Here is a 141,890-nt window from a genome sequence, read left to right on the forward strand (position 1 = left end):
CCTGGCCCACATAGTACCAGGTCTACCTCTTTTTTTTGCTGATCAGGGTCAATATTCCTGCCTCAGGCCCCTCTCAAAGCTGCAGCCTTGGGGAATGACATGTATGATATAACTTATATTTTTAAAATGTCACCCTGGCTGCTGTGTGGAACCTGAAGGAAAGGGAGTCAGAGTGGAAGCAGGGAGATAAGTAGAGGTTCCTGTGGTTGTCCAGCTGAGACATGGTGGTTTGGGCCAAGGAGGTGGCCATGGAAATACTTCTACTTGCTAGACTACAAACTCCAGGAAGGCTCAGAGCTATGTCTTGTATACTTATGTATTTTAAGCTTCTAGAAAGTGCCTGGCACAAAGTAGGTGCTCAAAAAACATTAGCTGGGTCAATGAGTGAATAGTTTCTTTCTGAAGTAGACAGGAATCAGGTTTAGGATAAATAAAAGTGTAAGCTCTTCTAAAAAAAAAAAAAAAAAGCTGCAACTCTGTATGTCCCCCAGTACATCGGCTAAAGCAGTATTCCTAGGGGTGGAACATATTGTCTTGAGAACAAAGAGGTTCACTAGAGATTGTGTTTCCATCTTTGTGGATGCGAGATGCAGCAATTTGTCTTCTTCAGATGAATGTCCTAGCATAGTAGGCTGCGGGACCCCAAATGACTTTAATGAAAGGGCAAGTCCCTGAACCTTCATGGAGTTTATATCCCACCCTCTTGAGTGCTTCTGTCTTACCATGGCTTTAAGGTGCTAGTCATCTTTTGCTCATTCTCCCCAGTCAGCATAATATCACTGATATAAAGGATCAATGTGATATTCAGTGGGATGTCCAGACAGTCTAGATCTTTACTGACTATATCATGATATAGATTTAGAGAATAACCACGGCCTGGGGCGAAAAACAAAATGAATGTTGTCCAGTTCATATGAATGCTGTTTCTGATCCTCTTTCCTGATTGGGATAAAGAGGAATGCATTTGCTAAACCAGTGGCCACATGTCAGGTACTTGAAGTTATATTTATATGCTCTGGCAATGAGACCATGTCTGGCATGGTGGCTGCCATCAGGGCTTGCATTGAACTGGCAGCAGTCTATAGTCATTCTCCAGGATCCATCTGTTTTCTTTATGGCCCAGACTGATGAATTAACCGGAGATATGGTAGAGACCACTATCCTTGCATCCTTGAGATCCTAAAGAGTGGTACTGATCTCTATCTTCCCTCTAAAATGGGATATGTTTTTTTTTTAATCTACCATCTTGCTGGGGAGCCGAGGAGTGGGGAGAGGCACACAGTTTCAGAGGTTTCCATTTGCCCTTCTGCACTGTGACAGCTCTTATCACTTAAACCAACGACCTAATGTGGGGGCCTCTCCAACTACCAAATATATATCAATCTCACCTACACATTCAGGGACTGGGGCAATGACCACCAGGTGGAGCCATGGACCCAGTAAGCCCATTTGAAGATGACACCAACCAGGGCTCCATTTTGACCTGGCCCATGTCCCAGCACTCTGATTTGGGGTGGGGGGAGCTCATAATGACATTTTAGGTCTCTCAGTATCAGTATCATTTCAGATCCTGTGTCCTGTTGGATATCCACCCCATCCCCCTCCACCACCTAGTTTACAGTCACCCAAGTCAAATGGCTGTGAGTCCCTTTGGGAGAAAGACTGGTGGAATTATTATAGCGTATACTTTCTGTGACATTGCAGGGTCCTTTCTCCTGGAGACTTGGACACTTTTTCATTCAGCAGATTTCAGGTCTGAAAACAGTTTCAGGTCTTTGAACTGGGCAAGGGATAATGACTTTTTTAAAAAGTGTTTTAAAAAATATATTTAGCTGTGGTTAAAAAACAAAAACAAACCAAACACATAAAATTGATTAGCTTAACCATTTTTAACTGTACAGTTAAGTTCAGTTCAGTTCAGTCGCTCAGTCGTGTCCGACTCTTTGTGACCCCATGAATCGCAGCACGCCAGGCCTCCCTGTCCATCACCAACTCCTGGAGTTTACTCAAACTCACGTCCATCGAGTCAGTGATGCCATCCAGCCATCTCATCCTCTGGCGTCCCCTTCTCATCCTGCCCCCAATCCCTCCCAGCATCAGAGTCTTTTCCAATGAGTCAACTCTTCACATGAGGTGGCCAAAGTACTGGAGTTTCAGCTTTAGCATCAGTTGAGTAGTGTTAAGCATATTCACAATATTGTGAAACGCAGCTCCCCAAATTGTTCATTTTATAATTTTGAAACTGCACCCATTAAAAAGCAACCCATTTCCCCCTCCCCACAGCCCCTGGAAACCACCATTCTATCTTCTGTTTATATGAATTTGACTACTTTAGATACTTCATATGAAGTGGGAGTACTTGTCTTTTGTGACTGAATTTCTTAGCAGTCCTAAAGGTTCATCCATTAGTAGTATATGACAGGATTTACTACCTTTTTTAATGCTGAATAATATTCCATTGTACATATATACCAAAATTTGTTTACCCATTCATCCTTTGATGAATAACTTGAGTTACTTCCACATCAGGCCCACCTTAATAATGCTGCAATGAACATAGGTGTGCAAATGTCTCTTCAAGATCCTGCTTCCATTCTTTTGGATATATACCAGGAGTGGGATTGTTGGATCATATGGTAATTCTATTTTTTGAGGAACTGCCATATTATTTTCTATAGTGGCTGCACCATTTTACACTCCTATCAACAGTGCACAAGGGTTCCAATCTCTCCACATTGAGGGATCATGAATTTTTTTTTAATTGGTGCAACAGTGCTCAGCCCCCTGTTCATCTCGTCTTGCATTCTTTTTATGTATTAAACAATACCCATCTGTTTTATCACTGCTACTGCTACTGCTAAATCACTTCAGTCGTGTCTGACTCTGTGAGACCCCATAGACGGCAGCCCACCAGGCTCCCCCATCCCTGGGAGTCTCCAGGCAAGAACACTGGAGTGGGTTGCCATTTCCTTCTCCAATGCATGAAAGTGAAAAGTGAAAGTGAAATCGCTCAGTCGTATCTGACTCTTAGGGACCCCATGGATGGCAGCCTACCAGGCTCCTCCGCCCATGGGATTTTCCAGGCAAGAGTACTGGAGTGAGGTGCCATTGCCTTCTCCGCTGTTTTATCACTAACCAACTCAAATATCTGTGGGTCAAGCCCCTTTGATTGGCTCTTCAATCTTCCTGTTCATTAAGATAATTGTGACCCCCAGGCTTCTACTGTTGCCACCTGGCCTCCATTGGTGTTGGGGAGGGGGGTTTGATTATCTCCATTGCTGTCAATAATCCCAACTCTGTGGTTGCCTCTCCTACCTTCATCCCAGTGTGCAGAGATGGGCCACCACTGAACTTAGTGATGTTGATGCCCCTCTAATGACTGGTGAATGGTGTGTCTTCTGGACTGTCCATGAAGTCTTCAGGCCTCAAATAATAGATCCATTTTAGTACGTCCACTTCCTAAGCTTTTTAATCCTTTCCTCCACTGTCTGATGTAACTTTGCTCAATGTGGGACATTACTTTTTCCAGGTTTCTAGGAGCACTCTAATAACACGTTGGAACCATCTCTGGGGTGCTTTCTAGAAAGTAAACCCTGTATCCCAAGAGCATGCCCCCAAATTAATAAACTCTTATTCAGCTTTATATTCTGGTACTCTTGATCAAGGGCTGCCCAGGTAGCTCTAGTGGTAAAGAACCTGTCTGCCAGTGCAGGAAATGTAGAACGTGTAACAGATTCGATCCCTGGGTGGGAAAGATCCCCTGGAAGTGGGCATGGCAACCCACTCTGGTATTCTTGCCTGGGGAACCCCATGGACAGAAGAGCCTGGTGAGCTACAGTCCATGGGGTCGCAAAGAGTTGGACATGACTGAAGCAACTTAGTATGAATGCACCCTTGATCAAGCACATTCAAAATCGAATCCATGGCATCTTCTCCTGCTCCTGCTATTACCTGCTGGGTATTAGTTCCTTTTCTCCTTTATGAGGTCCAGCATGTTCTTAAATGAATTGTGTTGAACTTAGCCCTAGTTGTCATCCTGGCAGCTAGAAAAGGTGATGGAGCAGATCCTGGTCCCTGCCACCTTTTAGGGAGGGGCCTTTCCTGGGGACAGGTGGTGCTAACTCTTAATGGGGAGGGGTGGGCCACCTTTGTATGGGTAACCAAAGTCTTATGGGAGGTCTACCATCCGAGGGTACCAGATGTCCCCACTCTGTGTGTCAGGGTTCCCGTGCAGGTTTTCTCAACTAGGGCCCTGAACTTGGCTCAATGAATCTACCTTGTCTAAAGGTTCTAGTTACCTGCCTCAGCTGGAAATTCGTCTTTGAAGTTCTGCATGTCTGCTAGTTTCTGGGTTGAGCCTTCATTCTTTATTACTCTCTTAATGGCAGGAGAGAAGAACCAGAGAAGCCTCAGGCTTTCACACTTTGTTTCTGTTGGTTGGGAATTGCTTTTCCTTATCTCCCTGTAAGATGCCAAAGCAGTTGAGTAACTATCAGCCAGTTTTCTTGTCCTTGTATGAGTCATTTCCCTATCCTTTTCAAATACCTGAATCATTTCACTGGCTAGGAGGTCCCCTCCACCAAATCATTCTCCTAAGTTACCAGCGGTAAGTTTTTCTGGCTGGAGACTGGTCCTGCCTCTCTATAATTTTTCCTTTAAATTTTGCTTGCAAACCAAATGGTTCCTTCTTTAGTTCCTTTCTCTTGCAATACCTTATCATTTACAGCTAAGAAAAGCTTATTAGTACATTCGGTATGTTTTCTATCTTCCTAATACCATAGGTGACAGTTTCTTAAATTATTCCACCACTGTTTAACACAAGGTAACCCTTTCTCCAGCGTCCAATAGTAATTTCCTCCCTGTTCATCCAGCCTCTACTAATAGTCTCTTGGCTGCCCTTCTAGCCTCTGTTGGCTGCCTTATCCCAATGCCAATGTCCTGTGTTTTAGGTTTTAATTATGGCAGTTTCCCACTTCAAAGTTTCAGTTTCTACTGCTAAATAACAAACCACCCCAGATTTAGTGACTTTAGACAATGACTTATTAATTTCTCATGGTTCTGTGGGCTGACTGGATGGTTGGTCTTTGGTCTCGAATGGTGTGCTGCATTTAGCTTGTGTTTGCCCAGAGGCTTGAATCCTGGGATGGTTCTGTGTTGTTTCACTGCCCCTTCCCCCACATGGCCTCATATCCCAGAGATGCTCAGCCAGGTTTCTTACGTGCGGCTAAACTTTAAAAGGGCCAGAGAGGAAACTGTCAGAGCTCTTAGGGCCTAAACTCTGGAACTTATACAATGGCATGTTCCTCTGGCCAAAGCAAGTCACAAGGCAAAGCCAGATTCAAATAGCACTTGGAGAAACAGCAATGCCTCTTGAGTAGGGGAAGCAGGAAACTCACAATGCAAGAGCATAGAGGGAGGTTGATTCATTGAGGGTCACTATTTAAGGATCTACCACACTTACTGCTAAATCGCCTTAGTCAAGTCCGACTCTGTGCAACCCCATAGATGGCAGCCCACCAGGCTCCCTCGTCCCTGGGACTCTCCAGGCAAGAACACTGGAGTAGGTTGCCATTTCCTTCTCCAATGCATGAAAGTGAAAAGTGAAAGGGAAGTTGCTCAGTTGCGTCTGACTGGTAGCGACCCCATGGACTGCAGCCTACCAGCCTCCTCCATCCATGGGATTTTCTAGGCAAGAGTACTGGAGTGGCTTGCCATTGAGGTGCCTAATAAAATGGACTACTACTCAGCCATAAAAAAGAACGAGATTTTTCCCATTTGCATCAACATGGATGGACTTAGAAGGAATTATGCTAAATGAGACTAATCAGAGAGAGAAAGACAAATACTGTATGATATCACTTATATGTGGAATCTAAAAATATAACAAACTTGGGAATACAACAACAAAAAAAGCAGACTCACAGATACGGAGAACAAAGTAGTGGTTACTAGTTGGGGGGTGATATCAGAGTGGGAGGGTGGGAGATACAAACTACTGAGAGTAAGGTAGGCTCAAGGATGTATTGTACAACACAGGGAGTATAGACAATATTTCATTATAACTATAAATGGAAAGTGACCTTTAAAAACTGTATTAAAATTTGTTAATAGATCCTATGAGTTCTTATCACAAGAAGCAAAAAAAAAAAAAGATGGGAGTTCCCTGGTGATGCAGTAGATAAGAATCTGCCTGCCAATGCGGGGGACACAGGTTCCATCCCTGGTCTGGGAAAAGTCCACGTCTTGGAGTAACTAAACTCGTGAGCTACAACTACTGAAGCCCGTGCACCTAGAGCTTGTGCTCTGCAACAAAAGAAGCCACTGCAACGAGAAGACCTCAAAACACAACGAAGAGCAGCCCCCACTTGCCATAACTAGAGAAAGGCCACACACAGCAACAGTGCAACCAAAAAAATAAAAAATAAAAATAAATTATAAAAAACAATGCCTGTTAGACACCCAAGTAAAGGAGCCAAAAAAGTATTTAGCTGTAATTGCCTTGATCCCAGAGTTGGGGGTTAGGCCAGGAAAGAAATTGGGAATCAGCACATAGCCTTGATGCTTATGTGCATCGTCCTGCCCTGCAAGTTCGTGGTTGCTAAGGCAGAGTGCTAGCAGACAGCAGCCCTATGCACAAGGCTGGGAGAAGCCTAGGGGAAGAGGAACATTCTGCTCTCGCCGTGGCTCCAAGTCCAGGTCCCCACTTGAGTGTAGAGTATTCCACTAGCCCTCTCCTTCTTCCTGCCAGAGCCTAGGCATTAGGGATGAGGTTAGGATGACTGGCTTGCACGCAGAGGATGTAGGACAGGAAATCATTCCACTGCCTTGTCACTTAAAGAAAGGAACCCAGGAAAATGGGGAACAAGCCATCCATGATGCTCTGCTCAATCTTTTTTTTTTTTTTGCTGTTCTTCATTTGCTGCCAGGTAATGGACGGAGGAGCCTGGTGGGCTGCAGTCCATGGGGTCGCTAGGAGTTGGACACGACTGAGCGACTTCACTTTCAATTTTCACTTTCATGCACTGGAGAAGGAAGTGGCAACCCACTCCAGTGTTCTTGCCTGGAGAATCCCAGGGATGGGGGAGCCTTATGGGCTGCTGTCAATGGGGTTGCACAGAGTTGGACACGACTGAAGTGACTTAGCAGCAGCAGCAGGAGCAATTTGCAAAAGCAACCATATTCCTATTGTTACCACCTCTGACCACTTCCTCTCATTCTTCATCCAGAAGATAGTAGTTTAGACATCATCCCAAGATATCTTCCCTTGTGGCTCAGCTGGTAAAGAATCCGCCTGCAGTGTGGGAGACCTGAGTTCGATCCCTGGGTTGGGAAGATCCCCTGGAGAAGAGAAAGGCTACCCACTCCAGTATTCTGGCCTGGAGAATTCCATGGACTATTAGTCCATGGGGTCGCACACAGCTGGACACGACTGAGTGACTTTCACTTCATCAAGATATCTGACATCACTTTGTTCAACCAAAACTGATTACCCTTATTTTAGATTTTTTTGTGTGTTTCTTGGGAGAAGGGGTTGTTTGCTGTCATGATTTTACTAGCAAGAATGAGATTGAATCTAGTATTTTTGAAAGAAAAAGGTGACTTCAGAGCTATTCCAAACCAGCAGGAAAGACAGGGGAGATAAATCCAGCTTGTCCAAAGGAGAAAGCAAAGAGGAGGAGGGAATGAGTTGGAGGCTGTTTTGCAGATCAAGGGTTCTCTGTTGCCTGCTCTTCTCTGAGTTACTCTTCTCCATATTCTCTTTATGAAAATGAAAACTCCCTTATGTCCCTCGTTTCTGCAGCTATATCAACCTCTCCATCCTGATAACTTAGGAGAAACCGGGAATCTGTATTCTCCAATTGCTCCCCAACCTTCACGTAGTTCTCTCCACACTCGTTAACTCTCCAAGAACTTATTTTTAAACTGGTTTTGCTAATTTTTGCATTCTCCCCAAGCCTGCTTTCAAGAAAGCTCAGGCTGGGGTTGGGGTTGGGGCGAGGCTCCTACAAGAGTTTCTGGCTCCATCTCATTTCCTGAGCTGTGAGCTGGGCTGTACTAATTGACCTCGAGGGTCTCAGCTGCGCTAAGTTGGGTGTTTGTTAGATCTCGTTAGGATTGTAATTAGTGCAGAGAATCTGGGTCACAGGCAACTGGTTGGATTGATGATCTCAGGGGGCATGAATAAAGGCGGGGAATAGCAAACAGGTTCCTTGTTTCGTGGGTGGGGTGAGCTGGGGCAGGGAATGGTGGGACTTGTGTCATACACACAGACAGACACAGCGTCGCATGCAGAGAGGCGCTCAAGCTCTTAGGGGTGCACGCCTATGTGTGTGTGTGTCTGTGTGTGTGTGTGTGTGGTGTGTTCCCTCCCGCATTTACTCGGGTTTCTTTCCAATCTCTCCATATATGGTGTGGCTCTAGAGCAGGCTGGGGATTGGCTGCTGTTGTTGGGAGACTGGGAGGTAGGAAGAAAGCAGAAAAAGGAACGAACCCAGCAAGGGGAGGGAGTGTGAAGGGAAGGGGGCTGTAGCCCAGCTTCTTCAAGGGGTGCAAAATGGGCTGGGTCCCCTTGCCCGTAAGGTTTAAAGAGGGGAGAAATTCCCTGGGACTGTTGTTTTGTGGGGAATGAGATACAGTTTACTGTTGCAGAGGGGCTGGCAGAGGGTAGCTATTTCCCTAGGGTCAGCATGGCATGGCTTGTGAAGGCTGGACCCGGGGTAGAGAAATTTGCTGTTTTTTCCTCCTCCTTTTCTTTTCGCCCTAAACAACCTACAGCTCTGCTGTGGAAATAGCATGCAAATTAATTCATCAGCTTTCCAGGTCAACACCTCAGATATTCTTCCTAATGGAGGCAGATCAGGACTGTAGTTCTGTTCCCCAAACCTCTACTTAACAATTTAATGGGAGAAGAACAGGAAAAGTTGAGGAAAATGTCACTGAAATAGGAAACGACATTTAGTTCTTTACCTGCCTCTGTCCCTCACCCCATTTCAACTCTGTCCTGGATCTCCTCATCTCCTCGCCTGGGGCCTCCCAAAAGATTCTCCCTTTTCCAGTTCATTTGTGGAAGAAAAGAATATAACAAAGATGTTGGAAGAGAGGGAAGGAGGAAGAAAAACACACATCCTGAAAAATGTCAGCAACTATATTGTAAGCAGGTTGCCCCACATCCCCTGCTCAATCCACCCATTTACCCCAAAACATGTGACAGGGAAGAAGTAAGGGAAATATTGCAGGTAAAGAAACTGGAGTGATGGAGTGAGGGAAGAGGGATCTGGGAGGAGGGGAAAGCTAGAGTTCCAGCATTGTTATCCTTTAGCCGCGGCCCTCCTGCTCATACTTTGACATCACAGGAGCAGCCCACCAACAGGGTATACTCTAAGATGTTTTTCTAGTGGGAAGCCTGGCTTTGTGCTAAGCTCTGAAATTTTTGAAGCCAGGAGCTCCAGCTCTCCTCAGCCCACCTTTCTATCTGTAGCCTTTAGCACAGTACCTGGCATTCTCTCCTTGAAGAAAGGCCTGTGGGCACACACAGTCCACGAACTGGATCAGCTTGTGTACCAGGATGCAGTGACAGTAAGCTCATCCTCTAAGCCTCATTCAGACTGTGCTCCCACCAGCTGAGCTATGGTTAACAAGCCAATGAGGCAAACTAATCATAGCAGCAGCTGCCACAGCTGCTATTCACCAATCAGCAGGCATTTGCCATACATCTCTACGCTTCCATTTTGCAGATGAGAAAACTGACACTTGGAGAGCTTGTGCCTTGCCCAGGGCCTCATAACTAAAAAGTCAGAGTTTGAACCCACATCTGTCTGGTTCCAAAGCTGGCCTCATTTTACTACCACCTTGCGGCCTGGTTTTGGTGCCTGAAGAGCCCAGGAGTCCCATGGCCAGTTCTGTTTCCTGGTTCCTGGTCTTTCTTTTATGCTCCCCCTCACCATCCTCCTCCTCTCCAGTGTCTCCCTCCATCCTCAAGCTCCCCTGGGAGACAACAGATAATTGGCATTTTGGGATATATATGTCACTCCTGCTTTTGTCTTTTTCTTCATTATGTGGGAACAACAAAGATAAAAAAAGGGAAAATGCTAGTAAAATAAATTTATAGAAAGATGCAGACTTCTATAAAGGAAGTAAATACCATTTTAACCTAGACTATTTGTGACAACGGGTATCTCTGCTGACCGTTCTTGGAGTTTAGGTGAGTGAAGCTTGGTTGGAGGACAGAAGTCTGGAGACCCAGGTCCCTCCCCTCCTACCCCCCCGAGACTCTGGGAGTAACATGTAGGTGGCACCCTGGCGTACTCTCCTCACTCAAAGATGCATGTAATTATGGAACGGCAGGATAGATCTAGGAAAATTCTTCATGACTGTGAATGGTGGGGACCAAAAGAGTGTGAGAATCTCTCTTTCCTACAGATGCTCAACTTAGGTTCCACCATCTTGCTTATGTTGGGTTAAGGAGTAAAGTCAGAGCAAGAACGGCAACTGAGGGTCTTGCCCAAAGGGTGTTGTTTCCCTCCTACCCATCCTCCTGAGTGTCACATGAGGGCAGTCTTGTGGCTAAGATGTCTAGTTTGTTCCCATTTTCTCCCCTTCCTCCCTCGCACCCTTAGGGGAGCTCCAGGTTTTGGCTCCTAGAGGTTAGAGGAAATCTAGGGAAGAGGATAAAGAAGCTAACAAGTGGTCTGCAGTTGACCCTTGACCAACCTTTGACCAAGTTTGAACTGCACAGGTCCACGTACATGCAGGTTTTCAACAAATACTACAGCACAGCTTGTAGTTGCTTGACTCCTCAGATGCAGAGGAACCACGGGTATGGCTGTTAAGTTAAAGGTGGATTAACCCTTGTATTTTTCAAGTGTCAACTGTACTTCAAAGGGTTTTTTTAACCCTTCATTTAATTCAGGGGGCTATCTGTCCCCTTCTTTCCAAAAATCATTCCTATCTGGCCTTTATAACTCATCTCTTGACACTATCACTGTTATTAACTTGATCTTAGAAACTTCAGAGGAAAGAAGCAATCAAAAAGGCTCCCCACAGTCAAGGATGCAGGGGAGCCTGGCGACTCCAAAGGTGGTCGGGAGGATGGTGGTGTGAGTGTAAAGATGTTTTTCTAAAGCTGGGGCTTGATTAATATTGGAAGCGAGGTTTGAGGAAGGAGAGGGAGAGGCTACAGGAAACCCAAGCTTGGCCGAAAGAGGAACCCAGGCACATATTTGGTTTTCCCCTTCATCCTATGCATCACAAGTCAGTTTCTTTTTTAGTTTGGTTTTCTGTCGGGTTGACTATCCCTGGTTCTCCTGTGCTAGGCGCCCCCAGCCAAATCCAAAGCTGTCCCCTCCGTCCAGGGTTGTATTTCTGAATCGGGAAGGGTGTGAGAGATGAAGGGAAGAAACACCTCATATTAAGAAAGCTGGGCAGCTTGATCTCAATCAGAGGCTGCTAGGCATGAGAAGCCAGTGCCTGGTGAGGGCCAGGGTGGATTTTAATTGCACAAATCTTCCTTGGGGCTGGGATAAACTTCACTTCTGTGTGTGTGGACAGGTGGCACTGGCTCTGGAGTTGAGCAGCTGAAATTTCACCCTCAGACTGAAAACTTGGAATGGGACATGAGAGGCCCCCTCCCCTCCCCCTCTAAACTTAGGCGCCAAACACATGGTTGGGAGCAGCAGGTTATTCCTCACCACACCTCAGAGGGTGTGTGTGGGTCAAATGGCCAAACGGAGCCTTCATGACCCTCTCTTCATCCAGGTGAAAGCTTCTTAATATTGCTGTAGGGTTCACCTGCTCCTCATACCTGAGGCTTTAGGGCTCAGAGACAGAGGGGAAGGAAGGAAAGGAGGTTGGGAAATGAGGGCTGTAGGAGGGTCAGGCAGCAGCAAGAGCAACAAATTCGATTGTGTTTTTCTTTTTTGACTGAGGTAAATAAAAAAGCTTTTATCCTGCAACACTTGGAGATAAGAATCTGTCCACCCCCACGAGTTCCAGACTCTGGCACCGGCCTTCACATCAGGCTCTTCCGGTACTGACTGTGCTGGGTGGTCTGTCTGAGGTGGGAGTCAGGGGTCTGCAGGTCCATCTGTCTGTACAGGTCCCTCAGCTCCCTGACCTCCTGCAGCACCCTCTTCGCTTGGCTCCAATTCGATGATGCCTCTCCCAGCAGCCGCTCCGTCTCCAGCAGCAGCTGCTCTGACTCAGAATCGGGAGGAGACCGAGGGGGCTCCTTGGCCTTTCGCTTCCCATCTCCCAGTCCCTGAACCTCTGCCAGCAGCTCCTGAGTCTTCTCCAGTTTCCTGGCTACCAGGTCCTGGATCCGGGACAGCTGCCCCGGGGCGTGTGGGATGGGGGTTGGGGAGTCCTCGGCCCGTCGTTGGAGGGTGTGGGCTGGCACAGCGTCCCGCTGAGACAAGATCTCCTCCAGGGAGGCACAACGGCTTTTTTCTGTGGCGGTCAACTTCTTGGGTGCCTGTGGGGTGTAGGTGGCCCCTTTGTCTGGCTTTTCCCAAAGTCGGGGAAGGCCACTTGCCCGGTCCGAGGAGGGCTGAATACGGTCTGAGTCTGCTCTCCGCCGGCTGCCTGCTAGCTGGGCCACAGACTTATCCAGGTCGACCCGGAAGCTCTCAGCACAGGAGGTTGGCTCCTCAGGGGAAGGGTCTTCCTCCTGGATCAGGTCCAAAGTCAGCATCCCATCCGAGGTAGAGGTTGAAGCCTGGAGAGGGAGAGGGCAGGAAGGAAGGGGGTAGACTGTCATCCATGGGCATTTCAGGACTGACTGCCTGAGAGAGAAGCAAGCTGTGGTCATTTCCCTCCTCAATGTGCCTTCCCTGAATGAGAAGTCCCCACTCCTGACAGAGCCCTCTGACTTTGTTTGCTCTTTCTTATTCCTTTGATGGTGATTTGAACTTAATTCTTTCATTCTTCTGTGATTTAAAGTAATTTCTCTGGTTGCCCATATTTTCCACTTTACCACGCGCTTCCCCTTACAGTGTCTTCTCCTTCCGTGTTGTGGACTCGCAGCATCAACTGGGTCTGACACACACAGGATGCCTTGCATGGCAGGGCAACTTTTCTTCTCTTCTGTATCCTCTGAGCCACACATCTCAACTCCCTCTGCTATTTGGACCTCAGAACCCCTTGCCTTTAGATAAAACTTGTTCTATTTCCAGAATACTGTAATTTTTTACAGGGTAAAATACTGTAATTTTTTAAAAGATAAAAAAGTAATACTTTAAAAAAGTTATTCAACACCTCACATGTATTGATACACATGTTATTTCAATCATTCCTCACAGCAGCCCTTCACATGGGCACGATTACGCCCCACTTTACAGCTGGAGGTGGGCAGCTTCAGCAAAGCTGATTCCAACCCAGCTTTGTCTGATTGCAAAGCCCTCACTCTTTCTACTATACCTGAGTGCCTCATTCCCTAGAGACTTTGAGCTCGGACAAGTGAAAGAAAATCCTTGCTCCCCTAAATGCCTGCAATATGTAATGCTCTTACCTGTCAGGATAGCTAGCCACCAGACATCAGTTTACATTGCCTTGTAGTATTCATCTCTTCTATTTCTCACTTTCCTTGTGAGTGTATCTCATTCTCCTCAAAGGACGCTAAATCTATTAGGCATCCGTGTGTGCTAAGTCGCTTCAGTCATGTCTGAATCTTTGCGACCCCATGGACTGTAGCCGTGCAGGCTCCTCTGTCCATGGGATTCTCCAGGCAAGAATACTGGAGTGGGCTGCCATACCCTCCTCCAGGGGATCTTCCAGACCCAGGTATCAAACCCGTATCTTCTGCATTGGCAGGTGGGTTCCTTACCACTAGGATCAACTGGAAGCCCTTATTGAGGGCACATCTTTCAAATTCACAGTAGGTACTAAATATTTTTGGTTTGGAAGAATCGAGAAAGGGAACAGGGTGAAGGGACTTTCCTAGCTTTTGACCTTGGTACACAAATGCTTCTGGTGGGCTAAGATACAGTCCCGTCTGAGATGAACTGACATGGAGTTAGCCCTTCAGCAATTTTTACTTTCTAATAGTCTTACATACCACAGCCATTAGGTGTCCCCGAGTCGGAGGGCGGCGGGAGTGCTGGATTTTTGCCCTGTCTCGAGTCGGGTGGGCGAGATAGCTGTCCTCCTCAACAGTGACCTGAAGAGACGAACTGTGAGTCATGGGTGCTATTCAGAGACTCCTAGTCCCAGACCAGCTTCCCCTGAGGCCTGAACACGCCTGGCCTGGGAAATAACCCCCAGCTCAGGAACTGCTCCTGAGCAAATCCAAGGGCAAGGATTTATGGGACATGAAGGGGCTTCTTAGGCTTGCTCATGCGTCAGAAAGCGGGGAAACAGGAGCTGGCAGAAAAGACTTGGAAGCTAGGAGGAGAGCAGGGCTTTCCAAAGGAGATAATGCAGCGGAGCTGGTGGGGGGGCAGCAAACGGCCCGCGCCACCCTCTTCCCTCTGTAACGGGCCACCCAGCTCCCTGTGGCTCAGCGTCCACCTCCCCACAATTACCCCCCTAACCTCATCCAAGACGCGGTTCTTGGCTCGGGTGATGGCAGAGTTGAGGGCATTGATCCATGATTCCTTCTCTTCCGGACTCACTGCCAGGAAGATGAGGTTAGGTGCCTGTGAGAAGATTCGCGTTTCAGTCAGGGTTTTTACAGAGTTGGCCTCACCTTGACAGTGAAGAAATGAGAAGTTAAACTTCATTCTCTTAGACCCAGCTCTTGGAAGGAGAGAGATTCTACTTCTGGAGTCACCTGTAACTTAAGGAAATCATCCTCTATTCCTGCAAAATGCCCTTGCTTGGAGACTGTTTTAGAAATGACCGAGGAGGAGCTCAGAAGGGTACTGGATATTAATACAGCACTAGATAATTAGAAGAGGTTTGGTGAAGGACAGGTACTAATATAAAGATCTTTAAATGTTTGAAGAAATAGAATGTGACAGGAATGGTTCAGAATTTCAACCACCTACCATGGAACAGGGAAAAGTGGCTGCTTCCCAAGAGGGAGGTGTGTGTGTGTGTAAAGTGGCTGCTTACCAAGAGTGTGTGTGTGTGTCTGTGTGTGCGTAAAGTGGCTGCTTCCCAAGAGGGTGTGTGTGTGTGTAAAGTGGCTGCTTCCCAAGAGGGGTGTGTGTGTGTGTGTGTGTAAAGTGGCTGCTTCCCAAGAGGGGTGTGTGTGTGTGTATCTGACAGAGACACAGAGAGAGACGGATGATTTTTGCGGCTGGACAGTTTAAAGTCTGGCCTGCCAGGAAGGAAATGGCCACCATATTCTCAGATTAAATAATAAAAGCTGGTAGGAGAGCAGTAATTCAGGGCCTCTGAGTCAGAGAGCTGAGAGAGATCCCAAAGGGGAAGGTGTTCTCCTCTGGCCTCCACACCCCTGACCCGGTCCGCGTTCCAGGGCCAAGGTGGCAGGAGGAGCATACCGTGTTCCCAGGCTGTTTGGAGTGGGCAAGAGTGAACTTGCTATGATTCTTCTTGCTCCTGCTCTTGGATTTCCGGAGCTCTTCACACTTCTCATAGTCACTCAGGTCAAACACCTCTTGAATGTTTTTCTCATCTTTTACCTAGGGGAGGATTGGAGGTGAGGTGATAACGATTAAAATTACTTAGTCCCTTCTCCCAAATTGTTAGTTTAGACCTGTCTGAGAACCAGAAGAAGCCTGAGAAGGGATGGATGACAGGATAGGAAAAGGCTGTCCTACCCAAGGGTCACAGAGGCCTGATAGTTGGGGGGGACCCCAAGTCCTGGTTCCTTGCATAGGTTTCCATTTAAACTCCTCTCACAACTCCCCTCAGCCAAGCTACTGTTTCTAGAACCCCAGTAGGTCTCTTCATTATGACTCCTACTGTGTCCTTCAAAGGACACCATAACAGGGCTCATACTTTAATCCTACCATTCTGAAGTAAGCAGACCTGGATGGCCCTTGATTGTTCAGAGAAGATAAAGGCAGAGCCAACATTAGGGGATTTCTGGAGAGAATGGAGGGCTGCCTCCAGCCTCCCCTTTCTTACGTGTATGTTGATGCTTTCTTACCCTCATTTAGCTCCTTCCTTAAATATATTCTATTATGATGAGACTCATCTATCTCCTTCATTTCAGGAGCTTTAGCACCACAGGGTGGAGAAGGCAATGGCACCCCACTCCAGTACTCTTGCCTGGAAAATCCCATGGACGGAGGAGCCTGGTAGGCTGCAGTCCATGGGGTCGCTAAGAGTCAGACACAACTGAAGCGACTTAGCAGCAGCAGCAGCAGCACCACAGGGACAGCCACCCCTGTGTTCGGTTTGTTCAGATAGGGTGAAAAATACACCTGTAGTTACTACCACACCTTATTCCTTCCAAGGTACCATGACAACCCAATGTAGCTCCTGCAGGCTTGAGAAGCCACTGAAGTCACTCCACTGCGCTCTAGGCAAAGAGACATTTATACCCTCCCTGGAGGACTACTTGAGAAGAGTGTTCTGCTACCTCTTCCCATGATTCCAGTTTGAGCCCTTTTAGTCAGGAAGTTCCTCCTTGTGTCTGAACTGAGCCCTTCCTGCTTGTAGAATCTATCCTGCAACCGGCTCCATCCTTAGCAGCTTTATCCACCATTTGGCTCTTAACTCTCTTGCTGAATGTCTAATGAAAGACCACAACTCTGTCTATATCCTCTGACCCCACAAAGTGAGCGCCACAAAGCAAATTCCATTAAATTTCTGCCAAGGTCTGTTTTAAACCCCTCAGGGATTTTCCTCTTCTCCCCTGAGGTGTTCCCATGGCTCTGGCCCTCTGATCTGGCTTACAAGAGGAGAGAAGACTTTGTCACTGGTCCAGACGGAGGAGTCTGTGATTAGAAAACCCTTTCACCCTCTGCTACTTGCACCTGAGGTCAGAAGACCCTGGGGAATGAGCCTGTTCATGTCTTCTTGGGATGAGAGACGACAACCACCAGCACTTGTTAAAACTAAACAGACAGAAGTAGCGTCATATGTTCCTTGGATGGTATCTACCCTCCCTGACTGGAATTATTTCACAAAAGAGTCCCCACTTCACAAGTTCTGACATAGGAACTGTGAGCATGGAGGTGACTTCATCTATCTGCCTGGCTCTCTCTTCCATCCCCCAACCCATCTCTGCTCTTGTGTCTGCCCATCCTTCTGACTTGCCGCTGGACCCAGGGGACACAGGCCCATTCAGGTGAATGGCCGCTCATACACCCACCTTTGTTTGTTTCAACACGCTGTGGCTCCTCCAGGCCTCTCCCCATCCTGGCTTTGGGCTAGGAAGTGACAGGGGCCTTGAAGGATTGTGGGTGGAAGTGGACAAGATGCTGGTAAGGGGTGTCCCAGAACAATTCCCAGAAACATGGGAGCATGGATGCAGGGTGGTGCATCACTCCTCTCCCCCTCCTTCCTCAGAGCTGAGACTATCAGCAGAGGCCAGAAATCTTGGAGAGGAAAGTGCTGGGTGTGTGTATGTAGCCAGGGGAAGAGAGTTACTTGTTTCTGTTTTCCTTAGGGGAGGGGAGGGGAGGGGAAGGGAAGGGAAGGGAAGGGAGGGAAGGGAAGGGAGGTATTCTGGCTTGGACATGACTGATAAGCAGCTCTGGGGAGCAGGAGACACTGACAGAGGTCAGCCCTGCATAGGGCAGGGGTAGGAGACAGGGTAAGACAAGCAGTGAGACAGTGCCCGGGGAAGATGGACAGCTCCAGGCCCCTAGTTCCCTACTGTATTTTTTTTTCCTCCATCTAATTCATACAGTCTCATTTATAATTACCACCCAGCAAGGTCAACCCTTCCTTTCCCCTGATTCTTTGTCCTTAGGCTACAGAAAGGAATTTTTCCTATGCTTGCCAAAAAAGATGCCCTGAACTCAATTTCCTCTACCATGAGGTCTCCTGAAGGTCTAGTTTCTGTTCCTGTACATCAGCCCCATGGTCAAAAGGTGTCCTTTGACTGAGAATGAGGAGAACAGTTATTAACAACAAATACAGAAGGATTTCTTTGGTTGAGGCAGTTGCAGGAAAAAGACTGGTGCAAATTCTAAGACAGAGGGTTAGGGATTTCCTTGCATTAACATGTAAATTACAGATATTATAGTACATTTTAAAAAACTCTTTAATTCTATTGGCTCTGGAGCTTTCAGGAAGGGGACAGAATACAGCCTACATCCTTGATCAGTTTCACCTTTAGTCTAGGCCTTTGAAGCATGGAAACTGGCTGCAAAGAAGAGTAATACCAATAGGCTTGTTCCCTCTTCCTATGCCTTCCTCTACAGTGGGCAGTTGGCCCCATGACTGGTCAGATGTTCCTGACTCACAGGACACCAGACATCCTAGGCGGAAGTCATTCCATTCTTTCCCCTGTCTCAGTACCCCTTCCTCCACAAATAAGGGTCCGTCACACTCTTTCATCCCCAGACTGTTTTTTAGATTGCTACAAATAAAAAAAATGTCTTGTTCCTTCTACCCTTTCCCTGATCTCATGTTTTCCCCACTGACGTGTGGGAAGTTCTCCCCGATTGCTCACTAGAGTTTCCTGCCATTATGAAGTTCAGGGAAGACAGGAGATACACATGGACACTTGCTTTAAAAAAGAAAAAAAAAAAAAAAAAAAACACCAGAAAGTCAGCAAATTGTGGGGGGGGGAAAAAAAACTTGGGTAGGATTTGGGGTTGGGTAGAGGTGACCCTTAAAGATAAATTCTCCTGTCAAAGTGTTTTCTCACTTCACTCCAACACCAAGTTCTCAGCTTAGTGTAAACAGCAAGGTTTAAATACCCTTAAGAGGGATCTCTTTGGCCCTGGCATAGCTTAGTTCTTTCTTAGCTGCTTCGGTAGATGTTCTGTTCAAGATGAATACTTTCTCCAGGACTGCGTGTGTGTCTTGTTTCAATACCATAAAAGGATTTATTTACCTAAATATAGTCTAAGCAGAAAGCAGAAGAGGTTAGAACTCAGGGAGGACTTCCCAGTTAGCCCCTGGTGAGGGAACTCACCCTCACCAGGCAGGGGAGGGCCATCCTACCAGGGGAACTCAGGACAGTCTCCTAGGCAATGCTGACATAGTCACAGAGATAGGGATTGGAATGACTTCTAACCCACGGAGGGGCAATTTCAGTTTCTCCACATTCCTGTGTTATTGAGTCCAAGAATTAGGGATAAAACAGAGAAGAGTTTGGATTCAATATGTGGTCTCAGGTTCTGACCCAACGTGGACTGTTTTCATTTTAACTATAGACCCAAAGACACAGAGACATGCAGGGGTTCAAAACTCCACTCTCCCTTCTGATATAATTGGTGGGGGGTGTTGGATAGGAAGGAATGGAGAATGAGTTCCTTGCTTCTTTGTTTTTAAGTGGAGTGGGGGTGGGGAACAGAGAACATGTTAATTAAGGACACTGGCTTCAAGAGAAATAACTGCCACTTAGAAATACTCTACCTGAGGTTACGTGAGACTGCCTCTGGATGGTATGTGTGTTTTCTGTGATTTGGAGCAGCTGTACTACTGATATGACTTGCATATGTCTCTGTGAGAGACAGGAAAGGGGAGGCTAGCTGGGCTGGCGGGGCAGGAAGGAGGGAAGAATAAGCTGAACAGGGTGTTTCAGCAGCAACAGCAAAGAAAAAAGAATCCTACGGTCAGCTTGAGGCCAGGATAGGGGACAGTAGGGGACACTTAAGAGTTTTGGGGACATCTTGGGAGGGAGTTATTTTCAGAAAGGTATTTTCAAAGGAAAATCTTTAAATAAGATGCAACTTCTAACTCGGGTCTTCTCACTGAAGGGCGACCTTTCTCTGCAGATAAGATGGGGTAGAGACCAACCGGACCGCTGAACTCGCTTTCGGAACAAAATGAGGAGTGAGGTAAGGGGGAGACGAGAAGTACATATAAGACCCCTTCGGAGAGAACAGGCCAGGACTATGAGAAAACTGGGTAGTTCTCGGCAAGGGCACCTACCTCCTTTTCAGAGATGTAGAGCTGGTCCCCTTTCAGCACCACGTAGCGGTTTTTCCAAATCTCCCTGAAAATCCCTTTCCCGCAGAATTTCCGGACCCAGCCGACCTTCTCAGGCGGTGCACACTGATGGTTTCCATCCTGAGGCCCCTGCCCCCGAGAGTCAGATGAGAATCGCACGGTTAGGTGGTTGCAGCTTTTTCCTCCTCGCGTTCCGTCCCCCGCGCCCTCCCGAGTCCCCGGTCCCCTCCCCGCGTCCGCCCCGCCGTAGCTGGAGTCGGGGAGCCCCGCGTTTGCTCCCCACTTCTTCAAAGCCTTTCACTCCAAGGAACTCGCGTCCCTATCGCTCCCCTCCCCCGTCTTCCAAATAAACAACTGGAATTGCCCGTGCCAGGGGTGAGGGCCGGGCTGGAGCCGAGGGGTGGCCTTCGGGGCTCCGCCGGGTCCCCCGCCCCCTCCCCCAGCTCCCCTCCACGCCGCGCCGGGTTTTACGGCATTTTATTTCTCATTGTCTTCTCGCCGCTGCAGAGCTTGGTGCCAGCGGCCAGCGGCCGCCCGCCGCCCGGGGAAGGCGAGGCCGGGGGTCGGGGCAGAAACTCAGCCAAGTTAACCCCCGGCCCAAGTAAACAAACAAAAGCCCCCGCGGTTCCTCGTCGCGGGCCCGGCGCACCGAGGCCGAAGCTAAGGGGACCGGAGACCAGGCCGGGCGGGGTGGTCGGCCCGGGGCTAGCGCGGGGTGTCCCCGGCCCCCAAGCCGGTCGCCCGCGGGTCCGACGGGGCCGGGGTCCTCGGGGCACAAAGTCAGCGGCGGCCACGGGGCGGGCGGACGTACTCACCCTCTTGGTGGAATTGTTCTTCTTCATCATTCCGGGCTGCCGGGCGGGCGCCGAGGGGCGGCCCCGCGTCGGGGGCCGAGGCCGCTTCCAGGGGGCTCCTGCCCACGGGGAGGGTGCGCAGAGGCCCCCGGCGCCGCCGCCGCTCCTCCCTCCCTCTCCCGGACTCTCCCCTTCTTTGTAGCTCCGGTTACACTAAAGGCCGGCCTCCCTCGCGCTCGCACACACACGCACGCCTGCTCCCCGCCCCTCGGCGCCCTCCATCCCGGCGCCCACGCGGCCCGGTCCCCCGAGCGCGCCCCCGCCGCCCGCCAGCCCGGCCCGGCCCGGCCGCTCCCCCGGCCCGGCGCGATGTGGGCGGCCCAGCCCGAGCCCTGCAGCTCCATCCACACGCCCGCTGACGTTGCGAGTTCAGAATAAAGGGCGAATCGCCGAGCCGGAGAGAGTGTGCTCCCCCCACACCCTCCTTTGTTTCTGACTCACTGAGGGTGAAGAAGACAGACCTACACCCCGCCGGGGAACGGCGTCTGGGGCGGCGGGGGCACCCAGACTCGCACTGACGGCCGGAGCGAGAGGTGGAGCCTGAGAAGACCGCCCGGGCCGACCTGCCAAGGGAGCCGGCAGGGGCCGATGGAGCGGGCGATGGAGAGACAGGCAGGTTCATAGAGACCGGCGATAACCTAGATCGAGATCTTCTCCCTCCCAAACCCCAAACAAAAACAAGAGCGTGAGCTGGGAGGGCGTGTTACCCAGGACTGGCATCCGGAATTCACACGCCCTAGGTGGTGGAGTAGTGGTCTGGGCAGGTCAACTGTTGGGGAAAAGTTTTATGCTTCGGAGGGTACCGATGTGTGGGGGCTCTCCGCTGAAGAACTTAATATTAATACACATTTCTTCCAGTTTACAAATTATTAGGCCTTATTTGAGCCTCGGGAGAATCACCCTATGTATGAGGTAGATATTATGATCTCCGTTGCATAGAGAGAAAAGTGAGATACAGAATTTGCAGACACATTGTAAGTACTGGAAGGAATAGAATTCTTGTCTCCAAAGCCCTGATCTGTTAGACCAAGTGGCTTTTTTTATAAGCACCAGGTAAGGCTTAAACATCCTGCTATCTGGTGTCTCTCCCTAGTGCACTGACGTGTAAAAATTCTACCCTGTCTACCACAATGCCCAGAGGAGGCCCTGGCTGGAGGAAACTGCTGATCACTCCTAAGCCGAATCTGCCTCCGAGCCCACACACCAACATCTTGGTGACTTCCTTTTTCCCCTCAGTACACATTTAATGGGAAGAGGAGAGGGAACCTAGTTTGGGTACTGGTTTCATCACTGCTCTGTGGCCTTTGGTCAAGTCACTGAATTTCTCTGGGCCTCAGTTCCTCTGTAGGAACTGACTGCCAGTTCCACCAATAGGAAAGATAAGGGAATACATGAGATGACCCATGAAAGTCCTTTCAAAATACAGTATTGCCCTCTAGGGCTAATTACTAAATAATAATGAGCTAACGAACACACTGCCTGGCATATGGCAGGCACACAGAAACTTCCAAATGAATAAAAATCCCTGGCACAGAGGAGCAGAGGAAAGGAAGAACCTCTTTTTCGGAGCTGTCTCAAGGTTAAAAAAAATGTTGGTCAAATTGAGGAGTGAAGTGGTCTTGGCTTTCTCTGGTATCTGTCAAATGAAGGAGGGGGTCTTCTCTTTTTTTTTTTCCAGCTCCTCCTTTCTCCCTAATCCAACAATATTCCTCTTAACCTCTTCTCATTTACATACTAATTTATTCCTCTATTTTAGACTGATATAGAAATGTATCCTTTCAAAACGCTCCCATATATAGTTTCTTTAAATCTTTAGTGCCACCTTGTGAGGTATAAATATTATTTCCACTTGGAAATGAAGAATAAATATTATTCCCCCTTGGAAAATGAGGAAACAGGGCATGGCACGTCAACCGACTTGCCCGAGTTAACACAGCAAGTTACTGGCTAACTAGATTAGAATCCAGGTTTTCTGACTCCACAAAGCCTAACACATACACAGTCCCCTTCTCACCATCTCTGTTTTCCACTCTTTGTGGCAAATAGAAGGGGGAAAAGTGGAAGCAATGACATTTTATTTTGGGGGGCTCCAAAATCACTGTGGAAAGTTGACTGCAGCCATGAAATTAAAAGATGCTTGCTTCTTGGAAGGAAAGCTATGACAAACCTAGGTAGCATATTAAAAAGTAGAGACATCACTTTGGCAGCAAAGGTGTGTATAGTCAAAACTATGGTGTTTCCAGTAGTCATGTACAGATGTGAGAACTGGACCATAAAGAAGGCTGAGTGCTGAAGAACTGATGCTTTCAAATTGTGGTGCTGAAGAAGACTCTTGAGGGTCCCTTGGACGGCAAGGAGATCAAACCAGTCAATCCTATGGGAAGTCAACCATGAGTATTCACGGGAAGGACCAATGGTGAAGCTCTAATGTTTGGGCCATCTGATGCAAAGAGCCAACTCATTGGAAAAGACCCTGATGCTGGGAAAGATTGAGGGCAAGAGGAATAGGAGGTGACAGAGTATAAGATGGTTAGATAGCATCACCAACTCAATGGACATGAATTTGGGCAAACCCCTGGAGACAGTGAAGGATAGAGGAGCCTGGAGTGCTGCAGTCCATGGGGTTGTAAAGAGTCAGACAGAACTTACTGAACAACAACAACTATTTAAAAGTGATTTAAAAAAGAATGAGAAAACCCAAGGTATCTTCATAAGTGAGGAAGGAAAATGTCCCAATATACTAGTGAGAAAACTACCCTGCTTGATGTTTTGAAAGCTTGCTGGCCCAGGGAGACAGGAGTCGTTTGGACTTTTAAGTAGGTTCTTGTTTATGGGGAAAAAAAAAATTAATTCATGACCTGCCTCATCTTCCTTTAGTCAGCAAATACTTGAGTACATCCTGCATGCAAGTTACTAGAGTCTGCTGTGCTGTGTCGGCAAGGAGCTGGAGCTTTGTGGAACATCAGGCAGGGGGACTGCTAAAATATCCAAACTCTCCTAAGTAATTTTCAGATTCCAGAACAGATGCTTGTGGGCTGGAGAACCTTCCCTGTCTATTTGCTCCTGAAGCTGTTACATAAATTTCTGGCTTTTCTTTCTTCATTAACCTGTACGGCTACACTCCCTCGTGTTATCATCCTGCCCTACCCTCCCTCGCTTGTCTGCTTTTGTCCAGTTCCTCATCCCTCTTTCCCTAAGCCACGCTCCTCCCCTGGCCTGTTCTTTAGGCTTTACTTCTCTCCACCAGGCGAACCACGTTGTGGCACCTGAATTGGGATCTATGAACTGGGACTGTTTCCAAAGACCAATCTTTAAGTAAGAAATCTCAGGGTAGGAACTTATGGGTTCTTTTTCTCATTTTCATAGCACAGTCTCCTCAGTGAGCTTGACACTACCACACACACAAACCACAAAAATAACTCAAAATACCCCAATTTCCTTCTTTGGTGGAGATAAGATACTGGGGGTACTTATGGTGGGTTACTTCCCTAACTGCACTGCCATGGTAAGACCCAACTGTCAGTAGCTTTGTTCTTAAATTGGCTACTTTATAAGTAACTTCACTTAAAAGAGGAAGAAGGGAGCCATTAGTGGTAAGGATTGTGAATTGCTGCCTGCACATTCACAGGCCAGAAACTGTTAGCCAAACAGTTGTTTAGCTAAATTCAAGCATCTTCGCTTTTGTAGAATGAATGGGACTTAGAGGTTTTGACTAGGGCATTTCAATCTCCTAGAAGGGAGGTCATTAAAAGCATATGAGACCTTAATTAAAATGTTTTTAGAGATTTCTCCAGCAGTCCAGTGGTTAAGTCTCCAAGCTTCCAATGCAGGAAGCACAGGTTTGATTCCTGGTCCCAGAACTAAGATCCCACATGCCATGTGATGTGGCCAAAAGAGTTTTTTTTTTTTTTTTATGATGTTTTTAAAGGGAAAAAAAGAAAGGGCCAGTAATAATATTATCAGCTCTATAAATCTTAAATAAAAATATGAATCTTTGATCCTTAATAAATGAAGAAATGCCATCTTCTGGTATAAAACACCTTGAAGGTAGGGCTCATTTCTTAAGACTTTAAAATTTTCCCCTTTTTTTGGCTGTACCTTGAGGCATGTGTGTGGGATCTTAGTTCCCTGACCAGGGCCCCCTGGAGTGGAAGCACAGAGGCTTAACCACTGACTGGACTGCCAGGGAAGTCCCTAGAATTTTTTTTTTTTTATTACTTATTTTAATTGGAGGGTAATTACTTTACAATATTGTGGTGGTTTTTGCCATACATCGACATGAATCAGCCATGGGTGCACATGTGTCCCTAGACTTAATATTGCTAGCTGAGCAGGCACGATGGAAGCAGGTGAATAATGAAGAGAACGATATTAGAAAAGTGTTCTTATTCCAGAGTTATCTTGCCAAGAGAAAGGCAAGCACAGGTAATCCTGTTTGGAAAAAGGAGGTTTCTATTTGAAAAAACTATGTAACTTGTAAAATGCTGCATTTAAAACTTGTCTCCCCTAGCCTTAAAAGTAAGGCTGCCTTACTTTTTTTTTATTATTTAAAAATAAAAGAGAACAGAACTTATTAGATCTTAGCCCTTAGCTGTAATATGGACAAAAGCCTTAGGGGCTTCTCATGAGTGTATGGTGAAACAATGGCCGAGAGCTGAGAGGAGAAGGGGGAGATGGGTCCAATGACCCTTAGGCTCTTCCCTCCTACTTCTTAAACTGCTGATTAATGTAGTGGGAGGATGACAGAAATTCAGTCATTTTGTGTAGTGATTCTGTATCCCCAACTTGGAGACAGAATCCATATTATTTATACTATAAGTCAAATTTCACTGGGTGGTTTACTATGTATCAGACATTGTTCTAAGTGCTTTCTATGTATCCTCTCATCTTATTTAGTCCTTACAGTCCTATAAGGAGGAATTTAATTACTCTCTTTTTGTATTAATAGATGAGGAAACTGAACCACCAAGAGACTTAATAACATTCCCAAAGCCACATAACTGTGACACAGATTTGAGCCTAGGCTATCTGATGCTACAGAAAATTTATCAACATAAAAGAAGGTTTAAAAATTTTATGCCAAGCACCAGGAAAGGACTGTGGTAGGATTTGAGCATACCATAATTTCCTGGTATTAATGACATTATCAATTTCCACTGCTTTCAAGAGAAGTGAAATTGACACCAGAATATATTATTTGCCTTGACATACTTTACCTATCCTTTGGGTACAGGCCATGCCTTCTCTCTGTTTGGTATACAGCCAGCTCATGCCTCATCTCATAAATTCCCATAAATAGTTATTAACCCCAAAGAAACAAAAACAAATCACTTGTATCTTTTCATAAAATGGACTTTTATTGTCTTCATACATGGTTTCTCAGTACCACAGAAAACTGCAATTTAGGGACAAACAATTTTTGGATGGTTCTTATAGAAATATGAGTTTTCAGAAATGATTTGTGTAGAAATGTGACGTTAATGAAAAATAAAAGGGGTCAAGAGAAGAGAGTCTGTAGTATATGCATCTAATTTTTACTTTTTAAAACTCCTTTAAGCTCTAATCCTGTACTCAAGTAAGAGCCCAACAAAATTCATCAGAAACTGAAGTGATTGTGCTATCAAATACAAGGAATACATTTTTTTGAACTGATACAAATGGTTTAATTTTGTTAATCAACTCCAAATACTGTAAACATCTGTACATACATACTTTTGTTCTTACTATTCAGTTTGCCTAAATTAAGTATGAGTTCATGAGCTATTTAAAAAAATTAATTTTTATTGAAGTATAGTCCCTTTACAATGTTGTGTTACTTTCTGCTGTACAGCAGTCAGTCAGCTATATGTATACATTATATCCCTTCGTTTTTAGTTTCTTTCCCATTTAGGTCACCACAGAGAATGGAGGAGAGCTCCCCGTGCTATAGCTGTATACAGTAGGTCCTCATTAGTTATCTATTTTATACATAGTAGTGTATATAAGTTGATCCCAATCTGCTAATTAAGGAATACACTTATTTATTTGATAAAGAAACCATGAGAAAAGTGGAGTGGAATGGGCTCAGACTTATTCTCATCACCGGGAGTCTTGGTGTCTGTGCCAACAGTTCAGGAATCAGCAGGCTACCTGGATGTGGGTTATAACAACAAGCACAAAACCCAAGGCTCTTCTCCAACATGCCTCTGGTCAGTGGAGAAAGCCTGCAGCGACGCAAGAGGGGAAGTTGCACCATTTGGCTCACCACTCCATCACCATTTCATCTTCTGCTTGCTGACCTTGATGTAACCTGAGAGCTTTCCTTGCTTCGGCTGTGCAGTCCAGAAGCCAGAACTTCCTCTAGGAAACTGACCAGTAGACTTGAGTTACTCAAAGGGGAAAAAGAAAAAAAAGAAGAAAAAACAAAAGGCATCTCCAAAACAGAGTATCTTGCTCATAATATCTATGTAGATGAAAGGATATCATGAGAACACAAGAAGCACTGGTCTGATATCTGGGTGCAGAATAGAGGCAGCAGTTGAGCATGAAAACATCTGGACTGGGAGAGCACCTTTTTGCACTTCCCCAGAGTTCTCACTGTGTTTTTAGTTTTAAACTTGCAGGATTTTTCAAGTTTGAAATTTCTAGTCTGAAATCCAGAATTTTTAAGGACAAGGCTGTACAATCTCAGAACCATATTATATCAGTACCTCTTACTTATACTCTTAAAACTGCCTCCGAACTTTTATTGTGCCTCTCATCTAGTCTTTATCCAATCTGCTATCCAAAGTGGCACCAATTTTCTAAACACAAGTTATATCCTATTGTATACTTTCTCCTCTTCTGCTTTAAAAACTTTCTTTTGCTTATAGAATCATATACAAATTAAAATCCAAGGCTCTTTATAATGTGGCCTAATAATAACTTATATTTATTTTGTTCTGAGAATTGGTTTAAGCTATATGTGTGTATACATATAAACAAAAAATATGTATTTATGCTATTATCCTCACTTTAAAAATGAGAGACTAAGTGACTTGAGAAGGTCACAACAGCTAAGAAGTGGCTTAGCTGGGATTCAAATCCAGCTCTCCAATCCACACAATACTCTCACTTGTCTGGTTCCATCTTTCACCAGCTATGCAGCCTATGTGCCTTTCGTTCCCAACCATTCATTGTTCCCTAAATGTGTCCTAAGCTTTCACACCTTTATGCTTTTGCTCTTATGTCCTAAGTCTTAAATGATTCACTACCCCTCCTTTGTCTGATGAAATCCCTTGTATCGTTAAGGCTGAGGATTAAAGGCCACCTTTTCTGTGAAGCCTTCCCTAACTCTCCTCCATGCTGAACTAGTCACCGCCATCATTATCACTCTGTCCTAGAGCTGTTTTAGTACCATATTATTATTAATTAGGTACTCCATACAGTATTGATGCCAAAATAGACTGTGAGTTACTTAGGGTGGGACTAAGATTTATTCATCTTAGATCTTCAGGGTTTAGCACAGAGGCTCACACTTAGTAGGGGCCCAATAAAGGTATACTGAAGCCTTCTCTGTAATACTGGAGTTTGGGAGGCAGTACTTAGAAGTATGCTGGACTCATTCTCAGGATACAGGTCTAGTAGCAGGCAGAGGGTTGGTGAAATGATCAGGTAACTTATTATTACCACTGTTGTGGCAGTTTTAGACCTGGAAGATTCTAGGCTTAGAGAATTTAAATTCCAAACTCCTTTGCAAAAGAAGAAAATGGTGAAACAGAGGGAAAGGAGTAGAAGCTAAACTCATCTATTCATCCACTGAACACCTCTGTTAATAACGGCACCTCTGTCTAGCCTGGCTCTGGCCAGTTGGCCAGGAGACACTTTGAGGTCAGAAAATAAGTGTCAGGAAATGAGGCAGCATTTTTTTTTTTTTTTGAAAGATAACACAAGAAGTCTTTGATTAGTGACTTTTGGTAAGAATGAAACAAATATGCTGGGAAACCCTATCAAAACCTATGAGGTGATCTTTGCTTCGCTTGAGACTGTGCTACATGTGCAAAGGAAAGGAGTGACCTTCCTGAAATTGTACTTAAGGATCCTGCTCTGTGGATCAACAAGACCCCACATTCTTGCCTGCAAAGAGAAAACACTCTATATCTGCTAGGCCTAATTTTGTTCCCCAGGGCTATTGTGGCTTTTTAAAAAGTATCTATTTGGGGACTTCGATGAGTCACTTCAGAATGCTTTAAAAATTATGGGTGATGAACATATTGGTATCTGTACCCCAAATTTAGACTGTTTAAAAACAACAAAACAGAATGATTTTTCTTCCCAGATTTGTTTTAAATCCATCTTACTTAAAAAGCAAACTCAAAAATCCCCTTCCCCTGTGGTACTGTAAACCCAGTCAATTCAGCTCAGTTCAATTAAATGTAGCAGTATTTACTGAGCATCCGTTATATGGTAGGCACTTGAATGAGGTGTCTACATGAACACTTGTTATGACTTCTAAACTTTAAGGGACTCTGAGTCAGAGGGATACACAATCACAAAGCAACGTGAGAGATGGGATAAACAGAGATGGCACCAGGAGCTAACCTAGTGGATCAGCACTATCACTTGTCTTGGTTTGTGCTGTCATTTTGGGCTCTATGGATAGAAGGAAGGTGGGCAGAAAAAAGCCCTAATTTTTAAAAGTCAAACTCAAAAAATCTTGCATCACACATTGAAAAGTTTCTTTACTTTTAAGTCTTTGGTAAGGGATTAGAGACTAACACAGAATTTTAAATTTTAATTACTAAAATAATTGAAAAGACTGTGTTCCTAAATAAATCTATATATTATAACAATATCTATCTATTTAAAAAAAAACAAACTGTACTCCACAGATGGAAATTACATGTGAGTTTCTTACAACAAAAACATTAAAGGAATTTAGAATCAGATCTGAAGAGTGGTATAATGGAAAAAAATGAATGGAATTTCTAGGGAGCAAGAAACAGAATAAGACATTCTGAAAAATAATGAGAAAAAAATCCAAGATATTTGCCTTAATGGAGTAATAAGCTTCTAATTATAGCCAAATACTTAGCTGCAATATCGGAATGGGGGAGAGAAAACGACAAGATGGAACTTCTAATAGCTCAAAATACTGATTACAGTTGTCAGAGCTACTAGTATGTTTCATGTTTCTTTGCTTTTGCATATACTATTCCCTCTGTCTAGAAAGCTGTCCCATCCCTATTGCATTTTACCTAGTGGACCAATGCATCTTGTAAAACCCAACTTGCTCTCACAGTACAATGCCTCTAGGAATTTGTTTGTTTTCGTATCTATTTTCAATGTAAGCCTATGAGTTTTTGAGGTACGAGTAATACAGGAATATATTCTTTCTGTAAAAGTGTTAAATAGTATACATAAAGCTCGTCTTCTTTGACTCTTCTTTTCCCCATAGTCTTTCCAGAGATAACAATTTGATCAACAAATATTTATTAAGTGCCTATGTGCCAGGCACCATTTTAAAAGCTCTGAATATAGCAATAAGTGAAGTGAAAAAATTCTGTACTCATGGCATACATATTCCAATGGGGAAGGAAGGAAGATAAGCAAAATTGATAAGTAAAATGTAATAATAATGGTAAAAAAATCACTTACTACATGTGAAGTACAATTCTAATGAGATAGAAACCATCCTACTTCACAATGAAATTAAGGCACAGGAATCAAGTCTTATATCTTGAACATGACCAAATTGGGATGCAAACCCAGATAATCTTGTTCTCTTATTCAAGAGAACAAGAGTTTGTTCTTTTAACCATGATGCTACACTGCCTCTCTGTAATATGTTAGATGAAGAGAATGCTATGGAGAAAAACAAAGCAGGTTTGAAGGAGAGTTGGAGGTAATGATGGTGGTGTGAGATTTTAAATCCAGTGGTCAAGGAAGACCTCACTGAGAGACTGACATTGGAACCAAGACTTGAGTAAGGCAACGGAAGACATATCTGCAGGCTTCCAAGGCCTGGTATGTTCAGGGAACAGAAAGGAGGCGGATGTAGCTGGAGTGAGGTGAATAAGGTATTGGGTGGTAAGAGATGTGATTAGAGAGATTAAGGGAAGGGGACAGAGGGGAGAGTGAAGATGAGCTCATGTGAGGCCTGGTAATAAGGATCATAAGGATTGTGATTTGTACTCTGAGTAAGATAGGAAACACCTGGAGGGTTTAGTGCAGAGATGTGACATTATGTACTTTCATAGATTTGCTCTACTGCTATACTGAGAACACACTACACAGGGGGTTAAAGATAAGGCATCCTAATGGGAAGTGATGGTGGTACAAATCAGGCAGTTGTGATGAGAGGGTATCAGGTTCTGGACATGCTTTGAAGGGAAGGATCACAAGATTTACTGATAAATCAGCATGTAGGTGAGAGAAACAGGGGAGCCAGGAAGACAAAATTTTTGGCCTAAGCAACTAGGAGAATGGATAAGTCTGAGGGAAGATTATATTTAAGAAGAAATACTGGAAACCTGGTTTGATTACTGTTAAATATGGATGTTTATTAGACATTCAAGTAGAAGTGTCAGTTAGTTGGATATATACATCTGGAGTTTGGGAGAGAAGCTCAGATTAAAAATATTGATTCTCAGGACTTCCCTGGTGGTTCAGTGGCTAGGGCTCTGGGCTCCCAGTGCAGGGGGCCCGGGTTCAATCCGTGGTCAGGGACCTAGATCCCACATGTGGCAGCCAAGGAGCCCTCTTGCTGTAACTAAGACCCAGTGCAACCAAATAAATAAATAAAAATATTTTTTAAAATAGTGAGTCTCAATGGAGAGCTGTGTGATTTTATGTTCAGGATACATCTGGCAATGTCTGGAAACATTTTTGGTGGCCATAACTGTGGGGCCACTGGCCTCTGGTGTGTAAAGGCCAGGGATGTTGCTGAACATCCTACAATGTACAGGACAGTTCCCCCCAACAAAGAATTATCTGTCCTCAAATACCAACAGTGCTGAGGTTGGAAAAACTCAGACTAGAGATGTAAATCTGGGAGTCATTAGAGGCTATAATTTAAAGCCATAAGACTAGCAAGGAGTGAGGTGTCCACAAGAAGAGAGGGAGTCCAAGAATAGAGTTTTAGGGACTTCAAAAATAGGAAAAATGAACAAAAGAGACAGAGAAGGAATGGCAAGTGAGGTAAGAGGACTAGCAGAGTGTAGTTTCTGGAAGCTAAGTGGTAAAAGTCTTTCAAAGTGAAGGAACTGGTCAACAGTGTCAAATGCTGCTGAAATGTCAAGTAAAATGAGTACTAAAAGTTGATTCTGAGTTTAGCCACATGGAAATCCCTGGAACCACAACAAAAGTGATTTCGGGGAATGACAGGCATGAAAGGCTAAATGGAGTGGCTTAAGAGAAGAGGTAAGATTTAAAAGAAGATACAGGTTTAAGGGAATGTATAAGGAGAGGAATCAGAGGTCGTGAGTAAAAACAACTCTTGAAGAATTTGGCTATAAAAGAGAACAGAGAAATAGCATAGAACCTGGGCAGAGACAGGAGGTTAACAGAGTTTTTAAAGATGGGGAAAAAACCTAGCATGTTTCTGTGCTTCTATGAATGATCCAATAGGGTGTGAAAAACCCATTCAGGATTGAGAGAGAAGCAGGTCTGGAGCGATGCCCTAGAGAAAGTGAGGGAATGGAATCTGGTGCCCAAGTGGGAGGGCTGGGCTCAGCCAGCAGCACTCACCACTTGATGGGAGGGAAGGCGGAGGACAGCGGCAGTGTGGGAGCTGTGGGAGTTCTCCTCTAAAGACTTTTTACCTGCAAGTCCACCTCGAATAATAGCTTCTTGATCTGTGTATCCTCAATATAAAGCAGACACTGGATTAGGTATTTGCTGAATGAATACATGGATCAGATTTCTATTTTTTAAAAGAAGTTGAGACCTCAGCTTAAATGTCACCTATTGTGCTAAACTCTTCCTAAACATCCGGCAGCAATTTTATCAGGAGTAAGGGAACAAGGTGGCTTTGATATCTACGTCTGAAAATATTAAGAATCTCATACATAGAGGTCATACTGCTCTTCACTGGGTGTATACTTTACCAACTTAGAACTCATTATTTCTCAAATGCGATGTACCGTTCCCCACCACCTCCTGTCTTCAGTTATGCTGTTTTCTCAGTCCTGAATGCTCTTTCTTCCTATAGAAATCCAACTTACTCTTCAAGGTCTAGTTCAAATGCTATCTTCATGGTGAAGCATTTCCTGCTTACGCTGACAGAATTAATTCTTTCTTTTTTGGACACATTTTATTTAACTTACATACATTAACACTTCTCAAACTTTTGTACCTAAGAACCCCTAAACAACAGAAGAGAATCAATTTATTAGTATTGAGGGTACAGTCCAAACTGGTTTACTGGCTTACATCTTTCTTTGAGGGCTGATACTTTGCTTTAAAAACACATAACAATTTTGTTATTTTTCATAAAAGGGCCTTTTAAATTTCAACATAAACATATTTTTATTTTTCACATAGGAGTTGACCAGTTAAATTATTTAATTCTACTCCTGGAATTAGAAGTCCCTCCGACTTCTAAAGAAAACAGACATCCCAAAAGATGTGTCACGCTTATTCTGTGCCTTTGTGTGACTCTGGTACTAATCATATCCTGATTTGAGAAATACAGGTTTGTTTGAGTTCTCCACCTGAACCATAAGATCATTAAAGATAGGGATCTTATTTTCTTTGTATTTTAGGCCCTGTCTTGGAAAAGTACCTTATACAAAGCAGTTATTCAATAAATATCTTCCTCCCAAATAGTATAATCATAACAATCTGTCAATACCCTTGGCTCACATTTTTTTCTTGCTGCTCTGTGACTAAACCAATAGTAATAGCAACAGTAAACAGAACAAAAAACCAATAACTCAAATATCTATGGACAGATGAATGGAGAAGCAAGCTGTGGTATATTTACACAGTAGAATGGTACACAGTACTGAAAAATGAATGAACAAGGTTACAGGGAATAGTACAGATGAATCTTAGACATATGGCCAGTGGAAAAGTATGATACAATTTTCTTTATTAAGCTAAAAAATAAGCAAGACTAAACAACACTTGCTTATTTTATGTTTAGAAATACATGGATTAGTGATAAAAATACAACTCTCCCCATCAAAGCAAGGGAATTAAATATAAAATTTAGGATACTGTTTACTTGTTGTAGGGAGATAAGGGATATAATTGGAGCAGAACACACAGACAGATCCATGTTATTGGCAATTTCCCAGTCCTTTGGTGAAGGATCCAAGAGTATTCATTATATTTTCTAACTTATATTTACATATATTCTTGTTGTTTACTTGCTAAACACTTTTGGGACCCCATGGACTGTAACCTACTAGGCTCCTCTGTCCATGGGATTTCCCAGGCAAGAGTACTGGAGTGGGGTGCCATTTCCTTCTCCAGATCTTCCTGATCCAGGGATTGAAACTGTGTCTCCTGCATTGCTGGTGGATTCTTTACTGCTGAGCCACGAGGGAAACCCAAAACTACTATTTTAAGATATGCTGCTGCTAAGTCGCTTCAGTCGTGTCCGACTCTGTGCGACCCCAGAAACGGCAGCCCACTAGGCTCCTCTGTCCCTGGGATTCTCCAGGCAAGAACATTGGAGTGGGTTGCCATTTCCTTCTCCAATACATGAAAGTGAAAAGTGAAAGTGAAGTCGCTCAGTCATGTCCGACCCTTAGCAATCCCGTGGACTGCAGCCTACCAGGCTCCTCCATCCATGGGATTTTCCAGGCAAGAGTACTGGAGTGGGTTGCCATTGCCTTCTCCATGTTAAGATATAATTAAGATAAAAGCTTCTATAGCTAAATGGTTTCTATACTCTGACGTTTCTCACAATCTTTAACACGCTAATGTGAATCTCTCTAGTTTCCAGGAGGATACAGTGATTTAGTTGTCCAAAAAACTTTTAAAAATATCTATCAATATCTCCCAAACAAGTTTTCTATAGAACAAACCGTGGGAAACACTCAATTTAAGATATAAAATATTTCCTTGATTATAATGAGGTTACTTTACCCCATGATACTTTCTTACAAACAATGTAACCACCTGTTGTAGACTACTCCTTCCCAGTTTCCACCTTAGTACCAGGACACCTGATTTATGAAAAAATAAGCAAAGCAAAACAAGTAAACAGGAGCCCTTGGTCTTACTTCCTCTCCCTCCTGTGAAGAAATAGGGAAAAACAGCAACCAATGGGATTCTGCATGTATCCAACACCTTGCATGTGTCATTCATGTGAGGAGAAAGGATTATCCTCATGGTCCACAGGACAAAAGATGGACTCCTCAAAGACTGAACTGCCTGTAACATCACTTTCATAAAGGTATGAAAGGAGATTATCATCTGAGAAGAAAGAGAGTGATAGATGTACTTTCTCACTATTGGGAACATTCAAGACCACATCAATTTGTCAGAGCAACAACTACAGAAGTAGAATAGTGACCACCATACCAAAACAAACAAAACCCCCCCACTCCCCAAACCAACAAGAAACAAAGCTCCAAACAACCTCTCTGTAGCAAGCATGGATGTTAAAGACTCTGTGAAAGTCTATTAATTATAGAGGTACCGAGTCTGGAGGTTTCAAAGGGGAAATTTGCGTGAGCAAAAATGGAAATCAAGCTACTAAAGTTTTTCCTGCACAGACCACAAAAGTCACCTGCCATTTGGCTATCTTCATAGTAAATTTTGGAGAAGGCAATGGCACCCCACTCCAGTACTCTTGCCTGGAAAATCCCATGGACGGAGGAGCCTGGTAGGCTGCAGTCCATGAGGTTGCTGAGTCAGATATGACTGAGCAACTTCACTTTCACTTTTCACTTTCCTGCATTGGAGAAGGAAATGGCAACCCACTCAGTATTTTGCCTGGAAAATCCCATGGAAGGAGGAGCCTGGTAGGCTGCAGTCCATAGGGTCACTAGAGTCGGACACGACTGAGCAACTTCACTTTCACTTTTCACTTTCATGTATTGGAGAAGGAAATGGCAACCCACTCCAGTGTTCTTGCCTGGAGAATCCCAGGGACGGGGGAGCCTGGTGGGCTGCTGTCTATGGGGTCGCACAGAGTCGGACACGACTGGAGTGACTTAGCAGCAGCATAGTAAATTTTACCATAACCCCAGTATTGCTGGGCATAATAATAGAATTCTGCTCTTGAATTATGTTAAAGTAAGAGTTTTCAAACCAAGTGATTTGGAAGTATGGGTGACAACAGAGGTGGTGATGATGAGTATCCAGTCTTTTTTTTACTTGATTTTCCCCAAATGTAATGGTAATAACAGCAGCAGCAGCAAGCAACACATATTAAGTGCTTCTCCTGTGCCAGATTTTCCTCTAATATTTTATACATATTATGTCATCCAATCATAATAACAATGATATAAAGAGCTATTATTACCTCCACTTTACAGTTGAGAAAATGGAGGTACAAAAAAGTTAAATAATTTGCCTAAGGTCATACAAGTGGACACATGGCAAAACTAGGATTTATAAAAGGTATTCTGGGGACTTCCCTGATGGTCCAGTGGCTAAGACTCCGAGCTCCCGATGCAGGGGGCCTGGGTTCAATCCCTGGTCAGGGAACTAGATCCCACATGCCGCAGCTAAGACCTGATGCAGCACTCCCACCCCTCTTCCCCACCAAAAAAGGTAGTCTGGTCCTACAGCCCTTGGTTCTTTAAAAAAAAAAAAAAAACAAAACTATTTATTTGGCTTTGCTGGGTCTTAGTTGTAGCATATGGGATACAGTGCCTCAATCAGAGACTGAACCCAGTTTCCCTGCATTGGGAGCTCGAAGTCTTAGCCACTGGACACCAGGGAAGTCCTTAGAGCTGTTGCTCTTAACTGCTGTGCTACACTGCCTCTTAAAAGACCAAAGGGTATCAAAAGGTGATTTATAAATAATAGGTTTCATTCAAGCCGAGGAGTTCTAATGATAATCCTAATGAAAGAACTTATGTCCTGAAAGATGCATCATTCAACTGGAGAAGTTAAATACAGTTTTGCAGGGCTGTGTAGAGGGTGTGCAACTATATACTTTACTACTTAGTAATTGCAAATGGTACCAAACTGACTTTTAAAACTCTGTGGAATATCTTAAAATTTTTCTCATCATTAAAAAACATTAAAATGCAAGTAACATAAGAAATAAAGAAGTAAATGAGTCGCTCATGTCTCACTACACAGAGTTAGCATTTTTGAGTTTTTCCTTTCATTTAAAGTTTTTTACTGTCTAACCCAACAAATCCTGAAACAAATATGCAAACACTGGATAGGGTCTTACATACTACACAAAAAGGCATAGCCTATAAACTTGCAAAAGAGAATATCCCTTTTCCTTAATGGCAAACTTCTGGTTGCAAGAAACAGAAACCCATTCAAACTAGCTCAAGCAAAATAAAAAAAGTATCCTCAGTGACATAGCGGTGGGGGTGGAGGTCTATCACTGAACCAGTGTAAGATCAGTGCCTCTTAAAGGCACTGTGGAGAGCCAGTGGGGGCTGCTTTGAAACCACACAGTATCTGCCTCTGCCTCTTATTTCTGGCTGTCTCATTTACTGGTCTCTTATTTCACACTATCTGCTGCTGCTTTTTTCTCTGCATTTGAGTTGAAATAAAATGTTTTTTAACTTTCTCTGTACAAATTATTTTTTAAATTTGCTATTTTTAAAAATCAGGAGCAGTTAACCTTGGGGTTGGAAGGGTATGATGTGAAGGTATAAACAAAACTTTTCTGGATGGCAAATTAGTATTTAAGCATATTAAAAAAGTTAATAGTCTCTGATGCAGTAATTTCATCTCAACATTGCTAGCAGTGCATGGAATCTAGGATGACAGAAATCTGAACCTGAATTCTAGCTTTGCACTTCCTTGCTCTACGACCTAAGGCAAACTACTTAATTTTTCTCTTAATGTTCTAGTTCTTTCACTTGCAAATTGGGACCACAACAATATTACCTTCTGGATCATGAACATTAAATGAGATAATATATGAAGTGAAATCAGCAGATTGTTTGGCATTACTATTATCCTAAGAGAATACATGGACAAGTGTGTAAAGATGTATATAAAATTATGTTTGTTATAGTACTGCTTATAAGAGCAAAAAGTGATAAACAATGACTATCAAAGAATATTTGTTTTGTTCATCACCATGTATAGCTTCAAGATAGCTTCTGGAATACATAAGTGCTCAGTAAGTACTTGTTGAATGGACAAAAAACTGACAATTGGTTAAATAAATTGCAGCACAATCACACAACAGAGGAGAAGGCAGTGGCACCCCACTCCACTACTCTTGCCTGGAAAATCCCATGGACGGAGGAGCCTGGTAGGCTGCAGTCCATGGGGTCGCTAAGAGTCAGACACGACTGAGCGACTTCACTTTCACGCATTGGAGAAGGACATGGCAACCCACTCCAGTGTTCTTGCCTGGAGAATCCCAGGGATGGCGGAGCCTGGTGGGCTGCCGTCTATGGGGTCACACAGAGTCGGACACGACTGAAGTGACTTAGCATAGCATAGCACACAACAGAATACCATTCAGTCATTAAAAATGACATATAAGTATTTTCATTGAAAGTACATGTATAGTATATTCCACTTTATTTAAACATGTATATGTATATATTCACAGGAAAAAACTAAATCATCAAGACATTGACATTTCCAATGCTGAGATGGTGGTAGTATGAATATTTTTATTATCTTCTTTTTGCTTAGCAGCAATAAACTTTTTTTCCTATAAGGATTATATACTGATTTTGTAACAAAAAGCGATTTTTAATTAAAAAATATGTGTCAGTATACAAATAAACTGGAATCAGGGGACACACTTAGATTTGAATCTTGGATTAATTTAGTTTTTTAAAAAAGCATTGTAGGGAAAAGGCGGTGGCCCCACGCGGACCCGGCGTGGAGGTTGCCATAGCCGAGCATCCCTGGGGACGAGGCTGCGGCTCCTCGGCGGCGCTCGGGTAAAAAAATTAAAAAAAATAAAAAAAAATAAAAAAGCATTGTATTAGAGTTATTCATTTATATGCCTATTTTTCCATTAGACATTGAGACATTTAATGATATAAAAAATGTTTTCATCTTTCTAACACCTTGCACAGAACCTTACACATAATAGCGCTCAATAAATACTTGTCAGTGATAGGCGATACACTCCATCACAGCTCTTGGCAATGGTGTCTTAACATTTTGTTACAAGAGAAAAATCAAACTCTCCCCCAAATCCCTACCAAGATGGTGATAGTTCCAACAGTTTCAAAACTGATTCTGAAATACCTACAAGTGAAGAAGTGTCCTCTGGATTCCTCTTTCTTTGAAATGCAAATTCTGTCATAGGATCCTAATTTTTCAGTAAATAATTCAGAGATCAAACCAACTCATGGTTACAGGAGAAGGTCCAAGTTTCTAGTGTTACTTGTTTAAGTAGAAATCTATAAAGAACCTGTTGATAATATGAATTGACATCCTCCCAGCTTCCTATTTATTTACAGAAATTCAAACTATAAACTGTTTTCTAAGCCCTAAACTGTACTCTCTCAAAAAAAAAAAAAAAAGAACAAATCAGAATTCTATTATTACCAACATTCAGGCATCATCTCAGGTAGTAATAAAACTAACAGCTGCCACTAGTTAATCAAATTAGTCATTTTTACCCAAAGAGCAACACTGTCTTAAATCTCATTCTTAATTATCATTGGATGGCAAAAACCATGAAAGAAAACTAAACAATTCCTTACTTTTGTACTGTTTTTTCCCCTGCTTTGGTTTACAGTATTTTGTTAGTAAGCAGAAAGCATCACACAATTTCCATTAGGTAAAAACACATCTTGGCTATAAGTGACATTCATAAGCAAGGGATTTAAAAAATCATAGCTAGATAAAACTTCCTAAAATATTATTTCAACTGTGTGCTCAGACTGGAAACAAACTGAGTTCAATTCCAGCTTTGCCACTGAGAATCCCAGGGACGGGGGAGCCTGGTGGGCTGCCATCTATGGGGTTGCACAGAGTCAGACACGACTGAAGTGACTTAGCAGCAGCAGCTCCATGACTGGAAAAAGTACTTATCTGCTCTAAGCCTCATCTGAAAAATGAGGTTGATGATAATACAAATACCTACCTCACTGGGTTGTTATGAGAATTAGAAAAAATTTAATGAATAAAACATTACTATCCCACAGAAATGAAAAGCAAGTCACAAAAGGGAGTGGCTATGTAATTTTAAATGTTCTGATAAGCACATTAAAAAAATAAAAGAAACAGGTAAAATAAATTTTAATTGTATATTTTACTTAACCCATATAACTTAGACATTATCAACTTTAAAAATTGAGATATTTTATAGTTTTTGTGTATTAAGTCTGAATCCATTATGTATTTTATACTTGTAACATACCTCAAACTAGGCTAGCCACATTTCAAGTACTCAATAGTTACAGAGGCTACTGGTTACCTTTTTGGACAGCACAGGTATAAAGTACAGTGTCTAACACATAGTATATGTTAAATAAATTTTAATTTCTTAGTGTTATCATAATCACCTCTTAAGAATTGCTATAGGTCACTGTTTCTCACATCATGTGCTCATAACACCAGCTTATATCTGGTGGTTCCCAGGCATGTCACTAAATAGCACTGAAATACATAATGAGAAAATTACTTCTGCAGCCATGGACTGCAGCCCACCAGGCTCCTCTGTCCGTGGGATTTCCCAGGCAAAAATACTGGAGTGGGTTGCCATTTCCTACTCCAGGGGATCTTTCCGTTCCAACGATCGAAGCTGCATTTCCTGCAGTGCAAGTGGATTTTTACCAATTTTTTTTATCCTTCTGACTATATCAAGGAAAAAGTGTCAGTTTGGTACTACAGTGCTATTTTTCAAATTTTTAATTTTTTAATTGAGATATAATTCATAGGCAATAAATGTTCCAATTTTAAGGATATCATTTGATGATTCTGAAGAATATATCCAGTCATGTAACCATTTCCTCCATCAAGATATAGAACATTTCTAACACCTGAGTCAGGGCTTCTTTAAAAATCAAGAAACAAACAGAAATCAAGAAGCGAAAAAAACCTCAACAACAAGAACCATGAAGTCAACCCCATGCCTCTGAATGTTGTTGTTTAGTTGCTCAGTCCTGTCCATCTCTTGTGATCCCATGGATTGCAGCCCACCAGGCTCCTCTGTCCATGGGATTTCCCAGGCAAAAATACTGGAGTGGGTTGCCATTTCCTATTCCAGGGGATCTTCCCGCCCCAAGGATCGAAGCTGCGTTTCCTGCAGTGCAAGTGGATTCTTTACCAATTGAGCCAGCAGGGAAGCCTCATGCTGCTTTCCAGAAAAGTTATGGACTTACATTTCTAGTAGCAATATTTGAGACTGCCTCACTGTACATTTATCTTGAGAAAATAATTCAGAGGTAGGACAAGGATTTATCGATATACATGATGCTTACTGCAATATTTATATCAAGCAAAAATCTATAAACAATCTAAATGTTGAATAGTAATAGTTAAACAGAGATACACCCTTAAAATTGAAACTGTAGAGCTATTAGGATCATTTAAAATAATTTAAATAATATGGCATAATTAAAAGTACACTTAAAAATAAGCAAAACAAGTCAAAACTTTAAAGACAATGAATGTAATGTGATCCTAAAACTCAAAAACTTTCAAGTAAAGGAAAAAAACATCAGGAGGGGCTTCCCTGGTGGTCTAGTGGTTAGGAATCTGCCTGCCAATGCAGGGGACTTGGGTTCAATCCCTAGCCCAAGAGGATCCCACATGCTGCGGGGCAACTAAGTCCACGTGCCAGAACCACTGAGCTAGTAGGGCCCGAAAGTTACAACTACTGAGTCCACGGGCCACAGCTACTGAAGCCTGCATGCTAGAAGCCATGCATCACAACATGAGAAGCCACAGACGAGAAGCCCAAGCAACATAACGAAGGGTAGCCCCCACTCTTGGCAACTACAGGTAGCCTGCGTACAGCGATGAAGACCCAGCACAACCAAAAATAAAATAAATAAAAATAAATCTTAAAATAAATTAGGAGAAAATATACCAAAATATTAACAGTGGTTAGCTCTGAGTTGTGTAATAGTATGAATGATTTTGACTTTTAAACTTAATTTTTATAGTACAATAAGCATGAATTAGTTGGGGGGTAAGCCTATTTTTCTTCATCTCTCTTTGCTAGTTAGAAAGAAAAATAACTGAAAAATGAAACAATTATTGTGCAGGCTTATAGTTAATGAGGGTTTAATTGGATCCAGTGGAGTTATAGAGAACCTACTATGTGTAATCATTATTATTGGTTTGAAAGGGAATCTGGCAGTAAAAGGCTGGTTGATCTAGCGTTACCTTTCCCCCTTGTCAAAAGTCTAAAGAAAGTACTGAACTGACGGACAGCAATGCGGAAGGCTGAAGCGCTCTCTTCGCACACAGTTCAGGGGCTCAGGCAATGCTGACAGCACTACTGACTAATACAGTCACCTCACTGCCCTCTTCTCCTTCACTTCTACCCTGTACTCTGAGAAGACAGGGGGATTTCATCTACTGGGAGAATAATTCTATCCGTTCTGATCTGGTTCTTGACCTCTCGGCTCACACAGCTAACCTAGCGTGTCAACTGCTTCCAGCAAGGATCCAGAACTCCTTAACACTGATTGACTTGTGAAGTCATCAGGCGAGCCAGCTCAAAACCCAAATCAAGATGCTTATTTATTTGCAAGGTAGGATCACATGCTTTGGAAACACAACTAGAATAATGATAGCCTATTGTGGTGGTGGTTTAGTCGCTTAGTTGTGTCTGATTCTTTGTGGCCCCATGGACTATAACTCTCCAGGCTCCTCTGTCCATGGGATTTCCCAGGCAAGAATATTGGAGTAGCTTGCTATTTCCTTCTCCAGGGGATCTTCCTGACCCAGGGACTGAACCCAGGTCTCCTACATTGCAGGTAGACTCCTGCATTGCAGGCGGATCCTTTACTGAGCCACCAGGGAAGCCCCCAGTCTATTGTAGGTGAATACATAATGGGTATAGTTCATGTACGGGCTTCCCTGGTGGCCAAGAACAGTAAAGAATCTGCCTGCAGGTTTGATCCCTGGCTCAGGAAAATCCCCTGGAGAAGGGAATGGCTACCCACTTGCCTAGTATTCTTGCCTAGAAAATTCCATGGACTGAGGAGCCTGGCGAGCTACAGTCCATGGAGTTGCAGAGAGTCAGACACAACTGAGCAACTGACACTTCCACTTTCACACAGTTCATTTAGTTTACTTCCCAGGTGGCACTGGTCGTAAAGCATCCACGAGACATAAGAGATGCGCGTTCAATCCCTGGGTCGGGAAGATCCCCTGGAGTAGGAAATGGCAACCCACTTCAGTATTTTTGTCTGGAAAATTCCATAGACAGAGCAGCCTGGCAGGCTACAGTCCATAGAGTCACAAAGAGCTGGACATGACTGAGAGTGCATGCACACACACACACACACACACACAGACACACTTAGCATACATAGTTCATTTATACATGTCTGGGAAATTTGCATTTTTATAATAACCCCTGTTCATTCTGAACATTTTAAGATAAATAATACTTCTCTTAATTCATTTTAGCTTTGATCACCATGGTGATTCTGATAAAATATAAGTCAGATGTCATGATTCTGCTCAAAACTTTACAATACACACAAAAACTTGTACAGAAATGTTTATAGCAGCCTTATTTATAACAGCCAAAAGGTGGAATCAACTCAAATGTCCGCCACTGACAAATTTAGGTAAACAAAATATGGTATTTCATTTCACACAATGAAATACTATTCATCTGTCAAAAGTAAAAACAGCTATAACACAGATGAACCTTGAAAACATTATACTAAGTAAAAGAAGCCACTCACAAAAAATTGTATGTTACAGGCTTCCATTTAGATGAAATGTCCACAACAGGGAAATCGATAGAGACAGAAAGTAGATTAGTGGTTGCTTAAGGCTGGACGATTCTTTCTGAGGTGATGAAAATGTTCTAAAATTGACTGTGGTGGTGTTTGCACATGTCTCTGAATACACCAAAAACCACTGAATTGTATACTTTAAAGGGGGGTGAGCTGTACGGTATATGAATTTTATCTCCGTAAACCTGTTAGAAAACAAAACCCCAATGTCCTACGATGCTCTCTGACTCAGTAAAAACCAGCCCTCAAAATAGTCTCCAAGGCCCTCCATGATCTGGCCCCCAACACCTCTCTGACTGCACCCCAGACCCCAGTCTCCTTGAATACACTGCAAAATCCTGCCTTAGGACCACAGCCCTGCTGTCCTGAGATGCTCTCCCCAACATGTGTCTGGCTCATTCCCTCACTTCCTCCAAGTCTCTGCTCAGACCTCCTCTTCATGAGGCCTTTCCTGATACACTGAGTAGTGTGGCTTCCCTACTGCCTCCACACACTACAGATTTCCCTTCACTTTGCTCTACCTTTTTTTCCCCATAGAATTTATCATCTTCTGATTTACTATAAAGAATACTTATTTATTAAGTCATTATTTATTTGTCTCTGCATTAAAATGTAAGCTTCATAAGGATGAGGATCTTTGCTTTCATGCACAGAGGCATTCCAATATTCAGTAAATACAGCTGTCCTCATTTGTTCAGTAAATGTTTATCTATTCTAGAATAGATAAACTAGGCCAAAATGACTTCTCACTGTTTCACGCAGACTTTGGTGGAAATATCTGTGGTGATCTAGAACAACTCATGTCACGTATAATGCTGGAAGTTGAAATTTGAATTATTCCCCCCCTAACTGAGGATCTATTAGGCCAGTATGACTAATGAGATAAATGAAGAGGGAGGGAGTAAGGCAGGGGGAAGTACTTCCATAGGAAGGGTGAACACTGAGACAGGAGATGAGAGTCTACACACTGAAACCTGCCTGGACCCCAGAGGCAGAAAAGACTTACTGCTTAGGGCAGGCACACGCACGTGTTCAGGGTACTGTTGAATCCATTTACCTGGGTCCTTTTTCAGGGCAGGTTCTCTGCTTTCAAAAAGGCATTAAAATGATGCCCTTAAAGAAGTCCCTGTGATTGGTTACTATCTTTTATTTCTTTGTATTTCATTATGTAAAAAAGAAGGGAAAGCAATACAAAATTCAGATTAAACTTCATATGGCTATAGAGAGAACAAAGTATTGACTACCTCCCTTCATTTGGAAGGCAGTTTTACTAAGAATGTTGCTAAGGAGATAATTAGCTTCTGCAAAGTTCCTTGGTGTCTTAGCAGCAAACACACACCATCTATTTTAAATAGAGTTTAAATCTAAACAAAGATAATTACAATTACACCTAATCAGAGTAGGCCCTATAGAAATAAGTCATATAACTACAAAAGACCTGTAGAACTCTGCTTAATTGTGACCAGTGTTTGAATGGTTGAAAAAATGTCATAAAAGAACTGCTTTAAAGAATTAAGGTATTACTACTTAAGAGAGAGCAGCTTAAAGCAGAACTCTGAAAAGGAAGTTGAATTTCAGATTCAACTAATATATATTTCCTTATAAAATCTAAGGGACATATATCTTCACATAACTTCTGACTTAAAACTTGGCTTACTTATGCATGGTCCCTATTCTTTCACCAAAGTTACACTGAGTTCTGGAAGTACTTCAGAGAGGGAAAGAAAAATTGCTTTTTATTTTTTATTTTTGTTTAACATTAAGATTTTGTTTCAAAACAAAAGTAAAGGTAATGTCAATGTATTTTAGAAATAGAAGGTATCCTAGGATAAAGACTTTTAAAGTTGCTACATGAGAGGTACAGATGATTTTCCAAGATGCAAGAGATCAATTTTGACCCATCTACCTATTACATTAATATCTTGCTCCAAATCATAAACTAGTAAGTGGTAGTGGTGAGAGCTGACTGTAAAATAAATCAGATTTTGCTTAATACACTAGGAAAATCCAGTGACCTGTATCCCAGAAATACCCTGAAACAGGCATTTCCCACTCGGGAAGGATAAAAGATTCTGTATCAGCCTATAACACTCCAAACTACAAGATATGATTTTCTTTTTTTTCCCAGCCATACCTCTCGTGGCTTGCAGGACCTTAAGTTTCCCAACCAAGGCTTGAACCTGGGCCATGGCAGTGAAAGCAGTGAGTCCTAACCCCCACATTGCCAGGGAATTCTCAAGGTATGATTTCTATTTCTTGCAATGCTTACCAATCCAGATCTTCGTGGGCATGCCATATTTTACATAACTCTAAGTATAAAACAAGGGCGCTCATCATGACACATCTAAAAGTATACTGTTTCCTGGTCACCATAATCTCTCAAAATAATACTTTTGTGAGGGAAAGCTGTGTCTTTATCAGTTATTCCATTGGACTTTTTTCTTAAGAAATAACCCATGTATTACATAGGAAATTATACAGGCACCCACAAAAATTAAACCCGAACAATTCACAGAAACAAATCATTCAAACTTTCTCCCCCTATATAATTATTGCTGCTCACAGCCCTACTGTATTGAGGTATAAAGCTGGTTTTTAAAAAATATTAACCTTCCCATTTACTGAGTGTCTGGGATTTCAATATGTATTAAGGGTTGTGAACTGTTAATTACTTAATAGTCTAGTAATACCCAAGGTAGTCCACAATCATCATGAAAAATGAGCCTTTCCTCTAAAAGCTGAAACTGTTGCTTTCAATTACTTGAGCCTTTACAATAACTGGTGTCTGAAATACACATTTCACTATCTTCTTACTGATAGTGAAAAATTTCACTAGTTACTTATTGCTGCTGCTGCTGCTGCTGCTAAGTCGCTTCAGTCGTGTCCGACTCTGTGCAACCCCATAGACGGCAGCCCACCAGGCTCCCCCCGTCCCTGGGATTCTCCAGGCAAGAACACTGGAGTGGGTTGCCATTTCCTTCTCCAAAAGTGAAAAGTGAAAGTGAAGTCGCTCAGTCCATGGGATTTGCCAGGCAAGAGTATTGGAGTAGGTTGCCATTGCCTTCTCCATACTTATTGCTAGAGGCTATGTATTTATGAAAGTAAATTATAAAAACCAGTTTTTGGAACATTTATGTATTGCAAATATTAATTTTTTTCCAGGTTGGTAATTACCATAGCAACTCCCTTTTTCTAAAAGTTTCATTGATCAGGGGCCAGTGAACAATCCTGTCCAAGATTTTATTGAACCTTCTATTGCTAAGGATATCTGCTCAAATGTAATTTGGTATACTGCTTAACATATTATTAGGTCAGACAAAGAAATATTGAGCTGGCTAGTTGGAAGAATCTAGTCTATAGCTTTCACAAAGCTGCTTTACTTTATTTTTCTGCCTTACTTTCTTACTTTTACATTAAACATTATTTTCTCAGGACTTGGGACACTAATTTAAAGAAAAACTTAGATATTTAGGGTCTCCCTCCCATTTTTAATAAAATATAGTTTTATTCATAGTACAATTAATTAGCCAAACATACCTGAAAATACATGCATTTTTGTTTATATGTAATATGACTTAATTACAAAGAAATGTGTAAAAATCTTTGCTAATCTATCTTTCCCTCTAAATCCAAAGTATTTTTTAAATTGAAAGTGAAAGTGAAAGTCGCTTAGTCGTGTCCGACTCTTTGAGACCACATGGACTGTCCATGGAATTCTCTAGGCCAGAATACTGGAGTGGGTAGCCTTTCCCTTCTCCAGGGTATCTTCCCAACCCAGGGATCGAACCCAGGTCTCCCACATTACAGGTGGATTCTTTACCAACTGAGCTATCAGGGAAGCCCCCCTTTTAAATGGAGATACAGGTAATTAGTTTTAAAGGTCTAATACTTCAAGTTAAAGAGAAGATGCTATAGTTCTTAGGTATGGGTCATGAGGCTACAAACACTCAATGGGAAATATTAACTCTCAGAAAGATCACTTAAGAGTCAATTAGCCTTTTTAGATTCTGATAGTAAAGCCTATTTAAAAGCAGATAATTATATATACAAACATGAGAGAACTCATTTAGATTAAGAAAATAAAATCCTATATGTCTATCTAGTAGTAAAACATTTTAAACCCTAAATTATTAAATATTACTTAGAAAATAATACATTGTCAGGCTTTCAAGTAATATTTATGAAGGAAATGAAGAATGATCAAAAGCATGGACTCTGGCTCTGAGAACTGGCTCTCTTTGTAACCATGTTTACTTGGGCAAGTTATTTAATCTTTCTGCCTCAGTTTCCATAAGCAGAGTGCTGAAAATAATAGTATATACCTTATTGAGGATTAAATGACTTAATATATGTACAGTACTTGGTAAGTGCCCAGCACATAGTAGATGTTCAATAAATATTTACTACGATTATTATTTTTATTAGCAGGAGCAGGAACAATAGGCTTCCCAGGTGGTTCAGTGGTACAGAATTCACCTGCTAAGAAGGAGATCAAAGTTTGATCCCTGGGTCAGGAAGATCCCCTGAGGAGGAAATGGCAACCCACTCCAATATTCTTGCCTGGGAAATTCTATGGATAAAGGAGTCTGGTGGGCTACAGTCCATGGGGTCACCACCACCAGTAGAAGCAATGGGAGAAAACTGAATAAAATAGTTGTGATATTTTGTGTCACTCAGTGCTCAAAAATATTCAATGGTACCCCACAGACTACTGAATTAGGTACAAAATACTCAGTTTGACATTTTAGAATACACCGCTAAGCTTCCGAATATCACCTAATAGTTTTCAAATTAGAGTAAACTTCATGTAATGTTACTACCAATTTAAACTTTTCCAAGATCACAACCACACTTATACTTCCATTTCTGAAATGAAGGTCAACTAGATAAGGTGGAATTAAATAAAGCATATAGAAATGCTGGATAAAAAAATGACAAACATACTTTTAATTGAATAGCTAAACCTCTTAAGAAATTAAGGGAAACTCTAAGTCATCACAAAAAGGGAACCAAAACTTAGGTTGGCAAGTATAAACCAATGCTTGTGACTACCCGATAAGTACATGGCAACGTTTATAAACAAGGACACTGTATTTTAACAGCCACAAAGGATCAGGATCCAGGGTTTAGGACTCAGTAAGAAAGGGAATTAGAATTAAGACTCTTGAGTAATTGAGAGGCCCTCATTGAAAAGAAGGAATAGAAAAACAAAAATCTGCACAGGAAGATCACAAGGAAACTTAAACAGGTATAGGTTCTGCATGGTTCAGGAACTCTTCAGGACAGAAGTTAACATTAAAAAAGTTCTGAACTGATAATACTCTTTGGGTACCTGGTCTAAATGAAATAAAAACTATGCAGAAGAGCTATATCTTCAACTTAGGCCCCTCATGAGTCTTCTCTAAGATAACTCATAACCCCAAATTACAGAACACATGTAGATATGAGTCATCATGAGTTAATATCAGCAGGCACAATAGCAGAATTAGATCTCCAAGGACTTCAGATAATAGAATTAATATGGTTAAAGAAAAATTTGAAAAGGATTTGAAAACATGAGAAAAGAAGAAATTAACCCCACTGCTGGGCATACACACTGAGGAAACCAGAAGGGAAAGAGACACGTGTACCCCAATGTTCATCGCAGCACTGTTTATAATAGCCAAGACATGGAAGCAACCTAGATGTCCATCAGCAGATGAATGGATAAGAAAGCTGTGGTACATATACACAATGGAGTATTACTCAGCCATTAAAAAGAATACATTTGAATCAGTTCTAATGAGGTGGATGAAACTGGAGCCTATTATACAGAATGAAGTAAGCCAGAAGGAAAAACATAAATACAGTATTCTAACGCATATATATGGAATTTAGAAAGATGGTAACAATAACCCTGTGTACGAGACAGCAGCAAAAGAGACACTGATGTATAGAACAGTCTTATGGACTCTGTGGGAGAGGGAGAGGTGGGAAGATTTGGGAGAATGACATTGTAACATGTGTAAAATATCATGTAAGAAACGAGTTGCCAGTCCAGGTTCGATGCGACGATACTGGATGCTTGGGGCTAGTGCACTGGGGACGACCCAGAGGGATGGTATGGGGGGGGAGGAGGGAGGAGGGTTCAGGATGGGGAACACATGTATACCTGTGGTGGATTCATTTTGATGTTTGCAAAAACTAATACAATTATGTAAAGTTTAAAAATAAAATAAAATTAAAAAAAAAAATCAGGCAAATTGGAAAAAGAAGCAAATAGGACTTACAAGCTTAAACACAGATTAGGCATGGCTGAAAAGAGAATTACTGTATTGAAGTAGTAATATGAAAAAAATTACACAGGAGACAGCACAGAGAGATAACAGGTAGATAATATAAATAAGAGGTTAAGAGACATGAAAAAATAGATAAATGCCTAACATATAGCTAACAGGAATTCCAGAAGGAGGGAATAGAGGAAGTAGAAAAAATGCAGTATTTAAAGAAATAGTGACTGGAAAATTTCCAGAAATTATGAAATGCCAAACATATATTTTCATACCAACTAAAATAAATAAAAATAAATTCACATTTAGATGTATAATACTGAAACAAGAACATCAAAGACAAAAAGATAATCTTAAAAAGAGCCAGAGAAGAAAATATTGCCTCCAGATGAGACACAATTATAGATGTTGAGAGTAGACTTCCTAATAGCAACAACTGAAAATAGTATTTCATGGTCATCTTCTTTTTAAAAATTTTTTCATTTTGGCCACACCACACAGCATGTGGGATCTTAGTTTCCCAGAGATGGGACCCATACCCCCCTGCAGTGGAAGTGCAGAGTCTTAACCACTGGACCATCAGGGAAGTCCCTGTATTCTGGGACTGTCTTCTGATTTCTAAGTGCTGGGGAAAAAAACCAAACTATTAACCTGAAATTCTAAACTTGGCTAAACTAAGATATTTTTAGACAAAAACATCAAGTTGACCATGACCTGAAAGAACTACTATAAGATGTTTCTAGTAAGAAGAAAATCGGATCGGAAAGAAGGACCAGGATGAAGAGCGAGGAGAAGTAAATATGTGGAAAAAATACTGAAAATAAATACTGAAAATTATGATTCATTTGGGGTTATAAAAAAAAGTGGAATAAAAATGCTGGACAAATGTAGTTTATAAGTTGAAGGGGATTAGAGATTTGTCTAAGGATCTATTTGTAAGAAAAGTAGAACTGATTAATTTTAACCATTCTGTATTCATTCAACAAGTATCTTTTATGGACAGGTAAAACTATAATAACAGAAGTCATAAGAGCTATTATTTTACATGGAGTTGTGCAAAAAAGGGGACGTGAGGCATAAGGAAGGGTTCCAGAGGTGCTGATAACATGCTGTTATCTGATTTATGTGGTGGTTACATGGATGTACTCACTTTGTGTTATTTCATTGAGTTGTCTGCTTATCATTTGTATATTTTTCTGTGTGTAATTATGTATGTATGCACATGTAATATTTCTGCAAATTTTATAAAAATAAGCTCAACACACAGTTTACACCAAAATAAAACTTTGATAGATTATAAATACAATTTGATAGATTATAAATACAAAAAAACTTTAAATACAAGCCCTAAAAGTCATGGGAAAAAATAGAGGTTAGTATTTATATAATCTTGACTGGGAAAGAACTTTCTAAGCATGACATCTGAGGCAAAAATCATTGGTAACTCTGACTACATAAAAGTTAAAAAAAAGAAAAGTTTTATACAACAAAACAAAAATACCAAATAGAGGAAAATATGTTTTGCAAAATACATAACAGAAAAATGGTCACTATCCTTTATATAAGTGACAAAGAACATGAATTGGAAATTCAAGAAAAGAAATACATAAATGGACAGTGAGCTCTGGAAATCGACAGAGGTTAACTAATTTGCATAAATTCACAAAAATGGTAAGAGGGAAGATTCGAATCCAGTCTATCTTACCTTTCAATTAATATTTGTTTAATGAATGATTATATATTTAGAACTATAAGAAGTTTTTACCACAGACTACAAAATGCAGGTTATAAAACAGAAAGCTGAATGAGGCAAATAATACAAAGTGAAAAAGTACACAAACACCTCTAATGCCTTCCTGTGTATCTATGTATACATGGCTCAGCATGGATCTCTCAGGGCTCCCAATCATTAAATTTAACTATCATGCCATGGGTCTCTAGTTTCCTCCTCATCCTTTGTCCTTCCTACCTTTAGCTTCTAAATTAATCTTCCTAAATTACTGTGACCTTCTTGTAACTGTACTGCTTGAAAACTTTCAATGATTCCTCATTTTCTACATAAGAAAGCAGAAAAAAATTCTTCGGCATAGAATTCAAGGCCTTCCACAACTATGGCATTCAGTTAACCTTTTCACTTATTACATACATTCCAGCTAGTTGACTACTTGCTGTTCTTTTTCTATGTATGTTGTCTACAGCTTTCCGTTACTTGTTCACGTGGTTAAATCTGCCTAGAATGTGCTCTCCCGCCTTATGTCCATTTTTTTCTCCAAGGCTCAGTTTCCACACTATCATCTTCATGAAACTAGTTTCTCTTAGCCACTCAGAATCCACGGCTCTTTTACCTCTCTCTCCAGGCACTTATTTTCTTATTTTTTACGTTCTATCTTTATCTTACTCATTTTCGTATTCAGTTTGGTCAGCACTGACATTACTTCTCCTACATGAAGGGAGTTTAAGTCTTCTTCTCTGGGAAAGGGGAAAGAATTACAGGCCTGAATGTTCTCCCTTACCTTTTCGTGTTGTGCACCGTGGTTCCTCCTAGGACAATCCTCACTCCAGGAGTGGTACGGTTCAGGTTATAAACCGTTAGAGCCTCTTCATAAGTGGCTCCTCCAATGATAAACACAATGATATCCTGAGGTCTGCAATAATAAAGAAAGTTAGTTTTATAGGATAAGGGGGAAAAAAAGCAAAGATCTGCTGTACTATTATACACACAGTTTTAATTTCTGAATCTTTCTTTTTTGGTAAAGGAAGCAGAATTAAAGCAGAATAGAATAAAAGGTTTAAAAAAAGTTTTAATTATCTCAAATTGGCAGGAAACAGAGCAGGAAATGCTGAATAGTGATTTGCTTTCTGTTTATGAGCGGATGTCTTATAATTTCTGTGCAGTGGATTTCAGAATAGCACAATAGTGTTTGCTAGAACCAAATGTAGAAATATTCTTTTATATTCAAGAGGCTGAAGAGTACTTCACTGTGATATGATATCAATATAACAGTAATTTATGCTTACACATCTCCTTTCATATATAAGCCCTTTGTCAAATACTTAGTACAGTGTCATTACAATGGCTTCTGTCCAAGCACCTCAAAGTATTTTGGAAAGTACTGGTGTATTTGGATGTCCCATAACACGGGAACCAGAAACATTTAGTATTTTGAGTGCAAAAAAAGAATGGGACACATAAATTAATTCTAGAATCCCACCTCTTCTTAAAATCTTCGTTCCTCAATCCTTTAACAAACCACGAAAAAGAAACCATGGAAACAAACAAAGAACTCGTGGGTGGTTGATATGGGACACTCTGACACATCATCTCAGTCACTAGCCTCATTTAGGTCATACTGTGTTGTTTCACTGTTTCAATCGTTATCAAAATGGCTTTATAACAAAAGTGAGTAGTCCTCCTATTAGGTCCTTCTGTAGATATTAACAACAAGGAGATCTTGTTATTTTCCCTTGTTTCTACATTATTTTCAAAATTGTCAAAGTTTGCTCTTTTCTCATGTCATCAAGAGGAGATAAAATTACTTAATCTTAGTAGGCAAGTAACTTTGTTAAATCACTTACTGGACATTACTTAAAATTACATCAAGTAGAAGCATCTATTTTGGAGGTTACAGCACAAAATTAAATAGAAACATCTTTAGTCAAAGGATGTGCATGCTTATGTATAAATCATGAAAAAAAAGCTCCCCAAAGCCCCAACAACCCTACACTGGCCTTTCTGTTTGTCTCTCTGTCTTATTCTAAAACATCTTAAAGGAATCACTAACCAAGAGAGTATTTGTTCTTGTGGGACTTCATGAAAACAGAATCAGAAATTGTGGCTATTTAAAAACGTTCCGGTGCAGCCATTATGGAAAACAGTAGGGAGGTTCCTCAAAAAGCTAAAAATAGCATTGCCATATGATATAGCAACCCTACTCCTGGGCATATATCCAGGCAAAACTATAACTCAAAAATATTCATGCACCCCTATGTTCATAGCAGCACTATTCACAATAGCCAAAACACGGGAACAACCTAAATGTTCACTGACAGATGAATGGATAAAGAAGATGCGATACACAAATACAATGGAATGCTACTCAACCATAAAAATGAATGAAATAAAGCCATTTGCAGCAACATGGATGGACCTAGAGATTATCATTCTAAGTGAAGTAAGTCAGAAAATATGACACAAATTAACTTATTTATGAAGTGGAAACAGACTCACAGTAAGAGAGAACAGACTCGTAGTTGCCAAGGGGAAGGGGAAATGCAAGAGGGATGGACTGGGAGTCTGGGGTCAGTAGATGTATTACATATGGAATGGATAAACAAAGTCCTACTGGATAGCACAAGGAAATACATTCAGTCTCCTGTGATAAACCATAGTGGAAAAGCATATAAAATGAAAGTATACATGTGTATAATGGAATCACTTGCTGTACAGCAGTAATTAACACAACATGGTAAATCAACTACACTTCAATTAAAACACAAAACAAACCAAAAAAATATTCAGAGACTCCCCTAGTGGTGCAGTGGACAGGAATCTGCCTGCCAGTGCAGTGGGCACAGGTTCCATCCCTGGTCCAGGGAGATCCCACGTGTCGCGGAGCAACTAAGTCTGTGCCCAACTACTCAGCTTGTGCTCTACGCCCAGGAGCCACAACTACTGAGCCCACATGCTGCTATTACTGAAGCCTGCGCACCTGGAGCCTGTGCTCTGAAATGAGAAGCCACTGCAATGAGAAGCCTAAGCACTGCAACTAGAGAACAGCTGCTTCTCATTGCAAGTAGAGAAACAGCCTAGGCAGCAAGGAAGACTCAGCACAGCCAAAAGTAAAATAAAGAAAAAAAAATTAAAAATATATTCAGATAATCTCTGAGCTTCAGAGATACCCAATGAAGACTCCCAATGATGAAGGGATAGTTATTTTGCAATTGATTCAGCAGAGTCAATTATGACATTTCTATGTGAACTTAGGACTTAAAATTATGCCTTTGAAATGTTACTTTTTAAGCCAAAATAAGCTTCATTCAAATCTACCCACTGGAAAAAATGTACTTAGCACCACAATGCTTTAAGTGTCACATAGTGCTATATATTCTACAATCATTTTCTTAATTTTAAAATATATTGTTTTGGTGAATTCCCTGTTGGTGTGGTGGCTGGGACTCTTGTGCTTCTACTGCAGATGGCCCTGACTTATTTCGGGTAGGGGAACTAAGACCCCACAAGCTGTGTGGCATGGCCAAAATAAAATAAAATATCTGGCTTTGACTAGATAAATGTTTGCATATGGTATAACATAAAAAAGGGTATATTGTAGAAAAAAAAAAGAAAAAAAATGCTTTCTTCTCACCTCAGTACTCTTGTACCCCAGTTTCTTTCTAGAGGCAAACACTTACTCATCTCTTATGTATATCCTTTCAGAGATACTATGTGTATAAATTTGTGTATATACATGTATTCACAAATTTACATATTTTTATTATAAGATACATGCATATATATGTATATATTTAGTATGTATTTTATATACAGTTTATAAACTGCCTTTTATATATGGCTGTGTGGACATATTGTGCATTTAACATTCTGGTAGTTATCTCCAAGGTGCTCCACTGATGTCATTCTACCAGCAGTTCAGGAAAGTGCCTACTTTCCATATCCTGTGAGTACTGTGTATTATCGAGGCTTCTGATCCTTTTAAATTAAGTTGATCATTTGGTCTTTCTCAAAATTCTTTTTTTACTTGGTTTCCAGGACATCATATTGTTTTGGTTTTCTTCCTACTTCATTGGTTTACATTTTTCAGTGTCTCATGATGGTCTCATCTCATCTCCTTGACCTTTTAATGGTGGAATGTCCAGAACCCAGTCACTGGTCCTCCCTTCTTCTTGATCTACACTTACTCCCTGGATCTGGCTAATGTAGTAGCCACTAGCCACATGCTGCTGCTGCTGCTAAGTCACTTCAGTCGTGTCCGACTCTGTGCGACCCCACAGATGGCAGCCCACCAGGCTCCCCTGTCCCTGGGATTCTCCAGGCAAGAATACTGGAGTGGGTTGCCATTTCCTTCTCCAATGCATGAAAGTGAAAAGCAAAAGTGAAGTTGCTCAGTCGTGTCCGACTCTTAGCGACCCCATATGGCTATTTAAATTTAAATGAATTAAAATTAAAAATGCAGTTCTTCAGTGTAACTGGCCTTATTTTAGTGCTCAAAAGTCATATATAGCTAGTAGCCTATCTTATTAGATAGCATGGATATATAGTACATTTCCATCATGTAGAAAGTTCTATTGAACTGCACTTCCCTAGGTGATTGCACTTAGTTCTGTGGTTTAAAATGCATTTATCTGCTGATGATTCCCAAATCTCTATATCTAGCCCAGATCTCTCTCCTAAAGGCTAGCCTTAAGTATCTATTTGACATTTCTACTTGGCTGTTTAGTTTACATCTGAATTCAGCATGTTCAAATCCCTAATCTCCTCCAAGCTTGTTCCACATATAGCTCTCCCCATCTTAGCTGATGGCCAATCTATCTTTTAACTTGCTTAGGACAAAAACTTCAGAGTCATCCTAATTTCTCCTTTATGGCTGGTGTGAGGCATATAAGTTAGAGATATAGTGAGAGGAGCCTGGAAAGTCACTGGAGCCTGGCTTGCTGCAGTCCATGGGGTCGCCAAGAGTCAGACATGACTTAGGCACTCAACAACACAGTGAGAGGGAGAATCTCGAATCTCATAGGTCATTGGGGGATCACCAAAGGGCTGTAACAGGTTACCATGATCAGATTTGCCTTTTTGAATGATAATTTTGGCAGCTATGTGAGAATGAATTGGGGGCTGCTGGTGGGAAAATTTGGGGAACAAAAGGCTATTAAGACTTGTGGGAAGATATGATAAAATTTGGAACTAAGAAATACCAGAAGTGGAGAGGAAGGACTGGACATAGAAGATACAAAAAATGTAGACTCTTCAGTATTTGGTCAATGATTAAATGTGAAGGATGAGGATAAAAGAAGAATCCATGATAACTTTAAGAATTCTGGCTTTGGTGACTAGCTATAGTAGTTTAAGTTTGAGAACAAAGAAAGCAAGACTGACTGACTTAAAGGAAGACAAAAAGATGCTGTCTTTGAGATACCTGTGGAACACCCCAGTGGAGTTGTCCACCAGACATCTGGACATTGAGACCTGGTGATTTCCCTGAAAACAAGTGGCAACTGAAGCCATGGGAACAGATGAATTCTACCTAGGGAGATCAAGAAGAGTGAGAAGAGAACCAAAAGACAGAGTTGGGAGTGGATTCTTTAAGATTTACAGGAAAAGCAAGAAGAGTAGCTAGCAAAGGCTGCTGAGAAGGAGATTGTCAGAAAGGTAGGGGGAGAAGCAGAGGGAGAGGCCAAGAGATGAGTCTTAAGAAGCACAGAATGGTTAAGTGAGGATTGAAAGAGACCACTATGTATATTCTTGCAATGCAACTTTTCAAGAAATGTTTCAGTGTATTAGAGTGAAGCAAGAAGCCAGGGTATATGGACTGAAGAAGTGAGGAGTGAAGGCAGTAACTTTATCCAAGAAGCTTGACTGTGAAGGGAAGATAGGTTAGAAGAGAACCCTGACTCAAGGGCTTTAAACTTATTACTTAACAGAGAAACCTGAGTAAGTGTGGAGCCTGCAGGAAAGTAACCAGAGGAAGACAAGCTGAAAATACAGAGGAAGAGGGAGAGGGAGAGAAAGAGAAAGGAGAGACAGTGCAAATAATTACAAGAAAGGCTTCAGAAGCGATGGTAGGAGTCTAAAACTAGTGATAGCAAAGAGGTTAGTTCTAAATAAGGAAAGGATGTATTTCCTTTAGAATGAAGGAAGGAGATAAAGGTAGATATATCTAACTAATCCTATACACATGGGCTAGACACTGAGGGTGGAGAAGGCAATGGCACCCCACTCCAGTACTTTTGCCTGGAAAATCCCATGGATGAAGGAGCCTGGAAGGCTGCAGTCCATGGGGTGGCGAAGAGTCAGACACAACTGATTGACTGCACTTTCACTTTTCACTTTCATGCATCAGAGAAGGAAATGGCAACCCATTCCAGTGTTCTTGCCTGGAGAATCCCAGGGACAGGGCAGCCTGGTGGGCTGCCGTCTATGGGGTTGCACAGAGTCGGACACGACTGAAGCGACTTAGCAGCAGCAGCAGCAGACACTGAGGGAGCTAATGTTTGACACATGCAATTTTTTTCACTGTGAAGCAGAAACACTGGTGTCAGTTAGGTGACTTGGAGATTATGGCAAACATTCTAAACTGATGTGGTGAATAAGACAGAGAGAGAGGGTTCTCCTCTCTCTTTATGTATCTAAGGATACATAAATCTGATTGAGTACCCCTGAAGGCCCAAGTGAGGTGAGAAACAATGAATTTGTAGTGGCCTTAATATATAATTTGTATGATCACCTCTAGTAGTACAGAGAAGTAGATATGAGCCTTAAGGCTGTTACTAATCCAATAGTAATCTGGTGCTTTAGACTATACACCAGATTATTTTATAAACTTCCTATAAATTTATAAATCCTTTATAAACTTCTAGGAAAGCATCATCACTGTCTACGAATGACTAACATTTTCTACACTATCAAGGTTTTTTCCTTCACATCTTTGCTTCTAGTTACTGGCCAGCTTTTTCTTGCGGAAAAATTTGCTTAAGAGTTATGTAACAGTGATAGTATATTTTTCTGCAAAGTATGATGATCTCTCAATTATTCGGAGACTGAATATTCAGGCAAAATACAGGTCCTTGTCTTTTCTTACATCTGATATGTGTTGTTTCAACTCTTACTAATATTTCTACAGAAGTATTTCTCTTAGAAATACTAGTATTTCTAAGATTTCTATGAATATCTAAAACTCAAGTTCCGCTCTTGTCAGGATCTTTAGGGGTTTATTTCATGAGAAAGGGATCAAATAAACTACAATTGGTTGTAACTTTAAAAACTGATATGAGTCCCTGTAACTTTTACCATAGCAAAAGTGAATAATGAATAATCACTAAATTTCTAAGGATATATGTTTTTAATTCTTCCCAATATATTGATTCTAGAGGTACCAGTGATTCTGAGATAATAATGGCTTCTCAAGTGCAGTCTCAACTGGTTTAATATTCATTAAAGGACGAGTTCTGTGGGGAAAAAAATCAAATGTTGTAAGAATGTGCCATCAAGAAGACATTCTACCAATATTTGGTCTATGTAGGGTCTACCAATAGGTCTAGCTATCTAGGGCTAGCCTACATATTTAGAAAACAAGAGGAGAAAAAATACAGGCAGTCACAGTATTCAGAAATAATAAAATCCTCAAAATTGAAATGATTTTTTGCCAGAAAATGAGTATTTTTTACAGTAACATTCCATAAGCAGTGCTCTTTACATTAAGGGATGAATACAGCCAGAGACCCATCTTGCAACTTATTTTCAATAAATACTCATGAATTACACAGATTGCTTCATTAAGAATAAGGGAAGCAGGTTTCTCTCTTACAGGGGTACACGTGACTGACGAGAGGAACTGGACAGTAACACTTCGTTTTGAGGTCCTGGTCTGATAAGTGTGTGTGCATGCTTAGTCGTGTCCACCTCTTTGTGACACTGTGGACTGTAGCCCACCAGCCTCCTCTGTTCATGGGATTTTCCAGGCAAGAATATTGGAGTGGGTTCTATTTCCTCCTCCAGGGGATGTTCTTGCCCCAGGGATCAAACCTGAGTCTCCTGTGTCACCTGCACTGGCAGACAGATTCTTTACCATATGAGCCACCTGGAAAGTCCCTGGTCTGATAAGTCAATTTAAAAAGCAGCTGAGCAGAGTAACAAGGCTCATCCTGGAACATGATGTTGCTTTTCCATAGCTGCCCTCTGCCGATCATCTGCTTCTAGAGTATATATCTTTCTTATGGAAAAGAAAGGCAAGAACTGGGAAGGAGTAAATTCAAGTGGGTTTCTAACACAGCCAGAGAATACTACATTTTAGTTTGATAATTTCAGGGTGCCAGAGTATTTTCGTATTGCTGGAGAGGGAAGAAAATGTCACTGGTGGTAACTGTGAGTTTAGGTTGTATCAATGTAAGGACAAACCTACATAGGGATAGGCTAATAGAACTTTACTCAGTTGTGTATCTAACAGAGATGATTATGTCACATTTGGTTATGAAAACATTAATAAATGTATCTTCCTGCACTTCCTACTACTTAGGCTGGCTTAAGGAAGAACATCGGTGGAAAAAAATAAAAAATCTCTGACATTTTTCCATTTAATTCCTTTCTCTGGTGAATTTTAAAAGTAGATGTTCTGATGAGGCCAACAGTAAAACATTTTTATATAATGGTTAAAGGTAAGTGGAATACACAAGTTCAATTCTTTGTACACATCTTCCTGTGCTCTGTAATTCACCATAGCAACTGAAAGCATTAATTAATGCAGATAGCAAACATTAGAAAACATTAGTCTGTTCATGCTGTACATAGATATACAGGGACACCTTGAGAACCCAACGAATTTATACCCTATTCCCAGGTGGTTCAGTGGTGAAGAATCTGCCTCCCAAGCAGGAGATATGGGTTTGATCCCTGGGTTGGGAAGTTCCCGTGGAGAAGCAACCCACTCCAGTATTCTTGCCTGGGAAATCCCAGGACAGAGGAGCCTGGCAGGCTACAGTCCATGGGGATGCAAAAGAGTTGGACTAAATGGCAACAAATTTTATTGGAAGATAAAAACATTTATACAGTATTTCTGGAAATCATTACTATAATCATTAATCATTAAGCAGAAAAACTTACAACTTTTAAGAGGCAATATTTTACCTATTTTGTGGGCTGTTATGGCTAAAATTCAAATTTTTGAATTAGTACTTACAGATGGTTAAAGATCATATGAGCATGGATTGGAGGAGAAAAGGCCAATGAGAAAGGGCTGCTGCTTCCATAGAAACAAAAGCAAGATTCTACTCGGTTGGTACAAATGTGAACGAGTAATTCCTTTTTGAATTCTACTAAATTTGGAATGCCTGACCAGATAGCTTCATTTTCTCATCACATGTTTCAGTTGCTTGTTTTTATGAGGGATAAAAAGCAATTCTGGAGCAAGAAAAAAAATTTAGCCTCAATGAGATCTGTGAAAGTACCATCTGCAGAGAAAGATCAAACCTAACTTGTGGATATAGCTACACCGCCAAACAGGTTAACCACTAACTCAGCTAAGGGCTAAAACATTTCTACAATCGTTCCTGGTTTTGCAAAGTTGTGTTCTTGCCAGATCTCCTTTGATATCTTCTACTATTACAGTAACAACAAAATCAAGAAGTTCTATCATGATGACACTTAAGTTAACCATAAAGATGACTATAATCAATGACTCTTTTAAATGTGATGATCTAAGGTGAAGACAGTGACTAGAGCTTAGGGTGGGGCTAAGTGAATACAGAATCAAAATACTGTACAGGCAAACTGCAAACATTGAAATTTTCTGGTAATATCAATCAAATTTATTTAGTTTAAATTTCCCAACTCTAAGTCTTATCATGTCAACCACTACAGGTGGCTACATAAGAAATCTGACAAATCTACTGAACATCTATATGTAAAGCACTGTGTTAAATATTGTGAAAAACCCAAATATTAATAAAACATAGTTCTTACTTTAAGATTAAGTACTTAATACCTAGTGGGAAAGATAGATGTGTATACAACTACTGTCTTTTTTTTTTTTTTTTTACAACTACCGTCTTAATATCCAGAGGTAACCATTATTAAAAATTTCTTATTTATTCTTTCAGATATATTTACTGTATTCATAACCACACATGTGTTTGTGTATATATATGTGAGTGAGTGAGTGAAAGTCACTCAGTCGTGTCCGACTCTTTGCGACTTTCCAGGCCAGAATACTGGAGTGGGTAGCCTTTCCGTTCTCCAGGGGATCCTCCCAATCCAGGGATTGAACCCAGGTCTCCCATATTGCAGGCAGATTTTTTACCAGCTGAGCCACAAGGGAAGCCCGCACAGATATATAAATATATGTATAGTCAAGCACAGACTTATTTATATACACCTATGTACGCAATCACATTTATGCTAATATACAGTTTTACACAAAAGGGGTATTATAGCATCTTGATTTTCTATCTAACATATCCTAGAAAGTTTTTGGTATCACGCCATGAAGAGTTATGCCATTTCTTAAGAAGAATGCACAGCAATGTACTATAATCTAGGTAGCCAGTTCTCCATTGAAAAATATTTACCTTGTTTCTGGGTGGGTTTTTTTTTTTTTTTGGTCACCATTACAAGTGATGTTTTGGTAAATATCCTTGTGTACATGTCTTTGTTTACTTGTGCGAGTATATCTATATGGCAAATTTTTATAAGTATATTGTTTAGCAGGTCTTTTCAAGTCCTCTGCAGCCTTCCTTCTGTTAAAAACAGGGCCAGGAGGCGGTAGATGCATCTTCTGTGCCTCCTACCACAGCTTCATAGCCAATTTTCTGCCTTCTTCACAATTTTCATTGTCTCAGAAGCTCATGACATAGTTGCACTGTTTTCTCCTGACCTCCTTTCCTGGTCACTCTCTTATTCCCTGAAGACTTTAACTCTGGTTTACTGTCCTCCTTTTCATTCCTGCTCCTTTCAAGATTTTCAGCGACTTTAACATCATCTCACATCCCAGTCTCCTCACCCATACTGATTTGTTCTTCCGTCCTTCACAGCCACCAACACCCATGATTATAATATAAACGTTTTCATTACAAGTATCTGCAATACAAAAGGGCTTCCTTGGTGGCGCAGCTGGTAAAGAATCGGCCTGCAATGTGGGAGATCTGGGTTGGGAAGATCCCCTCGAGAAGGGAACGGCTACCCACTCAATCTTGAATACAAGACTTCTTTCTCTAATAACCAGTCCTTCAACTTTCAACTCACTTATGCTAATATCTCTACTAAGAAATAATTCCTTGACCTCATCAATACCTCCAATTCATTCAACAATACTTTTTTCACTATCCAATACCTTCCTTTTTTTTCATTTCCCCAAATCCTGGCTGAACCCAGCTATCAGCCTTCTCTTCATTTACTCTAGCGCAGCTAAAACCTGCTAGAGAAAAATCACACAACTCGGCTCATGGGCTGTATTTTAAACTAACAACACAAAACTCCAATGGGCACTCAACCCTGCTTAGAAGTTTTACTTACATTTCCCTAGTAAATTTGATTCCAAGCCTAAAAATAACAATTTCACAATGTTTTTTCTTTTTATCCTGTACCTCACCTAATAGCTTGATGTCATATTTTACTGAAAAAATAGAAGTAATCAGACAAGGTGGTTTCCATGTTCTCACCATCAAAGCTACTACAGTGAAAGAAGCACCTCTGCTCCCATCAAAATCTCCTCTGCTTGTGTTCTAGCTCCCTCAGACTTCACTTCTGCAACTCTTCCCCCTTCTCTTCTGCATTACCTATTTCTCTTTCTTTAGGATAATTCTCATCAGATTATAAGTGTGCTCTAGAATTTCTCTTTCCCCCAAGCCCACAGTCTCTTCTGACTATGATCCCATTTTCTGACCCTCTTCATGTAAAACTTCTTAAAAAGTGTTACATACATCTATCTGTCATCTCTATCTTATTTCTTGTAACCCTCTCTAATTTGGCTTCCAAACTCACTGAAACTGGGGAATAAAGTCATCGAAGACCTTCATATTGCCAAATCTGATGGATTTTTCACTGTCCTCAACTTTTTATATCTCAGAAGACTAGTCTTTAGGTAACCACTCACTCCTTGATCTTTATGACATCAAGCTTTTCTGATTTTCCTCCTGTCTGTCTGTCTCTTCTTCAGTCTCTATTGCTGACTCCATATCCTCTATTCAGTGCTTAGTCCTGGACTCTTTCTTTCCCCCTTCTATGCTCTCTCCCTGAGTGATCTAATCACCTTTAAAGGTGACATAGCTTTAAGTCACCAAAATCTTGACGACTTCCAATTTAGCACTGAACATTTCCAATTATCTAACAGACATCTGCAATTTAACAATAAAACTCTTGACTTCCTTCTAAAACCTGAGAATTATTCTTGACTTCTCTCTTACCCATGTCCCATTACTCTACTCCCATTAAGTAAGTCTATTGATTCTACCTTCGCTCCCAGGCTCCTTATCCAAAGCATCCTCATTTCTTACCTGGACTACTGCAGCCACCTCCTAAGTAGTCTTTCTGCTTCTAATTTTACCTTCAATGATCCATGCTCCCCAAAAGCTGATCTTTTAATACATGGTTCAGTTTATGTCATTTGAATGTTTAAAGCTCTTTAGTGGCTTTCTATGCCACTTAAAAACAAAAAACAAAAAAAATCTTTACCAGGGCCTACGAGACCCCATGTGATCCAGCCCTACTTCTCAACTTATTTCCTCCTTACTTGCTATGCTCCAACTGCACTGGATTTTTTTCTGTTCCATGAACTTGCCAAGTTTTCTTTCTTCAAGGACTTTGTTCTGGTGTATCCTCTGCTTATGATGCTTTTCTTCCTCATCATTATGTGATTGGTTCTTTCTTGTAATTCAAAACTCATCTTCAATATCACTTCTTTAGAGAGGTTCTCTCCATCTGAAGTAGCCCTCCCACCTTGACAAAGTACTCTGTAGCTTATTATCCTATTTATTTCCTGAATAGCACTTATCTCATCCAAATTATATTTTTTATTTGTTTACTACTTTACTGTCTGTCTCCTTCATGTAAGTTAAGGCAGGTTCTTTGCCTTTCCTGTCACTTCTACTTCCCCAGCATCTTAAGCAGTTCTTGACATATAGAAAGCATTCAAATATTTGTTATAAAAAAGGATGAAGCAATTGAATTATTAACATATATTTAGGTAATAGTGACAAATGCTTTAACAGATGCTGACAACTGATAAATTGTGCATTTTGCTGGAAGAGCATCATTTTGAAATTTATTTGGAAACGAATTCCCCAAATTAGAAAGGTTTGCTGTCATGAACTAATCATCCACTCTTCTGGTGATCTATTATGTCCCTTTAGCTAATTTCTTGTTCAATAATTCTTATATGAAATTCATAAGAAAAATCAATATTTTTACTTTTATCATGTTAATTAGAGGCTATTTAATAGAGTTATACTGTTTTTCAAAAAGCCACTCAGGTGAATAGCTTTGGGCTGGCTTTCCTTTTTACCACTTTGCTTGACATTTCTAAATTTTGATTCCAAATGAGTATACTGTCTGAATTTAACCCCAGATGTTCTGCTTCTCAACCCTGGATTTTTAAAAAGAATTTTTTTCATACATGATATTTTACATGTTTCAGTCCAGGTTCAATGCATGATACTGGATGCTTGGGGCTAGTGCACTGGGACGACCCAGAGGGATGGTATGGGAGGGAGGAGGGAGGAGGGTTCAGGATGGGGAGCACATGTATACCTGTGATGGATTCATTTTGATATTTGGCAAAACTAATACAATTATGTAAAGTTTAAAAATAAAATAAAATTAAAAAAATAATAAAAAAAAATAAATAAAATAAAATTGAAAAGAAAAAAAAAAAGAATTTTTTTCTGTTCTGTTACCAGACTACAGAGCTTTTTTAAGAAAAAGTGAAAAAAATACATTTTTATCATACAAAAGTTATTTATGTACCTCAAAACATTTTTCTCCTTTTGGAAATTTATTACATTCATAAAACACTATTCTTCCAAGGCCTTAGATTACAATTAGCTGAAATAATAGAAGAATTATACCAACAGTAACAATTCGCAAATCAATCTATCTAATAGGATTCAGCTACATATATTAGGCTCTTTATAATATGTGGTCCCAATAAAAAATACATAAATTTTTTTTGTATAGAATTTATAACTAGGTAGAATTTATGTATATTTAAAATTTCAGGTTGGCTTATGTAAGTTTATTCTGGACAAGCTTTGTTTTTATTAAAACTTAACAAACCACCGGATTAAAATGACAATTGCTTCCTTCAGTTAATACCTAAAAAGAAAACCATCCTTTCCTCCAGTGTGACAAAAGGCCTTTGTTAATTAGGTCTCAGTGTGTATACTGGCCACATTTGGCAAAGTCCAGTCCTCGCCAAAAATAGTAACAACCTGCTCTGGATGGCAATCAAGCAGCAAATCTATTTTCAGCTTTAATGTTTGAAACTCCAAATGCTAGATGCCACGGAACTGAACCTTAAATGGCATAAGTGAACTAGTCTGATACTTAAGGACAGGACACAAGTATCTGGAGTGCTCCGAAACATTTGTTTCTGTATTCCAAAAGAAATAATACTCAGGCTTGATAGAGGAATTTAAATCTAACTTTGACACATGTAAAACCAGAAGAACCTGAGAACTGAAACAACTGGGAAAGGAAGAGTAGAATGACAGAATCTTGGTTGTAGTCTCTTATAGTACCCTAAATTTCCTATTTTCTTAGTGTTTCTGATTTTTATCATTAATATCTTTGTTCTCTTACCTGTCTCTGAGTGTGCTGGGGCCTAGATAAGGATACAGGTTTTCTTTAAGCTTTCCTTTGATGAGATGGTCCAGGGTCTCATGTAAGAAAGGTTGATGCTGAGTATATACATTTTCTACTCCCTAAGACAGGGGGAAATGGTTCTTATGTCATTTTTTTTGAAACGTGCAATGTAACTGTTAACGATACTCATATCAGAAAAGGACATGCAATAGCGATTTCAAGGGGTAAGAGTCAACCAGGAATTTTAGGACAATTTTAGTTATTATTTTTATCAATAGAAATGTTCCAATCTTATGAAAATACTCTGTAATTTAAGGCTAGCTATTATAAAGGAATTTTTAAAATGCAACTGCTTAAATTCCTTATCTCTTCACTGATTCATTCTTTTGAGAAAATATTATATGATAGGTAAATAAAAAGAAAAGGACTATGTAGCAAAAGAGACTAGAAACACTCAGGAAAATGAAAAAATTTCAGGAAACATAAAGAAAGGCTAGCAGATTACAACGAACTTTTGACCGTATTAAGAAAATAGGTAGTTTTAAAAGATTTATAATCGCTTGCTTCATCTTTAATTTCTGTCACAGGAAAAACTACCCAACAAACCTTAAATTATAAACAAATGGAGTAAAATAGTTATGACTAACAGGCTGCCTTTTTATTCTTGGGTATTTCCCGAAATATCTTACTATTCCCTTATTAGCTGTTTGGGCCAATGCTGATGCTGTTCCAATACAGAAAGTATTAAAAAAAAAAAAAAAGTATTTAAAGAAAAAGCTTTCAAGAGACCGTCTGCTTTAATTTCATTTAACTGCATGCACGCATGCTAAGTCACTTCAGTCATGTCCGACTCTTTGCGACCCCATGGACTGTAACCTGCCAGGCTCCTCTTCCATGGAATTCTCCAGCCAACAGTACTGGAGTGGATTGCCATGCCCTCCTCTACAGGATCTTCCCAACCTAGGGATCAAACCTGTATCTCCTGTGTCTCCTGCATTGGCAGGCGGGTTCCTTACCACTAGCGCCACCTGGGAAGTCTCTCATTTAACTGACAGTACTAAATCAGCGGCAATCCTGAAGTTACTTGGAAGATCACATTCATTCACTCTCAGGGTCAGGGGCTTCAACTGTTTCTTATTTAGGAAAGCATAGCAATATACCTTTAATCCTTTGAGGAACTGCTTGGTAATAGCCACAGCATCTTTGGGGCTGAAGAGGTCACTTCCTCTGACCCGTTTACCACCATATTCAATTACTGCAGACACAAGCTTTGTTTTAAAAAAAAAAAAAAAAAAGAGAGAGAGACAACAACTTACTGCTTGGGGGAACAGGAAGAAAATAACTTTATTATGGAAATGAAGACACGAGAGGACAGAATTAGGATCGAACCCAGCTTCCTGCATTGCAGGTGGATTCTTTACCAGCTGAGCCACAAGCCCAAGAAGTGGGTAGCCTGTCCCTTCTCCAGTGGATCTTCCTGACCCAGGAATCGAACCAGGGTCGCCTGCATTGCAGGTGGATTCTTTACCAACCCAGCTACCAGGGAAGCCCATAAAAACAGTATGACTCATCATCTGTCAGAACTAAAAGGCTGTAACAATAGAGTTGGTTCCTGTTTGGCGGGATTCATATATAAATCTGGTTACCTTTCGATACTTTTCAGAAACACCTTTATTCCTAAGGTCCATCATTAATCCTGGTAGGCTATTGCTGCTGTGTCGCTCGTAATGTAGCGCATAAAGCATCACCAGGCGGGCAGCATCAAACTCTGTCACTCTGGGGTTCTGCAGGAGCCTCTTTACGTTCTGAAAAAACAGAGAACTGTTATTTATCCTCCCTTCACTTGGGTGATGTATAATATCTTAGTTCTAAGAATTACTGAATGGTACTGATACATCTGACTAAGATACCATGACTAAGATCACTGGGCTTCCCAGTGGCTCAGTGGGTAAAGAATCTGCCTGCAAAGCAGGAGACACAAGAGATGCAGGTTCGATCCCTGGGTTGGGAAGATCCCCTGGAGAAGGGCAGGGCATTCTAGTATTCTTGCCTGGAGAATCCCATGGACAGAGGAGCCTAACGGGCTACAGTCCATAGGGTCGCAGAGTTGGACATGGCTGAAGTGACTGAGCACACAAGATGACTACTAAGGCAATGTACAGGTCACAGGTTTAGCAACTGTTTCAACTACAGAAAATGAGATGCCTTTTGCCTAAGATAAGAATTAAATAAGGACATAAATTCTCATTGTAACTGCTTAAGACAAATATGAATTTAACCATGGTTATTTCCTCTTTTCTTTCCTTTGACTGAGATAGTCTAGGGTCTTATGTGGGAGAGATTACAATTTCCCTGCCAAAATAAGAAATACACATTATTCCCACCACTAGTTCTACTGCTTCAGTCAATATAGCACACAAGAGAACTTACCAGTTGACCTGTAAAACTCTACTGCCTTCTTTCAGTGTTAGTGACTGACCAGTGAAATGAAGACACATTGGTAGAATTTTACATAGGAGAACGGGCTTAATCTCCAAGAAGCATCATATGTAACAATATGTCTCAACATGGTTCACAGAGATATGAATATGTGACAGCATGTAATCTGTAAATGAACACTTATGATCTTAAGAGGGCAGGTACTGACAGCAAAGGAAAGCAGACAAAATTATGTTTAGGTTTTATCAATTCTCCCATAAGGAGACTTCCCTACAGTATAGATTTATATTTATTATGCAGTAGAACACATTAATTAGAGCCAACAAATACTTGTGATCACTCTCTAAAGCACAAGGTACTATGTCAGGCACTGGAGGTGATACAGAGATAAGTTAGACACACTTTCTGTCCTCAGTGAGTTCACAGACAATGAGGATAAAACAGTATAGCTCATTCTTCTATAAAATACATTTCTTAATGTGCTTTAGCTCTACGAGATGGTAAACATGGAATAACACAGAAGGCATATTGGTTTGTATGTAATTTTTCAGCAAGTTAATATTTAGAAAAGATCAGGGACAAGCTTCCTTTTTAAAGAACATGCTTCACCAATATGTTAAGGAAAAAGATGAAAATTCAATGGAAAGTAGTGTTTTTTTAAGAAGTAACTGGCTTTGCAGCTTTAAGAACTGCTGCACTTTCCACAATGTTAAGCTACACGGGGAAAGGGAAAATGAGAATGAAAAGAATGCAAAGATGTTTATCTGTGTCAAAAAGAAAAACAAAACAACAACCCAAAACTGACTGGTATCTTCATATTGTACTTTTAATTTTGATGACACAAGTTTCTATGAGAAGCAGATATTTTTGAGGCCTTATTTGCTGAAGAAAAAGACATGAGCCACAAGAGTAAAACCACAAAGGATGGTCTGAGTGCATTTCTAGGTGCAAGCGTTAGTCGCTGTCATGTCCAACTCTTTGCGACCCCACGGACTGTAGCCCACCAGGCTCCTCTGTCCATGGAGTTCTCCAGGCAAGAAAAACTGGAGTGGGTTCCCATTTCCTTCTCCAGGTCCAAATGCCAGTGGAAATTTAACTGTGCTAACATTTTAATTAGGATTGTTATTATTTTATTAGGGCTCTGATTACAAAGTTACATAGATTTTTCTTTCTTTTTTTAGTTATATAAATTTTAAGTGATCTGCTTATAACCCTATTTTCCCATAACCCTTGTTTATTTTTAGTCCATGATTTTGCAGAATGTGAAGTTTTCTCAAGAACACATATGTGGTATTATAACAGAAACATATGTATAAAAAAACCAAAAACTGAAAATCAGTGCAATGGGGGAAAGGGAACACAAAGTAAAGAGACGTTCGTCTAGTTACTGAGGAATCATAAAAAACTTCGTTTCTACAAAAGGCCTTAAAAACTAAGCTTTGGAATTAGTTTGAGAGGCTGAAAGAGATACTATTAATAGGGATATGGAAATCAGAGAAAGAAATGAGTTGAAAGACTAGTAAGAGTCTTTGGAGGGCACTGGATTCCGAGGACATAACCACTAACATCTGTATAGTACTCTGCAACTTACAAGATGTTTTTAAATACATTATCTTTTTAGTACTTCACGACAACAATGTCTAATGTCTAAGAACTCGACTGTTCACACTAAAAAGAGGGATGATGATGAAATGCAGAGCCTCCTAGGTAGCTTTCAAGTAGAAAGTTCTCTCAGTAGGATTTCTACTGTTGCTTTTCTGGGTGAACATTTCACTACCATCATCCTTACAGGATCAAAAAGGAAGAAATTTCTCTTCTACAGATTTAAACCCTGCTATCACAAAACTTTCCTTACTTCTTTTCCCTTTTGTGGTAACTTCTCCAGACAGCAGTGACTAAATATAGGCTGTTTAGAATAGCCTGTTCACACATTTCACTAATTTCTATTATAATATGGAGAAATTTCAGGATACAAATTCCTTATCAAGTAAAAATACACCATTTCAGAAGTATCTCAGTCACTTGGCATAAAACATCCATCTGAGATCTCTGTTGTTGCTTTTCTTATAAGCGCAATGTTTCACTTTCTGCCCTTGTAGTCTCTTTTTACCTTAAATCTACTCAATTTCTGACTGATCTGTCTTTGTTGTTTAGTCGCTAAGTCATGTCCAACTCTTGTAACTCTATGGACTGCAGCCCTCCAAGGTCCTCTGTCCATGGGACTTCCCAGGAAAGAATACTGGAGTGGGTTGCCATTTCCTTCTCCTGGGGATCTTCCCAAGCCAAGGATGGAACCCGTGCCTCCTGAATTCGCAGGCACCAGGGAAGCCCGACCTGTCTTTGTACATCTAAGCAAACATGAGATACTCAAGTAACTATAAACCCACAAAAACCAGAATGGTGACAAAGACTATTTGCAGCAATTAGTTTATACCCTTCCTATTTGCTCCCTTTCTAATTACCTTCCCTTCGATCTTGACTCCTGGCTCTGTTTCTCATTAATAAATCCACTTGTATTCCTTGAAATGTGGTACTGGTTTTTAGAGTCTGTCGCTTGACTCTTAGCTTTTCCTCGATGAGCAGCCTTGTGATCTGACAGCCCAGATCTGGTCCAAGACTACTCTGCTTTCTCTTGAGCCCTGAGGACCCAACCCATGGCTCAGGTCAGTGTTCCAGTTAAACTCACCTAGTTCCTCATGAAAAGACACATGTAGGTACAAGCTGAATTCTTTCTTCTTTCTCAGTTATATAAGTCCTCAAAGAAGCAGGGCCTTTTTGTCTGCCTGAATGCCACATTATCCTTTGACTTAATTTTGAACTATTTTCCCTCATGGCTACTTGACTCAACTTGACTAATAGTGACATACATTATACAGAGATTCCAGGGTTTTAACCAAGGAAGAGGAGAAAAAGAATCTGAGAGCCTTTAATTGCATAGGCGGTATGTGCTTCATGGAGGTATTTATATGTTAAAAATATGGCTGAATTATATAATGACTTTTTGGTATCTTTTTTCTTATTAAATTTCCCATAACCTTGAGATAATCAAAGGAGAAAAGTATACTGTTACATAATAACAGCTGAGTAAAGAGTGAAACGGAAAACTACTGTCCACTTAAGAAGATGGGATTCAAAAATGTTCCACTGGATTCTAACATTACTATAGGCCCAATGAAGGAATAGGAAAAGAAATGCAAAAACACTATCTGTGAAGGTCAAGTTTCAAAATGGAGCTAACATTCATTCAAAAAGACATTAAAAACAATTCTGATATTTAGAGATCCTTCTGTTATCTTGGGCTGACTACTTTTGTGTTTTCTTCTACCAAAACTATGCTAAAGCAGCACAAGAAAAATACATTTGTATTGACATACCTATATTTTATGGAGAAGGAAATGGGAAACCAACTCCAGTATTCTTGCCTGAGAAATCCCATGGACAGAGGAGCCTGGTGGGCTACAGTCCATGGGGTCGCAAAAGACTTGGACATGACTTAGTGACTAAAAGATGACAATGACAACCTATATTTTAAACTACTGTACAATACAGTCGAAGTCTGCAACTAAAGATGATTCTCTCTCTTTTTTTTTTTTTTGGCTTTAATTTAACCTAAAGAACAAGCTCTGTACCCTGTTATCAACGATCACAGTACTGTAGTAAAACACTCAATGAATAGCATTATAAGCCAACAGATTAGAATAGCAGATGAAAGTGGCAGAAGTCTTCAGCATGTTGATATGACTTTAAAAACGAGTTTAATCTAACAGTCTGAGAGAACAGTTATGGAGAGCTTATCTAGAAAAAAATGATAGAAAATAGGCGAGATCCAGTTCCAGTTCCACTAACTGGAAAATATATCAGGTTTCTTTTACTTAATGACTAGTCAAATTTAGCTTTCTTGTAGGTCTTCTGCTGGTCAACACTGTTTCTGAAACATTAGTTAAATGATGGTTTAGAGAGACAGGATCATTTTTAATCTTAGTTGGTCAAAGTAAAATTGTCAGCTCAATTTTTTGTGTCCCAAACAATTTTCTTACAATTCTAATGAGAATTGTAAGAAAGCAAAAAAGCTTTTCTAAAATCAGAGAGAGTTCCAAGATCATGAGTGAATTAAAAGACATGTCCTGGATGCCATAAAAAAGAGAATGCACCATAAAATAATAATACTGAAAACAGTGATAGTTAACATTCATTGAATGTTATAAGCACCAGGTATTATATTGTTTTATATGTACTAGCTCACTGGATCCTCACAAAAATCTTTGAGCTAAGTACCGATATTTCCCCCATTTTACAGACAAAAAGACTAAGACTGGAGTGGCTAAGAATCATTTTTAAACCCAAGACATCAAAGATCCAGGCCCTTACAGTTGCTATTCTATTCTACACTGCTTCAAACAGAACTCTTTACCTTCATTTCTCTGACAAATATTTATTGTCCTATGTGTTATTAATGGCATGATTTGAGATCTTTTACCCAAGGTCAAAGAAATAGAGGAAAACAACAGAATGGGAAAGACTAGAGACCTCTTCAAGAAAATTAGAGATACCAAGGGAACATTTCATGCATAGATGGGCTTGATAAAAGACAGAAATGGTATGGACCTAACAGAAGCAGAAGATATTAAGAAGAGATGGCAAGAATACACAGAAGAACTGTCCAAAAAAGATTTTCATGACCCAGATAATCACGATGGTGTGATCACTCACCTAGAGCCAGACATCCTGGAATGTGGAGTCAAGTGGGCCTTAGAAGGCATCACTACGAACAAAGCTAGTGGAGGTAGAATTCCAGCTGAGCTATTTCAAATCCTAAATGATGATGCTGTGAAAGTGCTGCACTCAATATGCCAGCAAATTTGGAAAACTCAGCAGTGGCCACAGGACTGGAAAAGGTCAGTTTTCATTCCAATCCCAAAGAAAGGCAACGCCAAAGAATGCTCAAACTACTGCACAACTGCACTCATCTCACACGCTAGTAAAGTAATGCTCAAAATTCTCCAAGCCAGGCTTCAGCAATACGTGAACCATGAACTTCCAGATGTTCAAGCTGGTTTTAGAAAAGGCAGAGGAACCAGAGATCAAATTGCCAACATCCACTGGATCATGGAAAAAGCAAGAGAGTTCCAGAAAAACATCTATTTCTGCTATATTGACTATGCCAAAGCCTTTGTGTGCATCACAATAAACTGTGGAAAATTCTTCAAGAGATGGGAATACCAGACCACCTGACCTGCCTCTTGAGAAACCTATATGCAGGTCAGGAAGCAACAGTTAGAACTGGACATGGAACAACAGACTGGTTCCAAATAGGAAAAGGAGTACGTCAAGGCTGTATATTGTCACCCTGCTTATTTAACTTATATGCAGAATACATCATGAGAAACGCTGGGCTGGAAGAAGCACAAGCTGGAATCAAGATTGCCGGGAGAAATATCAATAACCTCAGATATGCAGATGACACCACCCTTATGGCAGAAAGTGAAGAGGAACTAAAAAGCCTCTTGATGAAGGTGAAAGAGGAGAGTGAAAAAGTTGGGTTAAAGCTCAACATTCAGAAAATGAAGATCATGGCATCCGGTCCCATCACTTCATGGGAAGTAGATGGGGAAATAGTGGAAACAGTGTCAGACTTTATTTTTCTGGGCTCCAAAATCACTGCAGATGGTGACTGCAGCCATGAAATTAAGATACTTACTCCTTGGAAGGAAAGTTATGACCAACCTAGACAGCATATTAAAAAGCAGAGACATTACTTTGCCAACAAAGGTCCATCTAGTTAAGGTTATGGTTTTTCCAGTGGTCATGCATGGATGTGAGAGTTGGACTGTGAAGAAGGCTGAGTGCCAAAGAATTGATGCTTTTGAACTGTGGTGTTGGAGAAGACTCTTGAAAGTCCCTTGGACTGCAAGGAGATCCAACCAGTCCATTCTGAAGGAGATCAGTCCTGGGTGTTCATTGGAAGGACTGATGCTGAAGCTGAAACTCCAATACTTTGGCCACCTCATGCAAAGAGTTGACTCATTGGAAAAGACCCCAATGCTGGGAGGGATTGGGGGCAGAAGGAGAAGGGGACGACAGAGGATGAGATGGCTGGATGACATCACTGACTCAATGGACATGAGTTTGGGTAAACTCCGGGAGTTGGTGACGGACAGGGAGGCCTGGCATGCTGTGATTCATGAGGTCGCAAAGAGTCAGACACGACTGAGTGACTAAACTGAACTGAACTGAACCCAAGGTCAGGAAAGAAGAATACAGACTAGATTCTTCTTTCAAATGAAAAGTTGTGATATGACAACACAACCATGCAGAGTGGGTAGGGGAATTATTTATTTTCTGAAGATTTTTCCTTTATGGTATGAAAAAAAATCTTCCTTACTAATCAGTCTTTTCCAAGGCTATGCATGTTTCAATGGCAGTACACTGCAGTTTGGTTCTAGTGAAATTCTGAATCAAACTGGATAACTGGTTAGAAGTGGCAGCAATTTTTAGGTTAATTTTTAGCAATATATGAGCTTTTCTTCCCTCACCATCATACAGTCATTATTCAATAAAGCAAACTTCATCTCTACTCAAAAATCAATTCATTGCTTCATGACGTTATTATCATCTAAGGTCAAGCCAAGGAATGCTGTATCCCATCTAGGGGTCAAGCCCCTGGCATCTACTCATTATTAAACAAAAGTTCTCTTTATTGACTATTTACATCATATTGCCAAAGAAATCCTTTATGGTGGTGGAGTCGAAATCAACTGCTCACTGTAAAACCCTAATACCATGGGCAAAAAAATCTTCAAAAGATAATTTTTTTAAATATAGGGATTTCTTGGCAGTCCAGTGGTTGAGACTCCAGGCTCTCAATGCAAAGGGCACGGGTTTGATCCCTGGTTGGGGAACCCTGTATGCTATACTGGCAAAGTGGATCACAAATGGAATTCATATTTTAAAGTGTCTATTTTTCTTTTAAAATGAACAAAAAATAAGATTTCAGGCAAAGGAATTATAGTAGCCATTTCTAAATGCTTTCCATATGGTGAGATACAAATAAAGATACTAAAATTGGCTAGTGATTAAGTTTGGTTCTATTGTTTTAAAGGGAAAGCTAAAATGATAAAGAAACATAAGGAAATTTAAATTTAGTTATAGGACACAATTCTGTTTTTATTTCATAAGAGAACAAAATTCATTTTATTGAGAAAAATAAAAAGTTTTCCTTAGGAATATTTCAATTAGGCCCACAGACCAACTCTAAATTGTTATTAGCAGTATTGTTTAAACAAAGTTGGTGAAGTTAAATAGATAATGAAGTATCTTTACAAAGGAATACTGTTTAGTGATTTAATAGAATGAGTGTTTAGGTTCTAGTCTGGAACAGTCTCTGAGACACAAAGTAAGTGAAAAAGCAAAATGCAGAACTATGTGTACGATATGGTATCATCTGAATTTTAAAAAAGAGAGAGAAGGAAATACACACACTCACACAGGCTTGCACATGCACAGAATAACTGTAAGGATGCAAGTGAAACTACTAACAGATTCAGTGTGTACTATTTATCTATTTCATCGAATACTTATATTATCTATCTAAGAATTAAAACAGGATAAACCATAATGGAAAAGAATATAAAAAAGTATATATATATAAAACCGAAATCACTTTCCTATACAGCAGAAATTAACACAACATTGTAAATCAACTATATTTCAACAAATATTGATTAAAAACTAATTAGAATTTAATACAACTAAAAATAATAGTCACCCTAAGAGTTCTTTGTGAAGATTTAAGAATACAGAGATAAAATTAGAACTGCTGACAGAAGTACTTTTCATAAATATAAAGCAAATAGCATCTTTATAATTTTAAAAATAATGTTTACCAAGAGGAAATATTGATAAAGATTTTTAAAAAGTAAAAATCAGCAACTATAAATCACAGTATATAACTAAAGCAACCATAGGTGGGTGAATTTGTTTCTTTCAATTGTATCATATCTTTAAAAAACTAGGCTTAAGGACTTCCCTGGTGGTTCAATGGTTAAGAATCTGCCTGCCAATGCAGGGGATGCCAGCTGGATTCCTGGTTGGGGAACTAAGATCCCACACACTGTGGAGCAACTAAGCCCATGCACCACAACTAGAGAGCCCCCGCACCAAGGAAAGATCCCGAGTGCCACAACTATGACCCAAGGCTGTGGCTGTGCTTAGTCGCTCAGTTGTATCCAATTCTTTGCGACACCATGGACTGCAGCCTGCCAGGCTCCTCTGTCCATGGAATTCTCCAGGCAAGAATATTGGAGTGGGTTGCCATGCCCACCTCCAGGGGATTTTCCTAACCCAGGGACTGAACGCATTGCAGGTGTATTCTTTACCATCTGAGCTACCAGGGAAGCCCAAGGCAGCCAAAAACAAAACAAAACCAAAAATTATGCTAAGAGAAAAGAAACTAACTTTTACAAAGCACCTATCATGTGGGAAGCACTTTACATTTCACTGAATCCTGATAACAACCTAAAAGTTTGAAATCATTATCAAACTTTATGATAGGCTTGGGCAAAATAAGTAATTTTCCCAAAGAAATGTTGATACATAGAGACAGATATAAGCCAAGACAGTCTGGCTGCAAACCCTGTGTTGCTTCCATTATACCATGCTGGCTTTATTTTACAAAGAAAAATAGCAGGAGAGAAAGAGACTAGGGTTTAGAATATAGGGTCCTATTAGTAAGGAAATGTGCTTCTTATAATAAATGGCTTAGAAACAGCCATTTCCCAAAGGACTCTCATTCCCAAGTTACTTAGTGTCAGTGATACCACATTTTGTCATGTCTCAGGAACTTTGGAATTATCTCTCATTTGTTCTCTCTTGTTATCCTTATAGCCAATCTGTCTCTAAATTATTTTCTCCTTTTGATATTGTCTTTCATATTTGTCCTTCTGTACATTTTTACTACTATGAAGAGTTTTTTAGCCTCCCTGGTTTTAATTTTTTCACCTCCAAGGCATCCTTATTAGATTAAATTTCCTAAAATACTACTTTCATCATATCAACTTCTATATAAGACCCTATGCTGGATCTCTTTGCCTATCTCAGCAAATACAAATTCCTCTGACAAGCGTCTTCATAAACTAGCTTCTGTTTACCAATTCAATTTTATCTCCTATTTCTCTTCCACACCCACTCTCAACAGGTCATGCTGTTTATTATTTTTTTGCATACTTCTGCATCTTTGCTTTGCTGAAATCCTCCTCCAGATTCTATTCATTATTTACAGTCCATCTAAATATCACCTTCTCTAAGAAACTGTCCCTAATAACCTCAAATCTTACTATAGTCAGTACCACAACTCTGACTTAAATATTAACTTAAAATGCTGCCTAATTGTCTGATTATGTTACTTTTCTGCTAAAATCCTCTGATAGCTCCTGTCATTTTAAGATTAAAGCCCTATCTCCTTTCAATGGCCATAACCAGGACTCAATCTGTCCTTCTGGCTTATCTAAGACCATCCCTTATCTTGTATCCAGCACTAGCTACATTGAGTTAGTCTCTGTTCCCTTGGCTTTTTTTTTTTCTTAACATCTCCATGTCTGCATTCTCTCTGCCGAGAATTTCTTTTCTTGCAAGTAATATCATCGTCTCTAAGAAGCTCTAAGAAGCCACATCCTTACAGAAAATAGCCGTCTTTCCTCTGTATTTCCATATCCCTTTGTAATACCTCCAGTACAGCACTTATTGCATATATTATAACTCCTGGTTTACATTTCTTTCTCCCTTACTAATATGTGAACTCTTTGAGGAAAAAGATGGCATTTTATTTCTTTTTGTTCCTCTAGATACTCATTGTACATGGAGCAGGCATTCACATGTTTGTGGAATAAAAAGCAGATGCTCAATAGTATAAATTTCAGTTCAGTTGCTCAGTCGTGTCCAACTTTTTGCAACCCTATGGACTGCAGCACGCCAGGCTTCCTTGTCCATCACTAACTCCTGGAGCTTGCTCAAACTCATGTCCATCAAGTCAGTGATGCCAGCATTTTAATAGACACTGTATCTTTAAATCTTCCTAACAATCCTGTGAGATACATATCATTATACCTATTTGACAAATAAGGAAAATGGCTAAGAAATTAAGCCAACAACTCCAGGTCCCAAAGCCAGCAGTGGCAAATCAAACACTAAAATTTAGATCTTCTGATTTTAGTCTAGCATTCTTTCTAGTTGACTGGGTTGCCCTCCTAAACACTCAGTTAATCGCCTGAACCCTTAGGGAGTGCACATTTTTTCTTCTCCTGTGCCTCTTATCATCTATCTTGTGTGTGTGTTAGTCACTCAGTCGTGTCCACCTCTTTGGAACCCCATGGACTGTAACCCACCAGATTCCTCTGTCCACGGATTCTCCAGGCAAGAATAGTGGAGTGGGTTGCCATTTCCTTCTCCAAGGGATATCCTCCCCATCCAATGACAGAACCTGGGTCTCCTGCAGTGCAGGCAGATTCTTTACCATCTGAGCCACCAGGGAAGCCCATCTATCTTAAACAATCCTAATTTGTGTTCCTGTCTCAACTCCTTGTTAGACTGTAAATTCCATGTTGGTTAAGAAGGATTACTTGCCTTCGTATCACCTGCTCTGCTTGCCACAGTGGCTTACTACAGTAGGTGCTCATCAAATTGGACCGAACAGATACCTGGAGAGCACTAGAATGGTCGTTCTGACAGGCCAGTTCTTGTTCAACCTCTGAAACCTCCAGCAGATTCCGCTCACTGACCAACCGAGATAGTTCTCCAACCACTGTCACATGCTTTGACACAGTCCCAGACATCTTCTTGAACTGTGGGTAATTCTCAACAAAGGCCTGCCATGAGAAAAATATCAATTGGGGGTTCTCTTATTTCTTGAGGACAGGCATGTATGAAGAAGAGAAAAAAAAGGAAGGGATTATTCTTCTGCCCAGACTAAGGCATCTAAAACTTTCAATCACACAGCATTTTATTATGCATAAGAAGAGAAGGACTGGTATATGTCAGTAGACTGAGTCATTAAATAGTTCAAATATGACTGAGGAATGGAAAGAAGTTCATGGCTTACTATGAAGTTTTTACTATATTGTTTCCTAAAGAGAAACAGAAAATAATCTTGAACCAAACAAAAGGAATCAAGGCAGAAATCAGACCCAGAATATTCCAGAAATGTTGCTTACATGAATAGTTCCAAAGTCTTGCATGTTAGTCATCCATGTACATGTTCAATTTACCTTCATGTCTGCTATTGATTCTAGTTTTTGCTGTTCTTTTGGTTTCTTCTTCTGAAAGTCCTCCATGAGATTCTTTATATTGCTGCCAATCTCAGCAAAGTTCAGGTACATATTCTGTGAAAAAGGAAGTTGCACACACAGTTCTATCCACTAGGCTGACTTTCAGACAATTTAAAAGGAGTGAAAAAGAACAATGAATACAGTTAGAATTGAAGGGCAAGAAAATTTCATTGTAATTACCAAATCTGGATATTGGCCAGGACACTGGTGATGAATACCACTACTAATCTCACAAAGAGCTACGGATAGGAGGGCGGTAAATAAATTGGGTTATAATTTTTAAGGTATGAAACAAAGTACATGATTACTAAGAAAAAAGTATTGTTAAAGGGTTAGAAAAAAGTCTTCTGTCTTTCCTTGAGATGCAGTTTATCTATAGGATGCCTCTCGCATCCTTCCACACGAAATCCCACACCTGCTCCCATTCTAACAAATCAGGACTAACCTCACATAGAAAAAATTAAAAAGAACTCTAAACCACTTACGTTAGCATAGAACTCATCATTTTCAGCAGATAAGACCACCTCTCTCAAATCTTTACTGATTCCTGGCACTCTGGAAAGATCAATCCGATTGTTGTTTATACCCAGTAGTTCATGGACCATGGCCTGGTATGTCCACTAAATAAAGAATAATGACAAAAAAATTGGTAACTGACAAAATGTGGAAATATTAATTGGCAGGAAAACAAAAACTGATAATATTCTTAGTAAACTAGTCTTTTTTACATGGAGGCTCTCTAGCTCAAATTTTATTAATATTTTGTGCTATACTAAGCATTAAGATTCTCGTTTTAATTGGTTAAACATCCAAAAGTCAAAATACTTTTAGATTTCACACTTTTGGAAGAAGGGCAGCCAGATTAATATTCCTGATAGAAAGAAAACAAATTAGATCTATCATTAGCTCCAATTTTTGCCTGTGAATTAAGAGCATATTTTTGGCTTCACAGATAGGGCTATATTGGTACTGCAGTTATAAGCTGTACCATTTCCTGTATGCTTCTGTGGTTTTTCTGCAGCATGAGAAGTATGTTCTTGCAGATCTGAGTAGTGCTATATTTATCCTGGGAACACTAATATTATCAGAAAAAACCCTGTAGGTTGATCAAAACATGCATATTCAGAAAGTTGCCTGTGAATCCATTTTATTTTATATTTTTACTTAATATGCATTGTGAAGAAGGACTGGTTTCCAGTTTTACAAAATGTGAACTTATTTGGTAAAATTGAAAAGGAGAAACCCCAAAACTTGCCTTCTCACCTTTTATGGAGAATAGGTTACTTTTAGTCATAGGCCCATTAGAGAAAACTAAGTATTTTCCAGCAAATTACCCCCTAAACCTAGAGTCTAAAACTAAATATTTATATATGTATAAGTGTATACATATATAAATAATCTAGATTTGTTATAATAACTTAAGACGTTATAAAAGAAGGTGCTTTATTTCCTAAAATATTTGCCAAGTGAATCCTTGAAAAAACAAGTTTCATTAGAGCATTTAAAACAAGTACAACAAAATGTTTTATGCTTCCATACACAGCATCCTGTGCATGCTTTTGCCATTAGCACATACTTCATAATTAAAATGATCCATTTACTTTCTCTTCATTGGATCATGAACTCTTTGAGAACAGAGACTGTATCTTTTAACCTTTTATCTCCTGTACTTAATATAGTACCTGGTACCTAACAGGTCCTCAGGTTGAGTGAATGATTGCTTTTCTTTGGGAAACAGAATTAAAGGCAACTATTTTTCTTTCTACTTTTTTACACTGTCAAATTTCTTTCATTATTACTAAAAGTATATAAAATATGTAAAGTTATATTACTTTGAATTTTAAGAATATAAGGCAGTCGTATTATAGAGAAGTTGTACTCCATAGCCACAGATTTCCCCTAGCATTAACATTATTATAAGCTGAGATGGAACTGAAATATAGGCTGTGCCTTTTCCTACAAATTTAAAGTCACTATTAATAAAGCATCTACAAACTGTAAGGCACTGCACTTGAATTCACAGAACAAGCAATAGTAAGACAGAGTCTGCCTTGAAGGGATGTACAACCTAGGAGAATGTGAAAACAAACGTACAACATAGTGCAGTATGAGACATGAGAGAAAAAGTTCTACAGTAATTCGAAGGAAAAAAAAATCCTATCTGACAAAAAAGTAAAAGCTTCAAGGAGATGTTTCAAGTGGTTTTAAAAAATAAGAATTTTAAGAGGTGAAGATGGGGAGAGAATGTATTCCAAACACTCCAGAGTTCAGATCGAGGTCACAACATGAATAAAATGATGGCAGAGAATAATGAGGCATATCTACACAGTAGTGAGCTGCAGGTTTTCTATAAGGTTGAGCCCACATTATGAAGGATCATGGTGGTCAAGTTCAGGAATCTGTATTTAATTCAGCAGGCAAATGGGAAACAGGTAAGATTTTTAAGTCAGGAGTAATAGGTTAAGAGTTGTGAACTTTAGTAAAAGTAATTTAATAACATTGTATCTGTGAGATACATTATAGTGGAAAGCAATTAAAAGTGGGAAATCCAGTAGATGACTATTTCAGAATTCCTATAACACAGGGGTCTCCAACCCCTGGGCCGCAGACTGGTAGTGGTCCTTGGCCTGTCAGGGACCAGACTGCACAGCGGGAGGTGAGCCTTGGGTGAGCGAGTGTAGCCAAGCTTCATCTGCTACTCCCCACAGATCGCATTACCTGAACACCACCATACAAGGCCAGAACACCACCCCTCTGGCTGCCCTCCCCCTGAGCCCTTCTGTGGGGAAACTGTCTTCCATGAAACCTGTCCCTGGTGGCAAAAAGGCTGGGGACTACTGCTGTAAGAGATTAGTCACACCAAGGTAATGGCAATATGAATGGGAAAGAACAGATAGACACTGGAAAAGTAGAATCTACGGAACCTAGCGTGCATGCGTGGTCAGTTGATTCAGTCGTGTATGACTCTTTGTGACCCTGGCTCCTTTGTCCATGGGAGTCTCCAGGCAAGAACACTGGAGTGCCATGCCTTCCTCTAGGGATCTTTCCAACCCAGGGATTGAACCCATGTCTCCTGTGTCTCCTGTACCGCAGGCAGATTTTTCACTGCTAAGCCACCATGGAAACCCCAGAGAACCTAGAAGTTGCCTTACTTAGGAATGGTGGCAGAAAGAGACAGGAAGGATGAGGCAGAAGCAAGAGTTGAAGATGACTGTGGCTAGAACACTGATACCAGAATACTAGGAAATACAAGGCAAAAACAAGAATAGCTAAAAATAAGGAGGCAAATAAATGGACCATGTTCATTTCCACATCTGCATTTTGATGAACACCACTTGAAATCATCCTTCCATTGTGCTAACAAAGGGCTCTGCACCTGGTTTAGCAATGGGGTGATGGCATCATCGCAGCGATCTAAAATAAGTAGCAGCGGAGGGACCTCAGTCCGTCGGAATTCAAACAGTTCATATTCTTTAGTTATCACTTGCTGTGGGTAAGAGAGAAAGACGTTTGGTAAACCAATTGATAGCAGATAGAGATGACATAAATAGAAAATTCATACATAAAAACCACATTTACAACAGTTATTTTGCACTTTCATAGGCCTTCCATAAAAGGATTCAAAAGCTTGACAAAATTTTAGTAGCATTCTGTTTAAGGAGTTAGGATTTGAAACTCTTATTTTACAAGTGGTTTAACCGGATCAAAAGAAGTTAAGTAGCTTGCAAATGTTTCCTGAGTTAAACCTAAGAATCTTAGCTCTAATTTGTTGCCTTAGGTCTTAAAATATAATTCCTACCTCTTTGCCAATAAACCTAACAAATCATCTCCTTGGTTTCAGATAAAATATTCCTTTAGTTTTGGAAATATGATAAGGAAATGAATGGTCTTGATGTTTTGGAACTGGGGATACAGAACGCCATACCTTAACACATTCTGCAAGTCTCTTTGCTGCTTCTGATGAAAGCTGATAACGAATCATCGGACATTTCTTCAGAGATAAAAGGAGAGCTGTCAGTCCTTGAGTTGTTCTGGATAGTTGGACTGGATCCCAATTTCGACCCTTTTTGTTAAAAACATACATTCATAGAACATATTTGAATTTTTTCTTACAAGTCCAATTACTTACTGAATTAACTTCCATCTGATAAACAAACAAAAACCTTCCTTCTTTCCATACCTGGCAGCAACCCAAAATATTGAGGGAAAACAAATGTGGATTCACAGCAATGTAATCACCATAAAATTCCTACAAACAAAGCACCAAGATCAGTCAGTTATTCCACAAGCTCCTAACTGTATCATGCAATAATATTTTTCATATGTGATGTAATACTATGTGATACAATCAAGTTGGAGGAAATGCAGGTATAAAAAAGAAAAATTGATCAATTAACAATTGAGTAACAATAGTCAATGTGAGGGGATTAATAAGACAATTATAGAATAGAAGCAAAAATAAATCTTAAAAAAAACCCAATCAAAAAACAAAAGTTGTATAAGTATACATATCATATTTAAGGAGACTTTTCAATTAGTAAAAATAAAACACTGCTAAAGATATACAGTGTTACACTCAGATGAGTAAAAACATTGCTGTCCAATGTATTCTCATGAGGGAGAAAGTGATTTAAAATAGGTCATTCTTTTTTATTCATTTATCACCTAGCACATCCTTCTAAAAATCCAAAACTTGCTTATTTGCTCCCCTGAGGATGATATTCTTCACTGAGGTGATAAAAATGTTTAAAACATTTGTGCTAAATGTGTTCAAGAACACTAAAGGGTTTAAGAAGGAAAAGGTAACATGAAATGTTCTAATGTGAGGTATTTCATAGCATGTAGAATATTAAAGAGTTTCCAAGTTTTAACCTAATGACCAATCTGCTTATTCCCAAAGCAAGATAATCACAAACAGAACTTTAACAAACCTCATTCATCCTTTACTTCCTATTCTCTTCCAATCAGACATAAACTATAACTGTGCAGATGAACATTCTTATAGCATAGCTCATAAGACTGCCTTTATAAAACATAACTGCCTCTGACTCCAACCCTCCCTACCAATCCAGTACCATTCCAATCTCCTTATTCCCACTGACTTCTTTAATTCTATTCCCATTCAATTTGATACCTCTTCCAAACTTTCTATATATATATGAGTAGAGTGTGATGCAATGCGCATTTATTGTGTCTGATCAACAGCTTCCTTTCTTAAGAGATAAGCACTTTCCTTATTTATAGACTCAAATCTTTCAAAAGGGCCAATAAAAGAGATGTGTTAGAGGAACAATGTATTTACCTGAACCTCAGCCACAACTTCCTGTTCATCAGCTTCAGCTAATGACTTCACATCACTCTTGCTTATCACATTACTGAAATCTGAAATAGACATGTAAGATGTGGTTTACTCAGAGGAGATAATTTTTGTTACAATTAGACATAAAGGGGCCTGACAGTTAAAGTCTAATAAACTAAGTGAAGTTTAGTATATGTGGTACTATACTTTACATTGTGGTATATGTCAAACACTTTCACATTGGAATGAATAACACAAATATGTTTAAATCTGTAAATTCATAATACTTAAAAAAAAGGAACCATCATTATAGGCATTGGAGGATGCCAGGAACCAAATCATTATATTGAAAAGAGCAAATACTTAGGAAAAAATAAGTATTTGTCCTTTTATATCCCAACTGTACCATCAGATAACCAAATAGTATTAATAGATGAGGGGAAACTCTTTATAGCAATTTTCCAGCTAAAAAGCAAAGCAGGAATGATAACAATAGAATTTAAAACACCATTTTTTTTCCCCACTCCTAATGAATCAATGGATAGAAATATTGAGCATTAACCTTTGCTAGTGTCACAGTAAGACAGTCAACGGAAGCACACAACACTGCTGATGAAAGTCTTGTCAAAAAGAAATCAAATCTGAATTTAATTAAACCTGTGTATCCAAGTACCAATTTATAGGAACTGAAGGACAGTTCTTTAAATTGCAAAGAGCATGTTAAACTATCCCATGTGGATGTAATCAGCAAGATCCAGGCTGAAGGAAACTAACAGAAGGAGGTGGTTTAGTGGTTTATTCAATAAATAGACTGTGTGGGGGTGAAGTTAGAGAGAGGAACTATAGAAGATTCAAGAAATTTCAACAATGTATCTTCCAATAGCAATGTGTGGACCTTGCTGCTGCTAAGTTGCTTCAGTCTGTTGGACTCTGTGCGACCCCATAGACGGCCTCCTCCATAGACGGCCTCCTACCAGGCTCCTTGCTATGATTCTAATTCAAACAAACTGAGCAGGGAAAAAAAGGCATGAAAGAATTTGAAATTTGAGCACTGAATGATGTACTAATAGTATGTTTTAAAAACGAGTCCCTATCATTTAAAGATGCACATGGAAATATTTATGGATGAAATCATACAACCTGTTAGATTTTCTTCAATATAATGTTGATGAGGGAGTAGATAGCAGTACAGCTAAAACAAGATTGGTCATGGTACAGTAACTGTAGAAACTGGGTGATGGGTACATTGGGATTTATTAGGCTATTCTGTCTACTTTTGTATATATTTGAAAACTTCCACAACAAAGTTTTTTTAAAAATAAAGGATGGGATACTAATACTAATACAAGATATTTAGTACACATAAGAATATACAAAAATACAATTATTAGAAAATGACATAAGCAGAAGGCCAGTTTAGTGCTGATATAAACTGTGCTGAAAGTCTATAAAGAATAAAATCACTATATATAAACTCATTTTCAGTTCAGTTGCTCAGTCGTGTCTGACTCTTTGCAACCCCATGAATCGCAGCACACCAGGCCTCCCTGTCCATCACCAACTCCCGGAGTTCACTCAGACTCATGTCCATCGAATCAGTGATGCCATCCAGCCATCTCATCCTCTGTTGTCCCCTTCTCCTCCTGCCCCCAATCCCTCCCAGCATCAGGGTCTTTTCCAATGAGTCAACTCTTCGCATGAGGTGGCCAAAGTACTAGAGTTTCAGCTTCAGCATCAGTCCTTCCAAAGAACATCCAGGGCTGATCTCCTCTAGAATGGACTGGTTGGATCTCCTTGCAGTCCAAGGGACTCACAAGAGTCTTCTCCAACACCAGAGTTCAAAGGCATCAATTCTTCGGCACTCAGCTTTCCTCACAGTCTAACTCTCACATCCATGCAGGACCACTTGAAAAACCATAGCCTTGACTAGACGGACCTTTGTTGGCAAAGTAATGTCTCTGCTTTTCAATATGCTATCTAGGTTGGTCATAACTTTTCTTCCAAGGAGTAAGCGTCTTTTAATTTCATGGCTGCAGTCACCATCTGCAGTGATTTTGGAGCCCCCAAAAATGAAGTCTGACCTGTTTCCACTGTTTCCCCATCTATTTCCCATGAAGTGATAGGACCAGATGCCATGATCTTCATTTTCAGAATGTTGAGTTTTAAGCCAACTTTTCCACTCTCCTCTTTCACCTTCATCAAGAGGCTTTTTAGTTCCTCTTCACTTTCTGCCATAAGATATCTGCACATCTGAGGTTATTGATGTTTATTTCAATTAAATAAAACTGTGAAATTGCTCCACCCAAGACATTTCAACAGTCTATTTTTCCTAGGCTTAGTGCTAACTACTTTAACATATACAATTTTTCCCTTCGACTTCATAGATTCACAGCCTAAATCAATCTCTAGAACCAGAAGAGTAAATACTAGATTTATTATTCATTATTAATGTTGGCCACTGTATCAGATAACTCTTCAGAGGAAAAAGGAGTCTTTTATCTCATGATCTATTCACTTTTTAGTTAAGACACTCAGCAAAACAGTGATTCTATTAAATGTGCACATAGATTTGGCAGCATGGAGAATCAATCTCTTTCTATAAATGTGTGTGTGTGTGGCTGAATACAAAAGTTTCTATACTTTCCTATCCTAAGTACCTAGCTTGTAAACAGATTAAAAAACTACTGAATGACTAAATATGTATCAGAATGGCTAAAATGAAAACCAGGGACAACACTAAATGCTTGTTAGGATACAAAGAAATTAGATTGCCTGGATATTGCTACTGGAAATGTAAAATGGCATAGTCATTCCAGAAAACATTTAGTTGTTTTTTAAAACATTAAACATGCAGCTATCATATGACCCAGCAATTGATCCCTGGGAATTATGTATTACAGAGAGATAAAGACTTACGTTCACACAAAAACCTGTACACAAATATTTATAACAACTTTATTTGTATTAGCCCAAACTAGAAACAACTAAGATGTCCTTCATTATGTGAACAGTTAAACAAACTGTGGTACAGTCACACCATGGAATAAATAAAAAAAATTTTTTTTTTAAATCAAGTATTGATACACAACAACCTGGATGAATTGTTAAAGAATTATGCTGAATGAAAAAAAGCCAATTTCAGAAGGTTATATACTGCATGATTCCATTTATACGACATTATTGAAATGACAAAATTATACAAATGGAAAACAGGTTGGTGGTTGCCAGAGGTTACTGAGGAGGCTGGGATGGGAGGAAAGGAGACAAAATGCAACGTGAGGGATCCTAGGAAGATGGAAATGCTTTGCATCCTTACTGTATCAATGTCAATATGGTATGATGTCATACCCAACTATAGTTATGTAAGATGCTTCATTAGGGGACACTGGGTAAACAGTATATGGGATCTATGTATTATTTCTTACAACTGTATGTGAATCTACAATTATCTCAAAAGAAAAAGTTTAACTGAAAAGGAAAACCTGTGATTATTAACCGAAAAGAAAACAATGACAAAAACAAACATAGGATAATAGAAATGAATAAAATTGCCTATTTCCACCTCCTGAAGTTGTTTTAAAGGCTGAATAAAATAATACATGAGAGTTTTTATAAAATACAGTGTCTTATCACAAATGTTAATTTTTGATACCATTATTAAATTGTAATATATCCTGAGGAAAGTATGTATGTCTTAGAATATAGTCTAAACCCAGAAACTCCAAAGCTTTTAAGTAACCTACATTAATGTTATAAAGATCAATAATGACATCTAGAGGAGAAAAGATGTAACTTCCAAAGCAAAATGTATTAGATTAAAAAAAAAAAATCCATATAAATTGTATGATAACCACAAACCTAGTTTATTTCCAGGCCTCCACCTCTCTTCCCCTCCCCCAAAGTTGTGCAAATAGGACATACATATCTGATGACTTTTACTTTCAAGTATTACACAAAGTTGCAAAGAGAAGAATGGTATGTAAACTAAATCTCTGCTTTTCCAACAAACTCAACTACATCCTCCCTCCAAATAAATAAATCGGCTTCTATGCCTCAGTTCAAAACAGTGTAAACTAGGAATAAGTATACATACATTTTTCGGCAAAGGGGAATGTGAAAGTTAACTACTTACAACTTTTGACTTATAAAGAAATTTGAAAGGCAAGGTACAACTTAAATATTTTTTTTAACCTAAGCAGTCAATGATGAGTGGAAACCACATTTAGCTCTCAGAAACAGAATGCTGGTCCAATTGACTGGTAATACTTTGAAGGACAAAACACCCACCAGACTCTTAAGAGTGATGGACTCAATTAATTTACTGATGATATGCAGTAGCTAGTAGAACATATTAGCTAGGATTTAGTTACATGATTGAACAGGTGAAAAAATACTTACAAATAAAATATATACTGTATTTAGGTCTTCGGAGCTCCTGAATCAGATAATCCACATTCTCCTAGAAAAGAACAAGCAAACAAAATGAGAAAAACCACTTAAGTGATGAAGTAATAAGTATGTATTTACTAAGAGCCTACTGTGCTGAAGTCTAGATTAAGTGTGCCTATGTCGGGAGGGGTGAGGACTGGGGATAAAAGAGATACATTAAATATAATGATCAAATCATATGTGATATAGCTGTACTGCTCTGGCCAAATTAGTTATTAAAAATATAAAGTACATAGATGTTGAAATACAACATGAAATAGATAACAATTAATGCAAATTTGCCTCAAGCTGTTTGTCTGTAAATTTGTATTCATCTGATCAAAATTCTTATTTTTTTGTAGAATATCAAAATTTGGCTAAAATTTTTTAGACACATTTAAAAACCAACATTCAAGAGAAAATATAGTTAATTATATTCACTTGGGCTTTTAACTTATTGGGACCACAGGTGGCAGAACTGCAGTATTTCTGAAGTATTTATACATGGTAGGCTAAGGCCTTTTGTATAATTGCATTATTTAAAAATAAAACATGAAATTTAGAAATAAAAAACAACTGATTTTCAAATGGTCAAAACATAATTCCAATTATGTAAGATCATAATGAAGGTTTTATCTGCTTTTGAAACTATAACATATGGCTAAATTTCAGTATAAAGTTGATCTCCAAACTATACATGATACAAAATATAATTTTTGAATGTTAAAAAACCATACATCTCCTTACAGAATGAAAAGTAATGTAAGCAATACATATTGCTTGTTAAATGGAAAAAAGACCTTAAAAATTGTCATTTAAATTTTAAACTATATTAAAAATTAACTTTAAATGTAATCTTAAGGAAAAATTGTTTCTAAGAACACATTTTGAGCTTGAGAGAACATATACATAAGGCTGTGAAAGAGCTTCTCTAATAAAAAAAGTTCGGCAATGATGGACTAAATTATCTTTAAAACCCCTCTCAGAACCAAAATTTCATGACTAATAAGAAACAATTGGAAACTACTATAACAAAAGAATTACTTGATATATTAATTAATTCAGAACTACTTATTGAGTATCTGCTATGTGGTAGACACTGGGGACATAGTAGTGTGAAAATATGGACATCATCTCTGCTTTCCTGGAATTTACTGCTGGTACATGAGACATATTAATTAATCATACAAACCATATGAGACTTCAACCATGACAAGTAGTAGGCTGGAGAAGATGGTGCTATAAGTACTTATAAGAGGGGGATTTGACCTGGTCAGCAAGGCCAGGAAAGATTTGCTTGATGGAGTGAAGATGGTCCAGGTAAACAGAGAAACCTGTGCAAAGGTCCTGCAGCATGATGGAAAAGTGGACTGAAAGAATAGTGTGGCTAAGACCAAACGGGGAATGGTTTGAAATGAGGCTACAGAAATAGTAGGAACTAGACCATACAGGGCCTTGCAGGCCACACTTAAGAAGGAGTTGTGTGTTTATCATAAAAGCAATGAGAAATCATTCAAGGATTTCAAGCGTGGTGACATGGTCAGATTTGCATCTTGGAAAGTACACAATATACAAGCACTGGAGTTAAGAACATAAATATAAAACAAGAGAATATACAAAATAAGACAGAAATAGTAAAGGATTTTTAAAGGAGGATTCAAGTTAGATTTAGAAGATAATGGACGAAAAATGACTGAAGGCTGCTGCTGCTGCTAAGTTGCTTCAGTCGTGTCTGACTCTGTGCAACCCCATAGACGGCAGCCCACCAGGCTCCCCCGTCCCTGGGATTCTCCAGGCAAGAACACTGGAGTGGGTTGCCATTTCCTTCTCCAATGCATGAAAGTGAAAAGTGAAAGTGAAGCCGCTCAGTCATGTCCGACTCTTAGCGACCCCATGGTCTGCAGCCTACCAGGCTCCTCGGTCCATGGGATTTTCCAGGCAAGAGTGCTGGAGTGGGGTGCCATTGCCTTCTCCAACAGAAAGCTAAAGAACCTTTAATTAGGAGAAAAGAACAAACAGAGGGCAGGAGTGAGCATGTAGAAGGATCATACAAAGGCCTATTTGGCTGCAGTGGAGGAGAGAGACAGGACATACAAGACTGAATACCTAAGGGCAGACCAGGCCAGCTAGAGGGCCCTGAGGGCTACTAAATATGTCAGGGAAGTAAAATTGAGCCATTAAAGATTCCTGAACATAGATATGAATAAAATGATAAAGACTCAAAACACTGACATAAGTATGTAAGATTAAATGGTAATGGTGTTCAGTGTGATAGGTGTGGAGTTTCATTCAGAATAAAGAGATGTGGGTCTCAGGGCAGTTAGCGGCGTTGCAAGTAGCTAAGAACCTACAAAACATCTTGAAGGAAATCTAGCTGTGAGGAGTGACTGAGATATGGAAAGGAGGAAAGTCATGGTTATAACTGATAAGCCAGTATAATTATGATGCCACAAACGATGATAATAGAAATTTATTTTGTCTTCATAATGCTTTAGATCACAGTGTGCTGTATTTGCCTAAGCAGATGCAGCTGTTTATGTAGTACCTTGGTAGGTCGAAGAAAACAAATTGCTTTCAGGTGTTTCATGATCTCTCGATTTTGAGAATCAATGCGTTCAAAAAGGTACACTTCCTTCTGGAGAATTTCTGATTGTGTGTATACCATACTCACTATGCCAGTCTGTAAAGAAAAAAATTAACTAATATTATGCTAGTCCAGAATAATAAAAATAAGCAGCAATACCTAAGACTTAAAAAATTTTTTTTTCATTAATACTACTTACTGGGATAACTTAAATACTAACATATGTAATAACATTTACTGAGCATCTAAAATAATAAGTAATGTACCAAAATGAAATGCTCTCTCTGAACACGGACAACCCATAAATTGACAAAAAATTTCCCACCACCTTAAGAGTTTTTTTTTTTTTAATTTTGTGACCGATAAATAATAACCTGTCATCTCAGTTTGAGCTCTAATAGCTTTACTTTAAAAACACAACGCTGAGTGGAAACAACAGGGCAATCCCAAAGTCTTACCAGTGGTCTGTCTTATGTATCATTTCTCGGCAGAGGCATTTAGAAAAAGATTTCTGATTTCAATCCATTGTTTTGGGTACAAGAAGACTCTCTGGCAGTGGTTAGAATCATTCAGAGTGAAAACCATCTAGGCAAGCTTTATAAAGCCTTTCAGTTCCATGCTAAACTTACAAATCTTTAATTAAATGCTAAACCCTACACTGGAATGGGACCAGCTATTGCAAGGGAGGAGGGTTCCCCCCCCAAACACTGAGCAAAAGCAAACTCACCGTCTCTTTATCCATGAGAAGTACTTTCATGCCAGGTCCGCTGTCCTCTATCATTTTGGAAATGTATTGCTTTACAGCAAAAACCACGTTCATGGTGGCGAACTGACAGGTTAGCCCTATAGCTCTTCCCACCCCCCGTTTTTCTTTCTAAATTAACCCCCGTTCTTTTGGCCGGGTCTCAGCAACTTCCTCCCCGGCCAGCTCGGGCTTCCGGAAGTCCGGGCAGCCGTGGTTTCGGGAGTTGTAGTTCCGCTACGCGGTCCGGGGAACCCAGCCTCCCGACTGAATGGACGAATTCAGCAGAGATACCCCGCCAATCCCGCACGTAATTCTCGATCCACCTCCAGCCCGGAGGTTTTTGAGGCCTCTATGCTCAGACCCCTCCCCTCCCTTAGCCTCGAGGCCTGGCCGCGGCTTGCCAACCCTTCTGCTGGCTTGGGGAGAAGGTGGCGCCTCGCGGTGCGGAGGAACTTGGCATAAGGCTGGCTCGGATGCACTCACGGCAGAGCTTCGCCGTGGTCGCTCTTTGCCATTAACGCTTTCTTGGGTGGTAGTGAAGGATGAAGGGAAGGGTGGAGGCCTTATGTTCCCCGCAGATTCACGGCACTTGGAGGGGCAGCGTTTGGTAGTATCTGCTAAATAGTGCCTGAGATTCGTCTTCCGCGGCTTCTTTGGATTATTAACAAGGCGAGGACACTGCCCTGCAAAGTGAGGCCCGAAATGATTTTCCGAAGACTGAGGGGCATCGGGAGTTGAACACGTTTGTTGAACAAACGAACAAAAGGAACAGGATATTCTGGGAGAGGTCTCACATCCCCTAGGAGAGCCTGGAGCTGTGGTCTGCCGCTGGAACTCTCAGGCTGTGTGTCCAACAGAGCCAGGAACCTCCCAGTTTTGGGGGCCCTGGGTTTTTAGACTCCGTGGGCTTCAACTCGCCCAGGATACCGGGGACCTGTGATGCTGAAACTGCGGGCAGGAGCAGTGAACAGGGTCAAAAATGGGTAGGAATCATGTACTTGGTTGGGCTAACACAAAGAAGCGCTGGGATTTTAAGGAAAAACTCAAAAATTTTATTTAAGAAATGACAAAAACTTAACAACAAAATGAATCTTAAAGCCATCAACTTCCAAATGTCTGCCTTTGTGTTTATACCCTGCGAGTCTTCTCTCCATCATGCCATTTTTCATAAAGGAAGGTAAATATTAGTTTTCTGCACCTTTGCGTTGGGGAATTGTAAAATCAGGAACATATCAAGAAACAACTGCAAGAAATCAGTGACTGTAATTGCTTGTAAATATTTCTACCAAAAAAGTAACCAGTGTTTATTGGGCTCACAGTTTAATCAATACATTCAACGTCACCAAATCATTATTCTTTCATTCTATTGGGGGAACTGTACAGTTAAAACTACACCCGGAGCACGCTAACATGAATCTGGCTGTTAAGTTTATTTTATTAAGCTTTGTATACAATTTTCAAATCCTTTACAGGAGATCAGAAACCCATTGAAATATCATAGGTTTTTGTCACCTCTAAAGTTTCTTTCCTTTTCAGTTTTTCTACCGCATAATAAAACTTCCCTTTTGGCATTCTTTTCTATTTTTGATGTACATTTTGCAAGAAAAGTTATATTAAAGTGAAAATACGAATCTTTAAATGGATACAAATGAGAAAAAATCTTAATATCTAAAAATTGTTATTTAAAATGTTATTTGAATTTTTAAATATAATAAATATTTTACTTAAAGTATAATACAATTTAAAATATAGAAAACAGCAAACAATTGTTAATGAAAAAAGTGACTGCAGATCTTGTAAGTTACCACTAGTTGAAAATTCTCTCATGTCATTGGTTTTTGTTTTTTCTTATCTATAATTTGGACTTCCTTGGTGGCTTATTGGTAAAGAATCCGCATGCCCGTGCAGGAGCTGCAGGTTCAATCCTTGGTCCAGGAAGATCCCCTGGAGGAGGAAATGGCCACCCATGCCAGTACTTTTGCCTGGAAAATCCCACGGACAGAGGAGCCTAGCAGACCACAGTCCACCAGGTCACAAAGAGTCGGACATGACTTAGCAATTGAACAATAGCAACCTATAATTTGAATTTCAATGTGGTATAAGATTTTTTTCCATTTTATTCATTTTTCAGAAGAAACAAGGAGAGAAAGGCTTGTCTATGAACTTTGTGCTTTTTTTAGACAATTGTCAACCTGTAAGTAATACATGGACACTGCATCCGTTTAAGTATTTATATTTAGACAATTATAACGTTTTAGAGGGGGAGGAATATGCCTATTTTGACAAGACTTACTGACTCATTCCATTGTCCATGAAATTCCCCTGATGTCAGTGGCAGTGTTATTTTATATGTGGCTAAGATACAGTATTTAATAGAATGTAAACATTTTATACAAGATATATATTTAAAGGATGTTGTGATGATCCTGAAGTTTGGCAGCCTGTTTCCTTTTTGAAGAAAACTAAAGGAGCCATTTTAAGTGTCTCCAGATTAAGAACTTCTTTTGTATTCCTGTCCCTCTAAAAATAGGACTGAAACGAATGATCGTCTCCAGCATAAACCCAGTGACTTGTTTTGTTGTAGGCAAGACATGGCAAATCCAGAAGCTAATATGAAGTACCTCGTGTGTGTGTTAACTCGCTTCAGTCCTCTCTGATTCTTTGCAACCCTAAGGAATGTAGCCCACCAGACTCTCATGTCCATGGGATTTCCCAGGCAAGAATACTGGAGTGGGTTGCCATGTCCTTCTCCAGGGGATCTTCCCCACCCAGGGATCGAACCCCTGTCTCTTGTATCTCATGCATTGGCAGGCGGGTTCTTTACCACTAGCACCACCTGGGAAGCCCATGAAGTACCTTACTTCTATTTTAAACAATTGAGGGTGTAACTAAACCATAATAAGACAAATATTTAATGATAAAAACTTCAAATTTGAAAAAAAATAACAATATTCAAATATAAATGATATTAATTATAAACTTTTATTTGAAAATTTTTTTTACTAGATTCAAGGAATCAGTGCTTTAACGATGGAAAACAGAACATTAAAAAATATGGTGTTTATGGATATCAAGAACAGACTTTTGGACTCGGTGGAAGAAGGAGAAGGTGGGATGATTTGAGAGAATGGCATTGAAACATACATATTACTATATGTAAAATAGCCAGTGGGAGTTTGATGTATGACACAGGGCACCCAAAGCCAGTGCTCTGTGACACCTGGAGGGGTAGGGTGGGGAGGAGAGTGGGAGGGGGCTTCAGGATGGAGGGGACACATATACCTGTGGTCGATTCATATTGATGTATGGCAAAAACCATCACAATACTGTAAAGTAATTATTCTCCAATTAAATAAATTTTTAGAAACTTAAATATGGTGTTTATATCTGTACATTTTGTTTAGACTTGTAAATATGTGTGTGAATGAAATAATCAAGAATGATTACCTGAGTAATAACATTTGCTTCAGCTTCTTACAAAGTGTGTACTATTTGAAGTTTAACTGCCTATTTTATATTTAATCAAAATCATGATTTTCCTCCAGAAGAGCTCAAAGTTTGATATAAAACAAAGGATATGTAAATAAGTTCAGTATAATTATAATAACAATATGGCCAACCCTTAGTTATCTTAGATTAGTAATTATTTACCGTTCTTGTTGCTGTGTGTTAACATACATCTGCATAGGAGGAAAGTAAAGATAAAAGTCAATGAAACTCAAATTAATTCGATTTTCTTCTTGTTAGCAATTGAAAAAAAAATGTAGAAAAAGAATGACAGTATTGCTTGTGTCAGACAACCCATCCTTATATAATATTTTTAACCTTTGTAACCATTTACATATCTGATAAGTGGTGGTAATATAATCAACCTTAGGAAATTGTGAGAATTAAATAATGTGCAGGAAAAAAGCTGTGCGTGGTACATAGTAAAGACTCAATAAATATCAGCTTTAATTATTTGAAATCAAAAGATACACATACCTTTTATTTTTTGCATATGGCATATTTCAGTTTCCTTTGTTAATACTATTTAAAAGTAGAATGGATTTCAGAAGTTGTAAACTATAGCTTCCAAATATAATTTCCATAATAACTACAATCTATAATAATAGAAATATTAATGGGAATATTTGGGAATATTCACAAATATTTTGTACCAAAGGGTACAAAATTGTACCCTTTATTTCTTTAAAGGGTACAGTTTTCATGAAGACAGAACAGTAAAAATGCTTCAAGTGATTTTAGAGACTTAGTGCCTACCTAGTCTCAAATCAAGCAGAATTTGTTAAGTTTTTGTCACACTTGGTAGTTTAGTACCAAACTTTATGGGAGCAAAAGTATTGAAGAGCTTTAAATCATTAAGTAAACATTTTTTTCGTGGAAGATTCTCTCTGCACATTCAGTAATGACAGTGATTCTGCCCTTCTGGCAGTGATGTTAACTTTCATCACTTTGCTTAGGTGGTGTCTGCTGGGTTTCCCCTCTGTAAATTTACTATTTTTCTCCTTATTTTTAATAAATACCATATGGAGAGATGCCTCGATTAGTTGCAAATATCCTATTCTCCTCATTTACCTGTTAATTTGAACTGGAATCTGTTGATGGTTCTTGCTTGCAAAAGTTGGTGTTTACCTAATGGTAATTATTTTCCTCATTCCTTCTACAGTTATTATTTGGAATTCTTCTGTGAAAAAGCCATCCTTTTCCCTCATTTATTTATACAATCATTTATTTATGTCAGACTCATGGATATTTAGAGAATTGTCACTTTTCAGTAATAGATAAATACAGAAGTTGAGAGCACTGGCTCTGAAATCAGACAGCCTGGATTTGAGTCTGCTGTTGAGTAGTTGCAGGACAGTGGTAAGTTACATAAGTGATTAGTGACTCAGTTTCCGCATTTGTTAAATGGAGAAAATAACACCTGTTTCAGGTTATTTGAGAATTAAGTGAGGTGATACATGTAGTCTTTAGCTTAGCTTTAAGTACTTTTTCTTAGTGAATGTTTTATATTGTGCTTAGTTTTTTTAAAAAAACATTCATTTATTTATGGTTGCAAGCAGCTTTCTCTAGTTGCAGTGAGTGGGGTCAACTCTTCTTTGCCATGCATGGGCTTCGCGTTGTGGTGGCTTCTCTGTGGAGCACAGGCTCAAGGCACAGGGGCTTCAGTAGTGGCAGCTCCAGGCTCTAGAGTGCTGACTCAGTAGTTGGCTTAGTTGCCCTGATATGTGGGATTTTCCCAGACCAAGGATCAAACCTGTGCCCCTTCCATTGGCAGGCAGAGTCTTAACCACCAGGGAAATCCTATACTGTGCTTAGTTTTACTGTTTGTTTCCTCACATACAAACTGAATTTAAAAAAAAATTGTTACATGCTTGCCCTCCCTGAGAAATTATTAAAATTCACAAAATAAATTTTAAGTGTTTTGTAATGTTAAGGAGAGTGAAAAAGTTGGCTTAAAGCTCAACATTCAGAAAATAAAGATGATGGCATCTGGTCCCATCACTTCATGGGAAATAGATGGGGAAACAGTGGAAACAGTGTCAGACTTTATTTTTTGGGCTCCAAAATCACTGCAGATGGTGACTGCAGCCATGAAATTAAAAGACGCTTACTCCTTGGAAGAAAAGTTATGACCAACCTAGATAGCATATTGAAAAGCAGAGACATTACTTTGCCAACAAAGGTCTGTCTAGTCAAGGCTATGGTTTTTCCAGTGGTCCTGCATGGATGTGAGAGTTAGACTGTGAGGAAAGCTGAGCGCCGAAGAATTGATGCCTTTGAACTGTGGTGTTGGAGAAGACTCTTGTGAGTCCCTTGGACTGCAAGGAGATCCAACCAGTCCATTCTAAAGGAGATCAGCCCTGGATGTTCTTTGGAAGGAATGATGCTAAAGCTGAAACGCCAGTACTTTGGCCACCTCATGCGACGAGTTGACTCATTGGAAAAGACTCTGATGCTGGGAGGGATTGGGGGCAGGAGGAGAAGGGGACAACAGAGGATGAGATGGCTGGATGGCATCACTGACTCAATGGACGTGAGTTTGGGTGAACTCCGGGAGTTGGTGATGGACAGGGAGGCCTGGTGTGCTGCGATTCATGGGGTCGCAAAGAGTCGGACCTGACTGAGCAACTGAACTGAACTGAACTGAATGTTAAGGAGATGCTTTCTAAGTTCTTATTTCTAAAAAGAAAAAGATTACACTAGAAATTGCTAAGATTCTTTTTGATGACCATGATTCTGTTCGTGGGCTGCTTTTGTTAGAAATGTTCAGTTCAGTTCAGTTCAGTCACTCAGTCGTGTCCGACTCTTTGCAACCCATGAACTGCAGCACACCAGGCCTCCCTGTCCATAACCAACTCCTGGAGTTTACCCAAACTCATGTCCGTTGAATCAGTGATGCCATCCAACCACCTCATCCTCTGTTGTCCCCTTCTCCTCCTGCCTTCAATCTTTCCCAGCATCAGGGTCTTTTCCAATGAGTCAGCTCTTCACATCAGGTGGCCTAAGTATTGGAGTATCAGCTTCAACATCAGTCCTTCCAGTGAACACCCAGGACTGATATCCTTTAGGATGGACTGGTTTGATCTCCTTGTAGTCCAAGGGACTGTCAAGAGTCTTCTCCAACACCACAGTTCAAAAGCATCAATTCTTCAGCACTCAGGTTTCTGTAGATGACCATAAAATGCAATGAAGTTATTTTAAAATTTTAAATATTTCAAGAGAATAGGCAAGCATATGAAGTAAGTACCAGAAAATGCGTGTTCTTATGAATCCTAAATTTCGTAAGTGGTAAAGGAGTCTTAATTACATTTTTATACTGAATTAATTCCTTTAGAAATGGCTAATTACTGATTTAATAAGCAACTCATCAGAATCACTTTTCTTTACTAGAGAGAATAATGTTGAAAAAAATAAAATAGAAAATATTTCGTTTACATATCTTACCATTTGAAGCAAGTGAAATTTAATGTAGAATGCTATTATGTAAGATTTCTCTTAATACTAATAAAAACAACCACCTTTAACAGAGCATTTACTATATGCTGAGTCCTTTGCACATATTTCAGTTAACTTGTGCAACTTTCCTTTGGGGTGACTTTTATGTCCATATTACAGATAAACTGAAGTTCACAGAAGTTGAATAACTTTCCCAAGGTAACACAGAAAGCAAATTGAGAGAAGCTTATCTTTTTCAATGCACATCTTACCCTGTATTTCTTTTTTCACATCCTTTTTAAAAAAGTAGATTGCTGTTTCTTTGAGGGTAGAGGACTGTTTTCCCCATCCTTTTCACCTAGTGCGGTGTCCTGTACACAGAGATACCCAATAAATATTTAATGTTGGGGATACACATTACTGGGCAAACTGCTACAGTGGCATGTTAAATAAAGTATAGACTTTTATGCAGACAGAACAAACAAAGAGATCAATATACTTATCTAGGCAATCCATGCCAACAATTTCATTGAACTATGTAAAGTAAATTCTGGGGAAAGGGGCCTGGATTTTCTTTCCAATTCCCAGTAAATTAGAGAAATGTAAGACCTGAACATTCTGGTGGCCTTGTAAAGCGACATTTGTCTTTTCTGACAATATGCTAGCAGTTATTAAAGAGGAGATTAATTTCATAAATTGTTAAGAATTTACTTGAAAAGCCCCAGCTTTAAAAAAAAGTATTTCATTTAGTGTAGAGTTGAATTTTTTCAGCTCCCTGCCAGAGGGCGCCCTTGGACCACTAAGAAGGTATGGATAACGCTGCTGCTGCTGCTGCTAAGTCACTTCAGTAGTGTCTGACTCCGTGCGACCCCATAGATGGCAGCCCACCAGGCTCCCCCGTCCCTGGGATTCTCCAGGCAAGAACACTGGAGTGGGTTGCCATTTCCTTCTCCAATGCAAGAAAGTGCAAAGTGAAAAGTGAAAGTGAAGTCGCTCAGTCGTGTCAGACTCTGAGCAACCCCATGGACTGCAGCCCACCAGGCTCCTCCGTCCATGGGATTTTCCAGGCAAGAGTACTGGAGTGGGGTGCCATTGCCTAGGATAACACTAGGATCTTTGTAACTTTGGGTGCTGGTTCTCTGAGTAATGGTTACACCAATGAAGGAAAACGCATCATTTTGGCCGGAATAGATCATGAAATGCTTTAACATTGAGTTTAATCTGTTTTGGCTTTAAATCATACTGAATTGTTGCATGAATCTACTGCTTTATAATTTTTTTCATTTGGGGGAGAACTAGACAAAACTAATAGCTATGAAGTTTAAATAAACAGGCATTCAATTTGGAAGGTTATTTTAGTATAAAGTCTAAAATTTGAAGGGTGAGAATCCGATTATAATTTCTACTCATATCTGATTGCAATTGACAGTGTGTGCGTGCATGCTAAGTCGCTTGGTCGTGTCCCACTGTGCGACCCCATGGACTGTGGCCAGCAGGCTACACTGTCCATGGGATTCTCCAGGTAAGAATACTGGAGTGGGTTGCCATTTCCTCCTCCAGGGCAATTGACAGTAGATGTGTCAATATACACATGTGTGTTTTAGGCTGTGTGCTGAATACTTTCCTTGCAATTGAATACAGCATATTTTTTGTTGGGCCACAGAGCTTACAGGATCTTAATTCCTCAATGGGGGATTGAACCCATACCCTTGGCAGTGAAAGCCCAGAGTCCTAGCTACTAGATCACCAGGGTATTTTGTTGCCCTCTTTTGGAAAATGAGAAAATTGAAGCTTAGAGAGATTAAGAAGATTTCTGCTAGAAAGTGACAAAACTGGGATTTGAACCTGGAGATATGAACACCAGAATCTAAGTTTATACCAGAACACTGTACTGCAAATGACAGTTCCTTCCATTCATGACAGGAAATATGCAAATAACAGTGAAATTGCTTTTTTCCTTTAATTTTCCAGTTATTATTGAAATATCCAGACTCACCACAACTTAATTTAGGCATAATGTTGAGAAATAAGACTTTTATTTCCCGGTGATGTAGTAATTTAAATTCAGGTACTATAGAATTCCTGGTTAGAGGAACTCTCAAGTTTAGAGAATACCATGATAGAATGAAAAGAATAATGAATTGGGAGCCAAGTAATCTGATTTATAGCATGCTTCATTACTAACGTTTAAATGTGTTTCAGAGATGATTTCGGAGAAGGCAATGGCACCCCACTTCAGTACTCTTGCCTGGAAAATCCCATGGACAGAGGAGCCTGGTGGGCTGCCATCTCTGGGGTCACACAGAGTGGGACACGACTGAAGCAACGTAGTAGTAGCAGCAGCAGCAGCAGCAGAGATGATTTAAGGTCACTGCTGCTGCTGTTACGTCGCTTCAGTTGTGTCCGACTCTGTGCGACCCCATAGATGGCAGCCCACCAGGCTCCCCCGTCCCTGGGATTCTCCAGGCAAGAACACTGGAGTGGGCTGCCATTTCCTTCTCCAATGCATGAAAGTGAAAACTGAAAGTGAAGTCGCTCAGTTGTTTCCGACTCCTAGCGACCCCATGGACTGCAGCCTACAAGGCTCCTCCATCCATGGGATTTTCCAGGCAAGAGTACTGGAGTAGGGTGCCATTGCCTTCTCCCTATAGCATGCAGAAAGTAGTATTAGAAAAGAAAACATATAGTTTTAGAAATGCACTTGGAAAACATGAAAGGTTGAAAATCAATGAACCAAATGTTAAACTCAATAAGCTAGACAAAGAACATCAACACCCCCCCCCTCAAAAAAGCAGAAGGATGGAATTAAGAGATAATGGAGTTGTAAAGAAACAATAAAAAATTATGCTTAAAAAAAATTACACTTGACTAATATACCTAAAAACGATTCTTTGAACAAAAGACTGATAAAATGGACAATCCTTGATAAGTCTGATAAAAAGAAAGATGGAGGAAATACAAAAAAAACAACAACCAACAGTGGGAATGAACAGGGGACATAATCACAGAAAAAGTGAGTATCTAAAAAGCATAAGAATGTATTGTGTACTACATTATAGCAGTAAATTTAAAATCTAAGGGAAACAAAAGAATTTCTAGGGAAATACAAACCAAAATGACTTGATAAGAGACAGAGAACTTAATAGCCCAATAACCATAGAAGCAACTGAAAAGGTAGTAAATATATTTAAAAAGGAAAAGAGCACAATAATGGGAATATACTTACTGCTATTGAAGTGTACACTTAAAGATGGTTAAGACAGTAAATTTCATATTTTTCATCACAATAAGAATAAATTTTTAAGAGGAAGACCTCAGGTCTAGATGATTGTATGGTTATAGAAAACCTTTAAGGAAGAGATAAATTCATTTGTTAGGTATGCAATTCTGTGGCATGGCAAATAGTGAAATACTTGCAATATATTTCTATAATCTAACTTTGACAAGGAAAGCAAAAAGTATAGCACAGAAAAGAAAAATTAACATCAACCTCACTTATAAATATTAAATGCTTAGTCAAATATTAACGATTTAAATTCAGCAATAGATCATAGACATCTAGGTCATAGACATCTTAGTTTCCTGAGGAATCATTGTCAGTTCTCTAATACATGCCAAGTGCCCCGAAAAGTGCTTGATATATATTAGATACATAAATTTTTGTTGCAATAAATGAATTGAGTTAGCCAATAAGGTTAATTCCAGTAACGCAAGTGTGGTTGATATTAGGGAATATGTTCCTATACTGAAAAACTAAATAATATTAATAAAAAGGTAATCTTGTAAGATGCTGAAACACTTTTATTAAACCAACTCTCATTTCTGATAAAAGTTATTGTAAGCTAAGAAAAGGAAATTGCATTAATTTTATGAAGACCATCTATTAAAAAACTTAATTGAACATCACACCTTATGAAACATTAGAAAGTTTTTAGTGAATAAAACAATAATACTATCTGTTATAACTGCTGCTATTCAACAGTGTTCTAAATGTCTTAGCCAACGTATCAATAGAAGAAGAGAGCTAAGTACTGGAAAGGAGGAGACAAGAATCACATGCAGGCAAAATGGTTGCCTATTTAGATAATCTTGAGACAACCAATGAAACATTAACTAGAATTAATAAGAGAGTGCAATAAAATGGCTGAATAAAAGATAAACAAAATCAACATCTACCTGTATGCCAATAATAACTAATGAAAAATTATAATGGAAGAAAATCTCATTTCTAAAAATAACAAGAATATAAACCCAATATGAAATACATAGCTTATATGGAAAAAATTATAAATATTTCTGGAGAGATAACTCAAAACATTTTGAATAAGTAAAGAATAAAATCTTGGGTGGGGAAGTAAATATTATAATGATGTCAATCAGTTTCAGTTCAGTCCCTCAGTCGTGTCCGACTTTTTGCGACCCTGTGGACTGCAGCACGCCAGTCCCCCTGTCCATCACCAACTCCCAGAGTTTACTCAAACTCATGTCCATTGAGTCAGTGATGACATTCAACCATCTCATCCTCTGCCGTCCCCTTCTCTGGCATTCAATCTTTCCCAGCATCAGGGTCTTTTCAAATGAGTCAGTTCTTCGAATCAGATGGCCAAAGTATAGGAGTTTTAGCTTCAGCATCAGTCCTTCCAATGAATATTCAGGGTTGATTTCCTTTAGGATGGACTGGTTGGCTCTCCTTGCAGTCCAAGAGACTGTCAAGAGTCTTCTCCAACACCACAGTTCAAAAGCATCAATTCTTCGGCGCTCAGCTTTCTTTATAGTCCAACTCTCACATCCATACATGACTACTGGAAAAACCATGGATTTGACTAGATGAAACTTTGTTGGCAAAGTAATGTTTCTGCTTTTTAATATGCTGTCTAGGTTGGTCATAGCTGTTCTTCCAAAGAGCAAGCATCTTTTAATTTCATGGCTGCAGTCACCATCTGCAGTGATTTTGGAGCCCAAAAAAGTAAAGTCTGTCACTGTATATCTCCTATTAATCTCTCAATTCAGCATAACCTCAATCAAAACCCCAATGGGAATTTTTCAGACAGTAAGGACTTGACACATGAGGAGAGAATATGGAGAAGAATAGACAATTGAGAAATTTATTTTTTTTTCCTTTTACAGAGTCATGGGTAGTAGAAGGATTTGCCCTATTAAATATTAGACCATTAAGAGTAGTTAAGATAGTTTGATAATATACCTTGAGAGATAAGTATATTGGAATAGAGTAAAACTCACAGAAATAGACCCACATTTAAATGGAAATATACTTTGTGATAAAGATCATATTTTAAGTTAATACGGAAAAGATGAACAATGTAAAAAGGGTTGAGACTATTAGCTATCCATTTGGAAAACAAATAAAGGTAGATTCCCTCCCTGAAGCTCCACACAGAAAGAACTGTAGATGAATTAACAATCAGAATATATAAATAAAAATTATAAAATTACTACAAGAAATAAAGAACATTTTTATTCTTTAATAATAGGCTTTCTAAGCAAAATGTAAAATTAAAAAACCATAAAGCACCATAATGTTAACTTTGTAAATTAAGTATGCATAATAAATGCATACTAAAAAATAATCTTCCCAATTTATGCATAATAATATAATAAGAATAACAGTTTAAAGAAATGGAAAATGAATGTATAACTTAGAAACTAAAAACCAGGAGGAAGAAGGAAAAAAAAAAAGCCCAGCCAATTCCAATAGAGAGCAGGAAGTGAGGAAGAAAAGACATGGAAAAGAAGTCTAAAGAGCCAAAAAATAAGGTGGCAGAAAATAACCTAAATATAGCAGAGGAACCTGGAATGTCAGGTCCATGAATCAAGGCAAATTGGAAGTGGTCAAACAAGAGATGGCAAGAGTGAATGTTGACATTCTAGGAATCAGCGAACTGAAATGGACTGGAATGGGTGAATTTAACTCAGATGACCATTATATTTACTACTGCGGGCAGGAATCCCTCAGAAGAAATGGAGTAGCCATCATGGTCAACCAAAGAGTCCGAAATGCAGTACTTGGATGCAATCTCAAAAAACGACAGAATGATCTCTGTTCGTTTCCAAGGCAAACCATTCAATATCACAGTAATCCAAGTCTATGCCCCAACCAGTAACGCTGAAGAAGCTGAAGTTGAGCGGTTCTATGAAGACCTACAAGACCTTTTAGAACTAACACCCAAAAAGATGTCCTTTTCATTATAGGGGACTGGAATGCAAAAGTAGGAAGTCAAGAAACACCTGGAGTAACAGGCAAATTTGGCCTTGGAATACAGAATGAAGCAGGGCAAAGACTAATAGAGTTTTGCCAAGAAAATGCACTGGTCATAACAAACACCCTCTTCCAACAACACAAGAGAAGACTCTATACATGGACATCACCAGATGGTCAACACCAAAATCAGATTGATTATATTCTTTGCAGCCAAAGATGGAGAAGCCCTATACAGTCAACAAAAACAAGACCGGGAACTGACTGTGGCTCAGACCATGGACTCCTTATTGCCAAATTCAGACTTAAATTGAAGAAAGTAGGGAAAACCACATACATTCAGGTATGACCTAAATCAAATCCCTTATGATTATACAGTGGAAGTGAGAAATAGATTTAAGGGCCTAGATCTGATACATAGACTGCCTGATGAACTATGGAATGAGGTTCATGACATTGTACAGGAGACAGGGATCAAGACCATCCCCATGGAAAAGAAATGCAAAAAAGCAAAATGGCTGTCTGAGGAGGCCTTACAAATAGCTGTGAAAAGAAGAGAAGTGAAAAGCAAAGGAGAAAAAGAAAGATATAAACATCTGAATGCAGAGTTCCAAAGAATAGCAAGAAGAGATAAGAAAGCCTTCTTCAGCGATCAATGCAAAGAAATAGAGGAAAACAACAGAATGGGAAAGACTAGAGATCTCTTAAAGAAAATTAGAGATACCAAAGGAACATTTCATGCAAAGATGGGCTCGATAAAGGACAGAAATGGTATGGACCTAACAGAAGCAGAAGATATTAAGAAGAGATGGCAAGAATACACAGAAGAACTATACAAAAAAGATCTTCACGACCCAGATAATCACGATGGTGTGATCACTGACCTAGAGCCAGACATCCTGGAATGTGAAGTCAAGTGGGCCTTAGAAGGCATCACTACGAACAAAGCTAGTGGAGGTGATGGAATTCCAGTTGAGCTGTTTCAAATCCTGAAAGATGATGCTGTGAAAGTGCTGCACTCAATATGCCTGCAAATTTGGAAAACTCAGCAGTGGCCACAGGACTGGAAAAAGTCAGTTTTCATTCCAATCCCAAAGAAAGGCAATGCCAAAGAATGCTCAAACTACCGCACAATTGCACTCATCTCACACGCCAGTAAAGTAATGCTCAAAATTCTCCAAGCCAGGCTTCAGTAATATGTGAACCATGAACTTCCTGATGTTCAAGCTGATTTTAGAAAAGGAAGAGGAACCAGAGATCAAATTGCCAATATCCGCTGGATCATGGAAAAAGCAAGAGAGTTCCAGAAAAACATCTATTTCTGTTTTATTGACTATGCCAAAGCCTTTGACTGTGTGGAACACAATAAACTGTGGAAAATTCTTCAAGAGATGGGAATACCAGACCACCTGATCTGCCTCTTGAGAAATTTGTATGCAGGTCAGGAAGCAACAGTTAGAACTGGACATGGAACAACAGACTGGTTCCAAGTAGGAAAAGGAGTATGTCAAGGCTGTATATTGTCACCCTGTTTATTTAACTTCTATGCAGAGTACATCATGAGAAACACTGGACTGGAAGAAACACAAGCTGGAATCAAGATTGCAGGGAGAAATATTAATAACCTCAGATACGCAGATGACACCACCCTTATGGCAGAAAGTGAAGAGGAATTAAAAAGCCTCTTGATGAAAGTGAAAGTGGAGAGTGAAAAAGTTGGCTTAAAGCTCAACATTCAGAAAACGAAGATCATGGCATCTGGTCCCATCACTTCATGGGAAATAGATGGGGAAACAGTGGAAACAGTGTCAGACTTTATTTTTCTGGACTCCAAAATCACTGCAGATGGTGATTGCAGCCATGAAATTAAAAGACACTTACTCCTTGAAAGGAAAGTTATGACCAACCTAGATAGCATATTCAAGAGCAGAGACATTACTTTGTCAACAAAGATTCATCTAGTCAAGGCTATGGTTTTTCCTGTGGTCATGTATGGATGTGAGAGTTGGACTGTGAAGAAGGCTGAGCGCCGAAGAATTGATGCTTTTGAACTGTGGTGTTGGAGAAGACTCTTGAGAGTCCCTTGGACTGCAAGGAGATCCAACCAGTCCATTCTGAAGGAGATCAGCCCTGGGATTTCTTTGGAAGGAATGATGCTAAAGCTGAAACTCCAGTACTTTGGCCACCTCATGCGAAGAGTTGACTCATTGGAAAAGACTCTGATGCTGGGAGGGATTGGGGGCAAGAGGAGAAGGGGACGCCAGAGGATGAGATGGCTGGATGGCATCACTGACTCGATGGACGTGAGTCTGAGTGAACTCCGGGAGTTGGTGGTGGACAGGGAGGCCTGGCGTGCTGCGATTCATGGGGTCGCAAAGAGTCAGACACGACTGAGCGACTGATCTGATCTGATCTGATCTGATAGCAGTATTCATGATAATCAGCATAAGTGCATTAAATGCACAAGTTTTAAACCATATTGTTTTACGAGATTAGAAGAGGAGCTACATGCTGTTTGAGTTTCCCTGGTGGCTCAGTGATAAAGAATCTGCTTGTGAAGGCAGGAGACATAGGTTCTATCCCTGATCTGGGAAGATTCCATGTGCTGGGGAGCAACTAAGCCCCTGTGCCACACCACTGAGCCGGTGCACTAGAACTCCCGAGCTGCAACTCTGGAGGCTGGCGTTCCCTAGAATTCATGCTCAACAAGAAGGGAAGCGATGACAAGGCAACTGGAGAGTAGACCCCATTCATCTCAGCTAGAGAAAAGCCCGAACAGCAACGAAGACCCAGCACAGTCAAAATGGATAAATTTAGAAAATTATATTAAAAAAACCTCTCTATACCATCCAGATTATACCCAGAGTACTGAGTTTTTATAATTAACAAATAGTCATGTAATTTTTTAACTAGAAAAAGGTCTGAAGTTTGTGAAATAAGATTAAGTCTGTTAAAATATATGCTTATCCAGCTTTCCAAGATTTTATTGCTGTTATCTTTGCCTTCATTCTATTTGTTCTGGAAGGCATATGTTTTTATTGCCATTTTAGTGGGGTTTACACAAGATAAATACTTGTTGAATCCACCATCTGTAAAAAATCTTTTTCTCTAGATTAAAAAATGAGCAATAAGATAAGAAGGCTTTATTTTAAAAGGGGAGTGGTAGTATTTTGTACTATTAATTGAAAATTTTGAGAGCTATTCTACCAAGACAGGCTTCCCTAGTAGCTCAGATGGTAAAGCTTCTGCCTGCAATGCAGGAAACACTGGTTCAGGAAAATCCCCTGCAGAAGGAAATGGCAACCCACTCCAGTATTCTTACCTGGAGAATTCCATGGATAGGGGAACCTGGCCAGCTACAGTCCATGGAGTCACAAAGAGTCAGACACAACTGAATGACTAACACACACACATTCTACCAAGACAACTAGCACATATTCTCAGGAATTGATCTTTTACTATCACTTTCATTAGATAAAATGTTGAGTTGATTGAACCATATTGCAATAGTCGTAGGTGCTTAATTAATGTTACCATTGTGTGCCAGTTGGCACTGTGTGCTGATCTAATTTTTGCTAGCTCTTATTTTCTCATATATGCTTGAAAATACCTGTAAATAAATAAAATACCTAATTTAAAAGTTAGCTATTGTATTTTGTGTCTTCAGGATGAATAAGAGCAGTAGAAGAGCAGTTTACCATTATTTTTTAAAAGTCTGAACATTAGAGCATTTTTGTTGCATTAGTATAAATCTACATGACGAATAATTCATTTTTAGGAGTGAATTTAAAGATACATCAGTTTAGTCGCTCAGTTGTGTCTGACTCTTTGCGACCCCATGAATCACAGCATGCCAGGCCTCCCTGTCCATCACCAACTCTTGGAGTTCACCCAAACTCATGTCCATCGAGTCCGTGATGCCATCCAGCCATCTCATCCTCTGGCGTCCCCTTCTCCTCCTGCCCTCAATCCCCCCCAGCATCGGGTCTTTTCCAATGAGTCAACTCTTCACATGAGGTGGCCAAAGTATTGGAGTTTCAGCTTTAGCATCAATCCTTCCAAAGAACACCCAGGACTGATCTCCTTTAGAATGGACTGGTGGGATCTCCTTGCAGTCCAAGGGACTCTCAAGAATCTTCTCCAACACCACAGTTCAAAAGCATCAATTCTTTGGCACTCAGCTTTCTTCACAGTCCAACTCTCTCATCCATACATGACCACTGGAAAAACCATAGCCTTGACTAGACAGACCTTTGTTGGCAAAGTAATGTCTCTGCTCTTGAATATGCTATCTAGGTTGGTCATAACTTTCCTTTCAAGGAGTAAGTGTCTTTTAATTTCATGGCTGCAGTCACCATCTGCAGTGATTTTGGAGCCCAGAAAAATAAAGTCTGACACTGTTTCCACTGTTTCCCCATCTATTTCCCATGAAGTGATGGGACCCGATGGTATGATCTTCATTTTCTGAATGTTAAGCTTTAAGCCAACTTTTTCACTCTCCTCTTTCACTTTCATCAAGAGGCTTTTTAGTTCATACATGAGCTCAAATAATTCAATTTTATGGCTCTTAATGTTACATTGTTTTTTTGTTAAATAAGATATGAGAACTATTTTAATCAATATGAAAATCACCTTAAAGTATATCTTAATTTCATAATATTTCTTTCTGGTATCATTCCCTTGTGGATCATTCCATTAAAACAATTTTTCTTAAATTCACCATAGCTTTATCTATGATCATAAAAATTTCAACAATGGAAAAATGATTGATTACATAATGATGACTGCCTTGGGATACTAAACAGTCATAAAAGTTATGATGAAGAACATAGTAACACAGTAAATTCTCACAAGAGAACAGTGTGTGAGCAAGTAGCAGGCAAAGATTGTTCATGGGAGAGGCAATGTGATGTCATGAAAAGACACTGACTTTGAACTCAAAGCAAACAGGTTCTCAGTTTCAGCTTAACCCCTCACCAGTTGTGTGGCTTGGCTCCCTGGATCTGTGTCTCCATTTATTCAATGGGATATAATTAGCTACTCTGCAAGTTTTTTATGAAGATGAGAATTAAACCCCTACTTAGCACTGTCCTTGGTACACGGTGATAACATTAATTGAGCACCTGCTACTACTGCAACCATAAAGAAGACTTAATCCTAAGGGAGATAGTAGAATCACACATGTATGGTAAGCCCAGTACTAGTGATATGGTTGACATGTTGCTTCCTCTTTGCTAGAAACTGGAACCCAGACAGTTGATAGTTCATGTAAGAGGACATAGATTTCCTAAATGTCACTGTAAGTAAGGGCACTCATGCCGCATGCACCCTGTGTTCCTCTCTGAGGCTCTGGCCTCGGGGACTCAGGCTGCATTTACCTTTCCTGATACAACATCGCTGGGCTCAATCTCTTCCAAGCCTAGCTCTGGATTGGAAGACTGTTAACCCAATTTATCATTCCTTCCAGGTCTTTTTCATTAAAACATTTTTATTATGAACCTCTTTGGGGAGTCACAAAGAGCAAACAGTGGGGAATTACAAGATACATGAGTCTTTTAATAGTGATATTACGCTATGATATGCCTCTCTGTGAGGTGGTGACTCAAGCGTGAAGCTCACTATAGTAAGCTGAATGATGCCGCCTCCAAAAGACATCCTCATTAGGATTAGGATCCTTGGAACCTGTGAATAGGCCATGTTAGATGGCAAAGGGACATTAATGTTGCAGAAAGAATTAAGGTTGCTAATCAGCAGAACTTAAGTTAGCAAGAGCATTGCTAACAATTATAGTTGGTGACTCTGGAGGAGGGCATGGCAACCCACTCCAGTATCCTTGCCTGGAGAATTCCATGGACAGAGGAGCCTGGCGGGCTACAGTCCATAGGATCACTAAGAGTCAGACATGACTGAAGCGACTTAGCACACACACATACTTGGTGACTACTGTAGTAAGTGTAGTGAGCTTCCCTCGTAGCTCAGCTGGTAAAGAATCCACCTGCTATGTAGGAGAGCCTGGTTCAATTCCTGGGTCAGGAAGATCACCTGGAGAAGGGGTAGGCTACCCACTTCAGTATTCTTGGGCTTCCCTGATGGTTCAGATGGTAACAAATCCTCCTGCAATACATAAGACCTGGGTTTGATCCCTCTCCAGTATTCTTGCCTGGAGAATCCCTGTGGACAGAGGAGCCTGGTGGGCTCCAGTCCATGGAGTTGCAGAGTTGAACACTACTGAGTGACTAAGCACAGCACAGCATAGTAGTGTAGTATATTGGTACCTATAGGAGTTGCAAGGTTAAACTATTTTCAAAAAAGTTTTAGACATGATTTAACTTTCCCCCTTCTGTTAATGTTATACTGATAGTGCAAAAGCAATTGTGAATAAAATGCTAGTCCCTTAGCACAAATTAAGCAGTGACACCAAACTATTAATATACTATTGGTAGTGACTGTATTTTTCACTGCCAGGGAATTACAGAAATAAGGAGGGGAAAGGGGAGGAGAGGAGAGGAAGAGCAAGGAAGGGAGGGTGAGAAAGAAGAAAAAGGAAAGACAAAGAAGGAAAGGTGGGAGAGAGAGAGGAAGGAGGAAAGAAGGGAGAGAGAAAGAAAGAAAGGGAAAGAAGGAAATGCTAGTTTCACTGAAGACTATTGATGAAGCAGGAAAATTAATTTTATTAAATGTTGACTCCTGAGTACATTTGTTTTTGATATGCTGGGTGATGAAGTTGGTGCACATAAACATTCCTGCTGTATTCCAAGGTATGAAGGTTGTTTTGTGGAAAAGCATTTGTGGAATTGTTTGAATTGTGAGTTGAACTAGCCATTTTTTTGGTCATGGAACACCATTTTACTTGAAAGAGTGACAATCTGTGGATATTGAGACATAGGTAAATGGCAGGGGTTTTCTCAAAAATTAGCAAAGTGAGTCTAACACTTCAAGGAAAACAATTGACCAAGTTTGTTGCCATTGACCAAATCTGGGCTTTCAAACAAATATAGGAATTCTGGGAGAATTATATCTGCCTTTGTGAACCTGACAACTTCCCACACTTAAAGATATTCTAATGAGGTTGTATTCGTAAACGTAATATATTGATATTAAAAAATGAAGTGCGTTAACATTCAGAAAGCCTGCATAATACAGTGGCTCAGTATTTTTCAAATGACCAGTACAAAATAAGTTCAAGATAAAGTAATGGATTTTAATGTAACAGAGTATGAAAAATTCATTGATATGCTCTCAGATTCCATATTTTGCAACTAACTTTTTAGAAACTGCTACTTGGTGAGTTTGGGTATAGTATCAAAGAAAAATATCCACAGTTATTTGAAGAAGGCTTTGAAATATTCCTCTTTTTTATAATTATGCATCTGTGTGAAGCTGGATTTTCTTCAACTATTTCAATCTTTTAAAATAACATATCCCAATAAATTGAATGGAGAAGCAGATATGAGAAAGAATCCAGTTGTCTTCTACTAAGCCATATATTAAAGAGATTTGCAAAAATGTTAAGCAATGCCTTAGCAAATAAACAACAATAAAACAATGCCATCTTCTTACTAATTTCTTATTTTGAAAAATACGGTTATTTTTCTTACAACTTGTTGTATATTTAGCATATAATGGGTTTATTTTTAAATGAATTAATAAACAGTTTGAAAATATCTCAGTTTGGGGACTTCCCTGGTGGTGCAGTTGCTAAGACTCCATGTTCCCGATGCAAGGGCCTGGGTCTCAACTAAGAGTTCATATGCTGCAACTAAGACATTGTACAGCCAAAAAAAAAAGAAACTCAGATTTAATTTTTAATATGGTAAGTATCAATAGCTATAACTCACATAAAAAAAAAAGCTCTTTGAAGTCCTTAATAATTTTTTAGCGTGAAGGGTTCCTGGGACCAAAAAGATTGAGAACACTGAAACAGAGGCTTACTATAACCATTTTATTGTGTGTTGATCTTATGAAGAAAATTGCTAAAATTAAGAATGCAGTGAGCCTTGTTAGTATTTTAGATCATATTGACATTTTTTAAAGGCCCCCTAAGTCATATAAAGTAATAGAACTGTGGTATTCAAAATATGCTATTTTGGACAAGTCAAAGCCTGCATTTATGTTTATATTTTTGGCCTAATCTAATGCCATAACAACCCCAAAATTTATAGTAAAAAAACTCAGGAACTTTTATACAAGCACTGGAAAATAGATTTCCAGATTGTTCTGACAGAGCCTTATTATGCTGAACGCCAGAGGGCTGAGCTGCTTCAAATGTTTACAGAAATGATTTCTTTTTTAAAAGTAGCTCTGTCAGCTGGAGAACAGAAAAAGAACAAACTTGCTGAATGAGGATGGTTTGAAACTCCTGTCATAATTCTGTAATTGGCATTCCTGCTGCAGCTAGGAGAAGCCTAATTGTGTGTGAGATCTATAGGGCTGTCATCTACATGTAACTGAAAGTGCTGATGTGAGTCATTTTAAAGTTCCAGTGCAAGTATGAGGCTGGTTATGACCTTGTGTGTGTGCTAAGTCACTTCTGCTGCTGCTGCTGCTGCTAAGTAGCTTCAGTAGTGTCCGACTCTGTGCGACCCCACAGATGGCAGCCCACCAGGCTCCTCTGTCCATGGGATTCTTCAGGCAAGAATACTGGAGTAGGTTGCCATGCCCTCCTCCAGGGGATCTTCTGACCCAGGGATTTAACCCGTGTCTCTTATGTCTCCGGCATTGGCAGGCTGATTCTTTACCACTAGCGCCACCTGGGAAGCCCTGATTATGACCTTATTGGAGAGCAACGCCCATGTAAGAAGTTGTGTTTCTTGTTTCCTGCAACAGACAGCCTCAGTTGCCTAATCTGTGAACTGATCACAAGGCCTCTTCATTATGTTCCACAAACTTATTATCATCAGCACCAGACTATATGTATGAAATTCTTTTGAGAAATTAAAAGTATTTAATTAGATTTATTTTTGATAACAATATTCTTAGAGACATTTTAGTATAGTGGTTTTGGAGTTAGACTAGTCCAGGCTTCGATTCTGGCTTTGCTGCTGATGTTCATGTAACTTGAAATGTGTTTCTTTAACCTGCGTGACCCTCAGTTTTATGTGTGTTAATACTTAAAATAATGCTTATCTCTTGGGCTACCATGAGGATTACTGAAAGTAAAGAGCTTATTACAGCACTTAACATAATAAAGTATTCAGTAGATGATAGCTGCTTTTATTAACAATTACATATATAATATACAAATATAATAATAATTACACTGATGGTAATTTCATACCTTAATGATAGAAGTTAGAGAGACTGAAGATATCCTATATCAGTCCCATTTACTAGCAAGTTCTTTGAGGCATAGAGACAGTTGGGTAATGTTGGTATCATTTAAGGACATAGATAAGATTCTTGTCTTCTCTTGACCATTTCAGTTAGTTGTCTGAATATCAAGGAAAAGAATGAGATTGGACAGCTGGAGAGAAAAATACTGTGTCCTCAAAAGGCCATAGTTAAAAGACGCTTATTTTTGTTTAGTAGACCTTTTCTGGGCAGTGTCAACAGCTGTTCAAGGAAATGAGCCAGTGGAAATGTAAACTGGTACAATTTTTTTGTCAGGCAATTCAGCAATATATATTAAAGATCTTGAAAATATTCAATCTTTAACCCCGCATTTCTATTTTTTAGGAAATTTTTCTAAGGAAAAGATATAGGGATATATAAAAAGATTTGTGTTTATGGATGTTTGTCACAGCATTATTTTTTAATACAATAGTGAGTTAGAAACAAATTAAAAGCTTAACAATAGAAACTGCTTAAGTACAGTATGGCCTAGTTATAGAATGCAAGAATATTCAACTACTAAAAATCATGTTGGGTACAAAAAGCTTAACCAGTAAACTAAATGTGTGAAGCTTCTGAGTAGAATACTAGCAAGTGGTGAGGACTGTGATAAACTGGAGATTTTGTATACTATGCTATGGCATTAAAATTCAAATAATAAAACAACACTATTTGGTAAAAAAAAAAAAAAAAAATGAAGTCTGAATTCTGCCCACACATTTACCAGCTTGAGACACCTATAATTGAAGAATATTAAAATGTGGGAAAATATTCATGATATAGTTTAAAAAACCTTTTGTTATATTCAAGTATCATTGATTTACAATGCTGTGTTAACATCTGCTATACAGCAGAGTGATTCAGTTATACATGTGTGTATATGTGTGTGTGTATATATATATATATATATACTTTTTCATATTCTTTACCATTACAGTTTATCACAGGATATTGAATATAGCTCCCTGTGTTGTACAGTAGGGCCTTGTTAATCCCATCTTGATGTAATAGTTTGCATCTGCTAGTCTCAAACTCTCAATCCCATCTACACCCTGCCTCCCCTTTGGCAACCACAAGTCTCTTTATGTCTGTGAGTGTGTTTCTGTTTCCTAGATAAGTTCATTTGTGTCACATTTTCGGTTCCACGTAGAGTGGTATCATACGGTATTTGTCTTTTTCTGACTTACTTCATTTAGTATGATCATCTCTAGGTCCATCCATGTTGCTGCATTATTTCAATGCATGGTATAATTTCAGGTGTCAAAAGCAAATAAGAAAAGTAGTGTAGATACGGATGATTCCAATTTCTTTTAAAAGCATGTGTTTTTATAGACATATCGCTTTCCTGTCTGGTGGTTGGGCTCATCTATCTGGAAGAATATTTGCCAGAAAAACAATAGCCAACAGTTACACAGAACTTAACAATGTGCCAGTGATTGTTTTGAGTACCTTGTGCGTGTTTAACTCATTTAATCTTCAGAGCAAAAATAGGTCCTATCACTACTCCTGTTTTACAGATGATAACGCTGAGGCACAGAGAGATTAAGCTCAAGATCACACAGTTAGAAAGTAGTAGAGGTGGGATTCAAGCTGAAGCAATAGAATTTGGGCTCTTAACTGCTATGCTGTATTAACACAAAAAAAGTTATCACTTCTCTGAGATTTTTTGTGTGGTTTTTATTTTTTGGTAGTTAAAATTTCTTTCATAATAAATATGTATTTTATAATCAGGAAAAGCACAATATTTTATTGAAAGTATACCTTTACTGCCTATGCGTGTGCTCCTTCTGGCTTCTCCAATTACTGTTCTCTATTAATGAAAATTAGTCTGTTTGATTTGCTGGCTGAAACCTTAGGCCCTGAGGAAATAAAAAATAGGACAGGTAAATTTTATGGAGGTGAAAGGAAAAGCATGTCAATAACAGGTTCTATGGGACAACAGAAGAGCATTGAGCAAGAAAGAGTAAGATTAGGTTAATAAGGAGTGCAATGCGGGTGGCTATTGCTGGAGAAAAATTTTGTTTGGGCCTGCCCCTGTTGCCTCATTTAAAGCATGATGTTACATGGGGAATTCCCTGATGGTCCAGTGGTTGAGACTCGGAGCTCCACTGCCGGGGGAATGGGTTTGATCCTGGGACAGGGAACTGAGATCCCCACACTCCCTGCCACAGGGCGAAAGGATAAATAAGAGATGTTACAGTGCTCTTCCATATCACTTGAAATTTTCGTTGATGTTGAAATTTTCAATAACAGGAAATCATTAGATCCTTTCTTGAAAGGCACAAAAAGCATACAAAGAGGACTTCCCTGGTGGCACAGTGGATAAGAATCTGCCTGCCAATTCAGGGGACACCGGTTCTGTCTGTGGTCCAGGAAGATTCCACATGCTTCAGCGCATCTAAGCCGGCTCACCCCAACTACTGTGCCTGTGCTCTAGGACCCAAGAGTCCCAACTACTGAGCCTACATGCTGCACTACTGAACCCCTGGCACCTAGAGCCTGTGCTCCTAACAAGAGAAGCCACTGCAATAAGAAGCCCGAGTACCACAAGGAAGAATAGCCCCCACTCACCACAACTAGAGAAAGCCCCCACATAGCAACAAAAACCCAGTGCAATCAAAAATAATATAAAAATAATCAATAAATAAGCAAAAGGAATATATAAAGAATCTATAACTTGGTAAGGGACATTAAGGCATACAGTACTTGAAAATGGTCATTATAGTTAAGACACTCTGAGAAGGCAATGGCACCCCACTTTTGCCTGGAAAATCCCATGGACGGAGGAGCCTGGTAGGCTCCAGTCCATGGGGTTGCTAGAGTCGGACACGACTGAGCAACTTCACTTTCACTTTTCACTTTCATACATTGGAGAAGGAAATGGCAACCCACTCCAGTGTTCTTGCCTGGAGAATCCCAGGGACGAGGAAGCCTGGTGGGCTGCCGTCTATGGGGTCGCACAGAGTCGGACACGACTGAAGCAACCTAGCAGCAGCAGCAGCAGCAGCAGTTAAGACACTATGTACCTTGAGAGGTCAAAGTGGGGAGAGCTTTTTCATATTTTTCTAGCTGTATTGAAATATAATTGATGTAAATATAATTCATGTAAATTGAAGGAGCACAAGGTGATGACTTATATGTTGCAAAATATTTACCACAATGAAGCTAGTTAACACCTCCATCACCTCACTTAATTACCTTTTGTGTGGTGAGAACACTTAAGATGTACTCTTAGCAACTTTTAAGCATACAATACAGTATTGTTAACCATAGTCGCCATGCTATACATTAGATCTGCAGGGAGACCTTCATTTTTCAAAATCTTTTTGAGCCTCTGTGAGCTGTTAAGCGCGGTTCTTGGTACTGGGAAGATTGTAAATGATGAGAAAAAGACAGTTCCTGCTCTCGCTGAGCTTACATTTCCATGTTGAAGACAGAAAAATAATTGTAACAGTCTAATATAAAGGCACAGAAAAATGAAAGAAAATGCTCTAGCTCACATTATAACCTGGCAAAGTCAGGATATCAAAAACATATAAATTACCACCAGAAAAGAATAGTATAGATCATTTTTACTTATTAACACAGTACAAAATCTTAAATATTAGCAAATAAAGCCAATAGTGTATTAAAAGAATAATCCATCATGACCAAGTAGGATTTATTCCAAGTATATAGAATAATTCAATATTAGGACATCTATAAATATAATTCACTAAATTAACATGATAAATATGGATATCTATCTATTCAATAGATGGATAAAAAAGATTTGATAAAATTTAACAGCCATTCCTGAAAAAATAATGGGGATGCAGGTTTGGTCCCTGGGTCGGGAAGATCCCCTGGAGAAGGAAGTGACTACCCACTCCACTATTCTTGCCTGGAGAAGCCCATGGACAGAGAAGCCTGGTGATTTATAGTCCATGGAGTTGCAAACAGTCAGACTTGACTGAGTGACTAACACTATAACATTTAGTGGTACATAGGTCTTTTTACGGAGAAGGCAATGGCACCCCACTCCAGTACTCTCGGCTGGAAAATCCCATGCATGGACGAGCCTGGTGGGCTGCAGTCCATTGGGTCGCTAAGAGTCGGACACGACTGAGCGACTTCACTTTCACTTTTCCCTTTCCTGCATTGGAGAAGGAAATGGCAACCCACTCCAGTGTTCTTGCCTGGAGAATCCCAGTGACGGGGGAGCCTGGTGGGCTGCCATCTATGGGATTATTCAGTTCAGTTCAGTTCAGTCGCTGGAGTGGGTTGCCATTTCCTTCTCCAGTGCATGAAAGTGAAAAGTGAAAGTGAAGTCGCTCAGTCGTGTCCGACTCTTAGCGACCCCATGGACTGCATCCCACCAGGCTCCTCTGTCCATGGGATTCTCCAGGCAAGAGTACTGGAGGGGGTTGCCATTGCCTTATCTATGATTACTCCATTATAATTTCAATTTATTAGTTTGCATCTGTTAATTCCAAATTCCCAGTTTATCTCTCCTACCTCTTCCTCCCCCTTGGCAGCTGCAAGTCTGTTTTCTTTGTGAGTCTATTTCATAGACAAGTTTTTGTGTCATATTTTAGATTCCACGTGTAAGTGATATCATGTGATATTTGTCTTTCTCTTTCTGACTTCCTTCACTTACTATGATAATCTCTAGGTCTATCCATTTTGCTGCAAATGGCATTATTTCATTCCTTTTTATGGCTGAGTGAGTGAGTGAAGTCGCTCAGTCGTGTCTGACTCTTTGTGACCCCATGGACTATAGCTTACCAGGCTCCTCTGTCGATGGGATTTTCCAGGCAATAGTCCTGCAGTGGATTGCCATGTCCTTTTCCAGGGGATCTTCCCAACCCAGGGATCGAATCCAGGTCTCCCGCATTGTAGACAGACACTGTACCGTCTGAACCACTAGGGAAGTCTTGCTGCTGCTGCTAAGTCGCTTCAGTAGTGTCCCACTCTGTGCGACCCCAGAGATGGCAGCCCACCAGGCTCCCCCATCCCTGCGATTCTCCAGGCAAGAACGATGGAGTGGGTTGCCATTTCCTTCTCCAGTGCATGAAAGTGAAAAGTGAAAGTGAAGTCGCTCAGTCGTGTCCCACCCTGAGCGACCCCATGGACTGCAGCCTACCAGGCTCCTCCATCCATTGGATTTTCCAGGCAAGAGTACTGGAATGGGTTGCCATTGCCTTCTCCGAGGGAAGTCTTGAAAGTGAAAGTGAAAGTGAAGTCGCTCAGTCATGTCTGACTCTTTGCCACCCCATGGACTGTAGCTTACCAGGCTCCTTCGTCTGTGGGATTCTCCAGGCAAGAATACTGGAGTGGGTTGCCATTTCCTTCTCCAGGAGATCTTCCCAACCCAGGGATGGAACCTGGGTTTCCTGCATTGCAGGCAGATGCTTTACCATCTGATCCACCAGGGAAGACCTTGAGGGAAGTCTTGAGTAGTACCTAAATAGGCAAATTACTGAAACCAATCAGAGCTGGCTAACAAGATCAAACATGCAAAAATAATAAATGTTTCTCTAAACAAGTAGCAACCACTTCAAAAATTAAATAGGGAATAAAATTCCTTTCACACCAGAAATAAAGGTATTTAATATAAAAATCTAATCAAATAAACTAAATCTATATAACATGATAATTTTAAATGTGCAGTAAACACTATATTCAATGGCTCTTTCTCCTAATGTGGCTTCACCCAGGTCCTCCTGGGAATCACAAAACTTTACACTAGGCCAAATGATCTTGTTAGGATTTACTCTGGTGGTTACTATAGTGCAAGCTGGGCTCTTTAGAACTTGCTACCGCCTGCTTGGTTCCTTGTGCTTAGTTTCACAGTGTCTGTTGAATCAGGGACACAGTTGACAACTGAATCCTAGAGTCTTGCCAAACCTGTTTGATTTAAACAAATAACTCTTTGAGCAGAATAGTTATGTACAGTCATCTAATGAAAACATGAGTGTCATTGAATATTACCTATTATCTAAAAACTTAATTTTTTTATCTAAAGGAATTCAAGTTAAATTTATGATTTAATTATGTGGATATTTACAGATTATTTTGGCTGCTTCAGAAAGCTTTATTTTCCCCTGTATTAAAAATGTCTGAGAGATTCTCCTCATCTTGGCTAATCATCTTAATAATTTGAATTCACTAAATTAGTTGAAGAAGTTTCTTTGCTACTGAAATCTCTCATGATAGAATAGAATTTATATATTTCATAGTGAAAGTAAAAGTCAGTCATGTCTGACTCTTTGTGACCCCATGGATTATATAGTCCTTGGAATTCTCCAGGCCAGAATACTGGGATGGGGAGCCTTTCCCTCCTTCAGGGGATCTTGCCAACCCAGGGATTGAACTCAGGTCTCCCACATTGCAGATGGGTTCTTCATCAGCTGAGCCACAAGGGAAACCCATTGGGAAGAGATAAGGAAAATAAATACTTATAATCTGAAATTTTAAGAAAATCTACTTTTTCTTAGCACTTATTCTTTCAGCACTGGAGGATACTAGTACAGTAGCCAATTACAAAGAATCTTGTTTGATGAAGTTGGAAATGGCCAGCTGATCACTCCTTCCTTTGTACCATTGCCTACCTTTTACATATCTCTATACTATCACAGGACTGGAAAAGGTCAGTTTTCACTCCAATCCCAAAGAAAGGCAATGCCAAAGAATGCTCAAACTACCGCACAATTGCACTCATCTCACACGCTAGTAAAGTAATGCTCAAAATTCTCCAAGCCAGGCTTCAGTAATATGTGAACCGTGAACTTCCTGACATTCAAGCTGGTTTTAGAAAAGGAAGAGGAACCAGAGATCAAATTGCTAACATCCGCTGGATCATGGAAAAATCAAGAGAGTTCCAGAAAAACATCTATTTCTGCTTTATTGACTATGCCAAAGCCTTTGACTGTGTGGAACACAATAAACTGTGGAAAATTCTTCACGAGATGGGAATACCAGACCACCTGACCTGCCTCTTGAGAAATCTGTATGCAAGTCAGGAAGCAACAGTTAGAACTGGACATGGAACAACAGACTGGTTCCAAATAGGAAAAGGAGTACGTCAAGGCTGTATATTGTCACCCTGTTTATTTAACTTCTATGCAGAGTACATGATGAGAAATGCTGGACTGGAAGAAACACAAGCTGGAATCAAGATTTCCAGGAGAAATATCAATAACCTCAGATATGCAGATGACACCACCCTTATGGCAGAAAGTGAAGAGGAACTAAAGAGCCTCTTGATGAAAGTGAAAGTGGAGAGTGAAAAAGTTGGCTTAAAGCTCAACATTCAGAAAACGAAGATCATGGCATCTGGTCCCACCACTTCATGGGAAATAGATGGGGAAACAGTGGAAACAGTGTCAGACTTTATTTTTCTGGGCTCCAAAATCACTGCAGATGGTGACTTCAGCCATGAAATTAAAAGATGCTTACTCTTGGAAGGAAAGTTATGACCAACCTAGATAGCATATTCAAAAGCAGAGACATTACTTTGCCAACAAAGGTTTGTCTAGTCAAGGCTATGGTTTTTCCTGTGGTCATGTATGGATGTGAGAGTTGGACTGTGAAGAAGGCTGAGCGCCGAAGAATTGATGCTTTTGAACTGTGGTGTTGGAGAAGACTCTTGAGAGTCCCTTGGACTGCAAGGAGATCCCACCAGTCCATTCTGAAGGAGATCAGCCCTGGGATTTCTTTGGAGGGAATGATGCTAAAGCTGAAACTCCAGTACTTTGGCCACCTCATGCGAAGAGTTGACTCATTGGAAAAGACTCTGATGCTGGGAGGGATTGGGGGCAAGAGGAGAAGGGGACGCCAGAGGATGAGATGGCTGGATGGCATCACTGACTCAATGGATGTGAGCCTGAGGGAACTCCGGGAGCTGGTGATGGACAGGGAGGCCTGGTGTGCTGCGATTCATGGGGTCGAAAAGAGTCGGACACGACTGATCGACTGATCTGATCTGATCTGATACTATCACATGCTATCACAACTATTTATTTCCTCTTCCTCCCCTACAGAGCATAAGTATAATGACATACTATTATATTCCCAGAACCAACCTAACAGAGCGCCTATCACATATAGAAGGCACTCAGTACAGTACAGTACATTTGACTTATGGTACAACACAATATATTTGATTTACATTATCTGAAGCCTGAAAGTTAAAAGATCATTTTAGCAGGAGCACATCACATCATCCAGAATCTCCTTGTTTCTTTCTCTTCAGTTTTTTACCTCTGCTTCTTTCTCTGGGTTGGCTTTAATCTTTTAAGTTGCTGTCACCATATTTCAAACATTGCCTTAAGTAGCCCTGGGCCGTATCTTTATGACCTCATAACCTATGAAAAATCCAACTAAAAAATTCTAGGGAGGGAATATGGGTTGTGTCAACTTTGTGTTAATCATTGAGGTCAAGGGGTATGTGATGTTATGTTTGAAACAACTTGGATCAGGAGCTCGTTTCTGTGGCCAGCGAAGTGGAATACTATTATTGGCAAGTCCTTCCAATATCACTTGGTTGCAGTTGGAAAGAAAAGGTTTCTCAAAGAAGATAAGTACTGCTATATTCAGACAAAATAGTAAATATTCATTGCATGGTCTATGACATACTTTGCTAGTTTTCTTCTACTATTCCTTCTGATCTTCCTTAGTAAAAGCTTCTCAGTTTAAGTTGGCAAATGGTTATCTAGAATAAATAATACATTTACATTTATGAACTTTCTTTGCAGCTGGGTGCCATCATGTGACCAAGGTCTGGCCAATAATGTAAGCAGAAATACCGTGCATGCATGCCTCCTAAGTCACTTCAGTCCTGTCCGACTCTTTGTGACCCCATGGACTGTAGCTCCTCTGTCCATGGGATTCTCCAGGCAAGAATATTGGAGTGGGTTGCCTTGTCCTCCTCCAGGCGACCTTCCCAGCTCAGGGGTCAAATCCGAGTCTCTTGCGTCTCCTGAATCAGCTGACGGGTTCTTCATCACTAGCAGCACCTGGGAAGCCCCTAGCTGTGTGCAGTGCCTAAGAAATGTTCTAAATATAGGGAATATATGCTTCTTCATTCTTTTCCTCCTCCCTTTGGAGAAGTAAATGGCAACCCACTCCAGTATTCTTTTCTGGAGAATCCCAGGGACGGAGAAGCCTGCCAGGCTACAGTTCATGGGATTGAAAGAGTCGGACACAACTTAGCGCGATCTTTCTTTCTTTCTTTGAGGAACACAGGAAAGCTTTCACTCAAGGTCACATTGCTCCAGAACTCTCTAGATCCCCTCACAGCCATATAGAACTCTCCCCAGTCTGCTTCCCCTATATTGTTTGGTTCCAAATATGAACACAAACCCTGACCACATCTCCTTTTCCAATCACATAATGTTTTTTGACCAAATAAGAAGTTATTTTAATCATAACAAATAGCACCTAGAAAATTAAAATGATCTTTGGAACTATAAAAATACTACAATATAGTAAAAATAAGACTTAAAATTAGTAATTTAGCTGGCATCACATTTGTCAGTACTTCTATTTTGACTGCATTGAATATTACAAATTTAATGAAGAGTGTGGTACTATACTAATTCCCTTTGATAGAGAATTAATTTTTTGGTAATTTTTATTGGAGTTTAGTTGGTTTACAATATTGTGTTAGTTTCTGCTGTACAGTAAAGTGAATCAGTTATAAATATATGTATATATCCACTCTTTTTTAGATTTCCCATTTAGGTCACCACAGATCATCAAGTAGACTTTCCTGTGCTAAACAGTAGGTTCTCATTAGTTACCTATTTTATACATAGTGGTGTATATATGTCAATTCTAATCTCCCAGTTCATCCCACTCCTTATTGCCTTGATAACCATAAGTTTGTTCTCTGTATCTGTGACTCTATTTCTGCTTTGCCAGTAAGTTCATCTGTTTCATTTTTCTAGATTCCACATATCAGCAACATTATATGATGTTTGTTTTTCTCTTTCTGACTTACTTCACTCCATATGATAGTCTCTAGGTCCAGCCACGTCTCTGCAAATAGCACTATGTCATTTCTTTTAATGGCTGAGTAATATACCATTGAGAAGCTTCCCTTGTAGCTCAGTTGGTAAAGAATCTGCCTGTAATGCAGGAGACCTGGGTTCAATTGCTGGGTTGGGAAGATCCCATGGAGAAGGAAATGGCAACCCACTCCAGTATTCTTGCCTGGAGGATCCCATGGACAGAGGAGCCTGGTGGGCTACAGTGCATGGGGTTGCAAGAGTCGGACATGACTTAGAGACTAAACCACCACCAATATACCATTGAATATATGTACCACTTCTTTATCCATTCCTCTGTCAATAGATATTTAGGTTGCTTCCATGTCCTGCCTATTGTAAACAGTGCTGTAATGAACATCATACTGTTCATGGGGTTCTCAAGGCAAGAATACTGAAGTGGTTTGCCATTTTCTTCTCCAGTGGACCACGTTTTGTCAGAACTCTCTACCATAACCTGTCCATCTTGGGCGGCCCTACATGGCATGGCTTATAGTTTTTTCATTGAGATAGACAAGGCTATGGTCCAAGTGATCAGTTTGACTAGTTTTCTGTGATTGTGGTTTTCATTCTGTCTGCCCTCTGATGGGTAAGTATAAGAGGCCTATGGAAGCTTCCTGATGGGAGAGACTGAGGGGGAAACTGGGTCTTGTTCTGATGGGCAGGGCCATGCTCCGTCAATCTTTAATCCAATTTTCTGTTGATTGGTGGGACTGTGTTCCCTTTCTGTTGTTTGACCTGAGGCCAAACTATGGTGGGGGTAATGAAGATAATGGAGACCTCCTTCAAAAGGTCCCATGCGCGCACTGCCACACTCAGTGCCCCCGGCCCTGCAGCATTCCTGGACACTCACAGGCAAGTCTGGATCAGTCTCTTGTGGGTCAATGCTCCTTTCTCCTGGGTCCTGGTGCACACAAGACCTTCTAGAACTAACAGCCAAAAAAGATGTCCTTTTCACTACATGGGACTGGAATGCAAAAGTAGGAAGTCAGGAGATACCTTGAGTAATAGGCAAATTTGGCCTTGGAGTACAAAATGAAGCAGGGAAAAGGTTAACAGCATTTTGCCAAGAGAATGCACTGGTCATAGCAAACACCCTCTTCCAACAACACAAGAGAAGATTCTATACATGGACATCAATGTATGGTCAATAGATGGTCAATACCGAAATCAGATTGATTATATTATTTGCAGCCAAAGATGGAGAAGCTCTATACAGTCAGCAAAAACAAGACTGAGAGCTGACTGTGGCTCAGATCATGAACTCCTTATTGCCAAATTCAGACTTAAATTGAAGTCTGGAAAACCACTGGACCATTCAGATATGAACTAAATCAAATCCCTTACGATTATACAGTGGAAGTGAGAAATAGATTCAAGGGATTAGATCTGATAGACAGAGTGCCTGAAGAACTATGGACGGAGGTTCATGACATCATACAGGAGGCAGTGATCAAGACCATCCCCAAGAAAAAGAAATGCAAAAAAGCAAAATGGTTGTCTGAAGAGGCCTTACAAATAGCTGTGAAAAGAAGAGAAGCTAAAGGCAAAGGAGAAAAGGAAAGATATATCCATTTGAATGCAGAGTTCCAAAGAATAGCAAGGAGAGATAAGAAAGCCTTCCTCCGTGATCAGTGCAAAGAAATAGAGGAAAATAACAGAATGGGAAAGAATAGAGATCTCTTCAAAAAAAATTAGAGATACCAAGGTAACGTTTCATGCAAAGATGGGCACAATAAAGGACAGAAATGGTATGGACCTAACAGAAGCAGAAGATATTAAGAAGAGGCGGCAAGAATACACAGAACTATACACAAAAGATCTTCATGACCCAGATAATCACAATGGTGTGATGACTCACCTAGAGCCAGACATCCTAGAAAGTGAAGTCAAGTGGGCCTTCGGAAGCATCACTATGAACAAAGCTAGTGGAAGTAATGGAATTCCAGTTGAGCTATTTCAAATCCTAAAAGATGATGCTGTGAAAGTGCTGCACTCAATATGCCAACAAATTTGGAAAACTCAGCAGTGACCACAGGACTGGAAAAGGTCAGTTTTCATTCCAATCCCCAAAAAGGCAATGCCAAAGACTGTTCAAACTACCACACAATTGCACTCATCTCACATGGTAGTAAAGTAATGCTTAAAATTCTCCAAGTCAGGTTTCAACAGTACATGAACCATGACCTACCAGATGTTCAAGCTGGTTTTAGAAAAGGCAGAAGAACCAGAGATCAAATTTCCAACATCTGCTGGATCATCGAAAAAGCAAGAGTTCCAGAAAAACATCTACTTCTGCTTTATTGACTATGCCAAAGCATTTGACTCAGTGGATCACAACAAACCGTGGAAAATTCTGAAAGAGATGTGAATACCAGACCACCTTACCTGCCTCTTGAGAAATCTGTATGCAGGTCAGAAAGCAATAGTTAGAATCGGACATGGAACAACAGATTGGATCCAAATAGGAAAAGGAGTACATCAAGGCTGTATATTGTCACCCTGCTTATTTAACTTGCGTGCAGAGTACATCATGAGAAACGCTGGGCTGGATGAAGCACAAGCTGGAATCAAGATTGCAGGGAGAAATATTAATAACCTCAGATATGCAGATGACACCACCCTTATGGCAGAAAGTGAAGAAGAACTAAAGAGCCTCTTGATGAAAGTGAAAAAGGAGAGTGAAAAACTTGGCTTAAACCTCACCATTCAGAAAACTAAGATCATGGGATCTGGTCCCATCACTTCATGGCAAATAGATGGGGAAACAGTGGAAACAGTATCAGACTTTATGTTTCTGGGCTCCAAAATCACTGCAGATGGTGACTTCAGCCATGAAATTAAAAGATGCTTACTCCTTGGAAGGAAAGTTATGACCAACCTAGACAGCACATTAAAAAGCAGAGACATTACTTTTCCAACAAATGTCCTTCTAGTCAAAGCTATGGTTTTCCCAGTAGTCATGTATAGATGTGAGAGTTGGACTATAAAGAAAGCTGAGCGCCAAAGAATTGATGCTTTTGAACTGTGAACTCTTGAGGGTCCCTTGGACTGCAAGGAGATCCAACCAGTCTATCCTAAAGGAGATCAGTCCTGAGTGTTCATTGGAAGGACTGATGTTGAAGCTTAAACTCCAATACTTTGGCTACCTGATGCGGAGAGCTGACTTATTTGAAAAGACCCTGATTCTGGGAAAGATTGAAGGCAGGAGGAGAAGGGGATGATAGAGGATGAGATGGTTGGATGGCATCACCAACTCAATGGACATGAGTTTGGGTAAACTCTGGGAGTTGGTGATGAACAGGGAGGCCTGGCGTGCTGCAGTCCCTGGGGTTGCAAAGAGTCAGACACAACTGAGCGACTGAACTGACCTGACCTGAAAGTTCTTTCTACATTTGAACTTTATTCTATCCCAGCACAGACTGACTTCTTTCACCCAAGAGGGAATAACAACTCCAAAGCCTCGAGTCTCACAGTGCTCACCACCAGCAAGGGTGGAGACCAGCTTTCTCTGTCCAAGTTAAAAAAATCTGGACTAATAGTTCTTATTGAAGCATGCAGTGAGTCTGGTGCCCATCATCAGATCAATGAATTATGTCTATTGTTGGGGATGGTGAAATATGTTTGGGTCACATGTCCGGCCTAGACCAGAGTGTGGCCAGTGATATGGAGTCATAAGAATATGGAAGGGGACTTCCCTGGTGGTCCGTGGTTAGGACTCTGAGCTTCCACTGCAGGGGATGAGAGCTCCATCTCTGATCAGAAACAGGGATCCTGTAGCACACCACACAGCCCAGCCCAAAAAACAAGAAAGAAAGAACATGGAAGCCTCCTTAAGAATTATTTGACTAGTAGAGGAAAACAGACAGAGCAGTGTTTGACATTAATCAGGTAAGATCTTTTTTGGTTCCACCTCCTAAAGTAATGAAAAATTAAAAAGAAACTGGATCTAATTAAACTTAAAAGCTTTTGCATAGCAAAGTAAACCAGAAACAAAACAAAATGACAACCCTCAGAATGGGAGAAGATATTTGCAAACAAAGCAACTGACAAGGGATTAATTTCCAAAATATACAAACAGCTCACGCAACTAAATATCAGAAAACAAATAACTCAGTCAAAAAATGTGGGAAATGTAAATAGACATTTCTCCAAAGAAGTCATACAGAAATGACCAAAAAACACATGAAAAGATGCTCAACATCACTAATTATTCAGAGAAGGCAATGGCACCCCACTCCAGTACTCTTGCCTGGAAAGTCCCATGGATGGAGGAGCCTGGCAGTCCATGGGGTCATGAAGAGTCGGACACGACTAAGCGACTTCACTTTCACTTTTCACTTTCAAGTATTGGAGAAGGAAATGGCAACCCACTCCAGTGTTCTTGCCTGGAGAATTCCAGGGATGGGGGAGCCTGGTGGGCTGCCATCTATGGGATTATTCAGTTCAGTTCAGTTCAGTCACTCAGTCGTGTCTGACTCTTTGAGACCCCATGAATCGCAGCACACCAGGCCTCCCTGTCCATCACCAACTCCCAGAGTTCACCCAGACTCATGTCCATCGAGTCAGTGATACCATCCAGCCATCTCATCCTCTGTCGTCCCCTTTTCCTCCTGCCTCCAATACCTCGCAGCATCAGAGTCTTTTCCAATGAGTCAACTCTTCGCATGAGGTGGCCAAAGTACTGGAGTTTCAGCTTTAGCATCATTCCCTCCAAAGAAATCCCAGGGCTGATCTCCTTCAGAATGGACTGGTGGGATCTCCTTGCAGTCCAAGGGACTCTCAAGAGTCTTCTCCAACACCACAGTTCAAAAGCATCAATTCTTCGGTGCTCAGCCTTCTTCACAGTCCAACTCTCACATCCATACATGACCACAGGAAAAACCATAGCCTTGACTAGACGAATCTTTGTTGGCAAAGTAATGTCTCTGCTTTTGAATATGCTATCTAGGTTGGTCATAACTTTCCTTCCAAAGAGTAAGCGTCTTTTAATTTCATGCAAATCAAAACTACAGCGAAGTATCACCTCAAACCAGTCAGTATGGCCTTCACCAAAAAATCTACAACAATAAATCCTGGAGAGGGTGTGGAGAAAAGGTAACCCTCCTACATTATTGGTGGGAAGTTTTCTGCCAGTGTAGAAAACAGTATGGAGGTTCCTTTAAAAAACTAAACATAGAACTACTATATGGCCCAGCAATACCACTCCTAGGCATATATCCAGAGAAAACCATAATTTGAAAAGGTGTATTCACCCTGATGTTCATTCAGTTCACTCACTTCAGTCACTCAGTCATGTCCAACTCTTTGCGACCCCATGGACTGCAGCATGCCAGGCTTCCCTGTCCATCTCCAACTCTGGGAGCTTACTCAAACTCATGTCCATTGAGTTGGTGATGCCGTCCAACCATCTCAATCTCTGTTGTTCCCTTCTCCTCCCACCCTCGATCTCTCCCAGCATTAGGGTCTTTTCCAATGAGTCAGTTCTTCACATCAGGTGGCCAAAAATTGGAGTTTTAGCTTCAGCATCAGTTCTTTCAATGAATATTCAGGGCTGATTTCCTTTAGGATTGACTGGTTGGCTCTCCTTGCAGTCCAAGGGGCTCTCAAGAATCTTCTCCAACACCACAGTTCAAAAACATCAATTCTCTGGCACTCAGCTTTCTTTATAGTCCAACTCTCACATCCACACATGACTACCAGAAAAATCACAGCATTGACTAGATGGACATTTGTTGGCAAAGTAATGTCTCTGCTTTTTAATATGCTGTCTAGGTTGGTCACAGCTTTTCTTCCAAGGAGCAAGCATCTTTTAATTTCATGGCTATAGTCACCATCTGCAGTGATTTTGGAGACCAAAAAAATAAAGTCTGACACTGTTTCCACTGTTTCCCCATCTATTTCCCATGAAGTGATGGGACCAGATGCCATGATCTTAGTTTTCTGAATGTTGAGTTTTAAGCCAAGTTTTTCACTCTCCTTTTTCACTTTCATCAAGAGGCTCTTTAATTCTTCTTCACTTTCTGCCATAAGGGTGGTGTCATCTGCATATCTGAGGTTATTAATATTTCTCCCTGCAATCTTGATTCCAGCTTGTGCTTCATCCAGCCCAGCGTTTCTCATGATGTACTCTGCATGCAAGTTAAATAAGCAGGGTGACAATATAGAGCTTTGATGTACTCCTTTCCCATTTTGGAACCAGTCTATTGTTCCATGTCCAGTTCTAACTGTTTCTTCTTGACCTGCATACAGATTTCTCAGGAGGCAGGTCAGATGGTCTGGTATTCCCATCTCTTTCAGAATTTTCCACAGTTTGTTGTAATCTGCACAGTCAAAGATTTTGGCATAGTCAATAAGGCAGAAGTAGATGTTTTTCTGGAACTCTTGCTTTTTCGATGATCCAGCAGATGTTGGCAATTCGATCTCTGGTTCCTCTGCCTTTTCTAAAACCAGCTTGAACATCTGGAAGTTCATGGTTCACATACTGTTGAAACCTGGCTTGGAGAATTTTAAGCATTACTTTACTACCATGTGAGATGAGTGCAATTGTGTGGTAGTTTGAACTTTTTTTGGGATTGGAATGAAAACTGACCTTTTCCAGTGCTGTGGTCACTGCTGAGTTTTCCAAATTTGCTGGCATATTGAGTGCAGCACTTTCACAGCATCATCTTTTAGGTTTTGAAATAGCTCAACTGGAATTCCATTACCTCCACTAGCTTTGTTCATAGTGATGCTTCCGAAGGCCCACTTGACTTCACTTTCTAGGATGTCTGGCTCTAGGTGAGTCATCACACCATTGTGATTATCTGGGTCATGAAGATCTTTTGTGTATAGTTCTTCTGTGTATTCTTGCCGCCTCTTCTTAATATCTTCTGCTTCTGTTAGGTCCATACCATTTCTGTCCTTTATTGTGCCCATCTTTGCATGAAACGTTACCTTGGTATCTCTAATTTTTTTTGAAGAGATCTCTATTCTTTCCCATTCTGTTATTTTCCTCTATTTCTTTGCACTGATCACGGAGGAAGGCTTTCTTATCTCTCCTTGCTATTCTTTGGAACTCTACATTCAAATGGGTATATCTTTCCTTTTTTCCTTTGCTTTTCACTTCTTTTCTTTTCACAGCTATTTGTAAGGCCTCTTCAGACAACCATTTTGCTTTTTTGCATTTCTTTTTCTTGGGGATGGTCTTGATTCCTGTCTCCTGTACGATGTCACGAACCTGTGTCCATAGTTCATCAGGCACTCTGTCTATCAGATCTAGTCCCTTAAATCTATTTCTCACTTCCACTGTATAATCATAAGGGATTTGATTTAGGTCACACCAGAATGGTCTAGTGGTTTTCCTTACTTTCTTCATTTGTAACAAAGGCTGTAGACCGTCCTGAAGACATTTGATTCCAGTCGGTTCTTCTTGAGGTCACTCATATAGTGTACCGTCCACACCTCAGCTCAGATCAGGTTGTGGTGTCTTGTAAAACTTCACTGAAGACTTAGAATTAAAAGAAGAATTGCTGAGAGGATTAAGTAAGAAAAGCATCATCAATCCTTTAGCTTTCTATGCCTGGCATGTAATACACTCTAAAATGATAGCTGCAATTATTGCTATTTATTGAGATATTTGTTCTCAATAGCTATATTTATGTCATTACAATTCTTGTCATATAATGTATCTCAGGCTAAGCTCCTAAAAGATCAAAAATAATTTTTCTAGTTTTTGTGAAGAACATGGAAAGCAGCATAGGAATCAATATCTTTAGTCTTCTTTAGTGTTCTTCATCAAGCCATCTGTTCCTAGGCTTTATCACCTTGTACTCAAATCCCTTATCCTCTTTATTCTTCCCCTCCTATTTAAGCTAATGTTCCCTCGTAAGCCTGTGAGATCCTTTATTCCCCAGTGTGTAGAGGCAATAATCAGGGACAAGCTCCTGGCAGAAAAACTGTTACCTCAGACATTATTGTTTGCTACGGTCTCATCCTTGACAACAAAAATGAAAATGGCTCTGTTTGAAGGGACATATAATTTGTGATCTAAAATAGATCATAGGGGCTTAGAAAAACTAAGCAGGGACTAGATTTGACTTGTGGAAAGGAATACTTATTCCATTGCCTTATGCAAACAAATGCTTAGAAAGTATTTTATTGTGTGTTAATTTTATGCTAAGTGTGGCGCTCCATTGAGAAATTATTACCTTTCATGTCCCTAGAACTGATGTAACTGATGTGTTCCAACTAGGAAGGAGGTAGCTCTCGGCTAAAAGTTAAATCCTATCATCAGTCACTGACATCCGTAAGAATACGCAGGAAGTATGGCTGTTAGTAGATTAGCTTACTGCATCTTTCTGTATTTCTGTCAATAGTCCCTCCTGATTCGGCTTTTAGACTATACACCAGGTAAGAGGCATCTCTTTGTCTTTTCTAGTGTCTAATTTCCCACTGCCAGCTATCATTTAGTTGTGATAAGCCTCTTGCCACAAAAATGGCAAACAATAAAATCTTATTGGAGTCTAATATTCCTTAGCTGAAGGAAAAGACCCTGATGCTGGGAAAGACACTGAAGGCAGGAGAAGGGGAAGGCAGAGGATGAGATGATTGAATGGCATCACCAACTTAATGGACATGAATCTGAGCAAACTCCAATAGACAGTGAAGGACAGGGAAGCCTGGCGTGCTGCAATCCATGGGGTCACAAAGAGTTGGACACGACTTAGCAACTGAACAACAATGAAAATTCCTTAGCTGAGGCTGCTGATCCTGAGGATAATGTTCTGGCCTTTTAGGAAAGAGACTCTTCAAAGTTTATAGTAACTGGGTGCTTTGAGATTTTTTTTTCCTCTTAGGTCTTAAAAACATAGCTACTATTGAACCTAAGATGAATCCAGTGAGATAATAGAGGGCTTAATAAAACTGAAGGTAAACTCTTCACTGACCTGCCCAGGGGATAGACTCCCATGTATTGTTTGTGATTTACAGAGCCTGTTTTAGAGACATGGTGATAAGATGTCATTATATGGCCTGTGAAATCTCTCTATGCCCACAGGTCTATTTCCAGTGAATTTCCAGGTCAGACCAGAGTCTGAGAACCACATGAAGTACATGCTCTAGTCACATGAGCACGTGTGGACAGGGACCAAGGGCTGGAGTTGCTCCCTCAGCCAGATCAGCTGCTTTGGAATTAGGCAGGAGATTTTATGGTATTTGTTACAGATGAAGACTGTGGAACTAACCCTGATTCATCACTACTTCCATTTCAAGTTCCAGACGCTTGGGTAGCGAAGCAGGAAGAATAATTTTTTAAAAAGAGACAGATATGCTAGATTGTTCTTCATTTTGGAATAAGAAGCTGTTGTTTTTTTAACAGTTGAAACTGTTGAAATGCCTGGGTTAGATGCTGCATTTGGTGGCAAGAGATAGTCGAGAGCAGCCACTGGGTCTGCAATGTTAGTGAACTTTAAATGTCCACGTTCATACCTTTTCTTCCCTCCCGCCTCTCTTCAGGAAAGCTACTGACTTATGTAAGAATATTCTCATACATCTTATATATTCTTCATACATATTGTTGACTAATTAATAAGTAATTTCATCATCTGAAAAGTATTCATTGAGTACTAGAGCCTGGATTCCTTTGGGCTGCTGCTCTCATGTCTTTTTCACTAAACCTGACCTGGGCTTAGCCCTTGTTTGCTCATTCCACAACAGGGAGCTCTGGGGCTCAGTCTATTTCATTCTATACTGGACTCTTTCACCTCATACCTGCCTTAATCATGGAACTTAAGTTTACTGAGTTCTTGGTCTCTGACTTCATCTTCTATTTTTGGCTCTCAATTTGCCCCTTGGACTTGATGACAAGGTTTGGCTTCTCCAGATTAATAATTAACCCCTGCCAGACCTCCCTAGTATAGTTTTACACTCACCCTCTGGCTTCATTCCCTCCCAGCTGCTGTGAGTAAATACCTTACTCAAGTCCTCCAAGCCTCTGGGACCTTGCCCAAGGCTGCCTGCCGTCCTCCTTAACCCCACTGGAAAAAAATCAGACATCAAAAGACTTACAGTACATTATTCGATACAGCAAAATAGAGTGCTTCCTACTAAAAGTGTATGACCCAAAGGGGGAAAAATCTGACTCACTTAAAAAAATTGTTAATTATTTTTCTTTTGAGAGAAAGGAATATAAAAGTCTATTCATTTACTATTGACAAAAAGTCTTTTAATCTCGGTACTTTAAAAATATGTGACTTTCGTTTCATTAGGAGGCTGATGGAAGTGGAAGGAGGGGGACTAAGCCCAAGCCGATGAGAAGAAGTGGGAGGGGCTTCCCCAGGAAAACCCCAGCAGGGCCAGAGGAGGCAGACTAGAGGCCAGGATCCAAGCCCTTGTTTGGAAACTAAGAAATCAGCAAGTGCCCATAATTATTTTGTTACCTCAAACATGTTTAGGGAAAGGGTAATATTTGATACAGACAATTATTTGATAGGGGTCTACTTCACTTTAGAGGAAAATTTCCAGATAAACCAGTCAGTAGCTGTAAATAAAAATCTAGGTTTGTAGCTAAGCTTTTAATCAATAGCAGGGAAGCATATTTTCTCTTAAATACACAGTTCTTCAGTCCCAAGCACTTTATTAAAATTTTTTTTTCTTAATTTTTAATCTTCACTGCCCTGGGTCTTCCCTGCCGCACTTGGGCTTTCTCCAGTTGCAGCAAGCAGGGGCTACTCTCTAGTTTCGGTACACAAGCTTCTCATTGCAGTGGCTTCTCTTGTTGCAGAAAATGGTTTCAGTAGTCACAGCTTGCGGGCTCCAGAACGCAGGCTCAGTAGTTGCGGCACCCAGGCTTAGATTCCCTGCAGCATGTGGAATCTTTCAGACCAGGGATCAAACCCATGTCCCCTGCATTAGCAGGCAGATTCTTTACCACTGGACCACCAAGGAAGTCCTAGCTCTGTATTTTAAATAGGGTCACCCTTAACATTTGTAGGCATGGGGCAAGAGTACCAATAGAGGCACATATACAAACAAGTTTTTAGATAAAATATGTTTTATGTTCCTAACTCCACAAATATATTTTCATTATAACTTGGAAGGCCAGGTTCCAATCTGGACAGAGGAGCCTGGTGGGCTACAGTCCATAGGGTCACAAAGAGTTGGACACAACTGAAATGACTTAGTACACATGCAGGAATTCTAAAAGATGGTTCCCAGGTGACAAATCATACCAACCATCAGGCCCATGCAAGGGGTCCAATAATTTTAAATTGGAACCTGGCCTTCCAAGATATAATGAAAATATATTTGTGGAGTTAGGAGCATAAAACATATTTTCTCTAAAAACTTGTCAGTTCTATGCTTTAAATATTTAGACATATAGTACATGGACTATATTTCACTATAGTGAAATGACTTAGTACACACACAGGAATTCTAAAGGATGGTTTCCAGGTGACAAATCACACCAACCATCAGGCCTCTGTCCAAGGGATTCTCCAGGCAAGAATGACCGTGGAGTAGCCATGCCCTCCTCCAGGGGATCTTCCCCACCTAGGTATCAAACCCAGGTCTCCAGCATTGCAAGTGGATTCTTTACCATCTGAGCCACCAGGGAAACCCCTTTATAATTCCTACTCTACTACAAAGCCCCTGTCTTTTGCTTCTTCTCTTGTCTACCGTCTTCCCTCCAAACACACAGAAGCTACCGATCGTTCTGCTCAGATCCTTGTTTTACTAAATAGGACACAAGGATGGTATCTTCCATTATTTTTCTCTTTGATTCCAATTCCCTTTACTAATTATCTGGGACCTTTCTTATTAGCAAAATTTACCTGGAGGCCTCTCCAGGAAGAGTGTGGGTGGCAGTAAGTCTGGGGAAGAGGCATGGAGTTTTCTTTTCACTGAGAAGGCCTTAAGAATACCACCGTTTTCAGGATCCGTGGCAGATTTCACCTCTGGGTAGAGGGTCAGTGGCCACAGCAGCACTCACATGGGAGGGAGGGAACCCTTCTTGTGACCACAGATGGAGGAGCAGAAAATGCATGATGGACCAGACCTCTGAGCAAACCATTTTACATGGAAGGACAATGAAACAGAAATGTCAACACTATTATCAGATAGGTATCTCTTCAGTACTCATGTGGGCTTCCCTGATGGTTCAGCAGGTAAAGAATCCCCCTGCAATGCAGGAGACACAGAAGACTGGGGTTCAATCTTTGGGTCGGGAAGATTCCCTGGATGTGTCAACCCACTCCAGTATTCTTGACTGGGAAATCCTACGGACAGAGGAGGCTGGTGGGCTACAGTCCATGGGGTTACAAAGAGTTGGACACGACTGAGGGACTAAGCACACACGCATGGTGGGCGCTGAGCACCACTGAGCCCCACAGAGAACAGGAGTAAAGCGTAGCACACACTTCTCATTAAATCATAACCCACATTTCTGTGAAGGATCCAGTGCTTTTGTACAGGTACCAGGGAGATTCAGATGAAACTGCCTTAAGCTCATTCTCCTGCACGGTTAGAGCCCTCAGTCTCCCCTGGAATTAAGACCAGGTTATGGGGGGGTGTCTTATGGCTTTCCTGGGTACTGATTGGTTCAATGGATGGATCGGTTCACCATCTCTAGTTGCTGTTGCTGTTTTGTACCCCATTGCCCCAAGATGCACAATGCCCACTTTCATTTTCCAGAAAATATTCCTCACACAGGGTATTTGTGTATGTGTTAAGCTTTGCTGGAGGCAATAAAGAAGTTTTATATTGCTCAGTCCTTTCTCTTCCTTTAAAGACTCCTTATTTTCTTGACCCCCTACCATGGGGCTCCCTTCAGATAATTTTATTTTCTTTGATGAGTTATAGCGAAGGACTCAGTGGGCTTCCCAGGTGGCACTAGTGGTAAAGAATCTGTCTGCCAATGCAGGAGACATAAGAGACTCAGATTTGATCCCTGGGTCAGGAAGATCCCCAACAGAGAGCCTGGTGGCCTACAGTCCACAGTATCACAAAGAGTCAGGCACAACGGAAGCAACTTAGCATGCATACACACAAGGACTCAGTAACGTGTTGTGTTAATTTGTGAATCACCTATTCCAGTTCCCATCCTGAGAATCAGAAGGACTAACTGAGGCTGGCAAAAGCCACCACTCCCTTCTTATAATTCTGTGAGGGAAACAGGCAGTGTGAATAAGTTTTTCTTTGCTATATGAATTACATCACTGCCTTTAAAAGGCAGCAGTTGTAGTCAATTTTGGTTTTAAGTAACATTACATATTTTCTTTCTCAGTTTACACATCCCAAAGCAGTCTACAAGCTCTTGGAATTCTTTTAGCCCTTAAGGGATGTATAGTGCCAACCACATTGACCAAAAAAACTTACTCTAAGATAATAATATAATATATGCAATATAGTTATAATATTTAATTTTATATTATAATATACCTATAATCATTATTATTATCATTATTATTATTATTTTCTTTGAGGACAATTGAAGGCTTTTGAACAGGGGAATGATGTGACTAGACCTTAGGTTTAGACAGAGCGTGAAGGATAATAGGAGAAGAGAGATAAAAGACAAGAGACTAGTTGTGGGGTTTTATACAGTAGTTTAGGTCAGAGGTAAGGAGCTAGGATTATGGCAGTGGGAACTGGGAGAAAGGAATAGATTTAATGATTTGATGTAGAGATATTGACAATAGATTCAGACATAAAAGAAAACTCACCTGGGTTTCAGCAGGGACACTAGTGACATAGTCTGTGTATTTCTACAGTAAATCTACAGTAAAAATCACTGTAGATTTTTGTATGTCCAGTGCTAGGGCTATCCCACAGAATAGGCAGAATGACACCAACTCACTGGGCTGTGCCTCAGTGTTAAGAAGTAACCACTATGGGACTTCCCCGGTGGTCCAGTGGCTAAAACTCCCCGCTCCCAATGCAGGGGGCCCGGGTTCAACATCTGGTCAGGGAAGTAGATCCCACGTGCTGCAATGAAGATGGAAACTCCCAGATTCCAAGTACTGCACTAAGACCTGGGGCAGCCAAATAAATAAATAGATAAATGTTAAAAAAAAAAAAAAAGAAGAAGTAACTACCATGCTCTGGATATTAGAAGGGGTTTGCTACAAAAGGGCCATATAAATACTATTCTCTAGAGAAGGAGGGGAAGAGGAAGCTAAAGATCAAAAGGAAAGTCTTATAGGAAGCAGGTAATAAATGACAGAATGTACTGTATGGGCAGTGAGAATTGGCCCTTTCAGCTTCTTTTAGGAATGGATATCTGTAATCAAAGGCAATATTGTCCTTCTACAGTCTACATCACCTTCCTTTTTTTCTTTTCTTTTCTTTTTTCTGGATTAGGTGAAGGATATGATTAAACAGAAAAGGATTTGGACTTCCAATGCCTGGTCTTGCTCATGAAATCTCCTTAAGGGCTATGATTGTGTCTTTGCATTCCTTACACACAGTGGATGCCTAAAAATATCAACAGAATTCATGGAGTGGTATTAATTCCCATTTTGCTGCTCCTGTAGGGGATCTAAATAAGGAGGCAAGCATTCTCGTGCTATATTCAGTACCATTTATTGGCCCGTAAGAGCAGAGAGGCCACTTGTGTGTGATCTCCCGCCGGGGGCGGGAGGAGCCCAAGGTCACTGCTTAGGGGAAACTGGCCCATTTAAACATGGTTGCAGGGGCAGCGCCTCTGTTTAGCATTTGTAACCTTCTTTGTTGTTCAGTCGCTGAGTGTCCAACTCTTGTGACCATATGGACTGTAACTCACCAGGCTCCTCTGTCCATGGGATTTCCCAGGCAAAAATACTAGATTGAGTTGTCATTTCCTTCTCACCGGGATCTTCCTGACCCAGGAATCAAACCCACATCTCCTTCATTGGCAGGTGGATTCTTTACCACTGAGCCACCAGGGAAGCCTACCTCCTTCAAGCAGGCCTCAATTATCAGCCCCTCAGTTTTCTTTCCTTTCTTTTCCCATAGTCAATGCTTTCTCATAGTCAAGGTCCCTCTGGTCTTACACTTTTCTCTTGGGTGTTCCTAGAGTAATTTACTCATCCATGGATCTCCCTAGTTCTTGGTCTTGTTCTAATTTCTTCTCACCTCAGGGTTTGATCTCTTCTAAAACTAGGAAGTTTACCTGACATGCTAGGGGAAGTGTAACCTAAGGCAATCTTGTGATATTTTTTCGGACCCAGATTTTGTTTTTTCCAGCTGGAAGAACTATCATCTGTTTACTTCTCCATGAGGAGTTGCTATGATTGGTAGGCTTGTCTACAGACCACAAGCAACATGGGAACAGACCTAATGCTGATTAGCTCAGTAACCTGGAAAGCGACAGTCAGAGGGCACATCACAAGAGAGATTCTAGTGGATGCCAATTATATATATATAGCTGGATGGTAGCTCTCCAAGGCAGGATAGAAGCACATATTTCTAATTTAGAAAACATTCCTAGTGTGCAGTACCCATAGAGCTCAATGTGGGCCATTTGTCACATTAAAAAAGAGTTTGGTGCGGTCTTGCATCTCCTGTCCCCTGAATGCTCTATCAGTTTCCAGTAGCCTGAATTTGGCCTGCCTCCCAGTGCTGACCTAGTCAGGGGACAGAGTGACTTAGTCATTCCATTCCCTGACCTCTCCTCATTGTGTTGGCCAATGTGTTAGCAGTTGAAATATTTGCTTTTCCTCCAAATATGAGGGTGTGTCACCTGTGAAGTGGAGATGAAGCTGACCGACATGAATGGCATTCCAATCAGGTAAGGCAGCACTTGCTATCTTCAAAGCCTCAGGAACTGGCTTCTCTTTCTTTATCTACCTGTTGCTAGGTCCCTGATGGCCTTAAATGCCCATTCTTTCCTCCTCAGGGGATTTGTCAAGAGCAGAATAGGAACAAGCCCAAATCTTGCCAACAGCCCTGTAGCTAATGTC

The 141,890-nt window shown here is 40.2% G+C and overlaps 2 protein-coding genes across 3 annotated transcripts; both read right to left on the reverse strand.

Annotated features, from left to right (window-relative positions):
- Positions 1-9,148: 9,148 nt before the first annotated feature.
- On the reverse strand, positions 9,149-21,147 carry PLEKHO1 (pleckstrin homology domain containing O1). 2 transcript variants are annotated; one of them, XM_070367178.1, is made up of 6 exons: positions 20,793-21,147; positions 19,960-20,106; positions 15,441-15,581; positions 14,526-14,630; positions 14,051-14,152; positions 9,168-12,712 (listed from the first exon to the last, which is right to left on the reverse strand). In XM_070367178.1, the coding sequence occupies exons 1-6, from the start codon at positions 20,820-20,822 to the stop codon at positions 12,008-12,010; spliced, it is 1,230 nt and encodes a 409-aa protein (XP_070223279.1). In that variant the 5' UTR covers positions 20,823-21,147; the 3' UTR covers positions 9,168-12,007. The 2 variants fall into 2 exon arrangements, with proteins under 2 accessions (XP_070223280.1, XP_070223279.1); XM_070367179.1 differs by lacking the exons at positions 19,960-20,106; positions 20,793-21,147 and having other exon boundaries at positions 9,149-12,712; positions 14,526-14,680; positions 15,441-15,580.
- A 5,010-nt stretch (positions 21,148-26,157) lies between these two features.
- VPS45 (vacuolar protein sorting 45 homolog) lies at positions 26,158-93,635 on the reverse strand. The gene is made up of 15 exons (XM_005894878.3): positions 93,433-93,635; positions 92,667-92,801; positions 90,092-90,152; positions 85,697-85,776; positions 84,575-84,643; positions 84,320-84,457; positions 83,771-83,881; positions 80,880-81,014; positions 80,335-80,448; positions 79,768-79,935; positions 68,284-68,442; positions 67,798-67,905; positions 66,635-66,756; positions 52,629-52,760; positions 26,158-27,178 (listed from the first exon to the last, which is right to left on the reverse strand). The coding sequence occupies exons 1-15, from the start codon at positions 93,523-93,525 to the stop codon at positions 27,091-27,093; spliced, it is 1,713 nt and encodes a 570-aa protein (XP_005894940.1). The 5' UTR covers positions 93,526-93,635; the 3' UTR covers positions 26,158-27,090.
- Positions 93,636-141,890: the final 48,255 nt, after the last annotated feature.

Source organism: Bos mutus, chromosome 3 (assembly GCF_027580195.1).
Source record: "Bos mutus isolate GX-2022 chromosome 3, NWIPB_WYAK_1.1, whole genome shotgun sequence".
In the NCBI taxonomy this organism is placed as follows: Eukaryota; Metazoa; Chordata; class Mammalia; order Artiodactyla; family Bovidae; genus Bos; species Bos mutus.

Excerpts from the sequence above, each read along its gene's own strand:
- PLEKHO1 (XM_070367178.1), bottom strand. The coding sequence starts at position 20,822 with ATGATGAAGAAGAACAATTCCACCAAGAGG. Across the intron at positions 15,582-19,959 it reads TCTACATCTCTGAAAAGGAG|GTAAAAGATGAGAAAAACAT; the intron begins GTAGGTGCCCTT and ends ATCCTCCCCTAG. Across the intron at positions 14,631-15,440 it reads CCAAACAGCCTGGGAACACG|GCACCTAACCTCATCTTCCT; the intron begins GTATGCTCCTCC and ends ATCTTCTCACAG.
- VPS45 (XM_005894878.3), bottom strand. The coding sequence starts at position 93,525 with ATGAACGTGGTTTTTGCTGTAAAGCAATACATTTCCAAAATGATAGAG. Across the intron at positions 80,449-80,879 it reads ATGATGAGTTCTATGCTAAC|AATATGTACCTGAACTTTGC; the intron begins GTAAGTGGTTTA and ends CCTTTTTCACAG. Across the intron at positions 52,761-66,634 it reads CCCAGCACACTCAGAGACAG|ACCTCAGGATATCATTGTGT; the intron begins GTAAGAGAACAA and ends TTATTATTGCAG.